This window comes from Lacerta agilis, chromosome 18 (assembly GCF_009819535.1).
Source record: "Lacerta agilis isolate rLacAgi1 chromosome 18, rLacAgi1.pri, whole genome shotgun sequence".
Lineage (NCBI taxonomy): Eukaryota > Metazoa > Chordata > Lepidosauria > Squamata > Lacertidae > Lacerta > Lacerta agilis.
Window position 1 is genome coordinate 2,068,210 of NC_046329.1, and position 121,349 is coordinate 2,189,558.

At 48.6% G+C, this 121,349-nt stretch overlaps 4 protein-coding genes and 1 pseudogene across 4 annotated transcripts in view; 3 read left to right on the forward strand and 2 right to left on the reverse strand.

Annotated features, from left to right (window-relative positions):
* Window positions 1–655, reverse strand: part of LOC117039690 (tyrosine-protein kinase ZAP-70) — a 21,424-nt gene extending 20,769 nt beyond the window's left edge. Inside the window, 1 exon segment of the mRNA XM_033136871.1 lies at window positions 247–655. Within this exon segment, the coding sequence (XP_032992762.1) occupies window positions 247–648 (402 nt within the window). The 5' untranslated portion in view covers window positions 649–655.
* A 19,269-nt stretch (window positions 656–19,924) lies between these two features.
* LOC117039516 (A disintegrin and metalloproteinase with thrombospondin motifs 10-like) lies at window positions 19,925–50,285 on the forward strand. The gene is given in 31 exon segments (XM_033136652.1): window positions 19,925–20,228; window positions 21,873–22,240; window positions 26,584–26,743; window positions 29,859–30,076; window positions 31,230–31,313; window positions 32,124–32,269; window positions 33,423–33,466; window positions 33,732–33,837; window positions 34,261–34,407; window positions 35,720–35,861; window positions 37,604–37,711; window positions 37,936–38,081; window positions 38,173–38,236; window positions 39,296–39,398; window positions 39,518–39,651; window positions 40,737–40,772; window positions 40,774–40,861; window positions 41,258–41,338; window positions 42,286–42,449; window positions 44,568–44,694; window positions 46,104–46,233; window positions 47,590–47,603; window positions 47,606–47,646; window positions 47,648–47,686; window positions 47,688–47,787; window positions 47,998–48,048; window positions 48,051–48,086; window positions 48,089–48,168; window positions 48,655–48,693; window positions 48,695–48,812; window positions 49,855–50,285. Coding segments are annotated over 31 exon segments (3,312 nt in total). The 5' UTR covers window positions 19,925–20,140; the 3' UTR covers window positions 49,965–50,285.
* Window positions 34,527–35,381, forward strand: LOC117039494 (annotated as a pseudogene).
* A 3,331-nt stretch (window positions 50,286–53,616) lies between the features above and the next one.
* MYO1F (myosin IF) lies at window positions 53,617–96,203 on the forward strand. Its single transcript, XM_033136721.1, has 28 exons — window positions 53,617–53,812; window positions 64,806–64,943; window positions 69,380–69,469; window positions 69,630–69,724; window positions 72,476–72,563; window positions 73,128–73,217; window positions 73,673–73,804; window positions 74,292–74,426; window positions 74,655–74,787; window positions 75,834–76,030; window positions 77,036–77,116; window positions 77,818–77,904; window positions 78,285–78,371; window positions 78,805–78,972; window positions 79,677–79,762; window positions 80,774–80,855; window positions 82,198–82,304; window positions 84,416–84,514; window positions 85,281–85,425; window positions 87,837–87,951; window positions 88,647–88,816; window positions 89,071–89,216; window positions 89,604–89,750; window positions 91,415–91,563; window positions 92,444–92,527; window positions 93,268–93,481; window positions 94,575–94,744; window positions 95,830–96,203. The coding sequence occupies exons 1-28, from the start codon at window positions 53,810–53,812 to the stop codon at window positions 95,904–95,906; spliced, it is 3,315 nt and encodes a 1,104-aa protein (XP_032992612.1). The 5' UTR covers window positions 53,617–53,809; the 3' UTR covers window positions 95,907–96,203.
* A 4,253-nt stretch (window positions 96,204–100,456) lies between these two features.
* Window positions 100,457–109,830, reverse strand: OAZ1 (ornithine decarboxylase antizyme 1). Its single transcript, XM_033136538.1, is given in 6 exon segments — window positions 100,457–100,991; window positions 101,116–101,201; window positions 102,079–102,251; window positions 102,434–102,520; window positions 102,522–102,579; window positions 109,590–109,830. Coding segments are annotated over 6 exon segments (660 nt in total). The 5' UTR covers window positions 109,715–109,830; the 3' UTR covers window positions 100,457–100,860.
* Window positions 109,831–121,349: the final 11,519 nt, after the last annotated feature.

A 121,349-nucleotide genomic window follows, 5' to 3' on the forward strand; every position in this document is an offset into this window, starting at 1 on the left:
GGGGATTAATTTGAATATACCTGAGAGAGTGGGAAACCAGTTTTTTTTGGGGGGGGTTAAATCACCTTTAATTAATTTGGATGTGTTATAAATTTGAAAATGAGTAAAAATTAATTGGCAAAAAAAAGTTGCTGCTCTTTTTGACGTTTCCCCCCGTGTCCTCCGGTGCCACTCCATATTCCGCTGGCCGCAATGTTTCCCCTCTGCTGCCCCCAACCGCAGGAAAGGCCCCGATTCTGCCCGTACCTCCAGCTGCCACGTCTGCCGGATATATTCCCGCACCATGTTCTCTCGGATGGAGTCGAAGATGCCCGGCTGGGGTTCGAGGCCGCTGGGGCGGTTGCACGGCCTCTTGAGCGGGCAGCAGAGCCCGTCGGCATCCTTGGAGTAGAACTCGCAGAGCTCCTCGGGGCCGCAGTGCGCCTTGGCACCCGCGATGGCGAAGGTGCCGTTCATCAGCCGCTCGATGGGGTAGTGGTGGAACTGGAGGTTGTGGGTGACCGACAGGACGTAGCCCCCCAGGCTGCGGAGGCACTGGCGGAGCAGGAAGAGGCCGTCCATCATCCCGCCCAGCTTGAGATGCTCCTCAGCGTCCGAGCGAGAGATGCTCCCGTAGTAAAAGGGCAGGTGGGCAGCCGGGTTGGGCATCGTGCGGCAGGTCCTGGGGCAGCCCAAGCCGTGGTCATAGGATGATCAGGGAAACACCTGGGAAACAGGAGCAGGCAGGGATCATTATTACTATTCCATATTGTGTTAAATTTCAACAATGTTATGTATTGAAGTTCTCACCCTAGGCCACTAGGGGTGTGTGTGTATATAGTTCATTCTGCTGCAGTTTTCACTCAGGTCCGCACATGCAAATGAGGGATTGAAAAGTGACGTTCAGGGATTAGGTAACTACAGAAAGTTGTTACCGTTGCTTGTAGCTGAGTTCTATATAAGCAGGCTGCTGAGCCCTTCAGCTCACTTCTGTTCCAGCCTGAGAATAAACAAGAGCTGCTTGGAAATCACTGTGTCGTCTGCTGTGTCCACCCACTACTTAACAAACAACAACAAAATTACGCATGCAGTTCCGTGCAGCTTGGTTCTGTTTATTGTGTTTACTTCACGCATAAAAATAATAATAACAAGAATTCTGCTGCTGACAGTGGTTTACATTTTTGCTCCCTGACCATTAGGGGATAAATCATTTCCCATTGTGGGATGTAAAACGCAGGAGCAGTCAAACACAACCTTGCTAGAGTGGACACAGAAGGGGAACTCTAGGCCAGCAAAGTCGGAACTCGCTGTTTCCCCTGGGCTGGGATGGACTTCCTCTGTGTAACTGGAGATGGGTGTGGTCTCACCTGGGCAGGTTAACACAAAACCACAGGGGCCACACTCCATCTTCCTCTTTTGGACCACACTTCAGCCAAGAGAACACAAAGGAGCTGTTTTCCCTTATGGAACAGTCTCCTGAGTAAATGTAACTTTTACTAAGTTTAAGTCTGCTGTCTGGGATCCAATTGTGAACAGATGATTTCTCGTGAGTAAACATTTTTATGCTTTTATAGAAGACTGTGTAATGTCTTATTTTGAGAGGGATTAATGGGGGAAATACCAGGACATTTATTACAGAGGTTTTAACGAACCTGACTCAAGCTCAGGCAAACACAGACCACAGAATACATAACACCTTGGAAACTACAACTAATCCAAAATGCGGCTGCCGGAATGGTGACTGGGTAATTTTATTGTTTTATCTTTTTGGGAAGTCTAACAGCACGAAAAAGTCCTTTCTTTGGTCTGCCCTGAATCTTCCAACCTTCAGTTCTGGTGTGGGGAGAGAGGGAGGACAACTTTTCCCTATCCGCTTTCTCCATGCCATGATTAATTTTGTACATTTCTAGCATCGTGTCTCTTCTCCCTCGCCTTTTCTCTAAGCTAAAAGGTCCTAAACACTGGGAAAGGTTCCCTCCGGGGAGTCTCTTCGCCCATGCTTGATAGATTTTGCAATTTATAGCATCCATGTGTTCGCACTCATCTTCTGATCCCGGAAGGCCAGTCTTCTCTTGAAGACTCAGAAGGTGCTCGTATGTCATTTGGGGGGCAGGAAGTTGCGGCAGGAAGCTCAGCCGCCAGGAGGTGTGACTTAAGAGCAGGCAGATGGTCGCTCTGTGTGTTTGTGCTGGGGGCTTGCTGTGCAAATGGAGCTACAAAATGAAGCATCTGACACCAGGCTGCTTCTCAAGCCTTCTGGGACAGAGCAGTCGGTGGGGCCGTGGGTTCGAGCCCCACAATGGGCAAAAGATTCCTGCATTGCAGAGGGTTGGATTAGATGACCCTCATTGCCACCTTTGGTCAGGCAAAATACGGGACAGGTCAGGGTGTGGAATGGGGAGGCTAAAATTTTATTTACCTGTTGCAGAAATGACTTCAAACAATCCATTACAATGGCACACAGGGTTTGCAGTTGTTTACGGTCAACGGGTTGAGGTTGAAACCTGACAAGACAGAAGTTCTGTTTCTGGGGGCACAGGAGGAGGGTGGGTGTGGGGGAATCCCTGGACCTGAATGGGGTCACTGTGCCCCTGAAGGACCAGGTGAGCAGTCTGGGGGTCATTTTGGATTCACAGCTGTCCATGGAGGTGGAGGTCAATTCTGCTTCCAGGGCAGCTGTCTACCAGCTCCATCTGAGACCCTCCTTGCCTGCACACTGTCTCACTAGGGTGGTCCATGCTCTGGTTATCTCCTGCTTGGACTACTGCCATGCGCTCTCCGTGTGGCTATCTTGGAAGCTGACTCAGAAACTACAACTAATCCAGAAGGCGGCAGCCAGAGTGGTGACTGGGAGTGTCCGCCGGGACCATAACACCCATCCTAAAGGATCTATGCTGGCTCCCAGTATGTTTCCGAGCACAGTGGACAACCCAGTTAGATGGTCGGGGTTGAAGTAATAATGAGCGTTCCCCACATCAAATGGGGTGCGCCTTTTGCGTGGTCACGAGTAGCCCCATTGGATCACGGTGCAGCTCCTGGCAGTTGGTCCTGGCAGCGCCTTCCCAGGTTGGATACCTGTGGACTCCACCAACTCTAGCAGCCGCCCAATCCCGGCTGGGGAGGTGTTGCCGGGGAGGGGGGGATTGGCCAGGTAGAAGGAGGGATTATACAGTGCGCACAATAGAACTTGAGCCATACCTGGGAAGTGGCTGTTGGGTTCAGAGCTTCCCCACCCTCCACTCCCTCACCTGAGCTTACTTTGCAGGTTAACCACCTTTTTTACACAGCCACACAGGCGCTGCTATGTCAAGGTCGCTGTTGAAGGGCCGGAAAGGACTTTCCCTGCATTGGCAGGTTTCGCCTTTCCCGTAGCAATTCGTCACAACTTTGGAGGTTGCAGGCCTTGGGCGGAATCCTTTAGTCATCTACAAGGTTGGTGGGGCGCGGGGCGGTGACCCTTGGCCCCATTGCGGTGGCAATAACAGGGTTCCCGTTTAAGGGGTCTCAGGGGGAGGCATTGACCATACGCCCAGAGGTCGTCATTGCCCTCCCCCTCCAGCAGCAGCAAACAGGGGGGGCGGGCTATCTGCTTGAACATATGTTCTCCAGACTAGCCCACTCCCCACTCATGCTGGATAACCCTGAAGCTACCCAGAACCCCGGCTGGGGGGCTGGGGAAGGATAAACGCCCAATGCCTGAGCCAAGGTCTTCCTACATCTGAAGTTGTGGCCAATTTAATCCCATAGAACGTTGCCTCACGTCGTTATTTCCTTCAGGGGCTGCCCCGGGGTTCGGGTGACTCCGCCTGGCCACGCAATATTACTATTACTACTACTACTACTACACTACTACTACTACTACTACTACTACAACAACAACTATACTACTACTTTACCTTTTGGTGAGCTAAGTGGGAGAGCTTCTGTTCTGCCTGCAGGGGAAACCGAGGAAGGTGGAAAAACCAGTAAAAAAAATGTTTTTTACCTTCTGGGTTTGTCTCTGATTAGCATAAAGGTATAGGTACCCCTGACTGTTACGTCCAGTCGTGGACGACTCGGGGGTTGCGGTGCTCATCTCGCTCTATAGGCCAAGGGAGCCGGCGTTTGTCCGCACACAGCTTCTGGGTCATGTGGCCAGCAGGACTAAGACCTTCTGATCGGCAAGCTCGGTGGTTTACACCACAGTGCCACCCGCGTCCTGATTAGCATACATTATCTTGAAAAGCTGTGCAATCACAACAGCCACCCGGCCTCCAAGCAACCGAGTGTTTGTGGTTGGAAATTTCTGAGCATTGCTGTGGCTGGTGGGTGTAAAGGGCAGTGGCCTCGAGGAAGTGTTGGCTCAATGTGGCCTGATCCTCGGGGAAGATATGTTTGCACCTTTGAAAGCAGGCCAGATTATTACTAATTTTTACCATTAAGAAAGTTGGTGTTTGCTGGAAAACAATGCTCAAGTTAAACTGGATGTTGCTCTGGGGCCAAAGACTCTTTGTGGATGTTTGGGTCCCACCTACTCAACATTTCCCAAGTTTTGTGCCACCATTTTCTGGAGAGAAATTGATTTGGGGTTTTTTTTCTTGTTTTTTTTACAAGTTTCCCTCCACGCAAAGTTTGCTGGAAAAGATTTCCACATGCCACGGACAGATTTAACAATATTTGGAGTTCATTTTTATAAATACCATGTTAGATTAAGGTCTGGTTAACTACAATGACAATTTTCCGCCTTTTTTGTAATGTGCACAATATTTTTTCTGTTTTGTTTTCTACGTGGGTACTATTTCTTGCTTTTTCTTATTTTTTTTTGTATCTTACTCTGTGCATTTCGTACTTTTTATTTGGCAAGAAAGAATATAAAATACCATAAGAAAGTTTGCTGGAAAAGATGGCTCGGGAAAACACGGAAAGGTTTGGATGTTGCTTGTGAAGCAAAGCTCACTGCGCACATGTTTGCATCCCAATTGCTCAACCTTTTTTCAGGCAGAGGGGGAGACCAAGGCAATTTATTTTTATAGGTTGAATGGGTAAGTTCCCCCACCCCAAAATAGTTTGTTATAAAAGTTTGCCCAAGAGTCTTGCTTTGGGACTCTGCACATGCTTGGATGCCACCCGCTCAACCTGTCCTGAGCCTTTTCTCTTCTGCAGGTGGGAAAACAAAACAAAACACCCATTTCTATACAGGTGTAGCATTAGGGTTATAACTTATTTACAGCCTCGTGATTTTTTGCCTAAAAACAAAGGAATGGGCTGTCATTTCCAAATATTTGGGGGGGGGGAGTTCACCCTGAAATCAATACATCCATTTCTGTTTTTGTAGCTGTATAGATTTTACTTTCTTGGGCTCCATGATCACTGCAGATGGTGACAGCAGTCACGAAATTAAAAGACACCTGTTTCTTGGGAGGAAAGCAACAACAAACCTAGACAGCATCTTAAAAAGCAGAGACATCACCTTGCCGACAAAGGTCCGTATAGTTAAAACTATGGTTTTCCCAGTAGTGATGCATGGAAGTGAGAGCTGGACCATAAAGAAGACTGATTGCCGAAGAATTGATGCTTTTGAATTATGGTGCTGGAGGAAATTCTTGAGACTCCCATGGACTGCAAGAATATCAGACCTATACATTCGGAAGGAAATCAGCCCTGAGTGCTCAGTGGAAGGACAGATCCTGAAGCTGAGGCTCCAATACTTTGGCCACCTCATGAGAAGAGAAGACTTCCTGGAAAAGACCCTGATATTGGGAAAGATGGAGGGCACAAGGAGAAGGGGGCGACCGAGGACGAGATGACTGGACAGTGTTCTCGAAGCTACCAACATGAGTCTGACCAAAGTGCGGGAGGCAGTGGAAGACAGGAGTGCCTGGCATGCTCTGGTCCATGGGGTCACGAAGAGGCGGACACGACTGAACGACTGAACAACAACAACAACAATTGTATAACATATTATGTAGGGATGCGGGTGGCACTGTGGTCTAAACCACTGAGCCTCTTGGGCTTGCTGATCAGAAGGTCGGCGGTTCAAATCCCTGCGACAGGGTGAGCTCCTGTTTCTCAGTCCCAGCTCCTGCCAACCTAGCAGTTCAAAAGCACGTCAGAGTGCAAGTAGATAAAGAGGTACCGCTCCAGCGGGAAGGTAAATGGCGTTTCTGTGCGTTGCTCTGGTTTCACCAGAAGCGGACTAGTCATGCTGGCCACATGACCCGGAAGCTGTCTGTGGACAAACGCCAGCTCCCTCGGCCTGTAAAGCGAGATGAGCGCCGCAATCCCAGAGTCGTCCATGACTGGACTTAACTGTCAGGGGTCCTTTACCTTTTTAACATATTATGTAACATGCATAGTATGTATGGGGAAATAGAGCTTGCAAATTTTCTAATACTTGTACAATGCATGTTCTGCCCACGGATCACTTCTGGTGTCTGGAGTACGGACGGCTCCTGCTTCCAGTGATTCTCAAACACCTGCAATGCTTTTCTGAAAGCATTTTGTGACAAGTTCTTGAAGTCATTTTCAAAGTACATAGTGACTCCAACTTTCAGGGTGACTTTTTTCACAACTGAGAACAATTAGTCCCTTTTTCAGTGTTTCTAAGCAAAATCTCATCCCTTTGTGACACAGGAAATCAGTTGTTTTTTTTGGGGGGTGTCAAAAAGTTATAACCCTATTGAGCAGTCAACACTTGTCCCTAAATCACATTGGCCCGGCGTTCACCACCAATGAGGCATTCAGCCAGCGGGAAGCTGGTTAACAACTTCATAATTTCATTTTACAACCCTCCGAACTCGAATGATGCAGTCCCCGCAAATGAAGCACAGCTCAAAATTTGCAGACACTCGGTGGAAATGTGTGTCGGCAATTGTGCGCAAATTCGCAAAAATAACACGCGGGGATGCATCACATCAGGGAAACTCCACATATCAGAGAAACCCGTCGATGGGAGGCAAATGAGCACTAAAGTGCTGATGATCTTCCATCAGGGCTTTTCAAATTATTTTATTAGAGTTTGCAAACGGATGTGGAAACATGACAAACTGAAAACTGGGAGGGTGGAAAACTTGAGAGAAACCGAAATCAACCCCAAGTCACATTATAGATGTCGATCGCAAGACTCCGCTTCCTCTGCAAACACTGAAAATTTTTAGCTCAGAGAAGACCCATTGGAAATTGATGGGCCGAAGTGAGTCCAACGGCAACTACTCTGAATAGGACTGTGAGTTAAACACAGAGGAACTTACTGAGATCAAAGGACCTAAATAAAACAGCCTGCAATGATTTTGCTCCAAGCAGGACACAGAACATGAAGAATCTGTGAACAGGCTTCGATCTATGAGCAACAGAAATAATTAAAGATTATTGTGCTATGACTATGTTAAAACAGAGGGAAGACAGAATGCAGCAAAGGGGAAGAATAAGAAAAACATAACAGAAAATGGGATGTGAAGTCAACAATATGAAAGAAATCTTTTAAAATTTGCATTGGAATTTTATGTAGAATTTTTGGACATTTTATTTTATTTTTTAAAAAGAAACTCCATTACACTGTGTCAGACCCCTGGTCCATTGAGCTCAGTATTGTTTACACTGGTTGGCAGCTTGAACATGGGACCTTCTGCAGGCAAAGTAGCCATGGAGCTCCTGCCTTGCCCTGAAAGTAAAACTAAGTTTGTAACAGTTCTGGAAAAAGCATTTGATAGGGTTGACTGGGAATGTAGGAAGCTGCCTTTCAGCAGGTTCTCCTGCAACTGAGCTGTGGCCTTCCCCTGTAAATCTAAAGTTAGTTTCTGGTCCTCATGATTCTGATTTAGATAGGGACATATACATGGGTATAGCCAAGGGGGCAGGGAGGGGCAGCTGCCCCCTCAAATCAATAAAAATACATAGCAAACTGAGGTTTTGCCCCTGCTCTACAAAAGGTCTGGCTCCCTAACAAAAATTCTGGCTATATATACCAAGTCAGACTATGGATCAATCAAGCTCAAGACTATTTGCAGTGATTGAATGTGGATCTCCAGGCTTTCAGGCAGGGGGTTGAACCCAGGACCTTCTGCCTGCGAAGAGGGTGCTCTGCCACTGAGCTCTGGCCCCCTAAAAATAAAGTTAAGTTTCTAGTCCTGTGGTTTTGGATAAGTGGCTGATTTAAATAGGAAGCTATCTTACACTAAATCACACCACCGGCCTATCTAAACCCAACGCCAGCCCACCCTAACCAACCTTTAACAACCAAAGACCCCCTTGAGGTTCGATCCCTGAAACCCCACCTTGAACCCCCAACTTGTTTTTTGCTGTGTGCTTTTTCCATAAAATGTCTGTACCACTTGACTATAGAACAACAACAATCTCCGAGTGGTGTTTCTCAATAGAATTAAAGCCATTAAAAGTATTGGGGAAAACAATTCTTTAAAACTTTCCAAAGATAAAACCTGTGATAAAACGAAAACAGATTAAAACATAAGTCAACATTCCTGCACGGTACGGGGTGGGAATAGATGGCCCTTGTGATTCTTTCCAACTCTACGATTCTATGATTCCACATGTCTGGAAAGGCATGTCTAAACAGCAACGAAAATGTTTTTAGCAGGCACAGGAAAGAGTACAGTGAAGAAGGTGCCCCCCGATCATAGAATTGTAGAGTTGGAAGGGTAAGGATCGAATCCCCTGCAATGCAGAAATCTCAGTTAAAGCATCCATGGCAGATGGTCCCCCAACCTCTGCTTAAAAACCTCCAAGGAAGGAGAGCCCACGACCTCCTGAGGGAAATTGTTCCACTCTCGAATGGCTCTTACTGTCAGAAAGCTCTTCCTGACATTTAGTCAGAATCTCCTTTGTTGTAACTCGAAGCCATGGGTTCGAGTCCTACCCTCCAGAGCAGGAGAAAAGAAGATGCTCCATCTTCCATGTGACAACCCTTGGGGTATTTGAAGATGGCTTTCATATCTCCTCTCAGCCTCCTCTTTCCCAGGCTAAACATACCCAGCTCCTTCAACCGTTCCTCATCAGGCTTGCTTTCCAGACCCTTGATCATCTCGGTCGCCCTCCTCTGCACACCTTCCAGCTTGTCAACATCCTTCTCAAATTTTGGTGCCCAGAGCTGAACACAGTATTCCTAGTTGTGGCCTGACCAAGGCAGAATAGAGTGGTACCATTACTTCCCTTGATCTGGACACGAGACTTCTGTTGATGTCAATAGGCAGGGAGTTCCAGAGGGCAGATGCCACCACAATGAAATATCAATTCCTTACCGATGTGGAGCAGCGCCAGTTCAGCACTAAATGGGGAGAAAAATGGTTATCTGTGCATCAAACATCTCGAGATCCTTACCTGATCCAGAGAGCTGGGAAGACAATGGACACTTCCGTAAACGTTTCTGTCTGTTTCTCTCTTTTCAAGGGGAAATGAATGGAGTCAGATGTCCATCCCAAAGCAAAACGACAGTTTTTAGGGGTGTAAAGGGAAAGAGAGAGAGAGAGAGAGAGAGAGAGAGAGAGAGAGAGAGAGAGAGAGAGAGAGAGTCTGGTCTCTGGCAGTGAAGACGTGGTGGCTGAGTTTGCTCTGCAGGCGTCGACAGGGTGAGGTGGGGGTGTCTTTGAAGTTTTGACCCAATTTCCGCACTACGTAAGCAGGAAGGTTGAAAAAGAGCGTTTGAAGAAAGGCTTCTGGTTTTGAGAAGGTGTAAAGAGCACAAGTTAGGCCTGAAAAGCTCACATTCGCCACTTCCTTTCTCAGAGAGAGCTCCTGTGCTTTCTTGAGTATTGTGCCGCAGGCAGAAATTCGACCGGTAGAGCCATAACTCTCCTCCCTCACTCTTTCCCCTCTCTTATGGGAAAACCTGCAGGTCTTGATTCCCTGCCTGGTAGGTAAGGCATCTTGCCTGGGGTCAGGAGGAGCAACACTACCTAGTGGTTGGAATCATCGCATGTGGAAATTCCAAAGGAAAATTGGAAGATTTTGATGGATTGCCAGCAGCGCAGGAGGGAGAAATAATGGTTTTGATACAAATGAAAATGTCCAATTGGGTTTTTGCATATTGAATCAAAGAATTATAGGGCTGGAAGGGGACCCCAAGGGTGATCTAGTCCAACTCCCTGCAATGAAGGAATCTTAATGCCCAACACGGGGCTCGAACCCATGACCCTGGGATTCCGTTTCTCATGCTCTATGGATTGAGCTGATACTCTAAAACCATATCCTTGCCAGAAGACCATTGCAACAAGGGACAAGAGCTCCACATTTTCTCATCTGAATTAATCGAGCACTTTTGACATATGTTTACCTAATTTGCATTCATTTTCATTTCTGGGGAAAAGGGGTTTGTTTTCAATTAATGAAAAAGGGTGAGTGAGTAAATAATAATAATAATAATAATAATAATAATAATAATAATAATAATAGTTTTCTAACAAAGGGGCAGTAATTTAAAGCCAATATAACTACATGAAGACTGTGCCACCTCCCCTAGAAAAAAACTTAATGTCACTCTGAGCATGCTTAGAGGCACTCTTATTTCAAATCTGATTTTTCAAAGGAATAGTGCAGCCTAAGAACTGGAAGGTCGACACATTAAACTGGGTTTGGTCAGAGATGAAAGGGCACCTCTGTGGCACCAGAATCAACAACCCAGGGCATTGTGGGAGCCGAAATCTTGGATGCCCACCAAGGTGGGCACAGCCTCTCACCCTGGTCCCTCTCCTGCAAGTGATGCCCGGCTGGGTCTCCGGGTGATTGGATAACAAGGAGCAATGTGATGAGCCACAGCCAGAAAGAGGCAGGTGTGACAAAAAAGTTGGTTTTGCTGGACTGTTTGGATCAAAAAGTGTTTCTTTTCCCCCTTTCTTTCCCCGCCAGCAAATGCTTAATGAACGGCAGCCTCTGATTGGCCGTGGTTCCAGGGGGGAGAGCTTGAAAGGAGAGGATCTGAGGAGAGAGAGTGGTTGTGGGAGTTGAGAGGGTTGGTTTTGGAGGGTTGGAATTGAGGTTGGAGAGGTTAGGAGATAGGTAGGGGACACGGGTGGCGCTGTGGTCTAAACCACTGAGCCTAGGGCTTGCTGATCAGGTTGGTGGTTCGAATCCCCGCGACGGGGTGAGCTCCCGTTGCTCGGTCCCTGCTCCTGCCAACCTAGCAGTTCGAAAGCACGTCAAAGTGCAAGTAGATAAATAGGTACCGCTCCGGCGGGAAGGTAAACGGCGTTTCCGTGCGCTGCTCTGGTTCACCAGAAGCGGCTTAGTCATGCTGGCCACATGACCCGGAAGCTGTACGCCGGCTCCCTCGGCCAGTAACTCGAGATGAGCGCCACAACCCCAGAGTCGGACACAATTGGACCTAACGGTCAGGGGTCCCTTTACCTTTAGGGAGTTAGGATAGGAGACAGGTTTAGGAATAAAGAGTGAATGGGAGAAAGAGTTGGTTCTGGGTAAAAACAACTTCCATTCTTAGCATATTGCGAAGGACAGAGTGTGGTGTCCTGTAGGAGGAATAGACCAGAAATTTTACTGGGAGGTGGAGGTTGGTTGAGCCAGGAGAAGTAGGAGCTGGAAAGGAACGGCCTACTTGGGACTCAAATCTAGTCTGGAGGGGAGAGATTCTTCTAAGTAAAAGAATAAACTCCCAGACCCAGTGAAGGGGGGGCATGGAGAGCCCATTGCTCTATTACTTAAAGTATCTCAAGAGCAGGATTGTTAAAGGGGGTGGATAACTGAAAGAAAGTATGACCCTATAAAGGGAACCAAACCTACAACGCAAAAACAACTGAGGACGAATTAAAGAGAAATTGCACTGTATTCTTGAATTAACCTAAGTTTAATCCATGTGTGTTATATACTATCTTGCCTTAAATAAATCTTTATTGTTTGTTTAAAGAAAACCTAGAATCATAGAATCCTAGAGTTGGAAGAGACCACCAGGGCCATCCAGTCCAACCCCCTGCCAAGCAGGAAACACCATCAAAGCATTCCTGACAGATGGCTGTCAAGCCTCCGCTTAAAGACCTCCAAAGAAGGAGACTCCACCACACTCCTTGGCAGCAAATTCCACTGCCAAACAGCTCTCACTGTCAGGAAGTTCTTCCTAATGTTTAGGTGGAATCTTCTTTCTTGTAGTTTGAATCCATTGCCCCGTGTCCGCTTCTCTGAAGCAGCAGAAAACAACCTTTCTCCCTCATCTATATTACATCCTTTGATATATTTGAACATGGCTATCATATCACCCCTTAACCTTCTCTTCTCCAGGCTAAACATACCCAGCTCCCTAAGCCGTTCCTCATAAGGCATCGTTTCCAGGCCTTTGACCATTTTGGTTGCCCTCCTCTGGACACCTTCCAGCTTGTCAGTATCCTTCTTGAACTGTGGTGCCCAGAACTGGACACAGTATTCCAGGTGATATGTCTGAGACTTCAACTTACTAGTTATAAAAAGTACTGACGCGCCCGTCGCAGCAGGTCTTTAAATGCTTCCAGGGGTGAGGAACCCTCCTGAAAGAAGGGCGTGTTTCTTATTTTAGTAAGATGTATTCTCAAGCAGGATTTGAACTATGGAGATTATTTCATTATTGTTATGATATAAGAGGAAGCAGATAGGGGGAGAAATAAAATTAAAAAAACACCCTGGAAAATGGGATGGGAAGTCGACAAAATGGAAGAAAAACCTATTGTGTGTTGGAATGTATATGTGAAATTTCTAGCGTCCTTCCGTCACAGGGCAGCTCTATAAATGAAGCCAGTCATTAAACAAGGGGAAAGCAAAATGTCACTTAGAGAAGGATCCGAAATATTAATCTGGAAGCTTGGATTTGTTTTATTCTGGAGTGTTTTATTTGATGTTTTCATGTGTTGCAAATTGCTTTGAAATTTTTTTCCTTTAAAATACTAAAAATGTTTTCTTTTAAAAAGCAATAACAATAAAATATATCTCGGGGGGGGGGGGAGAAAGATTTTCCTTCTTTGGCCACCAGAGGGCACTGAAAGTGAACACTAACAAATGTCCCATCCCATAAAGGGCCCCTTATAAATATATATACTGTATTTATTATCATTAATGTTATTTAAATTCATTCCCACCCTGTGCCTCTGCACCATTTTGTAAGGGGAGTCAGCCTTTAATAAGTGATGTCACCTTGCGGCATCATGAGAAATGTACATTATCTGTTTTTTTACTCTTGCACACTGAAGCGCTGTTTTTCAAAAGTGGGGAGCACAGCATTCCCCGCCCTCTGTTTTCCATAGTGACATTTCCCCCTAAATGCAAACTAAGAATGTAGTCCTCATGATCCTGAATAAAGATCTGGTTTGAGTTAGGAACATAGGGGGAAAGGTCCTGCGGAGGCACAGCATACCCAACAGGGGCCCTCTTTAAAAACCAGATTGCCATGCCTTGTGGCAGGGAGTTCCGTAGGCCCGCTTCTATGGTTCCTGCCCGTCGCAGTTGCAAACCCCGTCGCAGGCTTCTGTGCATTTCCCCACCCACTCAAACTGCGATGCTCTGCTTTTTGAAGTTACATTTTTAAAAGTATTATGCCAATAAGGGCTGAATAAATAAAAACACACACCCTTTTTTCCTATCCAGAATTGGGTAAGTGAGACAACTAATGAGAGGGAAAGAACCGCTTCACATACAGGTTGGGGTAAGGTAAAGGACCCCTGGATGGTTAAGTCCAGTCAGAGGCGACTCTGGGGTTGCGGCGCTCATCTCGCTTTCAGGCCGAGGGAGCCGGCGTTTGTCCACAGACAGCTTTCCGGGTCATATGGCCAACATGACTAAACTGCTTCTGGCGCAACAGGACACCGTGACGGAAACCAGAGTGCACAGAAACGCTGTTTCCCTTCCCGCCGGAGCGGTACCTATTTATCTACTTGCACTTTGACGTGCTTTCAAACTGCTAGGTGGGCAGGAGCTGGGACCGAGCAACGGGAGCTCACCCCGTCACTGCGGGGATTCGAACCGCCGACCTTCTGATCTGCAAGCCCTAGGCTCTGTGGTTTAGACCACAGCACCACCCGTTCCTTGTTGTTGTTCAGTCGTTCAGTCGTGTCCGACTCTTTGTGACCCCATGGACCAGAGCACGCCAGGCACGCCTATCCTTCACTGCCTCTCGCAGTTTGGCCCGTTCCTTAGGACGTCCCTATTTTCATCGGAGAAATGCTGGAGGTTCTGGAGTTATGCGACTCCCAAGCCAAGAAGATAAGTCACTATACAACATTTTGAAGACACCTGAAGGCAGCCCTGGAAAGGGAAGTTTTTCAATGTTTAATGTTACATTATGTTTTTATATACATATGTTGGAAGCAGCTCAGAGTGGCTGGAGCAACCCAGTCAGATGCATGGGGTATTATTATTATTATTGTTGTTGTTGTTGTTGTTGTTGTTGTTGTTGTTGTTGTTGTTACTGAATAAGACGTTACAATTTTCACGGGTGAAATGTTGGAGGGTGTGCATCTGACTGTATCCCCCTCCCTTTCCCGCTGAGGTTTAGCAACCCAGCGGTGCCTTACATCTGTAACAGAAAGAGACCTGCCTTTCAGTGGCGTCACCAGAGAAGGAGGTCTCTCTCTCTCTCTCTCTCTCTCTCTCTCTCTCTCTCTCTCTCTCTTGCTCTCTCCCTCTCATTTTTTTTCCTTGGGTGAAGGTGGGGGGAAGCACTGTGGTGGCTTTTATTTTATTTTTTAATTAGCCTGGCAAAATCCCCCTTCTTTTTTTGCTAAACAACCCGGTCTGCTTCATACAGCCTCCATTTGCTTCCTGAAAGGAGGTCTCTCTCTCTCTCGTTCTGTTTTTTTCTTCTTCTTCTTCTTGCAACGAATCCGTTAGCTCAATACTTTCTGCAGGAGTAGCATTTCCCCTGAATTTCCCCCTCTGCCGCTTCTCTTCTCTTCTCTCCCTCTCTCTCTCTCTCTCTCCTTCTCTTTCCAGCTGTTGCTTGGGGGGGGGGGGGGAAACTTTGCGTCCTGCGCTTGGATAACCTCTCTCATCGGACCAACCGAAATTTCCGGCAAGAAACCCGGGGCGGGGAGAAGAAAAATCAAAAAACAAAATTAGCGAAAGGTATGCAAAGGGAATTTATTTTTTTTAAAAAAAATTCTCCTCCTTTTGGGAACTTTCTGGTTTTGCAAAGCGGGCGGGGGATGATGAGGCGCTCCAGGGAGGGAGTTGCAGAATCCTTGCGCAAAAACGGCTGGTTTGGGGGATGAGGCCGGGGACACGGTCTCCCCCCCCCCCCGACACCCACCCGAAAAGATCTCTCTCTCTCGCTCTCTCTCTGTTAGCTGTGTTCCGGGGAATGGGAAGGGCTTGCTGCCTTCTGGGTGGGTGGGAAAACATTTCTGCAGGATGCCAAGTATGTTCGCCTCGCGTTCCCAAAATTCTACACGTATGCAAAAATCTCCAGGGCTGATCACCACCATCTGCAGTGGCGGATCGACTAGGAAATGAAGGAAGCGTAACTTGCGGGGTCCCTAATCACCGAGGGGGGTCCTAAAAACGCCTTAATTCATGCATTTATACAGTACAGCATTTCCCTAATTGGTACCCCACGCTTCTTGGAAACTATATAAGGCGTAGGAAATATTTATTCCCAACAGCGGCTTTGACATGTTAGTCAAAACCTGAGATGTAGTTGTTAATTTATTTTATTTTTAAATGTGGTGATCTCTTGTACGGCAGGGCCACGGACAGGGACTGCCCAAGTTGCTGGTTGCAAAGGGAACCCCATAACAACCCCCAGAGTCATAGCTATGAAGTGGGCGGGGGGGGGGCTGCCAGGTTTTTTCCAGAGGGGTGCCGTGTGTGTGTGTGTGTGTGTGTGTGCACGCGCAAATGCTTGTGTAGGGGGTGTCAAACTGGGTCTTTGACCTGGGTGAAATAAAGTCTAGCGCCCCCCCCCCAGCCAGCCCCCAAAATGTATGCCCACCCCTGACTGTCTGGTTGGGCCTGGCCAGTGTTCCAACATCAGTCTCCCTTGAGATGGTGGCTTTGGATGTGGGGTTTGTGTGTGACAGCCAGCCCCCTCCCAAATTATTATTATTATTATTAATTAAATTTGCATACCGCCCTATACTAGCAGGTTTCAGGGTGGTTACAACATAAAATCGCAGTATAAAAACCACAAAGTGCATAATAAAAACCATAAACAAGAATAACACAATAACCCCCCCCCCCCTCCAAAAAAAAATAAGTGTGCATGCACACGAAAGCTCATACCAAGAGCAAACTTAGTTGGTCTCTAAGGTGCTACTGGAAGGAATTTTTTATTTTATTTTGTTTTGACTGTGGCAGACCAACACCTACCTGTAACATTTTAAAAGGGCATTGGATGTCAGTCAGCTAAAGGCCTGGCACCGAAAGGTGTATAATGAAGGTACCAGGCGAGCCTCCCTGGGGAGAGCATCCGACAGGTGGGGAGCCACTGCAGAGAAGGTCCTGTCCTCATGTTGCCACCCTCCGGACCTCTCATGGAAGAAGCACGCGAAAAGGGGCCTCAGAGGATAATCTCAGGGTCCGGGTCGGTTCATTTGGAGAGAGGCAGCCCTGGAGGTATCGATGCCCATTCAAACGGTGTGAGTGCCCTGCGTCATGTGATCAGTTATGCAGGGTGGGGCTTACCTGCTCCCCACCCCAAGTTGGCACCCCTGTGTGTGTGTGTTTTCCTCCCAACTTTCTGACAACCTTTTAATTACCTGCATCTGCTAATTGGGCATTGTAGGATTACATGTCTACCTTCCCAACAAGCTTAAACATGCTCTCTCGTCTCGGCTGCTCTTCGGATGCCCACGAAAAATAAGTTAACAGCAGTGTGCTTTTTCTTCTTCTTCAAGCTGGGTATCTGGCTCAGAGCTCTGGGTCATATGCTCTGATTGGATCCTTAAATGCATTCCCTTCCGTCCAATTTTTTTTTTTTTTAAACCCCACACTCCAATGCACCACAGGCTCAACTCAATTAATCCCTTGCAACCTGTTGTTTTAATCATCCAAGCAAACCTGAGTTGAGTTGAAAAGCCAAGCCATTCGCTCAATGACGTCTGGTGGGTTGAGAGTGTAAATAATTGGGCTTAATTATAATTAAAAATGAGAGTCGGGGTTAGGAGGAGGCTGGAGGTGAGCATTCTCTTTTTAAATTCCATTTCAGATGTTTCATGGCCATGGCCTCATTTTATGTTCTGAGCCTTAAACAGGAATGGGGTGAGGGGGGAATATCTATTCAGTTCGCATTGAAGCGAAACCACCGTATCTGCATTTTCTGAAATGGCACGCAAACAAACAAACAAACAAACAAAGGAGCTGTTCATTGAAGTGTGCACTTTTCCCAATTTTGTAAAATGGTTCTCTGGCCAGGTAACGTGCAAAAAATGGCTGCCCTGGGTGATGGAAGAGAAAATAAGGTGCTCTTTTTTGAAGAAATTGCTTTGCGAAACCAAAATTGGTCTATTAGCCAAGCTCGCAGAAATCTGCAGGAAAGTGCGAGCGAACTTTCGTGAGGACTTTCAAAAAACAAGGCTCCCACAGAATTTGAACTTTAAGAATGGAAGAACGAGGAGCTGAGAGGAACCAAAATGGATAGATTGGTGTGTCCTTGCACTCTTCACATGCTTGTGGGACACCCTTGACTCTTCACACATCTTCAAATCATAGAGTTGTCCTACTCAGAGGCAGCATACAAATAAAATTATGTATGTACTCAGAGGTTTTACCACAATCTAGCAGTATGTAAAGGGGCCCCTGACCATTAGGTCCAGTCGTGTCCGACTCTGGGGTTGCGGCGCTCATCTCGCGTTAATGGCTGAGGGAGCCGGCATACAGCTTCCAGGTCATGTGGCCAGCATGACAAAGCCGCTTCTGGCGAACCAGAGCAGCGCACGGAAACCGCGTTTACGTTCCCGCTGGAGTGGTACCTATTTATCTACTTGCACTTTGACGTGCTTTCGAACTGCTAGGTGGGCAGGAGCTGGGACCGAGCAACGGGAGTTCACCCCATCACGGGGATTTGAAACACCGACCTTCTGATCGGCAAGCCCTAGGCTCTGTGGTTTCACCTACAGCGCCACCCGCGTCCCTGTCAAGCAGTATGTAGATTTTGCTAAATTCTGGAAACCAAGCCTTATGAGGAACGGTTGAAGGAGCTGGGGATGTTTAGCCTGGAAAAGATGAGACTAAGAGGAGATATGAGCACCATCTTCAAATATCTCAAGGGCTGTCGCATGGAAGAGGGAGCCAGCTTGTTTCTCCTGCTCTGGAGGGTAGGACTCGAACCCATAGCTTCCAGTTACAAGAAAGGAGATTCTGACTAAACATCCGGGGGGGGGGGGAACTTTCTGGCAGTAAGAGCTGCTTGACAGTCGAACAGAGGTTGTGGACTATCCTTCCTTGGAAGTTTTTGAGCAGAGGTTGGGTGGCCATCTGTCATGGATACAGGGGGCTGGACTTGATGACCCTTGGGGGTCCCTTCCAACCCTACAGTTCTATGATGCTATGGTTTTATTTCACTCCCATGCCTTACCTCTCTGATCAATTTCCTTGAGACTTTTGTGGTGGTTGCTCTTGAAACGTATCTCTTTATTGCGTTTAGATCCGACCTTTTCTCTGAGGTAGGTTAGGCTGAGAGAGAGGGAGACTGGCCCCCCCAAAGGGCATCCAGTGCTCTTTGTGGCCAAGTGGGGGGGGGATTTGAACCCGGGTCACACACACACCCGGGCCTAAGACAACACTCTGACCCAGTTGCGGAGAGCTGGTTTTTAAGATGGAGGACAGAGAGAACCTGAAACGAGCCTCCCGAAATCCCCCAGCTGAGTCCTACTCAGAGTAGACCCACTGAAATTTAAAGCCGTTAACTTGGAGGGGCCTACCCTGGGTCAAACTTGTGTGTGGTGAAATAACCACATATCTGAGCTCCTGCAAAACAAGATCTCGGGGTCCCATTGCCTTCCTTGCAAAAATCCTTCCTCGCTTCTTCGTAGGCGGAGAGGGACCCCTCCGGCCCATCTGCTTCCCATTACTCTCCTCTGCAGCTGGATCCAAAGCCAGCGCGGCCTGTCTGCAGACCCAGTGGCAAAATTGGGAACAGACGCGCTCTCTCTCTCTCTCTTTCCCTTCAACAACAATCTGGATTTTTTTTGGGGGGGAAGAGAATTAAGATGTAAACTAATCCTCTCTGTGTCCTTCTCCCCTGCCTCTCTCCCCACTGTTTTTGCGCCCCAAGCACCTCATTTCTATCCTTTCTTTCCCCCCCACCATCTTTCTCTTTCTTGAGCCACAAAATCTCTCCTGTGAGCCACAACAGCTCTGCTTCCACGGCAGAGGCAGCGGAGCTTCCGAATCCCAGTTCCTGGAAGCCACGGGAAGGGAGAGGGTTGCTCCTGGGCTCGGATCCTGTGCTTGCTGGTTTCCCGCAGTAACTAGACAACCTTTAGAAGACATCTGAAGAAGGCAGCCCTGGATAGGGAAGCTGTTGATGTTCAATGTTTTAACTTATGTTGGAAGACGTCCAGAGTGGCTGGGGCAACCCGGCAAGATGGGCTGGGTATAAACAATAAAACAACAACAATTGCTGCTGCTGCTGTTGTTGTTATTGAATAGGACATCCCTACCTTCATCGCGGGACGTGGGTGGTGCTGTGGTCCACAGAGGCCAGGGCTTGCCGATCAGAAGGTCGGCGGTTCGAATCCCTGCGACGGGGTGAGCTCCCATTGCTCGGTCCCTGCTCCTGCCAACCTAGCAGTTCGAAAGCACGTCAAAGTGCAAGTAGATAAATAGGTACCACTCCGGCGGGAAGGTAAACGGCATTTCCGTGCGTTGCTCTGGTTCTCCAGAAGCGGCTTAGTCATGCCGGCCACATGACCCAGAAGCTGTACGCCGGCTCCCTTGGCCTATAGAGCGAGGGGGTTGAATGAGATGATCCTTGTGGTTCCTTGCAACTCTACTGCTCTGTGATTCTATGAGGCTCCTCTCCGACAGAGCAATGCCGCAGACTCCTGGCACATGCTGAGCACCGTGGAGCGGCCCCTCCCCGCCTTGACGCCCGCCCCACCCTTGCCGCCTCCTGCAGAGCACCCAGCGGCCGAGGATGGCCACCCAGGAACGGGGGACCCCTGTCTAAGCAAGCGTGGCGGCTCAGCGAAAGCAATGTTGGGGCAGACCCCGTCGGCCTGGTCCAACGCAGCCCCCATCGCAGCCAGCATCGTAGCCCACTATGGCAACGGCCTGGAGGCTTCTGACCTGGACCCTCGTCTCGGCCGTGTCCGTGGGCAACCTCCCAGGCTACGCCTTCCAGTCGCAAGGTACGGTGGGGGGACGGCGGGGCAAGGGAGCGCAGGTTGAGCCCCAAGCTGCTAGTCCTCAGTGCTTGTTTTATAGAGATTTACACTCTGACCTTATTCTGCCAATACTCCATAAATATACTGAACGGTTTCTTGCCACTCTGTCGCTCCTAGATAACAATCCTGGTGTAACACACACAAGGTGGCCAGATTTTGGGCAGCAGCAATTAAAATACGACACGCAATGATTAGTACATTTCCGAGCACAATTCGAAGTTTTGGTGCTGACCTTTAAAGCCCTAAACAGCCTCAGCCCTGTAGACCTGAAGGAGCGTCTCCACCCCCATCGTTCGGCCCGGACACTGAGGTCCAGCTCTGAGGGTCTTCTGGCGGTTCCCTCATTGTGAGAAGTGAGGTTGCAGGGAACTGGGCAAAGGGCCTTCTCAGTGGTGGCGCCCTCCCTGTGGAATGCAACTCCTAGCAGATGTCAAGGAGATGAAGAACTACACAACTTTTAGAAGACACCTGAAGGCAGCCCTGTATAAGGAACTTTAGAATGTTTGACATTTTATTATTTTCTATATTTTCTGGAAGCCAGCCAGATGGGTGAGGCATACCCAGGATTATAACACATTGACCAATGAACATTCCTAGGTCAGAAAGGTCCCCCCCCCCCAAAAAAAATATTTTTTATGTATATGTGATTTTACATTATTTTACTTTGTTCTGGGTTTTTAAAATTTGCACTTGGTGTTCTATGTTTAGATACTGGTCATTGACTGTAGTATAATGACTTACTTACTAGACCTCAAGGCAGGGGGAAAGAAGCTTTCTTGACCTGGGGACTGCATTTACTACTGGACAGCCTTTCAGTGGCGAGGACAAAGGCCAAATTGGGTGGGGGAGATGGGAGAATGCCTCTTCTGGGATGTCACGTACTAGGTGGACACAGAGGAACAGTTTGAGGAACCAGCTGGGGGACCCTCAAGGGAAGAAGCCTCAGAGCCTGCGGAGGGTGGGTGGGACGGTGATTAGTGGGCAGAAGGAGAAAAGGGAGGACTGGGAGGAGGAGGTGTTGGAAGCTGAAGGGGTAACAGGGCTTAGTGAGCAGGGAGAGTCTGTGCCAGAGAGCAGTCCAGACTCAGAGGCAGGAGCTGAAGCAGGAGAGGAAGGAGCCCAAGAGGCAGAAATGGGTCCCCCAGAACCAGGAGAGGCATGAAGAGGGCAGAGGAGAGGTCGCCTGTGTGCAGGCACAGCCTCCGATTGCTTGGGGGGGAATCCTGGAAAGGAGGGGACTGAGGTAGCTGTGGGGTGGCAGGTGCCTGTATCCATCCATTTTTGTTGGAGGAATGCCTCTATTTAGAAGGGTGTTCACATACGAGAACAGGGAATGCCTCTTCTTAGACTGGGGGTGGCAAACACCGTGGCCCACTTAGTGCTGCTGGACTCCCAACTCCCAGCAGCCAGTGCAACCATCGGTCAGAGGGGGTGATGGGAACTTGACCCCAACAACATCTAGAAGGCTCCCCACCTCTCTCTTGCAGAATGAACATGGATTGCCGTGCCGAGCAAAACCCTGCGAATGGCCAGGGCACTGAACGCATGTCCCGATTCACCCATGTGCATTTATTTTCTCTCCCCGCATTTCCTTCCCCCCCCCTCCAGAGGAGTTCCTCTCAAGCCTCGACCACTATGAGATCGCCTTCCCCATGCAGGTGGACCAGAATGGGGACTTCCTGACTTTTGACGTGAAGAGCCCGCGAAAGCGGCGGGCTCGGCGCGGAACAGGGGCCCCCTCCCACGAGCCCCCTCGGGAGCAGCAGGTCTTCTACAGGGTCTCAGCCCACCAGGCGCAGTTCCTCCTCAACCTGACGCTTCACACGAACCTGCTGGCGGAGCGATTCCAGGTGGAGTACTGGCGGCACGACGGGGTCGACCGGAAGCACGAGTTCCACGAGGACTGCCACTACTCCGGCCACCTGCAAGACGAGTACCTCAACTCCAAAGTCGCCATCAGCAACTGCAACGGGCTGGTAAGCTGCCCCCAGCGCTCAGCCTCGTCTGTGCTAGGCCTGGGACCCTCCCCTAAAAAACCCCAACAACAACAGGGCAAGGTTCTAGTCCTCTTGTTGTTCAGTCGTTCAGTCGTGTCCGACTCTTCGTGACCTCATGGACCAGAGCACGCCAGGCACACCTATCTTTCACTGCCTCCCGCAGTTTGGCCAAACTCATGTTAGTAGCTTCGAGAACACTGTCCAACCATCTCATCCTCTGTCGTCCCCTTCTCCTTGTGCCCTCCATCTTTCCCAACATCAGGGTCTTTTCCAAGGAGTCTTCTCATGAGGTGGCCAAAGTACTGGAGCCTCAACTTCAGGATCTGTCCTTCTAGTGAGCACTCAGGGCCGATTTCGTTGAGAATGGATAGGTTTGATCTTCTTGCAGTCCATGGGACTCTCAAGAGTCTCCTCCAGCACCATAATTCAAAAGCATCAACTCTTCGGCGATCAGCCTTCTTGATGGTCCAGCTCTCACTTCCGTACATTACTACTGGGAAAACCATAGCTTTAACTATACGGACCTTTGTCGGCAAGGTGATGTCTTTGCTTTTTAAGATGCTGTCTAGGTTTGTCATTTCTAGGTTAGTCCTCACTGTTCCCTAAAAAACGATGTAAGATTCTAGTGAAGTCACAGGGAAGGAGGCAGAGGGCCTTCTCAGCAGTGGCACCCTCCCTGCGGAATACCCTCCTGTCAGATGTCAAAGAGATAAAAACAAAAAAAAAACCCACACACAACTTTTAGAAGACATCTGAAGGCAGCTCTGTATCAGGAAGCTTTTAATGGTTGATGTTTTATTGTGTTTTTAATATTTTGTTGGGAGCCGCCCAAAGTGGTTGGGTAAACCCAGTCAGATGGGCAGCATATAAAAAATAAAATCATTATTATTATCATTCCCAGATAATTTACACTAACTATTCCTTCCGAGTGGAAAAGTTTTGCACTTCGGGGAAGAGGTTCTGTAGACCTTCCGTGGGCGACTCCTTCCACTCTTCACTTTGGAAGATCCTCCTTGGGTTTCTCAATCCTAGACTCATTCTTTCCCTCTTTACAATTCGAGGAGGAAAATTTTGCAATGCCTCCTCCTGTTGTCACTCTCTCTTTGGCTCCCAGCCCGAGGACATGGCGGTAACTCAGTAAACACCCCCGACACGCACCCCACCCCCCCAGACAATTTCCTAACCATGCAAGATCCCAGAACGGATTCTGGAGTAAGAAATTAAGACGATCCTGGCTGCTGGATCATGCTAAAATCCAGCCCGGCATCCTGCTGCCAACTCACGAGCAGGACCTGAGCACGGCAGGAACTCTCCCTGCTGATTTTGGAAAGTTGCTTGCCTGTTCCCGGTGCCTTCAGGCACCTTTTAAGACCTCGCTGCCCAATTTGGCAAGATCATAGCCTCCAGCATTTCTCCGGGGGAAATAGGGACATCCTATTCTACAACAACTTCCCTATACAGGGCTGCCTTCAGATAGCTGTATCTCCTTGGCTCAGGGGTTGCATAACTCCAGACCCTCCCACATTTCTCTGACGAAAATAGGGATGTCCAAAGGAAAAGCGGGACGTTCCTGGGTCAAATCAGAAACCAGGACAGCTTCTGTAAATCTGCAACTGTCCCTGGGAAATTGGGACACTTGGAGGTCTGCAAGACAGTACCTGAGATCAAGGTGCAGGTTTTCATCCATATTTGGATACTGCCAGGTGCCATTCGGAATCAAGATGGTGGACTGAAACTATCAAAGCTGCAACGATACCAACCAAGTTTGGCTAGATTGTTCCTGAGATCTAGGTGCAGGTTTTTTTGTCAATGTTTAAATGCCACCGGACACCATTTTAAGAACCTGGGAAGAGCCTTCTGAATCAGGCCAACAGCCCATCTAGCACAGCATCCCGTTCTCACAGGGGCCAGCCCGTGGCTAGTAGCCACTGATAGCCCTCTCCTCCATGTCTAATTCTCTTTTAAAGTTGGTGACCATCGCAGCCTACTGGGGCAGGGAGTTCCATAGTTTAACTCTGCACTGCGTGAAGAAGGACTTCCTTTTATCTGTCCTGAATCTTCCAACGTTCGGCTCCATTGCATGCCCACGAGTTCTAGTTTCATGAGAGAGGGAGCAAACGTTTTCCTCCACCCGTGCCATGTATAATTTTATGAACTTCCATCATGCCACTCGCCTTTCCTCTAAACTAGAAAGCCCCAAGCACTGCAACCTTTCTGATGCGGCTCTCCCGTCTCTGTAGCGGAATGAAAAGGAATATTGTCAAGCAGCACGGGATAAGATGGGAAGGGAAGCCCTCCTCCCAGGGCGCTTTTAACTCTTAAAAAAAATAAGAGTTTCCTCTGCTCTCTCTCTCTATTTTAAAGCATTTGGAAATCTGCTAGCCTGCCTAGTTATCAGTTGTTCTGTGGGTCCCCCCCCCCCAATTTTTCTCTCTCTCTCCCTGCAAGCCCCCTCCATAAAGAACCAGAGTTGAATCACTTCTGTGTGCGTGTAATGAAAAGTTTCTGGTTTCCCAGCCCTAGAAAGGGGCGGTGTTGATGGCCTTGCTGTGGATTTCCTTTCCGGACGAAAGCTTTGTTGCTCTTGGCTGCAAGCCACGCTTCCGAGGACAAGCGGGGTAGTGTGAGGCTAGGCTGGCAAGGAGTCCGGCCGAAAACTCGAGCATCAGCCGGAGGAGAGAGCAGCCGGGAAGAAGGAGAGGGGGCTCACCTCGTGGCTTGCGGGCAGGGTCACCCTGGGGTGGAAAACATAAGGACATTAAGAACAGCCTGCTGGGTCAGGACAGCGGCCCATCTAGCCCAGCATCCTGCTCTCACAGTGGCCGTCCAGAATCATAGAATTGTGGATTTGGAAGGGACCCCCGGAGGTCCTCTAGTCCAACAACCTGCATTGCAGGTGGCCTGTGAACAAGCAGGACCCGAGCACGAGCTCTCTCCCTTCCTGTGGCTTCCAGCAACTGGGTATTCAAAAACATTTGTTGCCTGCAGCCACGGAGGGCAGAGCACAGCCGTTAATGGCTAGTAGCCGTTATCATTATTTATTCATTCCAATTTACATACCACCCATTATCAGAAGATCCCAGGGCAGTTTACAACATTAAAAACACATTTCAGAACATCAATGATAGGAACATAATAACAAGCATACTGACAGACAGCCTAATAAGAAAGCAGTCGTCATACAGTAACAGTCTTCTCCGCCACACTTTCACAGGCCATAGATTATTTACCATATTTTTCGCTCCATAGGGCGCACCGGACCATAGGGCGCACCTCGTTTTTAGAGGAGGAAACCCAGGGGGGGGGAAATTTCCCCCCTGGTTTTCCTCCTCTAAAAGCCCTGTTTTTTTTGAGGATCAGCTAAAAGTTTAGCAACTTTTTTGCAAAGGGAAAAGCCCTGGTTTTTTGAGGATCAGCTAAAAGTTTTGCAGCTTTTGTTTGCAAAGGGGGAAAAGCAAAGCTCCTTTTGCAAAGGGGGAAAAGCAAAGAGGAAAAGCCCCTTTTATGGGGTTCAACTCACATTTCTGCAGCTTCTAAAGGAAAGGGAGCCTTTTCTACAGTTTCCAGACAGATAATCTAATCAGCCAGTCTCATGTTGCTGGGGAAACAAACAACCTCCCTCTGCAGCACATTCAACAAAGGAGGGTGGGGCTGAAAGGGAGCCGGGGACTCTTATCTCTCTCCCGATCTCTTGCTGCTTAGCTGCTGAGCGGGGTCCTTTCAACACCCCCTTTTCTCTTTGTAAAATAAAAAGCATGATCCTCTTTTGGCCCCTGGGCAATTCAGCTTCAGGGACCACCACTCGCTCCATAACACGCACAGATATTTCCCCTTACTTTTTAGGAGGAAAAAAGTACATCTTATGGAGCGAAAAATATGGTAATAGCCATCAGCCTGGACAAAGAGGAATATTTTTGCCTGGCACATGTAGTGATGCTGCCAGGCGAGCCTCTCTGGGAAGAGCATCCCACAATCGGGGAGCCACCACAGAAAAGACCCCATTCTCTTGCTGCCACTGGCATGGGGGACATAGAGAAGGGCCTCCAGTGACAAGTGTGGGGCCCAGGTTGCTTCATACAGGGTTAGGCTATCCTTAAGGTATTGAGGTCCTGAGCCATGCCAGGTTTTGTAAGGTTGGCGCCAGCACTTTGAATTGGGCCTGGAAACTAATCGGAAGCCGGTGCGGTTGTTCCAGGATTGGTGTCCTGTGCTCGAACCGCCTTGTTCTGGTGAGTGATCTGGCCGCTAAAGTTTTTGGACCGTCTTCAGAGGCAGACCCACATATAAATGAGTTGCACGTTCCTCTCCTCTTCTCGTTCCAGCATGGTGTGATCATCGCAGACGGCGAGGAGTACTTCATTGAGCCCCTGAGCCCCGGCACCAATATCAGTGGGGGGCACGAGAGCGAAGGGAGTCCCCATGTGGTCTACAAGAGATCGTCTCTCCAGCACCCACACATGGACGCCGCCTGCGGGGTGCTAGGTATGCCGTGGGCCAGATCCGGGTGGATAAACACTACAGACTTGTAACATTGGAAGGGGTCACGAGGGTCATCTAGACCAACCCCTTGCAATGCAGGAACCTTCCACCCAACATGGGGCTCGAACCCACCACCCTGAGAGTCTCATGCTCTACCAGCTGAGCTACGGCATTCATATGGCTGGGATGCAGTCCTTACTTGCGTCTCTTGCTGGGATAGAGGGTAAAGAGAAGGGGTGTTTCTGAGTGTAGAAACTTGCCCACTTTTGCCTTTCGACCCACCTGCCTCTGGCACGTGGCCCCTGGAAGGTTGCCAAGGATGAAATGTGGCCCCCAGATGGTGCAGCGTTCCCCCACTCTACTCTGCATATTTTTCTGGGAGTAAGCCCCAATTGAACATAGCGGGGTTTATTTCTGAGTAAACACGCAGAGGGTTGGGCTTCGCAGCTTCAAAGCAACAGGAAGTGAAACGCCCTTATGTAAGTATTTGGGTGTTTATTTAAAGTATTCCTGTCCTGCTTTTTTCCACCAAGCATCTAGCCACAAAAAAAGAGAATAGCGTCAAGCTAGGAGTCTTGACTGATTGATGTAAGCTGATTTCAATTGCGAAATATTATTTATAACAACTGAACAACCATCAACGTATTTTTTTTAAAATCACCCATTTGTAGAATTGGAAGGGACCCCCGAGGGTCATCCAGTCTAACCCCCTGCAATGCAAGAATCGCAGCTAAAGATTCCCTGGCAGATGGCCACCCAACCTCTACTTATAAATCTCCAAGTGAGAGTCCGCCACTTTCTGGCCGCTTTTGCCTCTGGTCCTGCCCGTGGCTGGCATGTGGCCCCCGAGTGGTTGCACAGATGGGAATGTGGCCCTCGGGCTGAAATAGGCCAGAAATTTGTTTGGCGGTAGTAATTTTGTAAGCCATCTGGGAGGCTCAGTGAGGAATGCATTTTGACCTAACAGACACTTGGTCCAAGGATGTGGTTTTGGATTCCGGTTTGCCTTTGTGGGGGAGACACACGCCTCCCGCTAACTTTGGAGCCGGAATCCAAAAGATCGGATTCCCGGATACCAGAAGGAGTAAAGAAGAGGACACTGTCAAAGCCATTTTGCATTTAATGCCGCCAAGTGGCCTTCTGCTGCCCTCTTCAAGCACTCTGCTTATTCCCTGCGTTCTCTGGGCAAGAGCAAATCTGCTTCCAATTTGTTTCTTGGAGAGATAACAATCCCCAAAACAAGCAACCGGCGCTCTACATTCCCGACTCTTTCAAATGCTGCTCTGCCTCCTGATCCGTGCAGGGTTTTTTTTGTTACCGATACTGTTCATGAAATCTGGAAGTGGCCCTTAAAATGGGCGGTTGTCCAGGCCTAGGTAGTCTTAGAGAATGTCCAGGCTTAGGAGGCCTTGAGGACTGGCTGGGCCTAGTAGGCCTCAGGGATTTTTTCAGGCCTAGTAAAGGCAGAAAGGTAAAGGACCCTTGGACGGTTAAGTCCAGTCAAAGGCGTTTATGGGGTTGCGGCACTCGTCTCGCTTTCAGGCCGAGGGAGCCGGCGTTTGTCCGCAGACAGCTTTCCGAGTCATTTTTTCCAGGTCTACTAGGATTTTCCAGGTCTACTAGGCCTTGGGGACAGGCTGGGCCTAGTAGGCCCAGGAATTGGCCAAGGATTGGCTGGGCCCAGTAGGCCTTAGGGATTTTCCAGGTCTACTAGGCCTTGGGGACATGCTGGGCCTAGTAGGCCCAGGAATTGGCCAAGGATTGGCTAGGCCCAGTAGGCCTCAGGGATTTTCCAGGTCTACTAGGCCTTGGGGACATGCTGGGCCTAGTAGGCCCAGGAATTGGCCAAGGATTGGCTGGGCCCAGTAGACCTGAGGGGTTTTCCAGGCTTAGAAGGCCTTGAAGACTGACTGAGCTTAGCAGGCCTCAGGGATTTGTTGCAAAGCCAGAAATGGCCTATCTTCTGAGATAGACCAATAAAACTCAGATACTAGAGGAGCTAGGGGTCCATTATTATTTATTGCAAAGCAATAAGATTACACTCGAATCTTTTCGCAAACCTGTAACCCCGCCCAAAGGTCTGGGCAGGGGTATTTGTAACATTTCAAACAAAGGATTTCAAATTAACCAATCAAGTTCTTCATTGCTTCATTCTAGTCTAGTACGCATGCCCATCATTACCTCATTCTCACTTTAATATGCATGCGCAATAAGGATCGCTAACTAAACCTTGGTTCTCAGAGATTTGTTACAATTTGTTAGTATGCAACGTATGGGAACCTGTGTTAGCCATGTTTCAACTTATGTTCTAGCTTATGAATTGCATCTTTGTGATTGACGTATTTGCTTGTTCTTCTGTCTCAGTGTGAGACGGCATCTTGCCAAAATTATCGGTTCCATAAAGCAGCAGGTTACCATAACTCTTCTGTTAGAGGCATATTCAATGATTTATAGGGGTTCACATTATCACATTTATAATGGCCCTTTGGGCCACTGCCACAGATTGGCCAGGCCTAGTAGGTCTCTGAGATTTTCTGGGCCTAGAAGGCCTCAGGGATTGGCCAAGCCTAGTACAGTGGTACCTCGGGTTGCGGACACGATCCATTCCGGGGTGCCGTTTGCACCCCGAAAAGTCCGCAACCCGAGCGGCGATATCGCGCTTATGCGCATGCGCAACCTGCGCAGAACGCTTATGCGCGTGTGTGCGCAGCGAAACCCGGAAGTAAACACTTCTGGGTTTGCCGCGTTCGTGACCTGCGCTGTTCACAACCCGCAGCGAATGCAACACGAGGTACGACTGTATGATTTAGAGACTGACCAGGCCTGGGGGGGTTGGCCAAGCCTAGTAGATCTCATGGATTGACCGGGCCTAGTAGGCCTTAGAGTTTGACAGGGCCTAGTAGTCCATCTTAAAGATTAGGTGGCTCAAGGGCTGACATGGCCTACTAAGCCTCAGGGATTGACCAGGCCTAGTATGTTTTAGAGACTAGCCAGACCTAGCAGTCACCTGGATTTGTCGGGCCTAGTATGTTTTAGGGATTGTGAGTGGTTTGCACAAAATAGCGCTGGGGGGGAACAGAGGAGAATGCAGTCTGCCTCACAGCCGTTTCCCATTCAGACGAGAAGCCGTGGAAGGGCCGCCCGTGGTGGCTGCGGGCCTTGAAACCCTCCCCACTGAAGACGCTGAGCAACTTCACCCAACGGGGGCAGCTTCCGCTGAAGAGGTCGGTCAGCACTGAGCGCTACGTGGAGACCCTTGTGGTGGCCGACAAAATGATGGTGGGGTACCACGGCCGGCGGGACATTGAGCAGTACATCCTGGCCATCATGAATATTGTAAGTGTTATAAGCAAGCACCCAGCCACTGGTTCCCATTTTGGGAACTTTCCCACAGGGCCAGCGGTGGGACGTGCAGTGCAGTCCAGGCAAACCTTAGTGCTTCCTGAAGTCCATTTACACACATTAACTAGCTCCAATTTGGATAATTATTAACTCCAATTATTGGAGGCTGACTCCAATTTGCCAAAGGTCTGCCTTTGTTTAGCTGTTTGTTTTCATTTGGGAAATGTATATTCCTATATACATAGAAACATAAGGCTGTCGTCACGCAGCTACAAATTGCCTCAACTCAATCCTGGATTTCCATGAATTCAGGGCGAGGGAGGAGAGCAAAAGAGAAGGCAGGTTTTAAATGGTGATTATAAATGAAAGCAGAGGTTTGAATAAAGCAGGGATGGGGAGCTTGGAGGAGTTTTGTGAGGATGTGGTTTGGGTGAGATGTTAAAGGGGTGCTGGGGTTAGCATGAGGTTGGTGGGGTTAGCTGGGGTTGGTGAGCAACAGAAGGAGGGGAGGCAGCCCCGTGTGTGTATTTGTGTGTAATATATTTCATAGATAGATAGATAGATAGATAGATAGATAGATAGATAGATAGATATAGATATAGATATAGATATATAGTATAGTTAGGGCATGCTTTTAATTAAACCATTTACAGTTATAAAAAACAATTGCATACCCTCCAACATTTCTCCGATTAAAATGGGGGTGCCCTAAGGAAAAACAGGACATTCTGGGATAATTAGAAACCAGGGCAGCTTCTGTAAATGCGGAGATGTTGCAGGAAATAGGGACACTTGTACGGCTTGCAACTTCACATACAAAAACAAATAGAAACAAACGCAAATATATTAATAAATATTGAGCACTAGAACCTTGCTTTATTTTTAAGAAATGAACCGTAGCTGACTGTAGAGTATCTGCACCACGTGCAAAAGGTTTGATCCCTGGCATTTCCAGATAGAAAGAAACCCTGGAGAGCTGCTGCCAGTCAGTGTTGACTTTACTGAGCTATACTGACTGATGGTCTGACTTAGTATAAAGGCAGCTTCCTCTGTCCCATTGACAAAGATACAAAAGCCCATCATCCTTCAGCCACCCCCAACCGTCTTGTTTTTTAACACTGGTCTTTCCTTGTTTCCTGGAGGTCAGGTTGCTAAACTTTTCCAAGACTCAAGTCTGGGCAATATTGTCAACATACTGGTGACCCGGCTCATCCTACTGACAGAGGACCAGGTGAGGGGGTGCCCCAAGAGAAAGAAAGAGGGACCGGGGCAGGTATCACTGTGATGGTGGTGGCAAAAAGAAAATGGCGGTGGTTGCTTGCTTGCTGGGTCCTCTCCTTGGCAATAAAGTGGGGGAAGAGGAGCATATTTGCAGGGGAGGTGATAAGAGACCCCCCTAAACCCTAGAAATTGATAGATGGTAGGATTTTGATTAATTGGGGTATGGAGCTATGCCAAGTAGGGAATCTCTGAGCTGGTTTCTACAAACCAGCCTGGCTGGCCTAGCAAGAGCAAATCTGTTAACATAACAAAAGGTGTGGATAGAGGAATCCTTTGGCCTGGGGAGACAAGTGTTGCCAAGGTGATGCAGTGTGTGCTTGACAGGAAAAGTGGGGTGTTTTTTTTAGCAAGATGTGCTGGGAAGAAGAAAGGAGGGGAAGAAAGGCTGGGATTCATATTGGGCAGGCAGGCTGCAGGCAGGCTGGCTGGGGGAGATATCTTGGACTCAGTGGCTGCACTGCTGTGGGGGACAAGCCCCTCTTGAAATGACCATGCTGTAAGATCTGGACTCCTGCCACACAGACTGAAGGTGTAAACAGGCGAGTAAACCATATTTCTTAAAGCTGCGACGGTCTCTGCCATGTCTCAGCCTTCCAAAGGAAACAGATCCTGGGTAAGTGCCTGGAACCCCATGTGCAACAGGGCTTTGTTTCCCTGGTCTTGGTGCAGCCACAGAAAATGTCCAGGAGGTCTCAAAGAGTGGGAGAATTTGATATGTTTACACTCTCTAAAACGTTTTCGATTCTCCTTCCTCCTCCAGCCCACCCTGGAGATCAACCACCATGCCGGAAAGTCTCTCGACAGCTTCTGCAAGTGGCAGAAATCCATTGTGAATCGCAATGGGAACGGGAACGCCATCCCGGACAACGGCATCGCCAATCACGACACCGCCGTTTTGATCACCAGGTATACTGGAACCATGTTGGTGGTAAAAGAGCAGTTGACTCCAAAGTCGAAACGTCTTGTTTCATCCTGATTGTGGCTTTGAGCATTGGGGGGCAGGGGGAGAGGAGGAGCTGTTCTGGCACACCAACCTCAGACAGCCCCCAGCCATCAAACCCTCCACTCGCCCACTGATAAGAGGGTGGTTGAATCCTCCCAGCCCCAGGGAATGCATTGGCCAAGCAGACTCCGGCAGGATTGGATGCTGCCCATCAGTTGATGTCACCCAGGGCTGTCAGCTGATGGACAGGTGGGCGGGGGTTGGGCCACGCTGGAATTATTTTAGGGGGAGCAGGCATTATGGGGGAGCAGAACCAAGTTTTCTGCAAAGCAATTGGTCAGTTAGTCAGGTATTTCTATTTATTTACTTGATGGGGGGCAGCTGCCCCCCCTGCACACCCATGGCTATGTCCATGTTTGAGCCCCTTGCAAGCTGAGATTCTCTTGCAACCCAGAGGTTTCTCTGTCTTCTTGTTTGTTTGTTTGTTTGTTTAACACAATTAAATAATTTTTATTCCATTTTTAAGAATAAGAGCAGCAAACATCACTTTTTTCCAAAATAAGAGCTATAAAACACCAGAACTGGAATTTCTATAATAGCTGTTGTTGTTGTTGTTGTTGTTGTTGTTGGCATCTGTCTGTCATGAGAGACAATGGAGTGTGCCTCCGAGGGTGAAGTCAAACTGCTGCACTAACAGCACCCAAGTGACCTCCCTGGTGCGCAAACTTGGGCAGTGTGTCTGGAGGTCCTGAGCTGCCCAAATAACAAGACCTCCATTGTGGCCTCACTATATGTGGCCCAAAGGAAAGCAGAACAAGACGTTTGGCACCAGCTTGGCTGCAGGAGTTGCCAGAAACAGGCGTACAAGGAACCATCCAACCGTCTTAGAGACTCCACTCCGTTTTTGTGGAGGGTCTACTCCTGAGCCTTTCCTTCTCCCAAAGATGTCCCAGCCGCAAGACAGCCGAGGTTTAGGGTCAGAGTTTTCCTTCTCCTGGATGGGCTCCCTTCCCAGGTGGACGAGCCCCAGCTACCCCTCATTTATTTGCTTTGCTCAGTTGGCAGGATGGAATCTGCCTTCATTGTATCTCCCTTCTTCTTGCACTTGCTTTTTAGATACGATATCTGCATCTACAAAAACAAACCGTGCGGGACTCTAGGTAGGTAGGAAGCCTTACCCACTGAATGCATTTCAAACGCTCTGTTTCTGGCATTCCACCCCACCCCACCCCACCCAGCTTTTGAGCAGAGAGGGAGGCATCATTTCAGTATCAGTTTGTGATGCAACCTAGAACAGATTCCATATGGGGAGAGGGTGGACTTCGCTACAAACTACCCTTCCAGAGCAATGTGCAGACTTTGGATCTCGTGGCTGAATCTGCTTGGACATAATGTCTCCCTATGACAATGCTCTGCCTTTCCCAGGACTGGCGCCCGTGGGTGGGATGTGTGAGCGGGAACGGAGTTGCTCCATCAACGAAGACCTCGGCCTGGCGACAGCTTTCACTATCGCCCACGAGATCGGCCACACGTGAGCAGAGTTCAGATCTGGTTGTGGGGTTGATGTGGAAATTGTTCAGTTTGGTCTTGTGTCTGGTTAATGTTTTGTTTAATGCTTAGGACCACTTCTGCTATGTTGTAGTGTTCTGAACCGCAGGCCCAAAAGAGGGCTTGTGGGAGGGGTTGGGTGCAGGGATACCAAAGGACGACATCAAAGACATCCGAATGGCCTACTTGTTGGTCAGTTTTCTCAGGGATACACTCCCCTTCTTACTGATCAATTTATTCCAGGATTAACTCCCCCACTTGCCAGCCAGTTTATTCCAGAATAGACTCCCCACTTGCTGGCCAGTTTATTCCAGGATAGACTCCTCTACTTGCCACACCAAGCAGGCAACAAATAATCCCGTTTGGCATGTGCCTTCTTTCTCCGGCTTCACGCTTCTCCATCCAGGTTTGGCATGAACCACGACGGCGTCGGGAACAGCTGCGGATCCCGGGGGCAGGAGACGGCCAAGCTGATGGCGGCTCACATCACCATGAAAACCAACCCTTTTGTGTGGTCCACGTGCAGTAGGGACTATATAACCAGCTTTCTTGAGTAAGGGGCTGCCTGTTTTCCAAAGCATCGCACACACCACCCCATCACTTTCATTTCCCCTCTTTGTTCCAAAAGTTTTCCATAACTGGCCTTTAAGTGGCGGACACAAAAATGACACAATGGGCTCCTTTTGCATGCTGGGGATCTTTTGGGTTTATTTATTATTTGGGGTCCTGCTTTCCGTATTTAGTTTCGTTGTGGAGTGCATAAGAAAGTCCTGCTGGATGAGTCCAGCGGCCCATCTGGTCCAGTATTCTGTTCCCACAGTGATCAACCAGATGCCTGTGGGATTTGAGCAAACTTCCCTCCTGTGGATTCCAGCAACTGGTATTCAGAAGCATTGCTGCCTCCAACTGTGGAAACAGAGCACAGCCATTGTGGGCAGTAGCCATCGATAGCCCTTCCTTGCATGATTTTGTCCAATCCCTTTTTAAGGCCATCTAGGTTGGTGGCCAATTCTTTCCGACGATCAGCTGATAGAGCAAGAGACTCTTAATCTCAGGGTCATGGGTTCGAGCCCCGTGTCAGGCAAAAGATTCCTGCATTGCAGGGGGTTGGACCAGATGACCCTCAGTCCAACTCTACAATTCTATGGTTCTGTGCTTCTTAGAGGGGGCCCCCATCCCTTAGAAGTAGGGTTGTCTTGTGGGGGGGTGTCGTTCCAAGCCCAGGTGTCGGCCATGGCGGGCAAGGCCAGAAGCTGCAGAAAGCAATGGTACAGCCCATCAACCTCATCTTCAGATACCTACAAAACAGGTCCAGAATTCAGGTGGGACTGTATGAACAGGTGAACACAAGGATAGAAGGCTGTGTTATTGGATTTGAACTTGGTTCTGGGTGATGCTGAGGAGATCCACTCCACGACAAAATCAAGGAAACAGCTGAGTTGGATCATGTTCAAGGGGATTAATATGACTCTTCTACTGAGCTACTCAGTGTGTTTTGTTCTATTGCTTCAATCTTTAAAACTATAGATTAAAATACGTGGTGGTTTAATGCTACCACTCCAAATTCTGCTTTAGGTGTCTGACAGAATCATACAAGTGGAAGGGACCACAAGGGTTATCTAGTCCAACTCACTGCAATGCAGGAATCTTTTTGTCCAACATGCGACTCGAAATGACCCTGAGATTAAGAGCTTCATGCTCTACCAGCTGAAGAATGAAGCCAGTTACTTAGTCTGTGCTTGCAGAATTTTCAATAATTTTTCTACATTCATGTGGAATTGCAGCTCTTTATAAATAAAACTCTTCTTGCACTCACACCATCAACCCTTGATGTCTTTCTCCTTTGTTTCTCTCTGCTGCCCCAGCTCCGGGATGGGCCTCTGCCTGAACAATGCTCCACCCAAGCAGGATTTCGTCTACCCAACGGTGGCCCCAGGACAGGCTTACGATGCAGATGAGCAGTGCCGCTTTCAGTACGGAGTCAAATCTCGCCAGTGTAAATATGGGGTAGAGAGCCTTCCTGCTTTTACTCTTGATTCCCAACGTGGAGGGGTGGAGGGATGGGCTTACCTCATCAGGCAAGGCGTTTTGCACCCACCGGCCAGCCTTTAAACCAGCCACAGCCCTCAGCTGCAGCACCAGCATCAGCCAAGGTCCACTCTTGCAGTAATCAGTAGTGTAGGGCTGAAATCTGTCCTCCGGGTTGTTGTTTTTAAAAAACACTCTCCTTCTGCGAAAGAGGCTTCCACCTTTTGTGCCTGGTTCACAGGGCAGTTGGGAGTTTCCGGAGAGACTTCTGGACATTTTTATGCAGGTGTATGTTTTGTCCCCAATTAACATTTTCCCCAGGCCATATGTCCTCTGTGCCCCACAGCCTCCCTGGGTGACCACACTTCCTGATGTAGAAAAAGCTTCTTCTTGGGAAGCATTGCCAACACAGTTCTTTAGGGGTACTTTGCATGTGGTTCCTGCATTGCAGGGAGTTGGATTAAATGACCATTGGGGCTCCTTTCCAACTCTACAATTCTACGATTCTGTGACTGAACTGTGATTTTATTACACTATGGGCACCTGGGAAGACTGCAAATCTCTGCAGAATGAATGGAAGGATGCTTCCAAGTGTATTTCAATTTGTTGGAAGCCACCCAGAGTGGCTGGGGTAACCCAATCAGATGGGTAGCATATAAATATATTATTATTATTATTATTATTATTATTATTATTATTATTATTATTAACCACCTCAAAAGAAATACAGTCGTACCTTGGATCCCAAAAGCCCTGGAACTTGGACATTTTGGCTCCCGAACGCTGCAAACCCGAAAGTGAGTGTTTCGGTTTGCAAATGTTCTTTTGGAACCAGAACGTCTAAGGTGGCTTCTGATTGGCTGCAGCAGCTTCCTGCAGCCAATCAGAAGCTGTGATTTGGTTTTCAAATGTTTGGAAGTCGAACAGACTTCCGGAACAGATTCTGTTCGACTTCCAAGGTACGACTGTATATTGATGGCAAAAGCCTTGCACTCCACCCATGAGAATTCCTCCAATTTTTTTCTCTCCACTTTGATGATTTTCAAAAGCAATATTTTTGCTTATTAATGGATGGGGAATGGTGAAAGGCTGGGGTGGGGGTGGGGAAATGGAATCAGCAACCTTCCTCCTTTGTAGCCCTTCCTATACCCCAAGGGGCTCCTCACAGCATGATATAATTTGAGGCAACCAACTGACTTAAATGACTCCACTGACAGATCCATTGATGCTAATGGGTCTACTGAGTTTGGTGCAGTTTGCTACAATCCATTGACTTTAATGCAGAGCCGTAGCTATGGGGGTGGGGGGGGGTGGACTACTCAGGTTTTTTGCCCCAGCTGAAGCCTCCAGAGGAGCGACATTGAGACTCCCAGCCTGTGTACGTGTGCTATGAAAAAATCATGATGCGGGGAGGGGGAAACCATGAAACCAGCAAATGCCTTTACATAGCTCCATCCTTATTTCAGACCTGGTGATATATTGTGATGTTTAGCTGGTGATATATCACAATGTTGAAAACCAGATATCTCCCAGACCTGGTCTCCACAGAGACCAGTTGTGTTTCTTTAATCCTTCCTTCAGTCTCCAGTCATCAGTTGCCACCTCCCTCCTTAGTCCAAGACGTCACGTAGCACCACCAACATCTGCGGTCGTCCACCCCTCCTCCCAGCTCTGCCCGCGCCCCCACCCACCCACTGGTCCTTCTTCTCCTCCTCCTCCAGGAAGTTTGCAACGAGCTCTGGTGCCTTAGCAAGAGCAACCGATGCATCACCAACAGCATCCCGGCGGCCGAGGGGACCATCTGCCAGACTAACACCATCGAGAGGGGGGTAAGAGGCAGGGCCACCCTTGCTGTACCCTAACCTACAGCAGCGATTCCTGCCTTGCAAGAGGGTTGGACTAGATGGCCCTTGGGATCCCTTCCAGACTGCCACTTTACCCCTAATCACGCAGTTGCGCTGAGGTCAGATGCGTGAACCCCAGCAAGGTGGGAGGTGTTGTTGTTGACCGGTGGGTCTCTCTTCTTCCCTCCATCCTCTGTATTCACCGCCAGTGGTGCTACAAACGGGAGTGTGTTCCTTTCGGCACACGGCCGGAGGGTGTGGACGGCGCCTGGGGGACATGGTCGCCATGGGGAGAGTGCAGCCGGACTTGTGGGGGCGGCGTCTCCTCATCCATCCGCCACTGTGACAGCCCACGGTAAGTGGACATGTGCATAAACACCCGAGACATCCCCCGTGCTCCCTGGGACGCCATTTTCCATGTCTTCCTCCTTTTCTCTCTTCCAAAGGCCAACAATCGGTGGGAAATACTGTCTCGGGGAACGGAAGCGTTACCGGTCCTGTAACACTGACGTGAGTAGCAAGGGATTCTGGGATAGGACGACGGTGGGGGCAAAGGAATGGATTGTTATGAAAGTTGAGCGCCACCCCCACTCTCTGCTGAGAGGCAGCAAGATCCCAAGGGGTTCTAGGCGTTCACCCAGGGTCTGTGGTCCCTTGGGGAATTGTGACCTAGTGGAGACTGCCATAGCTTTGAGAAATGTGGTTTATTCACCTATTTACACCTTCAGTCTGCATGGAGGGAGGCCAGATCTTACAGCATGGTCATTTCAAGAGGGGCTTGTGCAGCCCTGGAGTCCAAGGCATCTTTCCCAGCCAGCCTTCAGCCAGCCTGCCTAAGATGGACCCCAGCTTTCTTCTCTCCCTTTCTTCTTCCCAGCACACCTTGCTGAAAAGACTCTTTTCCTGTCACCTCAAACACACACACCCATCACCTTGGCACCTTCTGCTTCCCCAGGCCACAGAATTCCTCTCAGATGGCACATCAACACCTTTTGTCATGTTAACAGATTTGCTCTTTGTCGTGAAGTCACTTTGCATCTTGTGCCTGCCACTGGGCGCCCATAATCTGGGGCCACTGTTGACAGATTTGCTATTTGCCAGGCCAGCCAGGCTGGTTTGCAGAAGCCAGCCCAGGGATTCCCTGTCTGGCACAGCTCTGCAGATTGTACTTTCATCCGCATCCCAATTAATCAAAATCTTACCATTTGTCAATTTCTAGGGTTTAGTAGTGTTCCCCCCCCCTCCACACACAATCTATAACTATATTTGGGGTTCCCGTTTTGAATGTTTATGTCATGAGCTGCCTGTGATCTTCGGGTGAAGGGAGGTATATAAATTTAATAGATATTAATAATGATAAGGCAGAGTGAGTCACGTGCCTTAGGAGGCAGATGTGAGAAGTGACAACAACTCAGTCATGGAGTGTCTGCCTTGCACCTCCCAGCAAAGTCTTTCAGCTGTGGGGTCCAGAGTGTGCCATGTCTGCTTCCAGGCATTAAAAGAAGCAGCACCCCCCAGCCCCAGAGAGCTGATAATCAATTTGGTGATCTTTCTGTGCCCCCACCCCAGGACTGCCTACCTGGCTCGCAAGACTTCCGAGAACTGCAGTGCGCTGAATTTGATCATATCCCCTTCCGAGGAAAGTATTACACCTGGAAGACGTACCGAGGAGGTAAGGCCGTTTCCACACACACACACACACCCCAGAGGGGTGGGGACGTGGGACAGCTTCCACCCATTCCAAATCCAGCCTCTCTGATGTAGTGGTTTGAAATTGCCATCTCTCCGCAGGAGGCGTCAAGTCCTGTTCTCTCAACTGCCTGGCGGAAGGTTTCAACTTCTACACGGAGAGGGCGGCAGCCGTGGTGGACGGAACACCCTGCCGCCAGGACTCCAACGACATCTGTGTCAATGGAGAGTGCAAGGTGATTTTCCAGTGCTGTAACCACTCCTCTTCACTGCCCGTAGGACTTCGACTGATAGAGGTTTAATGGGCAGCTTCTGGACCGGGGGGGGGGGAGGTTGGTCCACTTTCTCTACAAGGAAAGATTTATGCATTTAGAGAAAAGGTAACGAGAGAGACACATGATTTAAGGACATAAGAGTCTGCTGGATCAGGCTAACTGAGAGGATTAGACAAATTCAGGGACTATAAGGCTATCAGTGGCTGCCAGGCATGATAGCTGCTTATCACCTCCTGGATTGGGGCAGTCTACCTCTGAATCCCAGTTGCTGGGGGCCACAAGAGGGAGGTTTGCTGTGATGGTCAGGTTCTGCTTGGGGGCTTCCCATCGTGGCCACTTAGTTTCTGGCGATTCACAAATAGAGCCTTCATAGGCAGAGACAGTCTACCTTAGAATGGTGGAGAACAAGAGAAGGCTATTACTTTCGCATCCTGTTTGGGCTTCTTAGGGGGGCATTTGATTGGACACTGTGAGGACAGGAGGCTGGACTAGATGGGTCCCAGCTGCAGGTTCTTCTTAGCTTTTATGAATCACAGTGAGAGGCATAGGGCTTGCTCCTTTATCTCCTTCCTGCGGGCATCCTGGAGGAATCTGGCTGGCCACTGTGAGAAGAGATGCTGGACCAAACAGGCCATTGGCCGGACCAAAACCAGGCTCTGGTCTTCTACCATTCCTCTTTAGAAAGGCCTACTTTCTTTTAAGGCTATCCAGGTTGGTGCTCATTAGGGCTGGGCGATATATCGTCCAAAACCGGTTGGAAGGCCATATCATATCAGTTTTCATAATTTTTGACCTGGCATATATCGCGAATCCTGATGTGTGTATGTGCTATGCAAATATATTGATGCAGGGAAAATCCGTGAAGCCAGCCAATGCTTCTACATAGCTCCGTCCTTATTTCAGACATCGTGATATATCAGTATATCGCAATGTTTAGCTGGTGATATATCGCAGTGTTGAAAACCCAATATCGCCCAACCTGAGTGGCCCTCCCTAACTCTTCCAAGAACTTCCTCCATCCAACCTCTCCTTTTGTTTCCTATAAGCACGTGGGCTGTGACCGCATCCTGGGCTCGGACACCCAAGGAGGACAAGTGCCGTGTCTGCGGAGGTGACGGGAGCTCCTGCGAGACCATTGAAGGACTTTTCAACCACTCGCTGCCGGACGGAGGTGAGGGTCACCTGGTGACCCAACAGGTGGACAAATGTACAGCTCAGAGAGTGGCCAAGACAGTTCTGACATGTTGTAGGCAAATGTTTTTCTATTCCAAGGCAGATGCTTTCAAAAATAAATTGCACAGGTGGAACTTGATGGAGAGGTTTCCAGCTGTGCATAGCACCTATTGCCCAATGCCTGTAATGCCTATTGACCAGTGCCCTTAAAAAACGCTAATTTGAAGCCTGGTCTCCCAGGTTCCCATTCCAGGACTGAGTTAGTAGAAGATAGCATCAACACATTTCTTCTTGTGCTTTGCAATTCCCGGCACCAAATTTTCTCTCTTGGCTTTTTGAGCATTGAGCACCCCCTTAGAACTTACCTGGTTTATTATCTCCATCTGCCGCACAGGCTACGAAGAGGTGATATGGATCCCCAAAGGATCAGTGCATATCGACATCCGGGAGCTCAACCTTTCCTTGAACTACCTTGGTGAGAAACCTTAGCTAAGCAGGGAATACCCCAGATGGGTTGTCCTTGATGTGACCTCCAACCCCTGGTTTTACATGTGGGTTAACTCCCGCTTGGACTACTGCCATGTGCTCTCCGTGGAGCTACCTTCGAAAGTGACTCAGAAACCACAACTAATCTAGAACGCGACTGTCGGGACTGGTGACTGGGAGCCATTGGCAGGACCATATAACACCTGTCCCGAAAGACCTACAGCAGCTCCCAGCACAATTCAAAGTGTGTGTTGTGACCTTTAAAGCCCTAAATGGCCTCAGCCTTGTATACCTGAAGGAGCGCCTCCACCCCCATTGTTCAGCCTGGACACCGAGGTCCAGCTCCAAGGCCTTCTGGCGGTTCCCTCCCTGCGAGAAGTGAGGTTACAGGGAACAAGGCAGAGGGCCTTCTCGGTGGTCACATGTCAAGCAAATCAACAACTACAGTCGTGCCTCATGTTACGAACGCTGCATGTTGCATTCATCACGGGATACGAACACGCCGAACCCGGAAGTACCGGAACTGGTTACTTCCGGCTTTGCAGTTCACGCATACGCAGACGTGCAAAATGATGCCATGCGCAGAAGCACCGAATCGTGCGGCAAGCATGCGCAGATACAGACCTTTCAGGTTGCGAATGGGGCTCCGGAACGGATCCCGTTCATAACCAGAGGTACCACTGTATCTGATGTATAGAAGACATTTGAAGGCAGCCCCATATAGGGAAGTTTTTAATGGCTGATGTTTATTGTGCTTTTAATATTTTGTTAGAAGGCACCCAGAGTGGCTGGAGCAACCTAGTTGGATGGGTGGGGAACAAATAATGCAATTATGATTATTATGAAAAATATCCCTGAATCCTTTGGGGGGTGGGGTGCAAGTGCTTAGGCCCACCCCTGACTCGGTCACACACACATACCCGATTCTCTTTCCAGCTCTGAGAGGGGAGAACGACGAGTACTTTGTCAACGGGAAGCTCTCCATCGACCCACCCCGGCGCTTTGACATCGCCGGGACCACCTTCCACGACAGACGCGCTCAAGACGAGCTGGAGTCCCTGGAATCCCTGGGCCCGACCAACGTCACCCTCATCGTAATGGTTCGTTGACTGAACAGTGGTTACTCAATGCGGTATTTAAGACTATCAGTCAGGTATCGCTGCTCTACTGAAGAGTGCTTTTTGTGGTGGGGCATGAAAAGGTTTGGGAAACCGCTGCTTTAGGGTGATCCCTGATAAGCCAAGATTCTCCCTGCACCAGTACAGGACGCCATGCCCACTAACAGACTCCATTTGCCCCTGTTTGACCTCAGCACACAGCTAAAGCTGATTGGCATGTAATTGGGATGGCATGTGGTCCTTGTTGGACTGGGGGTCATGTAATGTAGAAATGGGTTTAGGCCTTAGGAGATGATATATTATTTATTTATTATCCTTCCTTGCTCACGTGCGTGAGATCAGCAGACTACCATACTCTGTAGCTTTAAACTTGAAGCTAAAACAAGGTTGATTTAATCTTCTAGAAACAATAATCTGTGGTGCTTTAAGGCAGACTGGATTTTCTCCGGCAGTACCCCTTCCCCCCCACCTTAAAATAACAATCCCACGGACCTGGGGTAGCTCATTTGGTAGAGCATTCTACACTTAATCTCGGGGTTGTGGGTTCGAATCCTGTGTTGCACAAAAGATTCCTGCATTGCAGGGGGTTGGACTTAGATGACCCTCAAGATCCCTTCCACTTTTCAATATAATGATATAATAATGATGATGACATTGCTTTGCGAAGAAGTAAAGTAGTATTTACTTACAAAAGCTCAGTCGTGAAGCAGGAGGTACAGTAGCAAAATGAAGGCAGACTTATAACCACTAAGTTACAAAAGTACAAAATCTTGGCGTGCGTGAGGGGGTGCCGTGAGCGTCATGTGCATGACCGCGGCCCCCGTCGTCCTCTTCGCTTGGCGGCCTCGCAGGGAAGAAATGGGGGGGGGTGAGGAGGACGGAAAGAAGCCACAAGTGCTGCAGAGGTACAGGCAGATGGGACAGATAAGAACTGTTTTACGTTTGTGCTCCACAATGAGGACCACACCCTTGGCAACTCCCTTCAATACATGATCATGAAAAACCCTGAAGTGCTGTGGATATAGCATCACCCATCTTCTGAAAGAAAAATAAATCTCCACATCCAGACCAGAGGAGGCCTACCGGCTGTCAATATATTCCAGAAGGGGCTGGAGGATCTCATGGGTGTCTTCCAGCACGTACTCAGCAATTTGAGGCAAGCGTGGAAGAGTACAATGCCCAGAAGGATGTGAATATGGAGGAAGCATAGTCTTGAGTTCCAATCTTGCTGTTCAGACCTCGCCACAGAACTTAAGTCTGCTTTGGTTGTCCTGAGGGATGGCCTTTGCAGAGTATGGGACGGGGAGTGTGACCTTGCTCCTGCTTCTTGTTATCTCATTGGCATTTGATGCCGTTAACCATGGTATCCTCCTGGACAGGCTCCAGCAAATGTGATTTGGGGGCAGTGGTTCCAATCCTATGTTCAGGACCGAGTCTGACATTGGGAGGGGTGCCTTTTGAACTGGAAGCTACGGTTATTGCAGAATGCTGCAGCATCACAGTCAAGTGGTATATAAATGTCATTAAATAAGTAAATAATGGCACCACCGTGACTTACCGGTAAATTGGATTGTGTTGTTGTGGGGAGGTGGTGGGGTTGAGAAAGAAAGGGTCTTGTTTTTATGGACTAAAGGTTTCCCCCCCTAATAAACATTGGATGATGGAATCCATTCCAACTTTTAAAAAAAAAGTACAAAAGCTTGAGTTCAAAAATGGTGCCTGAACTAGGCATGCATGTTTGGCCATCTTGGAGGCACGGTGAAGAAAGAGAGAGGTGCTGAGACTGGAAGGAAGGATTTAGTGCTACAACTTCCTGCCAAGACAGACAAAGGAAGTGATCTCAGGAAGAGTTCCCTCTAGCAAATTTTATAGGAAACCTCTGTGACCTTTGCCCCTTCGTGTGCCCATCTGGCAAAACATGAATTGTTGGGATTGATTGCAATAACGTCCCACAAGTCATGCAACAGAACAGCTATGGGGATGGGGGTGGCTTTTTATTTTCCAGCAGAGAATTCTGCTTTCAGGGTCCTTTTGGGAAAGTGCAGGGTTCTCCACCAACCATGGCTAAGCCTCCCTATTCCCTCTCCCTCCCACCTCTAGGTGCTCGTCAGGGAAGAACTGCAGAGAATCCGCTACAAGTTCAATGCACCCATCCTCCGTGGTTCCGTTGCCCAGTACTTGTGGCAGTATGTCTCGTGGACAAAATGCTCAGCCCTCTGTGGCGGAGGTAAGACTCTTTATTGGAAGGGCCACAGCTCAGAGGTGCGGCAACGGATGCAGGCAGGAGGTCCCCGATTCCAGTCCTGGATTAAACCCTGTGGAGGCCACTGGGTAGTCGAAATCTCGGGGGGCCCTGTGCAAATTATCTCCTAATATGTTGTTGATTTAAAGGTAAAGGTAAAGGGCCCCTGACCATCAGGTCCAGTCGTGTCCGACTCTGGGGTTGCGGCGCTCATCTCGCATTACTGGCCGAGGGAGCCGGCGTACAGCTTCCAGGTCATGTGGCCAGCATGGACAAAGCCGCTTCTGTGAACCAGAGCAGCGCATGGAAACACCGTTTACCTTCCCGCTGGAGCGGTCCCTATATTATCTACTTGCACTTTGATGTGCTTTTTGAACTGCTAGGTGGGCAGGAGCTGGACCCGAGCAACGGGAGCTCACCCCCGTGGCAGGGATTCGAACCGCCAACCTTCTGATCAGCAAGCCCTAGACTCTGTGGTTTAACCCACAGCGCCACCTGGGTCCCGTTGTTGATTTTACCAACCAACAATTTCAGTAAACCAATTTTATTCAATATCAAATCAATCTTATATTGATCTGTTGTCGTGGGCCCCTAAAAGGTGTGGGCCCATAGGCCTGGTGCCTACTCTGCCTATTTGGTAATCCAGCACTGCCCAGTTCGAAACCCCTGTCTGAACCTCTAGAGAGACCCTGCCATTTTGTGTCAACAGCATGTAGAGGCTCTGCTAAGCTCAGCAGACCTTTGGGAAGACTTGCTCCAAGGCAGATCCCCCATGTTCCAATTTAAGCCATACAGAACTGTGAGGACTAGAATCTACTTTATTTGTAGGAGAAAGGCTATCGCTCAACTGCAGAGCATCTGCTTTGCATGCAGTAGGTCCTGGGTTCGAATCCCCAACAGCATCTCAGGTGCGGCTGGGAGTAAACCCCACCTGAACCCCTAGAGAAACTGCTGGCCAGTCAGTGAGCTAGACAAACCAGCAGCCTGACTCAGTAGAAGGAAAAATCCTCTTCCTGTTTGGGAACACAAAGACTTGAAAATTACTTCAGTAGCTCAGTGGTGCAGCAGTTTGCTTTACATGGGAAAGGTCCCAGGTTCAATCTCGTGTAGCCAGCTCTGATCTAGATGAACCCTCGCTTCTGTCCACACATCTTTTTGAAAACACACATTTTATGGGGATTTGAAGGCAGGCGGTTCCTACCATTGAAAAGCAGACTGTTTGGGCTTGGGGGTGTAGGGGGCAGGAGTGCCAACTTGGCCCCACAACCTTCATAGGAAATTTTGTGGATGCTGGAGCCCCCCAGGGGCCCCAGAGAGTTGGCATCTAGGTGTGGGGAGTGAGTGGGAAGGTGCTGCTGTTTCTCGCTGCTCAAACCTCAGCGCCATCCTTACAGGCAGCCAGGTCCAGCCCGTCGTCTGCCGCAACCAAGCCAACAGCTCCACGGTCTTCAACCACCTCTGCAGCCCCGACACTAAGCTGCCCGAGAGACAGAGATTGTGCAACACTGAGCCCTGCCCTCCGGCGTAAGTTAGATGCTTTCAGGGGGGGGTGGGACTGCATCCTAGGGGGAGGGCACTCCAAAAGAGGCCCAGTGCCCAGACTCTTTTATCCAACAGGCAAACAAACCCTAACTACTGTTTATGCTCTGGTAACCTTGAGGTTAGATTACTGCAATGCGTTATATGTAGGGCTGTCTCTGAGATGGTTCAGAAACTTCAGCTAGTGCAGAATTCAGCGTCCGGGTTGCTCATCGGGGGCAAAATGGTTTGAGCATATGCTGGTCCAACTGCACTGGCTGCCAGTTAGTTTCCAGGCCCATTCCAAGGTGCTGGTTTTGACCTCTAAAACAGCTCAGGGTCGCAATACCTCCAGGACTGCCTCTTCCCATATAAACCATCCCAGACTCTGCATTCTTATCTGAGGCTCTTCTTCATGTGCCTCCTCCACAAGAAGTCCAGAAGGTGCCAACACAAGAACAGGGCCTTTTCTGCAGTGGCTCCCCATTTGTGGAAACGCTCTCCCCAGGTATGCCCACCTGGCACATTCATTAGACACCTTTAGGTGCCAGGCAAAAATGTTCCTCTTCTCCCAGGCATGTCTGATTGACATCCGATGGCCTTTTAAAATGTGTTGGGGGTGTTATTGGGTTTTTGTTTGCATTTTAATATGTATTCTGTGTTTTTATATTGTAATCTTATGTTGTAACTTCCCTGAGACCTGCAAGTACAGAGCAGTATACAAATTAAATAACAACAAGAATCCACCAAGAAAACATTTGAGGGTCACTTACTTTTACACACCTATTCATCCCTTTCCCTTTCTTTTTAAATATTTATTTATCTTCTCCCCGAATACATTGTGAAAAACTGTATTGCCCTACATACACCACAACTCAGAGCAGAATGCATCTTAAGTGATCCGCACATCAGCATAAACCCTTGGTTTTTGGTTTCTTGGAGGATTTTTGAATGGGTGAAAGCTCCACCATTTTCCCAGAAAGGTGTCCTGGTACTTCATTCCTCTTGCCAATCGTAATATGTGAGTCAGTCCCCTCCCCGCCGTAAGGAATACGCCGTCCTTTTTTGAACCGACTCCTTCCAGAATGCGGCTATAACCATCCATTCAGCCACTGATAGAAATCCAGTTAGTGGTTTATCCACCAAGCCCTGATTCTATTTAAATACAGATTCTGTAACATAAGCTCATAAGAACTCAGAAGAGCTTGCTGGATCACCCCAATGGCCCACATAGTCCAGGATATCTGTTCTCACAGTGGCTTAGCAACTTGCAGGATCCAAGCACAAGAGGGCCTCTCCCCATACCCTTCCCAGCACACAGGGGAAGCAAACTTATCCTTTCTGCCTCTCGACTTCCGCCAGCTGGGTGATCGGGAACTGTCCGAGTGCAGCCGCAGCTGCAACCAGGGCGTCCGCACACCGGAGCGTGACCTGCCGGCGCAAAATCTCCACCACAGAAGGAGAAGATCCTGGATGACACCTTCTGCAACTCACCACGCCCCCGTGTGCTGGAGCCCTGCGGCAACCAGACCTGCCCCCCAGAATGGGCCGCCTCGACTGGTCTGAGGTAAGATCCTCTGTGTCTTTTAAATGTCTAATATGTACTTAGCATGGCACACAAGCACACGCACCGATTAACAAGTGGCTACCCACGTCACGACCAACGTTTGGGTCATGTGCCAGACGAGCCGCTCAGTTTTCAGGCTCAGCTCAGCTATCCTTCCCCCCCCCCTCTCTCCCCCAGTCCATAACAGCATCCTCTCTCTACAGTGCACCCAAACTGCGGGCCTGGCTTCCGCCACCGAATCGTCCTCTGCAAGAGCGTGACCACACCTCCACCCTGCCCACCTCCCAGTGTCCGAGGACGCCAAGCCCCCAACCAGTATAAGGTGCAGCCTTCGGCGTTGTCCACCCCCGCGGTGGGTCACCGCGATTGGGAAGGTATGGAACTGCTGCTCTCTTTTACTTACGAGAGCTGGCAAGGACTGTTCCACTAGACCACGCCACTGCGGGGAGCCTCAATGGAGGTCAATAGAGCTGCTCTGCCATCTTGGTTGGGTCAGACAATGGGTGAAGGGGATGGAGAGCCATCACTGAGTGGGTCAACCAATAGTGAAAGTACTGTGGAGCCATAATGTTTGGGACAACCAAGGGAGACGGCTTGGGGAGTCAATAGATAATCCAACAGATACAGGAATGTCCTCAGGCAATTCCTAAATGTTTAGGTAGTATTTATTTATTTTATATTTATTCATTTAGGGGGAGAATAAGAGTACGATCAGAGTTTTGAAAGTCCACAATTTTCATCAGTCTGTCCCTCTGTCTATGTGCTTCTTGTGTTTTCTATTTAACATGCGGACTCCGATCTTACTTCGTACTGTTTAGCCCATCGTAACCCTCCTGCATCTTCCTTCTTCTTCCCCAAAGTGCTCTGGGCAGTGCAGTTTTGGCCAGCAACGCCGTTCCGGTCCAGTGCATGACCCACACGGGGCAGCCCTCTGGGGAGTGCGTAGAAGCCCTCAAGCCTGCGGCGGCACAGCAGTGCGAGAGCAAGTGTGACTCGGGACCCACAGAGAACCCCGAAGGTACCTGCGTGCTGCTCCAACACGGGGGTAGGGTTGGGGGTGGCAAAAACTATGTTCCCCATGAGACAAGGCTATTGTGACCTAACGTCCGTACTTGAGGTGTCTTGGGGGCCAGTTGTTGGGACTTACACCCGTGGCATGGGCCGGAACCTGTAGACCACAGAAGGCCAGCCAGGCAGGGGAGGGGGGTGGCTTCGGGTCTCACCTAAATAAACTGCCTAAGTCCCAGACGAGGAATGCTTGGGAGCAGAGTCCTCTGACGATGGCAGCGACAAGAAGGAGGTGGACCTGCTCCCTGGACCACTTTCTGCAAGATGCCTTGTCACCCGTTTCTTGAACACCAAAGAAACCGTCCTTAGCTGCCCAGGCTCCTCAAAGGGTCCGGAGAGCCCTGAGGAACATCTCTACAGCTAGAACCCTGTGGCCTGGAAGTCAACAAATATGAAATATACTTGGAGTCGTGTGTGAATTTCATGCTCCTTATTCAGCTTGTAGTAGCAAAGAAGAATGAATCTTCCCCAAAATGTCTGCTATATATACATTATTTACACAATGGGCCTTGCATGATTGGCGGATACAGGGGCTACTCCTGTAGGCCAACAGGGTGTGGATTCATTCATTCCAGGAGCCTGATTGGGTGCTCCTGCAGGCCAATCAGCCGCTGATTCACTTCCACCTGGAGCTGATTGGGTGGCTCCTGCGGACCCAATCAGGACTGCTGCATTCTGGATCCTATTGTTCTAGGATTCAGCTCAGTACATAACAAAATACCTAGCCCAGCCATCCCAACCCCTGGCCTACCTGGCAGTGAGTTCCACACCTCAACTCTGCTGCTTGAAGAAGTCCTTTCTTTCATCTGCCCTGAATCTCCTGGCATTCGGCTTCATCTGACCGCCACAAGTTTCTAGCGTTACAAGAGAGGGAGCAAAAACTTCACTTCCTACCACGCCGCACATGATTTCGTAAACTTCTTCATGTCCCCTCTTACTCTTGACCCACAAACCTCACACTATTCTCTTTTTCTCCATTTTCTCCTCTCCAGAATGCAAAGATGTGAACAAGGTCGCCTACTGCCCTTTGGTGCTAAAGTTCAAGTTCTGTAGCCGACCTTACTTCCGACAGATGTGCTGCAAAACCTGCCAGGGGCGTTAACTGGCAGCGGTGGCTGGGGGGGGGCACGCTCTCGGCGCCTCAAGGAAATCGGGGAAAGGCTCGGGTCAAGGGGTGGCTGTGCCCTTCCCCACCCCACCGCCCACCCTTCCCCCAGGACTGCCAACGAGCAGGCAAGAATCTCCGCACCTTCTGCGGAGGACCTGGGCGAGGCGCTGTGGAGTGCATTACTTGAAACTCTGACATTATTATTTATTTTAGTATCACAGCTGGGTGCCGGCCATCGCCCTGCCCACCCGACGGTGTGGGAGTAGCCCACCCGAGTCACTAGTGCCCCATCAGCATCCCCCCCCCTCATTTTTTCCAGCCCCAGAATTCTCCTCTACTCAGTGGGTTGGCTATCGCGAGCCCCACGGAGGAGACGTAGCACAGGAGTCTGGGACTGGGAGTCAGAGGCAGGGCCCGGCAGGGATCCCGAGCCTGCAGGTGAATGGCAGAGAAAAGAATACAGCAAGGCCTCGGGGAAATCCCTTGTGATCCCTTTGGGACCATGCATGCTCAAGGCTCGCTTAAGAGAAACAAGCGGGCGACAGGATCTTCCCTGCTCGTCTCCAGGTCTGGGGTTGTCCGAAGTCGCAAAGGAGGAAGATCCAGGAATTTGGACACAGACCTCTTGTTTTCAGAAGCACGGGGGTTTGGGGCTAAATCAGAGCCTGCAAGTGGGGGAAGATCCTAGGATATTTTAGAAACTGTTTATGTCCCCACTGAGATTTGGGAGTGCATGCTTCCAGGTCTTCCCTTTGAATTTGCGGACCGTGAACGATAAATTGGTGCTTTGAGGGGGGAACTCTTTCACCTCACTGGTTTCTCACAAACCTATGGAGGTCCCTTCCTGTCCTGGGAGACTCGAAACTACAGTAAAAGCTGCGTACATTTCGATTCCATAATTATCTTTTTAAGAAGGTGCAAGGCAGCATGCCAAATTCCAGAGCAATCAAAATTAGAAATTCAAAATCAGACAGTGGGTGGGGGAGTTGCAGTGGCACAAATTCTTAGGTGTGCAGAATTTCAAAATAATAATAATAATAATAGTAACAGCTAACACAGCAAATCTCCCAATGGAGATAGGATTTGGGTAGCAGCTGGTTGCTAGGGTGCCCTCTGCACAAGCTTTTGAAAGATCCCCTCTCCTGACCAAGTCCCTGTCCCGCTGTACCTGTGCTGGTCTCAAGTGAGTCGAGATGCGCACATCGAAAAGGCGGAGGTCAACATGGCAGAGTCTTTTGTTGACTTTATTCAATATAGGACTGGTGAAAGGGATTCGGGGAGTGCTAATGTTCCACAGGTTGCCCTGGGCACTGGCAACCCATGCTATGCCACCAGGAAGTTGGTTGGTTCACCTTTGCCCCTTTTGTGGATCTCACATGGGAAACCCTCTCCCTCCTCCCATCTGGTTGGAGATCGCCCTCACCCCACAAAGTACCCCACAACCCGGCTGATAAGTCTAAGGGGACCTACAGGATTTCACTCCTCCAGTTGGGACAATGTATTACTCATAACTGTTTCCCATTCCCTCAAAATTTCACTGAATCCAGTTCAAATTTCAGCTTCGGTGATACCCAGCAACAGTTTTGGATTTTGGCTGCCAGTAAAACGTTGGTCACTTGCTCTCCTTTGGGTCCTGGACACAAGCAGACGGAAATCCGCATTTCGCCCAAAGGGACCTTCCTAGATGAGAGTTGGGGTGCTGGTTTTCTTCCATCTGCTCAGAGCGCCCTCTGGTGGGCAGGGTCAGATTTCACAATTTCATATATAAATATATACAGATATATTGTATTAATAATATTGTTATTATAGAAGTTGTTTAAAATCCTGTTTCCTCCGCCGATGAGAGTGAGCGAGAGAGAGAGAGAGAGAGAAAGAGAGAGAGAGAAATTACAGCATGATTTTTACAATAAAAAAACTACCTACCACCCCTGGTTCTGAGTTATTATGAATTAGCCTCTATTCTGGTGTTGGAGTTGGGGAGATGTAAAAATATATGGTTTTATCCTAGTTTAGTTCTACCCGAAATAGACCCATTGGCATTAATGGGCATGGTGAAGTTGAGGTTTGTTCTGTGCTGAGTTAGGTACAACCCTGGATTTTAAACCTAGTAATTGGTACCTCATGTCAGTCTGACAACCCTGTCCTTCTCTCACCCTGGCCTCTGGACACCTTGTCTCTTTGTGCCTTGACTTCCTGGGACCTCTTCCCATTCCTCGGTCAGCACCCATGTAAAGTTTCATTCCCAGCCAAACTGACAACTTTCCTTTCCCTCACAGAGCCTGGACGGCAGGAATCCCACCGGTAGCAGTACATTCCGTGTCACATTCACACACGCAGTGAGTGCCACCAACTCTGGTGCAACAAGAGACTGATTTCTAATGGGGGTGTGTGGTTTTTAAACACAAAATTTAATTGAAGCAGATTGCATCCTTAATCCTTCATCCACCCTTATTTTTTCCATCACTTTTTAAGAGGACAGAAATTTTAGGCACACACAAACAAAAAATATTCTTCATTGCAAACTTATGTTCTTATAATTTACTGGGTTTAAAGACCCCAACTTTCCATCACATCTCTGTTAGTTTGTTAGGTTGTTGTTTGTTTTCTGTTCTGGTAACTGTTCCAAACAGGGTCATTCTGACCCTTCTTTTCATGTAATTATTTGTACATCGTCTCAATTCACTGTGGTTCAGACCATGCCATTACACTGTCACATTAGCAATTTTTAATGTTTATTTAAGGAAATGAGCCACATTCTGAACCGGTAACTTGGTGCGGGGGCACTAAGTAACTTTCAGAACCCGGTTTGACAAAAGTCATTCTAACCTAGAGGTTCAGGTTGCATTGGCCCTTAATTTTATGATTATGATTCATTGCGGTTGGAGCCACCATCTCACTCCACAACACTGGAAAGAGGATTTTCACAGAATCGTAGAGTCATACAACTGTGGAGTTGGGGTACCCCCGAGGGTCATCTAGTCCAACCCCTGCAATGCAGGAATCTCAGCTCAAGTATCCATGAAAGATGGCTATCCAGCCTCTGCTTCACAACCTCCAAGGAAGAGAATCCACCACCCCCCACCCCCAAGGGAGACTTCCACTGTCAAATGGCTCTTGCTGTCAGAAAGCTATTCCTGATGTTTAGTCGGAATCTCCATTCTTGTAACTTGAAACCATGGGTTCGAGTCCAGAGCAGGAGAAAACAAGCTTGTTCCCTCTTCCAAGTGACAGCCCTAAGATATTTGAAGATGGCTCTCATATCTCCTCTCAGTCTCCTCTTTCCAGGCTAAACATACCCAATTCCGTCATCGTTCTTCATCTGGCCTCATTTCCAGGCCTGTGTCTGTGTGTGTAGTTTTCTTTAAAAATTTGACCCCCCCTCTGGAAACAGGAAACTTGGAGGAGGGGGATCTATTAACTATTAACTAGGCTTCATCCGAGATTCCTGCATTGCAGGGGGTTGGACTAGATGACCCTTGGGGTCCCTTCCAATTCTACGATTCTATTCCGGCCCTGGGTTCGAGAGTGTCATTCTGAATAAAAGTGCAGGTTTTGCGCTGACTCTTCTCTGAGGCCTGTTACCTGCACAACTCTGAAGGAGGAAGTAAGGGGGAGATTAAGGCGGGGAGGGCCGGATAGAGGAACTTGCTCCGACACTGGTGAGCTTCCACTTCTCTCTTGCTGCCTGCACAGCTCTGAAGCTCACCGCTGAGAGATCTCTCCCCGCTTGCTCCTTGCCCTGCCAGGAATGCATCTATGACCCACAGAGAACCTCAGTGACCCATCTCGGGGGCGAGGGGGTCTCGGCACCAATCTGGAGAGTGGGCACAACACAGATCATGGTAAGTCTGTGCTGCAGGGTGGCAAGGTGAGCTGTGGCGTCCTGTTTCGGGAACCGGTTCACCACCCAGCTTGCACTGCTCAAAAAGGAAAAATGGGCCGAGTACCAGAGAGGGGGGTTCAGCGGGGGTAAGTCCCCCACACCCCCAAATTCCCTGACGAATTGCTTGCCACTTGTTGCTTAGTCCGCTGAGGTTGCTTGAAGGAAAGTTACCACTTGGCATCCACTTGACATGAGAATTTGGGGAGGGAAATAAAAGTTCTAGTCCTCAGCATGCTTACTCAAAAACTCAATTGATGGGGGGAATCAAGGGGACTTAGTTCAGATAAAATAGGCGGCACCGTTATAATTTGTGTGTTTGTGTGTATTCAGAGTTGATGGATTAAGTTGTACTTAAAGGTAAAGGGACCCCTGACCATTAGGTCCAGTTGTGGATGACTCTGGGTATCGGCACTCATCTCACTTATTAGCCGAGGGAGCTGGCGTACAGCTTCTGGGTCATGTGGCCAGCATGACTAAGCTGCTTCTGGCGAACCAGAGCAGCGCACAGAAAGGCCATTTACCTTCCCGCTGGAGCGGTACCTAATTATCTACTTGCACTTGACGTGCTTTTGAACTCCTAGGTTGGCAGGAGCAGGGACCGAGCAATGGGAGCTCACCCCGTCGCGGGGATTCGAACCGCCAACCTTCTGATCGGCAAGCCCTAGGCTCTGTGGTTTAACCCACAGTGCCACCCCGTCCCACCAAGTTGTACTTACCCAGGCAAAAATGAATTTTGCCACTTCTGTGTCTGGTGTGTTGCTTCTGTTTTTTTGTGCAAGGATGTGCAATTCAGATGCATGTGTATTTTGGTCCTCCTGAGTCATCCAGGGTGGGTGGTGGTTCTTCAGCTTGGTTTGCTAAAAAATAAAAAAGGCAAAATTAAGCTTCCCTGTCCAAGGAGACGCCTAACCCAGCAGGCCTTGCTTGCAGCCTTCCCAAAAGCAACTTGCGGAAGTGCTGGGCTGTAACTTCAATTGCATGTGTTTCGGGCATAAGAAGGTGCTGGGCAGCTCAAGTGGCTAGTCCTTGTGAGGTCCATGAGGAGTGCGTGAGAGAGAACCACTTTCTGCTGTTTCTCACTCCCCTGCCACTCTGTCTGGCATCCATCAGTTGCTCTTGCTGGGTTTTTACTCAGAGTAGACACGTTCAGAGTCACAGGCCTAAGTTAGTCATGCCACTCACTTTCAGAGGGTCTACTCTGTGGCTAACGGTGACTCAATACAACCCTTTGAACGATCTGAGGGAGAAGCCCTGTTTCAAGCTACTTGAAAGGGCAGATTCTGCTTGATGCTGTTTTCACTGTATGTTGAATATGGTACAGCTGCATATTCCTGCATTGCAGGGGGGTTGGACTAGAATGATCCTTGGGGGATACTAGGATTCAGCCACCGAGACCTGCCTTTATCCTGACGTTCTGTTTGCTCATTAAAGACAGAGTAAATCCCCACATTCAGCTCCAAGCTGGCACATTTGGGTCCATGTTCAAGATGTATATCTGGGGCATAGCCACACTGAAGCTAGAACACAGTTTAAAATACGTCTAGTAGTAATAATAATAATTTATTATTTGTACCCCGCCCATCTGGCTGAGCTTCCCCAGCCACTCTGGAGTAGGGAGAAAGTGGCTTGAAATAACTTTTTGTTCTCCCTCTCCTGTGATCCTCAAACCCTGTGGGCATCCCTCGCCCATCGGGAGATTCAAAACAATCGATTCAGAATGAACAAACTTAGCAGTAGTGTCAGGCCAGGATCTCAGACCAGTCGTGCAAGTTCTGCATCGTGTACCGTACCCACTGCGAAAGTGGGCAGTGAGTGGATAATCCGAAGATTGAATGAAGTCCTCCAGCCCTCATGACTCTCCCCACAAGCCGGGATCATCACCAGCCCTGCCTCATGACCCAAAGTGCCCACGAGGCACCCACAAGCTGGGGGGAAATCCCGCCCTAACTGACAGGATTCCCTGCCAGGAGATGTGGTAATGTCCACTAGACTGCAGCGATTCGGGGAAGGAAAGATCTCTCGATAGCTATTGGTGTAATGGAACCTCCATGATCTAAGGAAGTCTACCTCAAAGAACCCAAAAAGAGGAGCAGGAGAGTTCGCAATCACCGTGTCTCAGGATTAACCTCATTCATTCACACCCGGCTTGGGATTGAGGGGAGAATCTCTTTGGCTGAAATTCCTGCTGAGATTGGGGGGTCCCTTCCGACTGTACAGTTCTACGATTCTATGATCCCATGAGTCTGATTGGCCACTGGACTTGGCAGGCCTTTGGTCTGACCCAGCAGAGCTCTCCTTAACAGAGCTTCACCTTGACAGCAACTTGGAGCCTCCCTGTGCAAAGGCAGTCTACCTTGAAGTACTAGATTTTGGTGACTAGGAACAAGGGATTGTTTGCTGCCTTTGCGTCCTGCTCGAGAACTTCCTGGAGCCTGTGAGGCTTAACAACCACTCTCTCTTTCCAGGCTGGGAAATGGGGATTGTAGTTCTTGTCACAGGCATCCGAGAGGAATCTCAGCACCTTCGCCGCTGCAGCCCCCCCCCCCAAAAAAGGCCACTTTGGGTGGCATTAATTGCTGTGGAAGGTTAGCATCACCAGGAAATGAAGTCAGACCATAGAACCGTAGAGTTGGAAGGGACCCTGAAGATCATCCAGCTGTCCCATACGGGGATTGAACCTGCGACCTTGGCATTGTCAGCACCAAGCTCTTACCAACGGAGCTATCCAGGCATTCACCCTCCAAGTGTCCCTGTTTTCCAGGGACAGCCCTGCATTTACAGAAGCCGTCCTGATTTTTTTATTTGATCCTGGAATCTCCCGCTTTTCCTTAGGACGTCCCTGTTTTCATCGGAGAAATGTTAGAGGGTCTGGATTTGTGCCATCCCCAAGCCAAGGAGATAAGTAGCTATGCAACCGTTAGAAGACATCTGAAGGCAGTTTTTAAATGTTTAGTGTTTTTATTACGTTTTTACATATGTTGGAAGCCGCCCAGAGTCTCTATTTTGATGAGAGAAATGTTGGAGAGTATGCATCTCAGGGTCATGGGTTCGAGCCCCACGTTGGGCAAAAAGGTTCCTGCCTTGAAGGGGGGACGAGATGACCTTCGTGGTCCCTTCCAACTCTGTGATTCTATGATTGTTGTTGTTGTTGTTGTTGTTACTGAATAGGGAGTTCCTATTTTCACATTTTGCTTTGTCTTTTCTAAACCTACCTAAGTAGCACCTGCTTCAATTTAGCTTCAATTTAGACCCCTTGTGTCTGGGTGTGGCCCTCCACGCATCTCTGTCTGGCCCTCAGAAATGTGCTGAGGCCGCAAACCCTCTCTCTCCAGGCCGCGCTCCCTCCCTGAGCATTTCCCCCAGGCTAGGAATGTGTTTTCATACTCCAGTCTTGTCTTTCACTCACCTGGGTGGAGGATAGACAGAGAGGGTGTGTGGAAACTTGGCTATTGCGAGGAGGCGGGGCTTACCTCTGGTGCCCCGCCCACTTTTGCTTCTCGTCCCGCCCACATCTGATTGGTGGCTCCCAGAAATTTTCACAGGAGGAGATGTGGCCCTCGGGTTGGAAGAAAGTTCGCCGCTCAGTGCTGCTCTGCATATTTATCTGGAGTAAGCCACAGTGGGCACAGCAGCGTTTAATAAATTGATGCAGCCCAGAATTGCATTGGCTTTTTTAGCTGCTGCATCATGATCAACAGTGTGGTGCAGCAGCTAAAAAAGCCAATGCAATTCTGGGCTGCATCAATAGGAGTATAGCATCTAGATCAAGGGAAGTAATAGTACCACTGTATTCTGCTCTGGTCAGACCTCACCTGGAATACTGTGTCCATTCTGGGCACCACAGTTCAAGAAGGATACTGACAAGATGGAAGGTGTCCAGAGGAGGGCAACCAAAATGGTCCAAGCCTGGAAACGATGCCTTATGAGGAACGGCTTAGGGAGCTGGGTATGTTTAGCCTGGAGAAGAGAAGGTTAAGGGGTGATATGATAGCCATGTTCAAATATATCAAAGGATGTCATCTAGAGGGAGAAAGGTTGTTTTCTGCTGCTCCAGAGAAGCGAACACGGATCAATGGATTCAAACTACAAGAAAGAAGATTCCACCTAAACATTAGGAAGAACTTCCTGACAGTGAGAGCTGTTCGGCAGTGGGATTTGCTGCCAAGGAGTGTGGTGGAGTCTCCTTCTTTGGAGGTCTTGAAGCGGAGGCTTGACAGCCATCTGTCAGGATGCTTTGATGGGTTTCCTGCTTGGCAGGGGGTGGACTGGATGGCCCTGGTGGTCTCTTCCAACTCTGTGATTCTATGATTCTACTTCTGAGTAAGCACGCATGGGGCTGAGCTTTGCAGCTTCAAAACAACAGGGAAGTGAAGCATCTGTATGTAGGTATTTAGGTGGTTACTATAAGTCTTCTGTCCTGCTTTTCCACTGAACAGCTATCCATAAACACAAATAATTCCATCGGCCTCAGATTCTTAATTGAGTTCAATTAGAAATAAAATTTTATATGTTGTTGTTGTTGTGTGTGTACGTCCCTATTCCCCGCAGGTCTCAGGGCAGTTGCAACACAAAAAACACAATATAAAAAACACAAAAGACATAATCAAAAGAAAAAGAAAAGCAACAGAATAATGTCCCCTTCCCCAAGGTTAGATGAGGTGCTATTCCTGTGCTTCTGAAGGTTTCGTTTTCTGCTTACAAAACGATCCATACATTGCAAAATTGAGAAGTAGCGGCTTTGACAGCCTTCAGGAATTTTACACTTCCATTGTGCCATAGAATGCCAGTTTATATGTCAAACAATGCTTTGCTGTAAGGTTCTAATACCAACATAACAATTAAACCACCATTGACCTTTTTTTTGAAAGCTCCAAGTCATAGAAGCATAGAAGGGTAGAGTTGGAAGGGGACCCCCAAGGGTCATCCAGTCCAACCCCCTGCAATGCAGGAAATGCAGCTAAAGAATCCCTGGCGGATGCCCATCCAACTTCTGTTTGGAAACAGCAAGGAGAGTCCACCACCTTCCTAGGTAGCCCGTTCCACTGTTGAATGGCTCTGACTGTCAGAAAGTTCTTCCTGACATTTAGTCAGAACTGAAAGTGTAACAGAAAGAACCACCTGAGAACAGCAGAAACTGAGATCTGCAGAGAGATGATCAGATTTAATACTTAACACTCCAAAGATCTGCCAAAACCATAAGAGGGGTCAGCGGGCAGGGAATATTTTATTTTATTCATTTTGAATTCTTTGTGAATTCTGCGGCAAATGGCTATTCCCGTGCCAGGGTTGTAGCACATGAGACTGTAGCAATGGAATGCTTCTACTGCACTCCAGAAAACTAGCATGCCAACCTTCTCCTTGCATGCTAGCTTTCTGTGTGCATGGATTGATCTGAGAGAGAGAGAGAGAGAGAGAGATAGTGGGTCAATTTGCCTCATCTTTACACTCACAGGGAGAAAACGTCTCAAATGGGTCAATGCGTTTGTTGTGAACCAGGAGGCTGGGGGTTTAAGCCCACCCAGGGATGGCCGTGGGCAGGATTCCTGCATTGCAGGGGGTTGGACTGGATGACCCTTGGAGGTCCCTCCCAACTTTACAATTTCATGATTCTAAGGCAGGAATATCAGTAAACTGTGAGTAACCCCTGAGGTTTGCAGATAGGCAAAAGATCTTAAGGGGGGGTGTGGGAGGCCGGAAACACCGAAACAGTCCCATAATAACTTAATAGCATGGGGTGTGAACAGTCTGAGAGGCTGGAAGAAAACTGGCAGCTGGGTGGGAGGTGTGAAAACAGAATGGAGAGGTCAGAAGAGGAGGATAGAGACCCATCAATGCAGGAGGGTAGGTGGGGGGAAACATAATTTGGAGAGGTTACTTTGGGAAGCTGTGACACTTGCTCTTGCTTATGGGCTTCCTTTTGAGGACCTGATGCTGCTTCTCTTCTTGTGTTCGTATTTTTAAATGTGCCGAGGACTGAAGAGAGCCCGGCACCCAAAGGAGGACAGGGGAAGAGGAGGAATTTGATTTGGTTCGCTTAATGCAGACCTACACTTCTTTGCAAGACCGAAATTCGCAGCGATCGTTCAAAATTTGCACGTTTCTGAATTTTGTGATGCAGCGATCCAACTCCCAAAATCTGTATAATGACAAGGGAATGTGATGCGCACGGGAATGTCTATAACATGGGGGAACGGCTTTACAGAAAATGTGCATGTTTGGAGAAGTTGGCACTAAGCTCTGGTGAATTTGCACAGGCATTTCACGAGGATCCACATCGATGCAGAAAGGTGGAGGACTTAAATCTGGACAGATAAAACTCAGAGAAATAAATATTGATCATGCCCATCCCCAAAACTAAGCCACCCCTAACCTGTGGGATTGCCATACCCCTTGACCTCTTCTATCGCAGAACTGTGCCATGTCAACAGCTGCCGCATAATACCCCTACCTCATTTGTAAGAATTGGTCTTTGGAACTCCCTGCCTATTGACAACAGGCGCCTGTCCCCCTTTTTTGGCACCTGCTAAAACATTATTGAGGAGGGACCGCGGGTGGCGCTGTGGGTTAAACCACAGAGCCTAGGGCTTGCTGATCAGAAGGTCAGCGGTTCGAATACCCCAATGGACCGGGTGAGCTCCCTTGCTCGGTCCCCAGCTCCTGCCCACCTAGCAGTTCAAAAGTACGTCAAAGTGCAAGTAGATAATAGGTACCGCCTCTGGCGGGAAGGTAAACGGCGTTTCGTGTGCTGCTCTGTTTCACCAGAAGCGGCTTAGTCATGCTGGCCACATGACCCGGAAGCTGTACGCCGGCTCACTCGGCCAGTAACACGCGAGTGAGCGCCACAACCCCAGAGTCCGTCCGCACTAGACCTACGGTCAGGGGTCCCTTTACCCTTTACCTAAAACATTATTGTAGTGTTTCTGTTTGCTCCGCCCACTTTTCCCTCTGGCCCCGCCCACCCCTGGAATGCAATGTTTGTAAATTGCCCAGAATATTAATTAATACATTTAAATGTTCAAAACTTAACATGAAGAGATAAATCAATGCAGCTGAGATGAGCTACCCCTGGCTGGATAGCTCAGTCAGTAGAGCATGAGACTCTCGGGGTTGTGGGTTCGACGTTGGGCAAAAGATCCCTGGATGTCAGGGGGTTGAGCTAGATAACCTTGGGGCCCCCGTCCAACTCTATGGTTCTGTGAGAGAGCTGGGTCAGAGGTTTGGTTGCCAAACTTTCGTTTTATCCACCCCCCTCCGTCACAGGCTCAAGAATGCACTGCCACATATTTTCAATGTATAAAGGGACATCCTAAACAAGGCAGGACATTCCAGGATCAAATCAGAAATCGGAATGGCTTCTGTGAGTGCACGACTCTCCCTGGAAAATAGGGACACTTGGAGGTTCTGCCTCTGAAGCGGCACTCCCCAGTGTCGGGTTTGCCACCTCGCTGAGGACTAGGCCCTTGATTGCTCCTCTAACTTCAACCACAGGAAGTGTGCCTCATGGCTGCCTCTGAAGCTGGCGTGCGACACAGGAAACCCATGGGTGGCATCGGTGGTGCCCGGGGTTGGGCTGATTCAAAGGAGGCCAGGCTTGGAACGGAGACTCATACAGAGTTGCAGCGGAGAAACCCTCTGTTGACTTAGTGATTCGCAGGACATGCCATTTTGGGGGGGGAACCCACTGCTTTGGGGCTGATTGTCTGCCCCACCCTCTCTGGCCGCCTTTCGAAACCATGTCCTGGGAAACGCAAGAGACGGAGGTTTCACAACACACACAAACACACTCACAACACAGCTACCTCAGTTCCCCTTTCCTTCAAACCGAAGCTCTCCAAGCCGCAGCAACCAAACCTCAGAGGAAGAGACCTTTTTGTGTGCTGCATAAGATCTGGAGGATGTGGATGACGGATGCTTTTGCAAACAGTGACCACACCAAGAAGGGGCAGACTATGGTTTCTCCCCTGCCCCGCCCCCCTTTTTTGCCAAATCGGAAATCAACCACAAATGAAAGCAATTTTCATAGTTTTTCCAAAAATTGGTTTCCCGCACTCTGTTCTCGATGTGCCCATCATTTCCTCTCGTCACTGCATTGTTTTCCCAGATATTTGTAATTCACATTCCTTGCAATTAACCTTATTGCAATATTTTGTTGTTTATTATCCTTAACCATTGGCTAGCTGCTCATTGGTTCCTGAACGTATAATATTCCTGAACATATAACATTTCCAATATCTGCAAGTGAGATTGCTCAACAAGTTAGCAATCCACAATAACTAAAAAATCACTACATCCAAAATAAATTCCTTGGGGGCAGACGAGGGTTTCAATGAAGGCAGGAGAGCCCTTTCAGTTTAGCAGCCGGATCTGAGGATCTCCAGAAATCCCTCAGATCTGCCAGGAGCGGGTGGGGGGTGGGGGTGGTCTCGGCTTCCTGTTTTTTTCTTCATCTCAACCTCACCACATTTCCTCACCCATTTGCAAATTCTTTTTTCTATAAAAATCCCCAAACGCCAGCAAATTGGCCTATGTGCAAACCCCCCCCCCTTCCCGGCACATATGGAAATCAGAAAAAGTCATGCAGAGGGATAAGAGCCAAAGGGCTTGCTCTCATGCATCCCACCCCAAACAGTTACAGGATCTCAAGAACTGGAAGGGACCTGGGACATCATCCAGACTGACCCCCACCACCAAAAAACAATGCAAATTGCTGAACACATTTGCAGAAGGGGAGAGGCTGGAGAATGGGGTCCTAAAACTCAGAGAGGCACAGATTTCAGAGGGTAGTTGTGTTTTGGGAATCCTGCAGGAGGTAGAGATGAATTCTTCCTGCCTCCCTCTTGATCAAGCATAGTCCCGAATTCTCTGGTCTCAGCCTGTCCCTGGAAGGTCTCCATCTTATTTTCAGCTCAGCAACAATACATATTTAAATAGGCAAGGGGGGCAATGTTTGTTTATTAATTTATTTATAGATTGTTAAAATCTGCAGGCCTGCCTCGTTCCATCGATGCCAGTGGGCCTATTTTGAGCCTGACTTTGTCGGATCTCAGCCCTCGATCTTAAAAGCACCAGAACGACTCGAGAGGCCGAGATCTCCAAAATTGCCCCACTGCATCTAAACCGCCTCTTAAGCAATCAGCAGCATGTAGGAACAGTTAAAACTTCCCCTTCGGAAATACTTCTGTCCGCGACTACTGTGGGGGGTGGAGAAGACACTGAATGCGGCCCCAGGGACCTCTTTGCCTGGCCCTCAGAACTCCCCGCAAGCCACAACCCTTGTCCCAAGCCATGGCCCTCAATAGCTCTGCTGCATGCCCTCCTGGAGAGCGTTTTTTGCCGATGCAGAATGTTCCCTTCATCTCTGACTGGATGGAAGATCAAGAGATCCGTGTTGAGGAATGAGCCCGCTGCACAGAGCACTGCAATACCTCCAGCACCGCCTCTCCCCAAATAAACCGCCCCAGACCCTGAGATCATCCTCTGAGGCCCTTCTTTGTGTGCCGCCTCCCGTGAGGTCTGAAGGGTGACAACACGAGAACAGGACCTTTTCTGCGGTGGCTCCCCGTTGCTGGAATGCGCTCCCCCATGACATATATTTCGGCGCCAGGCAAAAACGTTTCTCTATAACCAGGCCTTTGGCTGATCAAACTATCCAGGGCCTTTTCGCTGTGTTTGCATACCCTCCAAGCGTCCTGGTGTTCCAGGGACTGTACATACCTTCCAACATTTTTCCGAAGAAAATGGAGACATGCTATTCCATAAACTTCCCTACCCAGTGCTGTCTTCAATGTCTTCTAACTGTTGCCGATCTCCTACCCTCCAACATTTCTCCAATGAAAACAGGGACGGTCCTAAGTAAAAAGCGGGACATTCCGTTATCAAATCGGAAACCGGGACAGCTTCTGTAAATCCGGGACTGTCCCTGGAAAAGAGGGACACCTGGGGGGGTGGGGTCTGCAGACAGTCCTGGAATTACGAACGCCGCCCCGGCTTCTGATTGGATCCCAGAATGGCCCAATGGCAGCTGCGAGGGAGCATCCCGTGGCCTCTCCTTGGCCGCTGCTGCTGTCAGTCTCCCTGGGCAGCCGCAGAACCGGCCAAGTAGAGGAGGGGCTGCCACCACCAAGGCCAAGCCCCTGAGACACGCTAGCCCTGCAGTGCGGGCAAGGCAAACCTGGGCAGGAAGAAAGGGGGAGCGGAGCAGAAGGAGCCGTGCTTTCTTTACTCTAAGAAATGCTTTGTGCGTCCATGTCTGATATTGCACCTTTCTAAAAGCTATTATCGATGTGTGTTGATACAGAATAGAATAGAATAGAATAGAATAGAATAGAATAGAATAGGCAAGCAGGATTTGAAATATGAGCAACAAGAAGCAATTATTGAAGTCGGTGGCATAAGAATTGGAAGGTATTGTGCAGCAGAGGGGGAGGGAAAGGGGTGGGAAGTTGGAAAAAGACAAATTTATTACGTACTGAAGTATATATATGTTAAACTTTGGAGAATTTAATAAAAAATTGCTATTAAAAAATAAAATAGGGGTTAAGGGGTTTTCTCAGGGTTTGTGTGTGCCGCGCCCCATTGGTGAAGTGGTGGAAATGCCAAAAATGGGGGCTCAAGGAGGGTCACTTGGGGGGAGTGAGAAATGTCCTTATTTTCACCGGAGGAATGTGGGAGGGGGGTTGTTCTTTTGCTTTTGTTTGTTTGCTTGCTTATTATGTATTTTGTGTTCTTGTTTTGCATTTTCGTGTTGTGAATCTCCTGCATTGCGGGGGGGGGGGGGGGTTGGACTGGATGACCCTCAGGGGTCCCCTTCCAACTCCGCGATTCTACGATTCCATGACAATAAATAACAAAACAGTCAGAGGCTGAATGAAAGTGTAAACGGACAGATCCAAACTCCAGATCCACTCCTGCTGGCCTGACTGTGGTTTCTTCTCTCTCTCTCATCTTCCCAGGGCAGCAAAGAGCGGTTCCATTGGCAAAGCCACAATGTCAAGCAGAGCGGGGTGGACGACATGGTCCTCCTCAGCAAGATCAACGAAGACGCCATCGTCGAAAATCTGAAGAAGCGGTTCATGGATGACTATATTTTCGTATCCTTTTCGTCCTTTCGTTTGTTCTTTCTTTCTTGCGTTCCTTCTAGCCGTTGGTGCCCGTCGTGATCAGAATCAGGGCATCTGACTGACCCAAGTTTTCATTTTGGGCAGTGAATCAGAATCATAGAATTGTAGAGTTGGGAGGGACCCCCAAGGGTCATCCAGTCCAACCCCCTGCAGTGCAGCCGAAGCATCCGTGACAGAAGGCCGCCCAACCTCTGCTTCAAAACCTCCAAGGAAGGAGAGCTTGTTCCCTCTTCCATGTGATAATCCTTCAGATATTTGAAGATGGCTCTCAAATCTCCTCTCAGCCTCCTCTTTTCCAGCGCCTTCAACCATTCCTCATCAGGTCTGGTTTCCAGACCCCTGATCATCTTGGTGGCCCTCCTCTGCACACCTTCCAGCTTGTCAACATCCTTCTTAAATTTATAGTTTTGCTCTTGCCTGTGCTGCTGTCCCCCTGTGTCACTTCCGTTCAGATGTCCCTGTGGTTTGTGGCCAAGTATGTTTCTCTCCCCCCCCCCCCCCGCTCTTCCTCTCCCGTCATTCTCTCCAAATTTGGCAGTCCCGGCAGAGCGCTGAAAGCCTCCTCTCCGCTCCACAAGCCAATCTCTCTGCCCATTTCCCCAAATAATTTGCTGCTCCCATTGAGGGACTCTTTTTCCCAGTGTGAGTTCCTGCACTGCGGTGGGGTGGGACTAGATGACCCTCGGGGGTCCCTTCCAACTCTACAATTCTATGAAATCCCCTGGTGCTGCTCTGAGAAGCAGTCTTCCCTAACTCTTGCAAGAAATGGGAAGATGCCTCTTTTAAAAAGAGGCATTCCCTCCCTAGAGAAGGGGGTTCCTCATTTTGGGGGTCAGGGATGGGGGAAACCTGTAAACCCCCCCCCAGATGTTGTTGGATTCCAACTCGAGGCAGCGTGGCAGTTGTTAGGGACGATGTAGGCTGAGGTCAACATCTGTCAACATCTGGAGGGGGAGAGATGCCCCCGCCCCCGCCCCTCCCTTGGTGGGTCTTCCTGATCTGATCCAGCAGGTCTGTTTAATAAAAAAATAGTTTAGAAAATGAACCCGTGGAGATGAGATCTAGTGGCAGCTGTTAGCTAAGGAGGATAAATTAGGCCTTCCTGTTTGGGGGCAGTCATAGAATCAAAGAATCATAGAACTGTGGTGTTGGAAGGGACCCCCAAGGGTCATCCAGTCCAACCCCCTGCAATGCAGGAATCTCAGCTCAAGAACTCTTGGCAGATGGCCTCCAAGGAAGGAGAGGCCCCCACCTTCCACCCCTTTGTCGATCAGCTCCTACTGATGTTTAGTCTGAATCTCCTTTAATGTCACTTGAGGCCATGGGTTCGAGTCCTACCCTCCAGAGCAGGAGAAAACAATGCATTCCCTCTTCCATGGGACAGCTCTTGAGATATTGGAAGGTGGCTCTCCTATCTCAGAATGCCAGATGATGTTGAACAAGAATAAACAGTCCGTACGGCCAATGGCCGGGGATGATTATGGGGGCTGGGAATCCATAAGCGCATAAGGAGAGGCTGCTGGATCAGGCCAGCGACGCGTCTAGTCCAGGGTCCTGTTCTCACAGTGGCCAGCCAGATGCCTGTGGGAAGCCTGCAAGCAGGATCCGAGCCCAAGGGCAACTCTCTCCCGTCCTGGGGTTTCCAGCAACTGGGATTCACAAGCATCACTTTCTCCAGCTGTGGCTAATAGCCATCAAAAGCCTGTTCCTTCTCAATGCTCTGTTTCCTGCTTGGCAGGGGGTTGGACTGGATGGCCCTTGTGGTCTCTTCCAACTCTATGATTCTATGATTCTAAAGCCACCCAAGCTGGTGTCCCTTCTTGTGGAAGGGAGTTCCGTAAGTAAACCCTGCACTGTACAAATAATTTTGCGGTCAGGTTGCTATTATTATTATTATTATTATTATTATTATTATTATTATTAATCCAGAATGCGGCAGCTAGACTGGTGACTGGGAGCGGCCGCCGGGACCACATAACACCGGTCCTGAGAGATCTACATTGGCTCCCAGTACATTTCCGAGCACAATTCAAAGTGTTGGTGCTGACCTTGAAAGCCCTAAATGGCCTCGGTCCAGTATACCTGAAGGAGCGTCTCCACCCCCATCGTTCCGCCCGGACACTGAGGTCCAGCTCCGAGGGCCTTCTCGGTAGTGGCACCCGCCCTGTGGAACACCCTCCTACCAGACTTTACAACATTTTGAAGACACCTGAAAGCAGCCCTGTTTAGGGAAGCTTTTAATGTTTAATAGATTATTGTATTTTAACATTCTGTTGGAAGCTGCCCAGAGTGGCTGGGGAAACCCAACCAGATGCGCAGGGTATAAAATAATAATAATAATAATAATAATAATAATAATAATAATAATAATAATAATAATAATTACTACTACTACTACTAATCTGAAGGTCCACAGAGGTTCTAAGAATTAGCATGCAAGAGAGATGCAGATGCGCTTAGTCAAAGTCACGGGACTCTTTAGCTTTGTGGGACAAACGCACAGACACCGAAACTGAAAAGTTGTCTTGCTTTTTCATCTTCCTGCTTAAAAATAGCACCGCCCACAGCAGCCGTTGTGAAAACGACTTCCGTACTGTGGCCTGAGTCAGCCAGGGTGATGCTAAAAGGTCAGGTTTGGCCCCTGGGGGCTGGATCCGAACTCGGGTCCGCCTCAGATGCTCCTGGACCATGCAGAGCAGAACCCCAGCCACTGCCTCCAGGCGCTGCAAGTGCGATTGGTGGTGGCAGTTGCTGGGAGGGTGGGAGCCCAACAGTAGGTGGCGCCAGAGAGAACGGCCGGCTGCTTCTCGCTTGCAGGGCGACCGAGTTTGCAGGCATAGCTGCACCCTGGGCCAGTTGTACATTAGGGTGGGTCATAATTTATTTTTTTTTTGAAAAGAAAATGTTTCCTCCCTTGAGCTTATCTCAGGCGTATGGTATAAACATAGTTAAATTTCAAACTTGGGACAAATCGGTTAATATTTAGACCCTGCTCCTACAAATTGAAATTTTGCCTCCCCACGAGTGATAAAAACATAGGAATTTGACTCATTAAATTATCAGTATGTTAAGTTGTGAACTAATAAACATAAATTTTAGGTTTTATGTAGAGCAATAATAGTTGCATGCTATTATTTTCTGCAATATTTATTTATAAAACATGTTGATAATTTACATGAAAAACCAATGGTTTTGAAAAAATTATATGGAACAATTAAGCAAACGGTGTACACCATTGGTTTTTCATGTAAATTGTCAACATGTTTTATAAATAAATATTGCAGAAAATAATAGTATGCAACTATTATTGCTCTACATAAAACCTAAAATTTATGTTTATTAGTTCACAATTTAACATACTGAGAATCAAATGAGTCAAATTCCTATGTTTTTATCACTCGTGGTGAGGCAAAATTTCAATTTGTAGGAGCAGGGTCTAAATATTAACCTCTAAATTTAACTATGTTTATACCATATGCCTGAGATAAGATCAAGGGAGGAAACAATTTCGGGGGGAATTTTTTAATGACCCACCCTATTGTACATGCCATGGCGCCTTGGGGTCCATGGGACACTGCCCCCCTCACCTCGGCCAGCAATCACCTGGCCCTCACCTGCTTGCTATGCTACTTACAACCAACCTGGGAGCTGCCAGCTTCCGCTTCCTTAGTCCCGCAGCTGCTTCTTGGATAATTCAGCAAGGATAAACCCACAAAGTGTCCCGGTTTTCCAGGAATGGTCCTGGATTTACAGAAGCCACCCCTGCTTCTGATTTCATAGAATCATACAATTGTAGAGTTGGAGGGGTACCCCAATGGTCATCTAGTCCAACCCCCCGCAATGCAGGAATCTCAGCTCAAGCGTCCTGGACAGAGGGCCACCCAACCTCTGCTTAGAAACCCCCAAGGAAGGAGAGCCTGCCACCTTCCATCCCATGGCCGAACAGCTCTTACTGTCAGGATGTTCTTCCTGGTGTTGAGTCGGAATCTCCTTTCTTGTAAACCGGAAGCCACGGGTTCGAGTCCTACCCTCACCTAGCAGGAGAAAACAAGAAACCCTCATCTTCCCCGGGTTTTAGGTCCATGCTTGAATGCTGGTTTCTGAAGGCGGGGGGGGGGGCGAGGTACATTTCAGCCAAGGTTACCTATAGAGAGAGGTACACACACACACACACACACACACACAGACAGATAGATAGATAGATAGACAGGTGGGTAGCCATGTTGGTCTGCCATAGTCAAAACAAAATAAAATAAAAAATCTGAAGAAGTGTGCATGCACACGAAAGCTCATACCAAGAACAAACTTAGTTGGTCTCTAAGGTGCTACTGGAAAGAATTTTTTATTTTATTTTGTTTTTATATATATTGAGACAGACAGATTATTCCTTAACAGATGGCTCTCAGACCTATATTGGACCTGTCCTGATCTCTGTCAACCCTTTTAAGCAAATGCCCTATTTCACAGACCGGGAAGTGGAACTCTACCAAGGAGCAGTAAGGCACTGGAGTCGTGGGGGTGATAGAATGGGTCGGGGGGGGGGGCGCCAGTGGGCACCCCAATTTCTTAAGGTATCCGAGGCCCTCCCTGCCCTCTGACACGGGTCTGGCAACAGGAGGAGCCCCGGATTCACGCCTCTCTGGTTTTCTGTCCTAGGCTCAGTACGAAAACCCGCCCCACATCTACGCGCTGACCGACAACATGTACCGAAACATGCTCATCGACGGGGAGAACCAATGCGTCATCATCAGGTAAGCAAATGGAGGGTAAAGCAGAATGGAATCGCAGCTGAAATTGGCAGAACCTGCCAAACTGGCAAGTCCAACTAGCGAAACTAGAGATCAAGAAAGAGCATTGGAAAAGGTTGTTCGGATATTTTAAAAAACATTGGTTTTTTAAAAAAAATAATTTTTATTAAGTTTTACAATTTTATATTCATCACAATAACATTATGTCAAGAAGAAGAAGAAATACAATTCCCAAACTACGCCCCCCCCCCTAACTTTCCTCAACTTCCTCTTCTGGTTCTTTACACATTAAATTCTCCTGGTTGTTTTATTATAACTTAATATTGCATTATTTAAGTTGAATATTGTTATATTCTTATCATTTTTACACCATGATTGTTTTCAAATTGCCTCTTACGCTTCATTATTTTCCTGTTATTACATCTTGATCTCTATGTTTGTTTTGTTTGTTGTAAGTGCTTACTAGTGAGTCCACTTCTTTACAATGCTTCTGTAAATACAACACAAATGGTTCCCAGTCTTCTTTAAAGTCTCTGTTGTCCTTATCTCGAAGTCTTCCAGTTAGCTTCGCCATTTCAGCATACTCAATCATTTTTAAAAATGTTGTAAAACGTGTTAAGGCGCAGGTAGCCTTAAGAGTAAGAACAGCGGTAAAACCTGTACATATTTGAAAATATTGTGGAGAAGATAAGGCACAGAATGACTGTAACATGCGGCATTATTTGGAAAATTAGGGAAAGCATGGACCAAGGCAGAGGGGAAGTCCAAAGGGAATTGATTGTTAATTGGACAAAGTTGTGTGAAGCTCTTTTGAAATATATAAATCATTACATATACAGTATAATCATTATCTGGGTCCTTGGCAGCTGGGAAGCCTGGCAGGCAGGAGAGACCATGGGGTTCAATCCCCACTTGGTCACTTGCACCCAGCTTTGCCCCAGGCATGAAGGAAGCCGCCCGGCTACCCGGGGCAGCAAACCCGGAAGCACCCAGGCGCTTGGTTTCACTCCCAGCATGCATGTGCAGTGTGCATACGACACATGTGTTAGACGTTAACAAAAATGGTCATCACAGTGGCATAGTTCTGCCTGCCAAGAACGAGCTTCTAGAGATACAGACTTATCTGCCCAGTCTATCAACCTTCTCTGAATTCAAATGGGTGTCTCATTCCAATGGCAAGAAAGAGAAACCCAGCAATCAAGAGACCACTTCAGCTCCCCCTGATGAAACATCTGTGGACCATCTGGGATGATTGAGCAACTCGAAACTCAGCACGAGGGTTACACAGACACTAACATACAAACATACACACTTCTTCCTCTAGCAGAAGTTCTGCTGTTGCCCTTCAAGCAGAACTCCTGGGGCAGGCGTGTGTGTGTGTGTGTGTGTGTGTGTGTGTGTGTGTGTGTGTTTTTTTTACCACGGCTGCAGTGACTTAGGAAGAGGCCTGTTGGTAAAGGAAAAGGAAAAGGGAAATATATATACTGTATAAATTTAGGGCTTGGGGGTTTTGTTTGTTTTCCCCTGATGAGAAAATTGCAACAGATTGGTTGCAAAATGTTAAGCAACTTCCCCATTGAAGTCTGCAGTGTTCTAGCAGAAGGTTTGCATGGGAAGAGAAGTTTCATTGGGCAAAGGGGTGTTTCCCCGTAATAACCAAAGAGGGCATCCTGGGGTCCCCATAACTTTCCCAAACCCTGGGCTTCGAGGGGAACTGGTGGGTCTCAAACCCTCGGCGAGTTAGGGGCTTCCCCTGCATGCGAAGACAGGCTCCGGCGAATGGAGTGGGCGAGACCAAGAGTGGGCTCGATGGTCAAGAAGGTGCTTTCTGCCCATGCTGCAGAGGGAAGTGAGGGGCCGGTGGGGCTTGCCTCCTATCTAGGAGAAGGAACTGGGGGACATCTTTGGCAGAAGGAAAGACTCAGGAGTGAAGCCTACACAAATCTGGAGTGGAGTCCCTAAGGCGGTTGGATGGCGGCTTGTACGCCTCCGTCCAGCAACTCCTGCAGCCAAGCTGGTGGCAAACGGCTTGCTCTGACTTCCTTTGGACCACAGCAGTAAGGCAAAGAGGGAGGTCATGTCACCTGGGCAGCCCAGGACCTCCCCACGCACTGACCAGGCTTGGGCCCCAGGGAGGTTATTTCGGGGCTGCTCACACAGCGGTTTGACTTCACCCACAAAAGCACACTGTCTCTCGAGACAGACGTCTGTCAGGAGACTGCCCTCGCCGGAAGCCAAGGCGGTGCCAGGGCTTTATCAGTATCGCGGACCCCCGTCTCCGGTGCTGAGCTCTTCATCTTCGTCCAGTGGGAGGAGCAGTAATTCCTCTAGTGGGGAGGGGGAGATGGAGGCAGGAAGGGGGAGCTGGGGCTGTGACAGGGGAAGAGATCCTTCGCACCAAGCAGAAATGGGAGGTGAAGCACCCCTTCCGTCTCCCCTTTTGCGCAGGGGGGAAAGACGCAGAGGGGGTAGGCGGGGGTTCCGCATTCCGCGCCTTTTATGCTGGGCAAGAAACCGGAAGGGCTCATTCCCGGACTCTGCCGAAGGATGAGCTGGACGTTCTTTCTTGCACTGCACTGTAAATATTTGCACCATTAAAGAAGTTAGTTTTAGAAGCTTCGTGTCAGCCTGGTTACTCATGAGCAGCCATTAAGCCACCTTACAACGTCTGTCAGCAATACTGAACTAGGTAGGCCATGTTGGTCTGACTCTGTACATAAGGCAGCTCCTGGCATTTTGACATGTGTGTTTCAGCGGCGAGAGTGGTGCAGGGAAGACGGTGGCCGCCAAATACATCATGGGGTACATTTCCAAAGTTTCCGGAGGTGGCGAAAAGGTGCAGGTAGGTCATTTCGCCCTTTCACCCTATCCCAAGTCTGTATTTTGTTTCGGTTCTGACGTCCTGCTTCCTGCCCCACGGGCTAGGTCTGGGCTCCACATCTGGCTAGATGACAAACTGATTCGAGCCGATTTAGGACCTGGCTGCGAGTTGAGTCAGGTTCAAAGCAGCGTTAGATCGCCCCTGCTCAAGTTGGGCTGTCTCCGGAGCAATCTGGGGCTGTTAGATGGGTCAGGGAGGCTGCCAGGGCCTCCTTCGCTGGCGTGCTCCTCGCAGAGAAGGTGCTGGGGATGCGGTGCCCTGCAGGATCGAGCCCTCTGCTCACCAGCCAGCAAGGCTAATGAAACACAAATAAATAATAAAACCTTAACTGAACATTCGCCTTGCCGCTGAATTGGTACAGGCCAGGTTGGAGGTTCCCCTGGTCAGGATCCTGGGTTGTATTCAGAGTTATTTGCTCTGAAAAAGGAGGAGAAAACTAGATTCAGGAATGTTTGAGGGTTTAGGGCATCTCAGTTCCATTTTGCCTTGCTCAGTTCCACTGATGTTGGTTTCTCTTCCCACCAGCATGTTAAAGATATCATTCTCCAGTCCAACCCACTTCTGGAAGCATTTGGCAATGCCAAGACTGTCCGAAACAACAACTCCAGTCGATTCGTAAGTCTATGCAGGGTCGTTGTTTGGGGAGCGAAGACTTGGAGCCTCCAACTTTGGTTGCTGATGACGGCAATAGGGCAGTGTGGGAGACCTCAAGGCAGGGGCCCAAATGCAGCCAAAATACTGTAAATGCTGGGGGGGTGTTAGTTGAGAGTCCTACACAGCAAGAGGTTGGGCCAGATGACCCTTGGGGGTCCTTTCCAACTCCACAATTCTATATGACACCCCCCCCCCCCCCGGAAGATTACCTAGAGGCAAATGTGGCCTTTGGGCTGAAAAACTGGATTTACAAAATCACCTGCCCACAGTGCTGTGGGTTGTCTTCCGCTAAGTTCTACTCAGAGAGCACTTGAAACAAATGGGCCTTGGCGACTCATGCCCATTGCTTTCAGTGGGGCTACTCTGAGTAGGGCGAACATTCGGTACGAGCCTGTGTCTCCGTCTCGCCCTGCCAGGGGAAGTACTTTGAGATCCAGTTCAGCCGTGGAGGGGAGCCCGATGGAGGGAAGATCTCCAACTTTCTGCTGGAAAAATCCCGTGTGGTGAGCCAGAACGAAAGTGAGAGGAACTTCCATATCTATTACCAGGTAGGAGCTGATGAAGCAGGGCTGGGTCAGTTAAGTATCTAGATGGGCACCTGCCTGAGAAGCACATCTAATGCTTTGTTGCTCGCCTGCCTGCTGTTCTGCAACCATGCTGGAGTGGCCCTGGCCACCTACTGGTGGCTAGGTGAAGTGCACCATGGTGACAACCTTGCAATTTTATTGTAAGGTAAGAAATTAAACAGATGTGGTGCCAAGCTGAGCATGCTTATGCAAGGAGGCACAGGGATAAGCTCACAGCATGCACCACTATGCACTGACTGCCCGGCCAGAAGTAGGCACTTTTCCATGCCCAAGACCTGTTAAAAGTGCAGCTTCCAAACCTTGAGCGTTATACCACCCCTGCTGCTAGTCCATGCGCAAATAATATTGCCTCTTCCATACATTCCCTCACCACAGAAATCTTTGGTGGTCCTGCCATCTGCGTTTGTGTTGCATATTTTCTGTTCCCCCCACATGTCTCATTTTGCAGCTCATTGAGGGGGCCTCCCAAGACCAGAAGCACAATTTGGGGATCATGAGCCCAGATTACTACTACTACCTGTCCCAATCAGAAACGTACAAAGTGGACGGAACGGACGACCGGAGCGAATTCCACGAGACAATGGTGTGGTCGTATTTCACCCTTCGCGTCCCGAATCATCAAAACCCTGCCATTTATTAATTTCCAGGGTTTTTTTGGGGGGGGGTGTCCCCCTCCCAAATCTATAACACCATTATATGCTCTCCCTGCCTATCAGCTCCAATGGGTGCCAGCGGCCGCTGGTTGTTATTTGCAGTCAACTATAACAACTCTCTCTCTCTCTTTCCTGGGCTTCCCCCCACGCCACCCAAGAACGCCATGGACGTCATCGGGATCTCTGGCCAAGACAAGCAGCTCATCCTACAGATCACTGCCGGCATCCTTCACCTCGGCAACATCGGCTTCCAGGAGCAGGGCAACTACGCCCAGGTGGAGAGCCCAGATTGTGAGTCGCTTGCCAATCTGAACAAATTCCTGCATTGCGGGGGGGGGGGGCTGGACTAGATGGCCCTTGGGGTCCCTTCCAACGCTACAGTTCTGCGACCCTGTGAAATACGGCTCCAAATGAAGCATTGCAAATGGCCTGGGGAACCTCAGGCCCAGAGGGGGAGAAAAAGTGGCCCTTCAGGACTCCACTCCCGTGGCCACGCCCCTTTTATCTAGGCCACGCCCCTCACCAGCTGTTATGGCGGGAGGATAGGGAGGGGGCAGTGTGTGTGTGTGTGTGTATGTGTGTAAGAAACTAGCCCTAGCCTGGGAGGGAGTAGGATGTGTTTTTCTCATGCAAAGTGTCCTTCAAGAGGTATTGATGTTTTAAAACTGATTAATGATTACCATAGATAGAAGAAGATAGCAGGGGTCAACAAACTTTTTCAGCAGGGGGCCGGTCCACTGTCCCTCAGACCTTGTGGGGGGAACAGACTATATTTTTTGGGGGGGGGGAATGATTCCAGAGCACCACGAGCCCTGGTGGCTGCTTACCTGTGTGTTGTGAGCGGCACCAGGGCTGGCGGCGGAGAGGCGATGAGCGGCACACGAAAGGGCTCCGGAGAGGGGCTGCTTAAAATGGCACCAACGAAGCCCAGCCCCCTTCCTCCTCTAGGCAGGGCAGGGAGAAGCCAGGAGGAGGGAGGGGGAGGAGGCCCTGGCGCTGCCGTGTGAGGGAGAGGGAAATAACATGCGCACTGGCGATCCACGTGGTGATTCCCGGACTGTCCGCAGGCCGGATCCAGAAGGCAGTTGGGCCTGATCTGGCCCACCGACCTTAGTTTGCCTACCCATGGGTTAGGCTGAGGGAAGACGGCAACCAGCCCCCATGCTCGCCCGGCAACCTTTGTGGCCCAGCAAAGGTGTGCGAACCGACCTACCCTACAATGTTGTTGTGAAGATCATTCCATAGCCCTGAAGTTCAGGGTTATGCAGTGGCCGTGAGTCCCACAGGCCCCTCTGCCCCTCTGGAGATGCTCAACTGCCTCTCCCTCCCATCTTCAGTGCTGGCCTTTCCTGCCTACCTCCTGGGGATCGACAAGAACCGGCTCAACGACAAGCTGACCAGCCGGAAAATGGACAGCAAGTGGGGCAACCAGAAGGAGTCCATCAACGTGACCCTCAATGTCGAGCAAGCTTCCTACACCCGCGACGCCCTTGCCAAGGGGCTGTACTCCCGCGTCTTTGACTTCCTTGTGGAGGTGAGGACTGGCCTCATCCTGGTCCAGCATGTTAGGGGAGGCTGGGGCCACTTGGGCAACAGGAAGTCTTGTCTATCGCTTCCAACTCTGTGGTTCTCGGGATCCCAAAAGTGGTGGCCCCTTCATAGCTTCCAGCTCGACGGTTCTTTCAGTAATCAAATATGGAAGGATAACACTGGTCTGCTTCTCCCTTCCAACTCTATGGTACCTTGGAAAGCAAATATGGAAGTGTGAGAGTGGGCCTTTCACCACTTCCAATTCTATGGTTCTTTCAAAACCATTAATGGAAGGAAATCGAAAATTCTTTCTAGTAGCACCTTAGAGACCAACTGAGTTTGTTCCTGGTATGAGCTTTCGTGTGCATGCACACTTCTTCAGATACCTTAATGGAAGGATGAGACTTGTTTGGAGAGCAGCCTGTTTCTGGCTTCCAACTCTGTGGTTCTTTGAACACCAAAGGGAGGAATAGCTTGAGAGTGTTGGAACAAGATGGCGGCACATTTCTTTCTTCCAGCTCTATGATCCTTTAGAAACCGAACGTGGAAAGACGAGAGTTATTGGAGAGCAGCCTGTTCGTCGCTTCCAGCTCTATGGTTCTTTGAAATAAAGGGCGGTACAACAGGGGGGGGGGACTATTCAGCTGGATCTGCCACTGGTCCTACAAGAGACCCCTTGACACCCATGGAAAGGACTTATTTGGGCACATTTAGTCCAATGGGTTTACTCTGAGTGGAGCTTGTTGTTGTTGTTTAGTGGTGTCCGCCTCTTCGTGACCCCATGGGCCAGAGCACGCCAGGCACTCCTGTCTTCCACTGCCTCCCGCAGTTTGGTCAGACTCATGTTGGTAGCTTCGAGTGGAACTTAGCTGGAAGCAACCCTTTGCCTTTAGGGTTGGGCAAGATGGCAGCCTGCTGCCTTTGGCCCGTTCCTCGGTTGTCAACTCTGCATTTGTGCATCCTTCCGCCATGTTTTGACGCTAACCAATCCTCTCTCCTTTGCCTCAAGTCCATCAACAGAGCCATTCAGAAGCCGCACGAAGAATACAGCGTTGGCGTTCTGGACATTTATGGGTTTGAAATATTCCAGGTAGGTGTCTTTGTTAAGAGCACCTCCCTCTCCCCAAGCCACGCCCCCTCTCTAGGCCCTGCTCCACACCCTCCTTGAACCTTCCCACCTGGCTGGAGATGGGTCCTTGAGAGAGCCAGTGTGGTGTAGCGGTTAAGAGCGGGAGACTCGTAATCTGGTGAACCGGGTTCGCTTCCCCGCTCCTCCACATGCAGCTGCTTGGGTGACCTTGGGCTAGTCACACTTCTTTGAAGTCTCTCAGCCCCACTCACCTCACAGAGTGTTTGTTGTGGGGGAGGAAGGGGAAGGAGAATGTGAGCCGCTTTGAGACTCCTTCGGGTAGTGATAAAGCGGGATATCAAATCTCTTCTTCTCTTCTTCTTCTTCTTGAACTCTGATAATGGCTCTCGCTTGCCTGGATGAAGGCTCGAGAGTGGTGCCTCTGTGGGGTGTGTGTGTAGGAATGACATTTGCATGCACTGCCCCGTCCACTTTGACCTCTGGCCCCACCCACCGCTGCCATGTGGCCCCTGGAAGTTTCACCCAAGGGGAACACGGATCTCACTTTGACAAACCACCCCAGGTTTAGAAGATAGATGTGGGGGTTTAATTCTCTTGCCGTCTCCAGAAACCGCAACTCCAGAAAGTTTGCGACCTGTACTGGGCATGTCTCTGTTCCCTGTGATGTGAATAACGCCTTTCAATCGCTCTCCCCCCCTCAGAGAAATGGCTTTGAGCAATTCTGCATCAACTTTGTGAATGAAAAGCTGCAGCAGATCTTCATCGAGCTGACCCTCAAAGCAGAGCAGGTGAATGTATTTTAATATAGAAATCCAGAGTCTAAATGAAATGAATAAACAAACTTGCTGGCTTGCCTGCCTGCCCGATATTCTGCTGTAGTGCTGGAGCTACTGCAGCCACCAACTGCAGAGTGATGACAGCCTTACAACTGTATTATATAGCAAGGAAAAAAAACGGAGTTTGGAAAGGGTTCCCCCCGCCCCCTTTCAAGGTAAAAAGAGGGAGTTTTCTAAAAGCAAAATCGGCAAGTGTGCCCCGTCTCAGTCACTTGACAGACGGCCTCAATCAGGGGGTGACATCAACAGTTAACTCCTCAATTCTTGATATATTATGGTTTCTTTAAAAATAAAAAAAACATCGCGTTTGCAGCTCATTCTCTTTGCCTTAGGAAGAGTATGTGCAGGAAGGGATCAAATGGACCCCAATCGAATATTTCAACAACAAAGTGGTGTGTGACCTCATTGAAAACAAGCTGGTAAGAGGGCCCCCCCAGTCCCCTTTTACATAAAAAATTGTACAGGAATGGTTGAGCATAAACTGCTATACCCTGTACATTTAAATCACATGACTTCCTCCGGAAAAATAATCCTGGGAACTGTAGTTTACCCCCCAGAGAGCTATGGTTCCCAGCACCCTGAACCAACGACATTTCCCATGGTTCTTTGGCATTCATGGGCTTCCAGTGGGTGGTGTGTACACAGCCGTACTCAGAGAAAGCCCGTTCAGACTTAAGGGCATTTTAACACACCTACTCCGAGTAGAATTTAGTTGGGTGCGACCCAAAATGTGTGCGTAGAGAACGGGCAGGACACAAGGAGGTTGGGCGGAACAAGGCCTGTGGCTGAATGCCAGCAAGGCTGAAGCAGGGCGTAATTAGCCCACCTTCACTCTTTCCTTCCGACTCCCAGAATCCTCCCGGCATCATGAGCGTCTTGGACGACGTCTGCGCCACTGTTTACGCCAAGGGCGACGGGGCTGACCAGACACTCCTTCAGAAGCTGCAGTCGGCCGTGGGGAACCACGAACATTTCAATGGGTCCAATTTGGGATTCGTCATCCACCATTACGCTGGCAAGGTCTCTGGAGCACTGTGGGATTGCTATTGATATATACACCAGTGGTTCCCAATTAGCTAATTTGCTGTCCTCATATTGTTTTACTTTTAATTTACTTAAAATAATATTTATTAAGTTTTTTGACATAACAGAAAACAAAATAACAACATAAAAACTACAATAACAACAACATTAACAAAAAAAACAAAAAACACAACAAAATGACAACTTATTACTTCTATAAAAAAATATTTCGATTTTCCCTCTCATCTTAGTAGGGCTTCCTCCTGTCTCCTCCTCCTGCATCCCTTGTGAATATCTTTTTCGTAACTTCCCAATCTATATAATTCTAATCTATTTTCTAACAAACAACTTATTCATTTATATCTCCTGTCTCTTATCTTATATTATAACCTTTTCTAATTCATTAATTCTATCTCTTATCTTAACATATCATCTTAACTCCAAAAATAACGAATTTCTAATCTACAGCCTATCTTACCCTCAAAATATATCTAACTTTCAACCCTATCTAACTTTTATTTTACTTTTAAAGCCCGTTTTTAAAATAAAACTCTTCCCCCTCCATTCCATTTCTGCACATGCGGCACCTGTTGGGGATTCTCTATTTGTGACTCCTGCATTGCAGGGGGTCAGACTGGATGACCCTTGGGGGGCCCCCTTCCAACTCCGCCGCCCTAAGATTCCATGGTGCTCGTTTGCAGGTGTCCTACGACGTGAGCGGCTTCTGCGAACGCAATCGGGACGTGCTCTTCACCGACTTGATCGAGTTGATGCAAAGCAGCGAATTGTGAGTTGCCAGGATTCCTGCGGTCGTGAGTTCCCCCGGAAACATGATCCGGCGGTTGGCCTCTGTTAGAAGCAGGCTCTGGGAATTTGCTGGGTCCAGGATGGGAAACCAGCAACGCCCCTGGGAGGTGAAATTCGGTGACTTCTGCAGGGGCTGCAGGTTCCTCTGTCCTCCTCGACAGAAGAAGATTCACTCCCTGCAGCATGCAAGAGATGGAGAGGTGCATCTGTTTAGAAGAGGCCTTCTCTCCTCAGATATGAGTGAGTGCCTTTATTTAAAATAGTTAATCCCACCACCACCTCCTGGGGGCAATCCCACCCACTTTGCGATCCACTGCTCTAACCACTACACCACACTGGCTATTCCCAGGGACCAGCAGGGCGGAGGGGAAGTGGGGTGGACAAAAACATTTCGGAATTAACCAGCTGTCCCGAGTCGTGTTGGCAACAGGGGACTGTTTTGCCCTGGCGGCATCAAAGTCATTGCAGTTTGAGGAAGGTAGAGCCTGCCTGGAAGAGGAGGCTCTCCTGGCCCATCTATTCAACCTTTATAAGACATCTGAAAGCACCCCTGCATAGGGAAGCTTTTTAAGATTTAATGATTTATTATGTTTTCATATATGGTGGAAGCCACCCAGGGTGGCTGGGGTAACCCAGTCAGATGGGTGGGGTACAAATTATTTATTATTAGTATTAGTATTAGTATTAGTATTAGTATTAGTATTATTAACAACAACAACAACTATTAGTATTATCACCGGATCCCTCTGTTTGGTCACTGAATGGGCAGAGAAAAAGCAGGCACTGTCACTCAGCTTAAAAATGGAGCATGAAGTTTCTAGACCTCATGAGTGTGCTTGGGAAAGTGCATGGCACTGCTTTCTAACAACAACAACAACCAACTCTTTTCATCTGACTACCTTATCTGCTACCTCAGTTCTCTCTTTCGGGGAACGCGGGGTGGGGTTTATTGTCTTGACATAACCAGGCCCCCAAACCTTTCACCTCCCAGCGGGTTCATCCGGGGACTCTTCCCAGAAAAACTCGACGCGGATAAGAAAGGGAGACCCACCACAGTGGGAACCAAAATTAAGGTGAGTCTTTGTTTGGCCTGATCCGTTTCATAGCTGAAGCTAGGAAGCATTTGAGTGGGATAAAACTATCCATGTATTATGAAGTCCAGAATCGGAGGCAGAAGCTGAAGCAGGAGAGGAGGGGAGGCTAAGAGGCAGAGATGGTGAAGAGTCACAGATTTCTCCCCCTCCTGCTGCAACCAGCTCCCCTACCTCTGGTCTCCCAGAACCAGGAGAGGCATGAAAAGGACGGAGGAGAGGTTGGCTGCATGCAGGCATAGTCTCCGATTGCTTGGGGAAAGTCCTGGAGAGAAGGGCTCTTAGATGGTTGTGGGTTGGCAGGGACTTTCAGTCTCAGCAACTGCTTCATGGGGTCAAGACCCACTGAAGAAGAGTTGCTGTGCTCATTAGGCCTAGTGCTGCTGGTCAGATCCTGCTTTTCCTGGGCTGGGTAACACCAAAAATCTTGTGTCTTTTGCTGCCCCTCAGGCAATGGCTTTTCCCACCAGCCTTGCCCCACCGTCCAGCCCAGGATTTCCCAGACTTGGGTCTCCAGCTGTTGTTGGACTACAAGTCCCATCATCCCTAGCTAGCAGGACCAGTGGTCAGGGGTGATGGGAATTGTAGTCCAACAACAGCTAGCGGCCCAAGTTTGGGAAATCCTGATCAAGCCCTGGGAGCCTTTCCCAGACTTTGAGAACAGCAAAAGCAGCTGGGAAGAGTGCATTGTGACTTGCCATTATTTTTACTGATCATAGTCTGGCTATCCTTTCTTCTTATTGATAAGTGTAAATTGTTTAATTATAGTTACAGGTAGGTAGCCGTGTTGGTCTGCCATAGTCAAAACAAAATAAAGTAAAATATTCCTTCCAGTAGCACCTTAGAGACCAACTAAGTTTGTTCTTGGTGTGAGCTTAGAAGTGTGCATGCACACGAAAGCTCATACCAAGAACAAACTTACAGGTGGTTGGTCTCTAAGGTGCTACTGGAAGGAATTTTTTTTTGGAAATATAATCCATTTATTGATTTGATTTATTTTATTTCTGTGCTGCTTTTCATTCACAATAAATAGCAATAACATAATGGAATGCCATGAGCCCAACACAAAGGAATTTTTTATTTTATTTTGTTTTGTTCAATTATAATCTGCTGGTTTTATTTTGTTGTTTATTATTGGATTCTAACTGATTATTGAATATAGCTTTATTTGATACAAGTTGTTTATTTTAAAGTTATTGTGACTTTATTTGTATTGGATCAAATTGTTATGGTGAATGTTTGATGTTTTATTGTGTTTTTATATGTGTGGCTATTATTATTATTATTATTATTATTATTATTATTATTATTATTTCCCTAAAAGAGGCAGGCCAATGATCTCGTGAACACCTTGATGAAGTGTACGCCCCACTACATCCGCTGCATAAAACCCAACGAGACCAAGAGACCAAGAGACTGGGAGGAGAGCAGGTAAGGAAGGAAAGTGGGAGACCCAGATTCCCCATCAAAACTGACAACTGAGAACATGAGGAGAGTCCTGCTGGATCAGGCCAATAGCCCATCCAGTCCAGCTTCTCACAGTGGCCAACGAAGGACCCTTCCTTTCGACTTACCACTTCGTCCTCTCACTTATTAAAAGAACTAACATTAAAAATAAAATAAACTCCCACTTATTCCTTTAGCCTTTAAGTAAACCTTTCTCTTTTTAAATAAAAGAGAGTCCCTTTCCAGCACCAACGTGGCCAGGTACCCTTTTAAACTCTAGGCCAAATACGTGACTATCCCTTGTGTCCACAGTCTGAGGGGTTCAGCCGCTAGAAATCCCCTCATGTAAAAGCTCGCCTCTTCCCTGAGGTAACTTCGTGACACCCTGGGTCTGTTTCCCTATTTCACCCTCACCGTGCCCCTCAAAGACACCCCCCTCACAGTTCCACCCTTGAAGGGAGTTTTGTCTTTTTAATGAGTGTCCACACAAATGAGTTTCATGTACCTTCGCTGGAAAATAACACAGACGACTTTCTGGCTGGCACTTTAACGATGGAAATTTATTAGCTTAAGATCGTAATGGTTGCGTTAAGGTTTCTTTGCGTACAAGCTTAGTTTCAGTGGTAATATCTTTGTTAATCGTATACGGTATTTTTTGCTCCATAAGACACACTTTTTTCCTCCTAAAAGGTAAGGGGAAATATCTGTGCGTCTTATGGAGCGAATGGAGGTCCCTGGAGCTGAATTGCCCAGGAGCCAAAAGAGGATCATGCTTTTTATTTTACAAAGAGAAAAGGGGGTGTTGAAAGGACCCCGCTCAGTAGCTGATCAGCAAGAGATCGGGAGAGAGATAAGAGTCCCCGGCTCCCTTTCAGCCCCGCCCTCCATTGTTGAATGTGCTGCAGAGGGAGGTTGTTTGTTTCCCCAGCGACATGGGACTGGCTGATTAGATTATCTGTCTGGAAACTGTAGAAAAGGCTCCCTTTCCTTCAGAAGCTGCAGAAATGTGAGTTGAACCCCATAAAAACAGGGCTTTTCCTCTGCTTTTCCCCCTTTGCAAAAAAAAAGCTGCACAAATCTGAGCTGGTCCTCAAAAAAAACAGGGCTTTTCCCTTTGCAAAAAAAGCTGCAAAACTTTTAGCTGATCCTCAAAAAAACAGGCCTTTTAGAAGAGGAAAACCAGAAAAAAAAAATTCTTGTTTCCTCCTCTAATAACGAGGTGCGCCCTATGGTCCGATGTGCCCTATGGAGCGAACACTACGGTAATAGATAACCTTACAACTACCTAACCTAAACCTACTCTCACAGACCTTCTTTTCAACCACCCCACACTCCCTCTCCCAAACACCCTCTCAACTGACAAAACGGCTGCCCATTCAAACAAACAAGATGAATTTCAAACAGGGAGAAATGTAAAGTACTACACTTGGGGGGGGGGGAATTGAAAGGCACAAATACAGGATGGGTGACACCTGGCTTGAGAGCAGTACATGTGAAAAGGATCTCGGAGTCTTGGTAGACCACAAACTTGACATGAGTCAACAGTGTGATGCAGCAGCTAAAAAAGCCAATGCAATTCTGGGCTGCATCAATAGGAGTATAGCATCTAGATCAAGGGAAGTAATAGTACCACCTTAGAGACCAACTAAGTTTGTTCTTGGTATGAGCTTTTGTGTGCATGCACACTTCTTCAGAATCTGAAAGCTCATACCAAGAACAAACTTACGGTAGTTGGTCTCTAAGGTGCTACTGGAAGGAATTTTATTTTTATTTTTATTTTTTACTACGGAAAACCAACACATCTACCTACCTGTAACAAGAGCATAGCTGTCAACTTTTTCCCTTTTTTAAAAAAAGGGAAATTCCCTTATTCCGAATAGGATTCCTCGCAAGAAAAGGGAAAAGTTGACAGCTATGGACAAGAGGGGAGCTGAGATCTTAAGGAGAGGCATCCCCTTCTCAGTAGAAAGAGAACTTCACAGATGCAGATATCTTAGAGGCGCTGCACCTTAGAAGAGGCATTCTGTCCTACAGGGGAGAGATTGGCATGCCTCTTCTAAGACATTTGCAGCAAGGCAGCTCTTCCTCTCTTGCAGGGTAAAGCACCAGGTGGAGTATCTGGGGCTGAAGGAGAACATCCGAGTCCGCCGAGCGGGGTTCGCCTATCGCAGGCTCTTCCACAAATTCCTGCAGAGGTAAGCAGAAATACTTCCTAGGAGTCAGAAGCGGGGAGGGGCTGCTGGGCTGGGCTTCCATGTTTTCTCACCTTTATAGCAGAAGGTGGGTCCTGAAGACCCCCCACTACGCCCCCACCTCGTGTTACAATCCCCAGGCTGGAAAAGAGCCCCCACTCCCCCCCCACACCCCAGGTTAGAGCCTGAATTTGTTTTAAAATCCTCCTAGCAAGGCCTCAGGGTACACGTCCAGCGCACAAATCTGCTTATCATTTGCATATGGTGATATAGGCACATATACACACCTCTGGGCAAATGAAGGTGGCAGACGGCTGCGTCTCGCTAGCAAGGTGGTAGGCAGGGCACCCAGCCGGCCACCCCAAAAGCACAGTTTTAGCACAATATTATGGGGGGGGAGAGAGAAGGCAGCAGATTTCAGAGCCCTCTAGACTACCCACCGCTAGGTTTCTAGTCCATATCATGATATTGGTTTCAGAATTTTTGGCATATATTGTGAATCACAATGTGTTTGTGTGCTGTGCAAACTTTACGATGCGGGGAAAACCGTGAAGCTAGCCAATGCCTCTACCTGGCTCCACCCTTATTTCAGACACGGTGATATATCAGCATATCGCGATGTTTAGCTGGTGATATATTGCGGTGTTAAAAGGCAGGTCCCTCCCCACCAACGGCGCCCCCCTACTTTCCCGTTCCTGCTGGGATCCCCCAATATCTCCCACGTGCCTTTGCGGTGCTCTGAGCAAGGTGTGTTTGCTCCCTCCGGCAGGTACGCCATCCTGACCCCGGAGACGTGGCCCAGGTGGCAGGGAGATGAGCGCCAGGGGGTCCAGCACTTGCTGCGGTCCGTCAACATGGACGCGGATCAGTACCAGATGGGCCGCTCCAAGGTTTTCGTAAAGAACCCCGAGTCGGTAAGCGGAACGCCCCTTGGCTCCGATGTCAGAGAGGATCTGGGTTTGGCTGTTGTGTGAGCCAGATTGCACGAACCGGAGGGCCTTCCCCATTTCGCCTGAACCCACTATGCTACACTCCCCCTGTGCCTGTTCTGCTTCATTCTGTGGCCATCCTGGTTGGGCGCTGGAGTCTGACTCCGGGGGGGGGGGCAGTGATCTGTGGGGAACTGTACTAACCAGAAAGCAGGAGGTGCAGGAAGGGGAAACTTCAGAGCTGGGGGGGGGGGAACAGGATGGATCGAAGGAAGAGGAGGAAGAGGAAGAAGAGGAGGAAGAGGAAGCCCAGGCAAGTTAAGCTGCTTCCCAACCCTGTAATAATAATAATTTTATTTATATGCCACCCATCTGACTGGGTTGCCCTGGCCACTCTGGGCAGCTTCCAACAAATTAAAACACAGTACACAGCTGTGGTCTAAACCTCTCAGCCTCTTGGGCTTGCTGATCAGAAGGTCGGCGGTTCGAATCCCCGCGACGGGGTGAGCTCCCGTTGCTCGGTCCCAGCTCCTGCCCACCTAGCAGTTCGAAAGCATGTCAAAGTGCAAGTAGATAAATAGGTACTGCTCCGGTGGGAAGGTAAACAGTGTTTCTGTGCGCTGCTCTGGTTCGCCAGAAGCGGCTTAGTCATGCTGGCCACATGACCCGGAAGCTGTACGCCGGCTCCCTCGGCCAGTAAAGCGAGATGAGCGCCACAACCCCAGAGTCGGACACAACTGCACCTAATGGTCAGGGGGTCCCTTTACCTTTACCTTTACAGTAAGACACACAACTTTAAAAACTTCCCAATACAGGGCTGCCTTCAGATGTCTTCTAAAAGTCAGATAGTTGTTTCTTTCCTTGACATCTGATGGGAGGGCATTCTACAGGGCAGGCGCCACTACCAAGAAGGCCCTCCGCCTGGCTCCCTGTAACTTCACTTCTTGCAGTGAGGGAACCACCAGAAGGCCCTCGGAGCTGGACCTCAGTGTCCGGGCTAAACGATGGGGGTGGAGACGCTCCTTCAGGTATAGAGGGCCAAGGCTGTTTAGGACTTTAGAAGTCAGCACCAAAACTCTGAATTGTGCCCAGAAATGTACACTGGGAGCCAGTGTTGATCTTTCAGGGCTGGTGTTATATGGTCCCATCAGCCGCTCCCAGTCCCCAGTCTGGTAGCCACATTCTGGATTAGTTGCAGTTTCCCAGTCACCTTCCAGGGTGGCCCCACGGAGAGCGCATTGCAGTAGTCCAAGCGGGAGATAACCAGAGCATGGACCACTCCGGTCAGGCAGGGAGGGTCTCAGCCGGCGTACCAGATGGAGCTAAATCCCCTCCTCTCTGGGGCTTTATTTTGAGCAATCGGAGACTGCGCCTGTGTGGAGCCAACCTCTCCTCTGCCCTTTTCATGCCTCTCCTGGTTCTGGGAGACCAGCAGGGAGGGGAGCTTCTCACAGCAGCAGGAGACTCTTCACCATCCCTGCCTCCTGTCCTCCCTCGTCTCCTGCTCCAGCTCCTTCCTCCGATTCTGGGCTGCTCTCTTCCACAGACTTTCCCTGCTCACTAAGCCCTGTTACTCCTTCCACTTCTGACACCACCCCCTCCAAGTCTTCTCCCTCATTGTCATCCCACCCACCCCTCTCCCCGGGCTCTGAGTCTCCCTCCCTTGGGGGTCCCTTGGCTGGTTCCTCCCACCACTTATCTGCATCCAACCCATCCCTGAGAGCGCCCTGGAAAATAAATCTGGGCATCAGCCACCGCTAAGTAGAATATGAAAAAAGCCAACATGTGGACCAAATAATGTTAGGTTCTGTGCTTTCCATCTCAGGTAGTAGTGGTTACATACGGCCGTGACCACTACTCCATGCAAGGAGCATGTATATTAAGGTATTTCTCTTAACAATATAATATTTTTCTGACTATATGTTTATTTTTCTGAATATTATTTTGGACTCTTGTTGATGCTGAGCATTATCCTTTATATGATCGATTAGATGTATATATTCTGTTTTGTTATTCTTTATAGTTATGAACTGAAGAAGATTACACCGAAACAGTGTACTTATCCGGAATGCTGTCTTCGCTGCATATTATTGGACATTATAAAGAAATTTCGCTGCATATTATTTAACAATATATAGAAACATTTTGCCCTACATTATTTGGTCCGCGTGTTGCCTTTTTTCATATCCTGCTTGTAGTTTGCAACACAGGGGTATCTTTTTTGCACCGCTAAATAGAAGACATCTTCCTTTTAAAGGGGATTTGGGTGGGGCAGGGAGAAAGTTGAAAGGGAAGGGAAAGTGGGTCCCCCCCCCCCGTTAGTTTTGGATAGATCTCCTTCTGATACAATCCTTTAGTTCTGTTTCTCTCTCCTTCCCACCTTCATCGCCACTCAGCTCTTTCTGCTAGAGGAGATGCGGGAAAGGAAGTTTGACGGATACGCCCGGGTAATCCAAAAAGCTTGGCGCTGCCACATCGCGATCCGGAAATACGAGCAGATGCGGGAAGAAGGTAAGGGGTGTGCACAAACACCCCAATGTTTGAGGGAGGATGGAGAGAGAAGCAGGATTATGAGAGGGGGGGAGGGGAAGGTCATTTGTCTCCCTTTTCCACCACCTTGAAGAAGGCCTTTATAGCTTTATAGCTTTATAGCAGTTTATAGCTATTTTAATCGTTGTGATCGTTGAGCTATCAATGTGCCTCCAGCTTTGCATCATTTAAGAGGACAAGGTCTCTGCCCCAAGGACATTACAATCTAATAAAATTTCATTCAGGTGGTGGGAGGGAGGGAATTAATAATAATAATAATAATAATAATAATAATACCGGTAATAATAAACTGGTCAGAAAGACGAGCACATTATGTAAGCTTAAGACTAGCCCCTTGCGGTTTTAACTTTTCCTGTGTGTTTGTAGAACTGGTCAGAAACATGAGCAAGGTATGCAATCTTAAGGACTAGCACCTTAGCTTTTTAATTTTGCCTGTGTGCTTTTAAAGCTGGTCAGAAGCACAAGCACAGTATGCAGCCTTAAGGACTAACGCTTTGCATTTCAAATTTTGTCCGTGTGGTTTTAAAACTGGTCAGAAACACGCACAAGGGTATGCAGTCTTAAGGACTAGCTCCTTGCATTTTTAATTTTGACCAAGGCCAGGTCTGCCTGGCCGCTATTCAAACCGGCCTCTTCTTTTTCTCCCAACCGCAAAGCATCTCACATCCTGTACAACTTCAAAGAGAGGCGGCGCAACAGCATCAACCGGAACTTCGTGGGGGACTATTTGGGCATGGAAGACAAGCCTGAGCTGCGCCAGTTCTTGGCCAGGAGGGAGCGAATCGATTTTGCCGACTCAGTCACCAAATATGACAGGCGGTTTAAAGTAAAGTGGAGGTTTCCTCTTCCATATCCTTTATGCAGAGTCCTGCCCTTCAATTAGCACTGAAATGTTCACAAACATTACCTCTATTTTACCTTGCATATGTTCCACGTGAGATTCGAACTTGGGACTTCCTTGTTCGTAGCTAAAATTTCTGCCCACTACACATTGGTTTTTGAGTTTAGGGGGAAGTTGAGTAAGGGGGGGGCACTTGCTCCAGGTAGGGGCAGCCACCAACATCTCCTCCTCCTCCTCAGCCCATCAAGAGGGACTTCATCCTGACTCCCAAATACCTCTACATGATCGGCCGGGAGAAGGTGAAAAAGGGTCCTGAGAAAGGCCAGATCCGAGAGGTCCTGAAGAAGAAAGTGGAGGTCCAAGCGGTCAACAGAGTGTCCCTCAGGTGAGATAACACATTCTTTGTTTGTGACACTTTTCCTCTAAGCCACCTCCTTCCCTGAAAATTGAAGCAAGATTCTAGTCCTCATTGTTTTGAACAAAGGGTTGGTTTAAATAGGAAGCTGCCTTGTCATAGAGTTGTAGAACTGGGAGGCACCGCGAGGGTCTTCTAGCCCAACCCGCTGAAACGCAGTAATCTTTTGCCCAACGTGGGGCTCGAACCCACAACCCTCCGATTCAGAGAATTGAAATGGCATGGTCCTCCGCTCCCCGCTAGGCCGTCTCAGGGTCAGAGGGAATCCCCGCCACTGCGTCCCTCTCCCAAGAGGATTAATGCCTTATTTTCTCTGGCTGTTTCCTGGTTTGCTCCCCTGGGGTGGGGCGACCACAGCACGAGGCAAGACGATTTCTTCATCCTCCACGAAGCCGAGGCCGACACGTTCTTGGAATCCATCTTCAAGACGGAGCTCATCAGCCTCCTCTGCAAGCGCTACGAAGAGGCGACCCGCAGCAAACTCCACCTGAACTTCAACGACACGTAAGCGGGACGACCAGCGACACACACACACACAAGCACACAAACCAGCCCTTTCCCAAAGTGTCGCTGGGGAATGGATCTGGCTTCAGTCCTAAGCATAGCTGTCAAGTTTCGGATTTGAAAATAAGGGATCAGCAGTCTCACCTCTCCCGGGGACAGTCACATGTCAGTGGTGGGCGGAGCCAGAAGCAAAAGTGGGTGGAGCAGCAATGCAAACTCCAAGCGGGCTCGGAGCGGAGCAAAGAGGAGGGCAGCCAGCAAAGAGGAGGGCAGCCATGTGCTCCGCGCAATGGAGCCCCATCGTCTTCTTGTCTGATCCCATCTAAACAGGACAGGAAGCAGCAGCTGCTCAAAGGCAGCCAGGCTCCGCCCGCCAGCTAACCCTCTTGGCCGGCTGAGGGGCTCGGCGGCAACGGATAGGGGCCGATGCAGGGGGAGGAATACACCCCCCTGTAAGCACGGGAAACGGCTCCCACTTGCTTTGAGGGCTGAGGCTTTTCTCTCCAAGTAGGCGAGGTCTTCCCACCCAGATCCTGGCCAGCAGGGGAGGAGCTGCTTCCATTAAAAACGGGAAATTTAAGGGAAATAAAAAAATAAGGGAGAGCAGTGGGAAACTGCTTGAAATAAGGGAGAATCCCGGGGAAAACGGGATACTTGACAGCACTGGTCCTAAGCCCTGCCATTCCAACTCAGAACCCCTCTGAAATTGCAGTAGCGTTTTACGCAATATGTATTAGGTGAAAAGTGCGATATTATGCAGCATGTTAAAGGAATATTTATATATATAAAAAAACAGCACGGGAGGGAACGTGGGAAGTCAAATTATAAGAGAAATGTGTGACAAATTTGAAGTCCAAAATCAATTGGTTGCAGTTATGAAAATCTAATAACAACCTGAAAGAGAGAGAGAGGGAGTAACCAAGAACCAAACCTGCCTTGCCACCACATCAGACCACGGTGTGTTACTGACACTGGCCGGCAGCAGCTTTCCCAGGTCTCAGAATCAGAGAATTGTAGAGTTGGAAGGGATCCTGGGGGTCATCTGGCCCAACCCCCTGTAATGCGGGGAGTCTCAGACAGGGATTCCCCCCCCCCCAGCCCTGCTTGGAGATGCTGTGCATTGAATCTGGGGCCAACACAAATCCAGAGTGGAGACCCTAAGGTGGTTGGATGGTACTTTGCACACCTCGTGCCGCTAAGCTGGTGCCAAACATCCTGCTCTGCTTTCTTTTGGACCACACCAGTGAGGCCGAGAGACTTTTGCACTGCAACTTATGATTCTATATAAGGGAGAGGGTTCTTTTTTCTAAAGGTTGTCTAGTGACTTACCTCCTTGGCTTGGGGGCCACATAACTCCCTATACTCCAACACTTCTCTGATGAAAATAGGGACGCCCTAAGGGAAAGTGGGACATTCCAGAATCAAGTCAGAAACCGGAATGGCTTCTGTAAATCTGGTGAATGTTCCGGGAAAACAGGGACACTGGGAGGTTCTGCAGTGGACAGTGGGATGGGATCGGCACGTCCAGAGTTATCTGTTTAGCTGTTTTTAATATTTTTATTGGATGTTCTTAGTTGGTTCAAACTGCAAGTCACTTTGGATGCGAGAGAAACAATGCACAATGTTTTTGTGCATTCTAGCCTCTCCTTCTCTCCGTCCCTCAGATTACAGTTCCGTGTGAAGAAAGAAGGGTGGGGAGGAGGGGGCACCCGGACGGTGTCGTTCGTGAGTGGACAGGGCGACGTGGCAGCCCTCAAAGCAGGCGGCAAGACTCTGACCATATCCATTGGGAGCGGACTCCCCAAGAACTCCAGTAAGCGGGGGGGGGGGGGCCTTTCGGCCGGGAGGCAGTGCCACTTCCCACGTCTGAGTGTGGGGTTTCCTTATACAGAGCTGCCTTCATGTGTCTTCTAAAAGTCAGCTGTTTATCTCCTTGGCATCTGACGGGAGGGTGTTCCACAGGGGGGGGGGCCACCACCGAGAAGGCCCTCTGCTTGGTTCCCTGTTACCTCAGGGAGGGAACCACCGGAAGGCCCTTGGAGATGCACAATGGGATTGGAGACACTCCTTCAGGGCCAATTCCATTCAGGTCTTCAAAAGTCCAGCACCGACACTTTGAATGGTGCTCAGAAACATACTGGGAGGACTGGTGTTATATGTTCCCAGTCACCAGCCTTCTGGGTTGGTTGTCGTTTCTGAGTCACCTTCCAAGGTAGCCCCATGGAGAGCGCATTGCAGTAGCCCCAGCAGGAGATAACCAGATCGTGGAACACTCTGGTGAGACAGGGAGTAGGCAGGGAGGGTCTCATCCAGATGGAGCTGGTAGATAGCTGCCCTGGAGGCAGAATTGACCTGTGCCCCCATGGACAGCTGTGAGCCCAAAATGACTCCCAGGCTGTGCCACTGGTCCTTCAGAGACACAATTACCCCATGCAGGACCAGGGAGTCCCCCACACCTGCCTGCCCCTTGTCCCCCCAAAACAGCACTTCTGTCATGTCGGGATTCAACCTTAATCCGTTGACCACCATCCATCCCCCAGCCGCTCACTCAGGACCTTCACTTCCTTCACTGGTTCCAATTTAAACGAGAGGTAGAGCTGGGTATGGTCCGCATGACCATGTGCACCCTTTGCAAAATGGTATCCCAATTCCAGGCCAAGGTGAATGCGAAATCTCTTCCTCTCTTCCTCCAGAGCCAACTAGGAAAGGGGCCAATCAAAGCAGAGGTCGCCACAAGCAGGCAGCGCCACCGCGATCCGCCCCGTCAGCCCCAAGAGGTAAGCCTGGCCGGTTATGCTTCTTGGCGGAAGGGAGTTGAATGCACATCGAATGCGGCATGCCCTGTTGGAGTCCAGCTCCAAGCAGCCAGTATGGTCAATGGTCCAGGGAGTCCTGAAACATCCAGAAAACCCCAGATCTGCCCATTTCTGATCTAAGGGTAGAGGATAAAGTACCAGTCAAGGATCCCAGAGGATCGGGGGTCAGATCCACTTGCTCATCTGCAGACCTTGAGCCAGTTTCAGTATGCAAAGCTAACCCATTACCTGGGAATTTCAACCTGCATTCTTCCTCCATGAGGTCTAGAAACTTGCCCTCTAATTTTTATTGGCCTGGATGAAAGCTCAGATTCGCTCATCGTGTTTTCTTTAAGCTGTTTTTAATACTGAAGTTTAAATTGCTGTGACCCACCCTGGGGCCTGCTAGTAAAGGGTGGGTAAAAAATATTGGAATGTTTTCGTTTTTATTATGTAACTTGTGTTTTTATATTGTGATTTTATGTTGTAACTGCCCTGAGACCCACGGGTATAGAGTGGTATACAAATTTTAATAACAACAACAATAATAATAGGGGCATTACTAATAATTGGGGCATTCATCACAATCTAACTCGCCTGTGGTGAGCTGACAGTTTGCTCCAGGCGATTAGGCAACAATCAGGTTGTGCGTAGCTGTGCAAAACCAGCACAAAAGTCTGCAGAGTTTATTTGCTAAGGCTTCTGTAACGCCTCCGGTTTAGGGGCGCCCCCTCAAGGTACATGCAGGAACGGAGCGCCGCAATTTGCACGCAGTACCAGGTCCCAGGAACAGACCTACAGCACCCCCAAGAGGCCTGGACAAGGGCCCCCAGCCAGCGCTCTCCCCAGACAAGGCATGACGCGACGGACAAAGGCGAGGACGCCCTCGGACCACAACATGGAATTCCTCAACGTTCCAGACCAGGGAATGGCAGGGTACGTCTCGATTTTGAAACCTATCACCTGCCCTAGGGTGCCCCATGTGAGGAAAGCTGTTTCCTCACCCCCCCCCTTTACTGACAATTTTATTATTAGTATTATTATTATTATTGGCAAACCGCTTGGAGGTTTTACTTACGATCAAGAAGCAAAACGTAGATTTCGATAACAAAACCGTAAGGTCTAGAATCATGGGGTCGGTTTGAAAATTAAACTGAACTTATTGGGAACCGTAGAAATCAACTCCTGGGGTCTGAGGTCCCTTGGCCCTCCAGGTTTTTGTTTTTATTTTGCCAGATAATCTTTATTAGTTGTAACAAATCAATACCAAATTACATCAAATTTAACGCAGTTTTTCCATTGACTTCCCTTGTCCACGTGTTTCATCTTTCCTCTAATTACTGCTTTGTATCAGCCATTTAATTCCAATTCACATTCCATTCCTTATATTTGATCTTCAATTCCAGATTTTAAAATCCACCCCCCACCTTTCCCCTTCTCCCTCAGCCGTCTATTTATCAATTCCTGCTCATATAATTACTTATTTCCTTAAAAAGAAAAACAGAAAGAAAACATATGAGGTTACCCTGTCCCATGCCTACCCACCTTAAATCATTACTTGTATATGCCCAGATGGGCGGGTTATAAACAATACTATTATTATTATTATTATTATTATTATTATTATTATTATTATTATTATTATTATTATTTCTATATTATTATTTTCTTTTCGTCTTCCTTGTGTGAATATCTGGATCTGTCTTTTCATCCATTGTTATTCCTTTTATATCTGCTCCTGCCCTGCCAAATATTTGAGGGTCCCAAAAAAATTCCTGGGCATTGCTATTCAAATTGCTTGCAATGTGCTGCATCATGTGATCAATTATGTGGGGTGGGGCTTACATGGGCCCCCCAATATTTTATTCTTGGCACGCCTGTCGGAAAAGCAGGATTCTGTGCCCCTGCAGGAGTTTCATCCTGCTGACGGGATGAGCCCTGCAGGTGGAAACATCTCTGGTGCCCTGCAGAATTCGAACCCAGAGCTGCAAGAACCCCCTGCCGACTCACTTCCGCCTCTTTTTAACAGGACACAGAGGAAGCGGAGCATCAGCCAGAAACCCCCTCCGGCCGTGGGGAGGCCCAAGCCGCAGGCAAAGGCTTCCGGGCCACGATGCCGCGCTTTGTACCAGTATGTTGGGCAGGATGTGGATGAGATCAGCTTCAACGCGGGCGACGTGATAGATATATTGATGGAAGGTAGGTCTGCAATGCGGTCTGTGACTCACGCAAGCAAGGGATGAGGAAGCTGTGCTTTTGCACTGCAGAAATCCACATTTCTCTTGGGGGAGGTACAGGTGGGTCTGAGGTCAGCCACAGGGCAGACGGGCAGTGGCAAAAGTGTGCAGGGCTGCCCCCCTTTTTCTGAAGCTGTCTCCCCACCAGACACCCTTTCCTCTCTCTCTGCCACTTTTGTACCTTCCAACATTTCTCTGATGAAAGTAAGGTAAAGGTACAGGGACCCCTGACCGTCAGGTCCAGTCATGTCCAGCTCTGGGGTTGTGGCGCTCATCTTGCTTTATTGGCCAAGGGAGCCGGCGTACAGCTTCCGGGTCATGTGGCCAGCATGACTAAGCCACTTCTGGCGAACTAGAGCAGCGCACGGAAACGCCGTTTACCTTCCCGCCGGAGCGGTACCTATTTATCTACTTGCACTTTTGACATTCTTTCGAAATGCTAGGTGGGCAGGAGCAGGGACCGAGCAACGGGAGCTCACCCCATCGTGGGAATTCGAACCGCCGACCTTCTGATCGGCAAGCCCTAGGCTCTGTGGTTTAACTCACAGCGCCACCCGCGTCCCCTGATGAAAGTAGGGACATCCTATTCCTGCATCATTATTATTATTATCATTATTCCCTGCCCATCTTACTGGCAGCTTCCAGCACATATAAAAACATAATAAAACATTAAACATTGACAAACTACCCTATCCAGGGCTGCCTTCAGGTGTCTTCTAAAGGTTGTATATTTCTCCAATGAAAATAGGTATGTCCTAAGGAAAAGCCGAACATTCCAGGATCAAATCGGAAACCGGGACAGCTTCTGAAAATCCAGGACTGCCCCTGGAAAGTAGGGACACTTGGAGGGTCTGTAGAATGACCCTGTTTTCATCAGAGAAATGTTGGAGGGTGTGCATGTAGCTAGGGCAGGAGAGGAGGAGTGCAAAAAAGGCTAGTTTTCAAGAGATGGTTTTAAGCAGCAGCTGTTTCAATAAGGAAGGGGTGGATGGTCGCAGGTGGGGTTGACAAGCAACACGAACACCTTGTCATGTATTGTTTTCGCAGACCCCTCCGGATGGTGGAAAGGCCGGCTTCATGGGCGAGAAGGCCTCTTCCCCGGGAATTATGTTCAGAAGATCTGAGCAACGCTCCATCCTGTGGCCCAGAGCCTAAGCAGGGCAGATCATACGAAACCAGCTCTTGAAACAGAGAGAGCTTGCGCCATGCGCAAGGAACCCCCGCCACATGCGTCGCAAAGCACATGGAGTCAGGAACGCTGCCTCCTTGACTGCTGTTTCCAAAACTGCAAAAGCTTTGAACATGTGTTTTTTTCAGCGTGGGGAAAACGAAGGCGACCTTTGCACCCTAGCACTCATTGGGTTGATAATTTTTGCTGTTCTGGTGCTATCTAAAGGGGTACGGCAAGTAGGGATTTTTTTTAAGGGATATGAGTTATCAAGGCATGCTGGCAGAGGCATTGCACAACGACCGCCTTGGATGTGTCCTCTGCACAATGTCGCAATGCTTTTTTGGGCGGGGGGGGGTGAGAGGGAGAGGTGGGGAGGCCCAGGAAGGAATTAAAAACGCCGTTTCGAAATGCACATTGTCTTCCTCGTAATGTCAGTTGAGGGTGCAAGGACGCTCATTTGAAGGAGGGGACATGGGCATAAGCCAAGAGAGCAGCAGCTGCCCCCCCATCAAGTAACTAAAAGTAGAAATAATCAGAATATTTGGAACTGAAATCCTCGCTGAGTTCAAAAGCAAGTAATTTAAAAGGAAGTAATTTAAAACAACAGTTGTCGAGACATTTCATTCCGAATCTGCTAAACAGAGCCAGGCAGAGGGTGGGGACAGGTGGGGGGGCATGCAGCCCATGGGAGGGGAAGCCTTGGCCCATTTTGTTTTGATAAAAACCAAGGGTGTGCCTGTTTGCAGAGTTTAGCTTCCCCAGTTGTGTATAGTGGATTGGGCTCATGACCACTGATCGCTCCAAGGTGGGGGAGAACAGGTAGGGAAATAGGAAGTTCCTTTATTTCGAGCCAGGTCACCTGGCTCAGTATTATCCACAACAGCGGTTGCCAAACCTTTGGGGGCCAGCACCCCCTACAAAAAGCATGGTTCAGAATAGCGGTTTGCACAGCCCGCCAAGATCACGAGGCAATCAAGTTTCAAAACGGTAAGCATCAATCGCATATTCAAAATTTAATTTAAACTAGTTGAATTAATTCAACAGAACAAATGGGACTTAGAATCGTGGAATTGTTCCGACAAAAAGTCATTCTAACCTAGAGGTTCAGGTTTGCATTGCCCCTTATTTTTATGATTATGATTCATTGGGGTTGGAGCCAGCATCTTGCTCCATCAGATTGAGAACTTTAGCATAGAATCATAGAGCTGGAAAGGACCACTAAGGGCCATCCAGTCCAACCCCCTGCAATGCAGGAATCTCAGCTAAAGCATCCATTAAAGATGGCCATCCAAACTCTGCTTAAAAACAACTAGAGTTCTATGATCACGCCATCTCTTTAATTTGGGCAAGATGTGTCCAAAACATTGCTCCCTTTCCCCTTCTGGCTCAGAGATGGGGCACCTCAGGCCTTGGAGACAACAGAGATCCTGCAGGACTTCCTGCCTGGCCCTGGACACTCTCGCCAGCCCTGCCTCACTTTCCTTGAGTGCTTTTCATAGAATCCTAGAGTTGGAAGAGACCATAAGGGCCATCCAGTCCAACCCCCTGCCAAGCAGGAAACACCATCAAAGCATTCCTGACAGATGGCTGTCAAGCCCCGCTTAAAGACCTCCAAAGAAGGAGACTCCACCACACTCCTTGGCAGCAAATTCCACTGTCGAACAGCTCTTACTGTCCGGAAGTTCTTCCTCATGTTTAGGTGGAACCTTCTTTCTTGTAGTTTGAATCCATTGCCCCGTGTCCGCTTCTCTGGAGCAGCAGAAAACAACCTTTCTCCCTCCTCTATATGACATCCTTTGATATAGTTGAACATGGCTATCATATCACCCCTTAACCTTCTCGTCTCCAGGCTAAACATACTCAGCTTCCTAAGCTGTTCCTCATAAGGCATCGTTTCCAGGCCTTTGACCATTTTGGTTGCCAATACACCGTGGTATTGCTGGTCTGGGTAGAGAATAGAGGAGTATGCGCATAAGTTATCCTGCTAGTCAGATAAATTTTATTTTTTTGCCCCACCACTGTCAGCAAGTCCCGAAAAGGCAGCTCTCAGGCTGAAAGAGTTTCTCCACCTGTTCTCCTTTTTCACCGTGCCTAAGGTTTCCAGCAGGGTGGGGGGACCTATCCTAAGTTTGGTTGTGGTGCCGATAATGCCAAGGTTGCAGGTCTTATCCCCTTATGGGACAACTGCAGTGTCAACTCGACAATTCTGATTGTTTACTACTTATGCTACAGTCATTTCAATGCCTATCTCGTGAGCAGTGTAAGTACGTGACCCTCAGGTAAAGTTCACAGCGGCAAGCATTTTGCCTTGGCGTCCAATTTTTCTGTGTAGACAATGCTCAGCTAGATGGATCCATGGGTTTGCTGCAGTGTAACTGGCAAAATGGAGGCAGTGAGAGATTTCACTTTCTTGGGTTCCATGATCACTGCAGATGGTGACAGCAGTCACGAAATCAGAAGACGCCTGCTTCTTGGGAGAAAAGCAATGACAAACCTAGACAGCATCTTAAAAAGCAAAGACATCACCTTGCCGACAAAAGTCCGTATAGTTAAAGCTATGGTTTTCCCAGTAGTAATGTATGGAAGTGAGAGCTGGACCATAAAGAAGGCTGATCGCCGTAGAATTGATGCTTTTGAATTATGGTGCTGGAGGAGACTCTTGAGAGTCCCGTGGACTGCAAGAAGATCAAACCTATCCATTCTCAAAGAAATCAGCCCTGAGTACTCACTAGAAGGACAGATCCTGAAGTTGAGGCTCCAGTACTTTGGCCACCTCATGAGAAGAGAAGAATCCCTAGAAAAGACCCTGATGTTGGGAAAGATGGAGGGCACAAGGAGAAGGGGACGACAGAGGATGAGATGGTTGGACAGTGTTCTTGAAGCTACTAACATGAGTTTGGCCAAACTGCGAGAGGCAGTGAAGGATAGGCGTGCCTGGCGTGCTCTGGTCCATGGGGTCACGAAGAGTCGGACACGACTGAACGACTGAACAACAACAACAACAACTGGCAAAAGTAGACTGCGGTTTGTCTTGAGATGGGAACACAGGATAGGCGTTTTGTGATAATGCATGGTGCTGCATTACAGGGTATAAAACCAGCCTAGGATTAAAGGAACAGGGAGTGAGAAGCCAGGAGTTGGGACTTCTCATAGCAACAAGCTCAACGGAGGCGAAGAGACGTGTTAGAGAAATGAGAATGCAGAGACTTGCACGTTTCCTACAGCTGCTTGTCTGAACTGCTGCAACAACTCAAACACCAGTCCCAATTTAAGGTTACCAGGCACTAGGGCTGGGCGCTATCTTGATAAAACCTGCTTTGGATGATAGTTCGTATCACAATATCGGTTTCAATATTTTTGACCTGGCAATGTACAGCAAACCATGGTGTCTGTGTGTGCTTTGCAAAAATCAGAATGTGGGGGAAATTGTGAAGCCGGGCAATGTTTCTCTCAATTCCCACAGCCCATTATCTCTGCCGGCTCAGCTCCCTCCTGCCTCATGCAGGGGGCAGTGAATCACAACAGTAGGTAAAGGTAAAGGGACCCCTGACCATTAGGGTCCAGTCGTGTCCGACTCTGGGGTTACGGCGCTCATCTTGCATTACTGGCGGAGTGAACCGGCGTACAGCTTCCGGGTCATGTGGCCAGCATGACAAAGCTGCTTCTGGCGAACCAGAGCAGCGCACGGAAACGCCGTTTACCTTCCCGCCGGAGAAGTACCTATTTATCTACTTGCACTTTTGACATGCTTTCGAACTGCTAGGTGGGCAGGAGCTGGGACCGAGCAACAGGATCCGAACTGCCAACCTTCTGATTAGCAAGCCCTAGGGCTCTGTGGTTTAACCCACAGCGCCACCCACATCACAACAGTAGGCACTGGCAAAAAATCAAGATGCGGGGAAAACCAAGAAGCCAGCCGATGACTATACATAGCTCCATCCTTCTCAATCAGTGCAATACATTATCACGATGTTTAGCTGGTGATATATTGTGATGCTGAGCACCAGCTATCGCCCAGCCCTACTTAGGCACCTGTAAAAAAGGCTTGCAGGACATAGGAAAGTAATCTTAAGAGGCCCACTCTGCACCCTAGAATCCCTTTTATCTTGAAGCAATACTGACAATAACACAAATGAGCCGCAACCCATGGAAAGGCTCTGAATCGGCCCCAAATTACATTATTGAGAAGAGGACCCCCAACAAGGCCAGGTGATGTTGTGGAATACACAACTGTGTTGCTTGAAAGGACCCTGATTTGAGTGAAGAACTATTCCCTGCAGAAAATGAACCTTCACAGTAGGACCAATGTCATGATCTCGTCAGCAAGGAGACTCGCCACTTTCTCGTTGTTGCTGAACTACAACTGCCGTCTGCCTCAACCACACTAGCTAGGAATGAGAGGAGTTGAGAGCCCAACATGCCTCATTCCTGCTCTACAAGTCCAGGCTAAAAAACCCTCCCTAGCCGAACACACCAACTGTTATTAAACATTAAAACTAGCAATAAAGTAAAATATAAACTTTTATTTAGAATTAAAAGCAAATACTTCAGTATCACAAACACACAATATTAAACTTCCAAGAAATATACTGCTAATTTGGAGTGAGCATTTATTTTTTTTTCTTTGCACAATCACAACATGCGGACAAATCCAGGAGAGAGAAAAAAAACAGATGACAAAAGGTGGAAATTTTCAACATCTTTCCCCCCCACACCACCACCACCAGAGCAGCCTGTCACAAATAATTCGTACAAAGGAACAAGTCATCTTTCTTTCTTTCTTTTTTTCTGGCGCTTGTGCGCTACGTATCATTTAAAGATGTTGACAAAATTTCTACAGATTCATCTTTGACAAAGAGAAACAAGAGAGAGAGAGAGAAAAGCTCTAACAAGGCAAACACTGCAATCTAGTCTTCTTCGGAAGAGTCTCGTTCGAAGGTGTACGCCATGAAGCAAGCATCGGGTCTCTTGGGGACGAGGGCATGACCGGGTCTCACAATCTCAAAGCCCAAGAAGCTGAAAGTACGGAGCAGCGAGGCTGCCGGGGAGAGAAGAGAGGTAGGATGAGTTCCTGTTTGCCCGCCATCTCCCACCCATGCCACTGGGGAGGCGACACCGGTTCCTCACACACACACCCCAGCCACCAAGCCAGCCTCTCTTACCTCTGTCGTCTCTATTCTTGTGGAAGCAAATGAAGACATGGTCCACTTGAAGTTGTTCTTCAGCAAACTCAAGAAGAACTGCAAAACTGGAGGTAGGGGAAAAGAACAGGAAGCAAGTGAAAACTCTGTTTTCCACTTCCCTGCTCAAGAAGTATTTTATCCAGCTGCGGTTTTGATTTGGGCAGAGGAAGTGCGATGGGACTGGGAGGGAGAATGCAATTCAAAAGCAGCAGAAGCTCCTTAAGGAGCCAGCAGCTGCCATTTATATCTTAATAATCTCCTGGGGCTGAACAGACTACAGGAATTACCCAGGATGGCCTCTGCCCCGCAATGCTACTGGCAAGAACTGGTTTTAGGAATTAAGATGCACACGTGGGAACTTAGAAGAACCCGGACTGCATTCCTTTCCTGTTAAAACACAGGCCTCTTTTTTGAAGCCCCACACCACCTCTGTGGAAAAAGCAGGAAACCTGTACGTACTTAATAGGTACAAAAGTAGAATAGCACAGGTTCCCCAGGACCAATTTAACGAGGAGAAATTCCTCCATTCTCCTGTAAAGGGAAGGGGGGGGGCACCTGGTATTTGAACAGCCTCAGCCTATCCCTGTTGCGCCACCAGCACCACCTGATCCCCAGTGGCCAATCAGATGCCACTAGAATGTCCACCAGCAGTCTGAAAGACATTAAACTCCCCCCTGCAGCAGCACACTGTCTGCAAACACGGAGGGTCCACTTAGCCATAGCAGCTAATTCTCAGCAGATAGACCACTCATCCACTGTGAACCTGCTTAATCAGTGTGTAAAGCACACTGCACAACACAGGGACAGACCGTGAGGGCAGTTCTGTAAAAGCCACAGATTCAAGAACGAGACTTGACCAGAGCTATACATTTGCTGTCAGCCTCTCCCACCCCACTCCAACCATAACAACCAAGGCACACCGTAACTCCTTCCACCCCTTACCTGTCCTTGCTCCCTTCAGGCAGAGAGCCACTGGGAATTTCGATGTACAAGTTGTTATTGTTCAACACAGCTTTCCAGCTGATGTGTTTGGCATCCGTCAGCCTGGACTGGACATTCAGGATTCTCGTCCTGTTATTGGATGTTATCTCTTCTGTTACATTCAGCCGATTATCCTAAAGGAAACAAAGGCGTTTTTTTATCTGCTTGCGGCTGTGGGGAAAGCGTTAGGCTGAATCTACCGTGAGTCCCGCTCAGAGTAGACCCACTGAAGTTAAAGGACACATCTCAGCCTAATCTCTAAACCCCTTAAAATAGGCAGGGATTAAACCCACTTGAAGAGTGCAAGCATACTTACGGAATAAAATAAGTTAGCTGAAAGATTGTGATCCCTCTGACAATTCCCTCGCCCACCTGGGATCTTCAGGGGTGGGTGAGGGGCATCAGGAGCACCACCGAGGCCCCGGACCCAGGTTACTACAGCAACTGAAGGACACTCTGGAACTGAGAAAAAGAGAGGGGGAAAGTGGTCAGGGTTGCACACCTAGGGAGGGCATCAATTTCTTATGGACTAACAGCATGAGCTCCAAGTTTGAAAAAGCCTACCAAAAATTAACACACACACCCCACAAATTGCTTCCAACTCCAATAATCGTGCAAATGTCACACTTGTATCTGTTGAATGCTAACACACAAAACAATCTGGATGCACTCCACTGATATTAAAGTCTGCTGTTTTGCTATCTGCTATTCTCTGGGGAGTTGCTTAAGTTTTCAGGGTTAATGGGAGCTCCAACCCAGGAAGCAGGCAGGGGCTGGGGAGAGGACTAAAAGGCTCCCTTTCTAGTTGTTTAACTAGCACTCTGTTGCCCCATCAGCCCACAAACATGTGCATTCCCTATTATCCTCTTGCCACACTCACATTCTTTAGAACTGGAAGCCCTTTCCCTTCTCCTTCGCTAGTTGCAATAAAATACATAAAGCTTCATTAATCCAGAATGTGTTTTGCTTCTTTCTACTGGGAATTTAATACTGGGAGCAGCAAGCCTGCAAGCTAAATTGGAGAACTGCCATTTAAAACAAAAACAAAAAAAGTGCATGCGTCCACACGTTAAGAACGGAACTTGCAGCTGCAAAACGCCAACCGCTATTTCTGAATTTCTAAGCTGCCATTTAAATGTCCCACACAGCTGAAGCAAGCTAGCCGTGCAGCATTCACGTACAGTGCTATGTCAACAGCAAGCCAGCTGAATTGAATGAGCCCCGTCTCCTTTTTGACATCAACGGCAGGCGATGATCATCGCTGTCCCACTTAGCCCCTCCCTCTGCACCATCCTTCACCCTGCAGGCTCTCGCTGGATGCGTCACCTCAGCAGATGAAGCAGATCAAGGTTCCCCCTCGGGGAAATTCTCACAACCATCCTGCCAGCAGCCATTTGCAAAACAGTATAAACAAGGGGTGGGGAGGAAGCCCTGACAGCCACCATTTTGAACAGCAAAAAAAGAAACAACCGCCCCACTAATCCCTTAACGCGACGCAGTGCTTTGCTCAAAGGACTGGACAACAATCAGATTTATTTTATTCCCCCTTCGGCCACACAAGCTGGGCTCAAGGTTGCTCAAATGTGGGGGGGGGGGGAAATGACTGAGTCATCTGAGGCGCAGAAAAACGCTGCTCCGGGTTACAATGGTTTGTGACTTCTTTTAAGGTTTTCAGACAGGCTGTATCTACTCATTAAGGGCGCCTTTTCCATGTACATTTGCTATTGTAATTCCTGGTTTGGTGCCATTAGGCCCAACATCCAGTTACTAACCCCATCGTCTTACAATGCTCTGTGCCGTTTACGTTTGAATGAGTGGGAGAATGGTTCCAGGCAGGAAACCACAGGGCATGTTTTATTTTATTTTTTATTAAATTTGGCAGTTGCTTTATCTTGCTCAGGGCAACCCAAAATGGCATACAACCAAACCGACAAATAACAAACCCCACATAGGTACATTAATATCAAATCTCCTTCCTTGGAGGTTTTTAAGCACAGGTTGGATGCCAATCTGTCATCTTTCGCTGAGAGTCCTGCATTGCAGGGGGTTGGGCTAGATGACCCTTGGGGATCCCTTCCAACTCTGCAATTCTGATACTAACAGGAAAAATACATTAGAAACACCCCCACCTACTTCTAAAAGGCCACAGATAGTTAAAGGCCTGGTTACAGAGGACAGTTTTTACCTGGTGCCTAAAGATAAAGGACTGCGCCAGAACTTCTCTGGGGAGGGCATTCCATAAAGGGGGAGTCACCACAGAAAAAGGTCCATTCTAGTATTCAAGAACTACCAGCCTTAAGTGTTTTCCATCATGAACTCAGCCTTCTCCTTAAGCAGCCATTATGCCCAGGGTTCAACACCCCTCTATCCTTGCAGGCTGCCAAGGAATCAGCCCTGTTACACAGGAAGCCCGATCGCATAACCAAGATTGCAATCCACTGGCGGGGGAACAATCGCCAGTTCTCCATGGATCACCTAACTAAGGCAGGCTCCTGCGGGCCTGGATCTGAGCAAGCATGGATGTCTTGGGTGCTGTTGAGTAGGAGAATCACTTGAAACATAGGTTGGCTGTGCCTCACCTGTCTGCAGATCCAAATTATGCACTCTGGCTTTGTAAATTCAACACCCACTGTTGAACCGAGAGGATTCAAAGAAAGGAGACTATTCCAGACCGGATTCAATCCAGTTCCAGCCTCAACAACCCACAAAAGCATTTGCCTTTGACTCAAACCCCCCTGCATTGTGTTCTGAGGTCATTTCAGCAGCACCACAGGGCACACAAGGCTGGTACTGATTTTCACACACAGCCTAGCTACCCCCCTCATATTGAGTGCGCCGCCAGGGCTGTTCTGAGAATTAGTGGTCTGATTCAAGCCCCGCCCCCGAAAGATAGTTGCACTGCAAGGGGGTGGACTAAATGACCCAAGGGGTCCCCTGCTCTATCCAAACCTAGCTGATCAAGACCCACTGCACATCAAGGGACAAACTCAATCTCTGGGAGAAGAGCTGACCCAGGATGCTCACCCCACCAACATCCCAAGCTGGGGACGATCCAAGTTTATACTACCAAGTGCTACTGTGTACTTAACCCAGCCTGGCCAATGATTAGGGGCAAGGAAGACACCATGTTGGGGGGCAGGTTAGTCTAAACAGGGCTCTCTGCAACAGGGTTTTAGGCAGGTGGTGTCAGGAAGGACATGAAGGCAACCATTGCCATAGCATTCAGTTACAGTGGTACCTCTGGTTGTGGACGGGATCCGTTCAGGAGCTCCGGTCAGATCCCGAGGTTTTTGCAACTGCTTCCAGGTTTGCTGTGTGCGTATCCCAAAGGATACGTAACCAGAGGTGCCCGTTAAGTAGAGGTACCACTGTATATGCCTCGTACACTATGCTTCAGAGATCCAAATCCCTGAGAGGGAAAGGAATACGACCTGTACCTCTTAATTTTATGTAGGGAACAGGCCACGGTGTAAAGTATTACATGCAAAAAAAAAGCCCAGACCTTGCTTACAGTGGGTCAGATATCCAATTTCCCATCCCTGGCCTGGTCAAAACAAGACGTCTTTCTCAGAGAAACAGATTTTTCTTTAAACATTATTGGATCAGCTGCTACTTTTGCACTGAGATTTGAGAAAAGGGAGCTGAGGCATGGGCTCAGAGGAGAAGAGAAGCTTCTTTGCAATGGTCTGGCAGGGGCTACAACCATCTCTTCTGAGCTCATGAAGAATGGCAAGGCAAGGGAGGAAGGGCTATTAGAGGAGTAAAGGGATGCAAGTGCCACCCTAGAAGTCTCCACCCCCATTTCTCATTCTATAATCCTCAAAGGAACATCCCTTCCTAGGCAGTGCCAATAAAGTGTGCGCCTGCAGATCTTAGCAGACAAGAGATGAGGCAATGGGTTTGGGGGAAGGGGAAGTGGGTCCCCTGCCTGTTCTGGGAAGGTGCAGTTGGCCAAGGCCCCATGTCACCTCCAATGGCACTAAAAAAGGAAGTTCACGGCAAGCCACACCCAGAGGACATCAGCTAGGAAACTCCCCTGCTCTCCCAGAGGCGGACAGTTACATCACAATAACGCTCAGTTTGAGTTGCTTCTTCTAACATGATCAAAAGTAGAGGAAGAGACATTATTAAGCCCTACTGATGGCAAGAGTGAATTAAGTGCTTGACATGTGAATTTGCCCCCACCTCAAATATTGTCTAGAGCCCCCACCCCTTTTCTAAAAGGTGGTCCCATTTCTGAATTCAGTGACATGGGAAATCTAGAGGTGGTTTTTGCTAAACCTGGTGCCCTCCAAAAGTTTTGAACTTCCCATTTCCCATAAGCGCCAGCCAGGACTGCCACTGGTCATTGCAGCCCAAAAGATATGGAGGACACTAGGTTGGTGAAATCTGATTTAGATTATGTAGTAAAGACACCATTTTCTTTTTTACACACACACTATGTATCGAACGGAGCTTCCCTCTACTTGGGACCCTAGTGTTATACGTATCCACTTGGAAGAATTGTTAAATGTGGTTATTTTAACAATGCACATCAGTGAGAAAATTTGCACTGCAGAAGATTTGCCTTTGCTGTATGAATACAGTCGTACCTCGGGTTATGTACGCTTCAGGTTGCGTACTTTTTGGGTTACGAACTCCAGTAACCCTAACCCACCGCATGTGCAATTCGTGCATGCGCAGAAGCGTTTTCCGGGTTACGTACGTTTTGGGTTACATACAGCGACCCGGAACCAATTAAGTACATAACCCGAGGTACGACTGTACATAGGCTATTCTGCCAAAAAAAAAAAAAAAAGTCAGAGGAACTGCACAGGAACAGTTTTTCACAAAAGGCTCCCAAGGTTTTGATAGGGAAGAGTGAAGTTGGTGCTCATTTTTCCTTTATGTTGTCACTCGTTTCCCTGAAACCTATACTGAGTAAGGTGTCTAAAGGATGAAGCCTTTCCACTAATGATAAAACGAGGATCTGTTTTTTGTCTGGATCAGGGGAAGGTCTCTCATAACCAATGACCTCGTCTGCAACAAAGGAGAGCAGAACCTCATTCTTTCCTAGGGAGCAGATGCTTCCCCACAATGATCAGATATGGGGTTTGCTTCATCTGTCCCTTCATACTGTTTAGGAAGAGTCTTCTTCTCTGGGGGGGGGGGGGTGAGTACCAAATGAAGGACGGGAAGGAGGAGTTTCTCACTATAGAATATAAAAGTGCACCTTGCTTTCCCTCACCCTCAGCATATACATACATACATTTTTAAAATAATACCTCCTCCTTTTGTGGAGTGTTCAGTGCCTGGTAGCCTATTGTCATTTTACGCAAAGGCTTATGTGTGATAAAATTTTATTTTGTCCCGTGTGATCAGAAATAAATTCTCATTCCCTGCAAACATATACAGGTAAGAACTTTCCTCTAGTTGCTGGCTGCCAAGTAGGTGTACAAGCAGCGGAAAGTGGAAGGACAAACTTGAACTTCCCAAAAGAACAAGGATCGCTCACATTCTTCCCCTTCCACCTTTAAAATTGGCCCCTTTCTTCCTATACGCTGGTGTTAAAAGGCTAGCATGTGTGTTGGGGTGCGTGTGAAAGAGCAGCAGAAACAATTTGTTTCGTTCCTTAATTAACAGAAGTGGGTCTCACTCAGTCCTTCCTCCCTATGGATACAGAACAAATGAACAAAGGTAACACTCACTCTCCTCTCTCCCCCCACCCAATATCTGAGTAGTGGTTGTCAATGAGGTATACTGTAGTTGGCAGTGTAAGGCACCGAAGGGACACACTTCACCACAATGCACAATTATTTTAAAAGAACCTCTTAAACCCAGCACCTTTTCCCCTCCACCATAACGCTGAACATAATTTAGCTATGAGGCAACGAGGCAAAAGGCAAGGCCCTACTGAACAGAGAACTTTTGAGAGGTGTTAGGGAAAAGATCACCCACACACTCTATCTGTATACACAGAACCTAACCAGGCAGAAGCTGAAACCTAAATATGTCCCTAAACAAACACAAATGGTGCCTTACAGCTAAATTATGTTCAGGGTTAGGTTAGGGAAAAAAGTGCTAAGTTTAAACAAAAACAAACAAACAAAAATCCTTCCAGTAGCACCTTAGAGACCAACTAAGTTTGTTCTTGGTATGAGCTTTCGTGTGCATACACACTTCTTCAGATACCTATTCTTCAGATGCTAAGTTTAAGAGGTTCTTTTTCAAAAATAAAATTGTGCATGGTGGTGAAAAGTGTTTCTTTAACTTTTTTCCATGGGGAGGGGGGGGGAGGAGTGTTATCTAGCCACCACTGTCTTCCCCAACCCAACTAACTTCAGATGTTGCTTTGCTGGATTTCAACTCCCATCAGCCCCTGATGACTAAACATGGTTAGGGCTTTGGAACCTAGAGGCACCTAGAAAGAGCATTACTATGGAGTGAGGTGGAGAGAAAAAAACACAAGCTGAATTTTTAACAAGTAGATATAAGAACTGCTGCCTAGTTGTCTTTTTGGGAGAAGGGGGTTACAGGGTTGAATGCCTGAACTTGTTCTTACAAAAACAATATGGTTTATCCCCAATTATATTGGGGGACTGCATGGAAACAGGAGAAAAACCTGAATTTTGGCCCCAAATGGATAGATTGTCTTTTCTCTATTTTTGATCTCTAGCCGACCCTTAAAATATTTTAATCTTGACACCCCCCTCCTTTTAAACACATTTTAATCTCTTTCATAAACCTTTAATCCCTTTTGGCATTTTACATCTCTTTAGCTTGCTCCTAGTTTTTAGAAACTCTTGCTCCCTTACTAAATCACATTGCTTTTAAAATCTCTTATTCTCTATTCAAAGTAGTTTGGTCATCTACAATTCCCCTCCCATTAAAAAAAAAAATCTTTAGCCCTCTCTCTGCATTTTAAACCTTTAGTATCATCCCCCCATTAAACATATTTTTCTCTGTAGTCCCCCTCCATCCCTACGCCAGATAAAGGCCCCCAAAAAACATTTCGGGTGCTGGGGGCGGAAGAGAAAAAAGGGGGAGGGGAAAACACAGGTTTTCCTTCCTTTTTGGAGCACTTTTACATTTACACCCCCTCCCTTTTTCAAAAATACTTGAATATCTTCCCCCTTTCTTATTCCCGATTTTTTTTTGTCTATAGCCCCCTTCCCTTTTCAAAGTATAGTTTGATCTCTAGTCCCCCCTACATTTTCTACTTTATCCTTTCCCTAAACACATATACATACATACATATACACACAGAAATGTATACATACACACACGTATTTATATGTATGAGGAGCTAGTGGGGGAGAAGAGGGAAGGGCAGGCCCAAACCAAAGCCAGCCCTCCTCGGGCCCTTCGTGCGGAAGGGCGGGGCTTATAGGGCGTGGCCTGCGCGACAAGGCCGCGGCCCGTCAGGCAAAGCGAGGCGCCTGCTTTGGGGGGGGGGCGTTCCTCTCCCTGTTCCTTTCTCTTTTCCTCCTCACCTCCTCAAAGCGGCGCTGGCGGGCAGGGCGGGCATGTTGGCAGGGACGTGGGTCTTTTTATTTCCTTCCTTCTCGCGGGCGAAGCAGTGACTGTTGAGGATCCGCTGCAGGGAGGATTTCACCATCCGGGCCGCCCCCTAGTCGCCGAACCCCCGGTCGGGTCTTTCCCCCCGCCGCCTCCTCCTCCTCCTCCTCCTTCTCGGCTCCCCCTCGCGGCAGCTGCTTCCTCTCCTTCTCCTCCCTTCGGCTTCACAAAATGGCGGACCGGAACGTTCCGACAGCCGCCTTTATGTAGTGGTGGGCGGTGCCCGGGGGCCTTATGGTCACGCCCACCTCGCGCCTTTTACGCCTATGGGAGCAAAGGGCGCGTCTACCTTCTAGCATAAGGCGGGTTGCCCCTCCCACTCCTCCGCAAATAAAGACAAGGCCACGCCCACTTCTCCTCCCTCGCTCCCCCCTCCCTGTCCACCTCTTTTTTCATCTTTACCGTTTTTTCCTCTCTGAGGTAAACAATATTTTCTTTCCCCTCACCGTGAAGGGCTTTCCTGATTGGCTGAGGGGCCGCGGAGCAGAATAGGAAGGAGGCGGGTTAAGATGATTGGCAGTTCGCAGAATGCTTTCACACAAACACACATAAAAGAGGGAAGGCGGAGCCATGCTGAAGCGGACTTCTCCCATTGGCCAAGGAAGATGATCTTGGCGATTCGATTGGCTGAGAAGGTGGCGTTCTTGAAGTAAATTGAAAATGAGAGAGATGGAGGGGGCAGCGCCTCAGTGGGCTGAGGTAGTTGCGCATGCGCAGATGTGGAAGCGCGACGGGGATCTTATTACAGGTACTGTACTTTTCCCTCATAAATAAATGCCTCGTTAGTGAATAATATAAAGTTTTATTCATTAGGTAAAACAAATATAAATAAATATTAAATATCCATAAACCCCTTCCTAGAAAACATTCTCCTCAGACGCTCATAAATTGCCTCAGCTGAAACACATAAAATGCATACTTTTGAAATAATCATACATGCACCCTGAGAGAACCATTAAATACACAGAATTTCCATAAAACAAATATTTCTCATGAAGAATAATTTTCCACAGATAATTTCTTAAAATGTGGATTTTTCCCCTCTTTTCTCTGTAACTCAAAGAATAGCTCCTCAAGGCATGAACAGAAAATGCCTCATTTTATCCCCCTTTTATTGCATTTTATATAACAGATTATGTTATATTATACTGGCTGATTAATATCCTACAGCCTTTTAAATGTATCTGTGGGAAGGGGGGGAGTTTTTTGAGTTTTATGGGCCTTAACCTTGTCATACCACGAAACTCAAAAAATTAGAATATCGTGGAATACCTGTATTATGTGAACTGCTCTAGGGATCTTTTGATGAAAGGCGGTCAATAATAATAATAATAATAATGGTGGTATACAACTTAACAGCAAAATCCTAAACATGTTTACTCAGAAGTAAGCTCCATTGAATTTAGTGGGGCTTACACAGACAATGCACACGACTAGGCCCATTCATTTCAATGGGTTTCCTCTTTGGAAGACTTCACTGGATGCAGTCCCAGTTACCTCGACCATGTATAGAATTATTATTATTATTATTATTATTATTATTATTCAATTCCCTGTGGTTACATTGAGAAACCCATATAGAACACACACAACCCCCCTCCCCACAAAAGAACCTTTTTTCAGATTTAAAAATCCCTTGACCCTTAACCATACATTTATTTAGTTCTAAAAATATATATTTATCAGCCATCAAACTAATTATTGCAGGGGCAGGAAACGCTCACATTGGTGTACGATAAAGACATTTAAACATTGCAAAATCATAAAATCATAGCATACCAAAAAAGGAAGAAATAAAAGAAAGCCAACACTGAATTAAATAAAGGGCGCCTCCATACTGGTGTGGGGTTGTTTTTTTCTTTGTGGCTGTATTCTGCCATCATTGTACACATCAGTCATAGGAAATAAATCTTTCAGTATGGAGGCACCTAGGCTTTGGAACTCCCTGCCTTTTGACACTAGTCAGGCGCCTTGGCTGAGCTTTTTCCTGCACCTGCTTGAATCGCTTTTGGTTAGGCAAGGCCATCCAGACGTTGACATATTTTCATCTTTGGCCCCATCTGCACTACACATTTAAAAGCATTTTCATACCACTTTAAACAGTCATGGCCTCCTCCCTCGGGCAAAGGATCCTGGGAACTGTAGTTTGCTAAGGATTGCTCAACATCAAAAAAACTAAGATCATGGCCACTGGTCCCATTACCTCCTGGCAAACAGAAGGGGAAGAAATGGAGGCAGTGAGAGATTTTGATTTCCTGGGTTCCATGATCACAGCAGATGGTGACAGCAGTCACGAAATTAAAAGATGCCTGCTTCTTTGGAGAAAAGCAATGACAAACCTAGACAGCATCTTAAAAAGCAGAGACATCACCTTGCCGACAAAGGTCTATATAGTTAAAGCTATGGTTTTCCCAGTAGTGATGTATGGAAGCGAGAGCTGGACCATAAAGAAGGCTGATTGCCGAAGAATTGATGCTTTTGAATTATGGTGCTGGAGGAGACTCTTGAGAGTCCCATGGACTGCAAGAAGATCAAACCTATCTATTCTGAAGGAAATCAGCCCTGAGTGCTCACTGGAAGGACAGATCCTGAAGCTGAGGCTCCAATACTTTGGCCACCTCATGAGAAGAGAAGACTCCCTGGAAAAGACCCTGATGTTGGGAAAGATGGAGGGCACAAGGAGAAGGGGACGACAGAGGACGAGATGGTTGGACAGTGTTCTCGAAGCTGCCAACATGAGTCTGACCAAACTGCGGGAGGCAGTGGAAGACAGGAGTGCCTGGCGTGCTCTGGTCCATGGGGTCACGAAGAGTTGGACACGACTAAACAACAACATTTTCTCAGATAGTCCAAAAAGGATCTCCACTCTTCCACAAACATTTTGTCTTTTAGGTCTCTTATTTTTGCCGTCAACTTCACCATCTCCATACACTACAATCGTTTTAACGTCCACTCCTCTTTTGTTGGAACTACTTCTTTCCATGATACGGAGCAAAATAAGGAGAAATAAGGAAACCATGGGATGGAGGGTAAGTTCATATGTATTAGAAAGAATGGTATCAAATATGTACTAAGGGTTTGAAAAATTTAAAATAAAATATATATTAAATAATCGTACATGGAACCGAACGAACCAGCCTATTGCTCAGCTGCTTGATGGAGAAATGGAATAATTAATAACCAGCATCAGTGCTTTCCGTACGTGAACTGCCCAATGTGCACATTTGGAAGAGAAGTGTTTAGGCACGCGGAATGCAAGCCCCGATGCATTCCTGACAAAGCGCATACAACGCAGGCATCTGCTTGCTTGGATAACGCATTTCCCGGAGACACTGTGGGTTGCAATAACAGGCCAGTGTGGTGCACTCAGTCCTTCATAATGTGGATCAGCTCCACTATAACAGAGAGATTAAGTGGGATCAGCTAATTCTACAGGGCGTCCCTTCCTGGAAGAAGAAAAGAGAACAGGGCGAGGGAGAGATCTGCCCTCAAAACACGGAAGCACCATTCTGCCGGCCTGAGTACAGCTAATCCCTGTGATGCAAAACGAGCGGATGTTGAGATGTTATGAATGATTGTGACCGGTAAGGAAGTTAGCATCCAAAGGCGCACAGTACGTAGCTAAACTCTGGAACTCCCTCCTACAGGAGGCAGTGGTGGCCACCAACTTCAGTGACTTTATAGGAGATTTGGATGAATTCATGGAGGAGAGGACTTTTGTATTTGGACTACAGTTCCCATCATCCCTGACCACTGGGCAGGGGCGTAGCAAAGTGGGGGCATTGGGGGTGGTTCGCCCTGGGTGCCACCCTGGAGGGGGGTGACACTCTGGGTGCCCCCTGCGATGCCCAAGCCAAGCCCCGCGGCCACCCAGTAAAAAGCCATGCTCGGTGACAGTTGATGACATTAATTTTGCCCTCTCCATAAATTCACAGGTCTTAATTCTCCATTCTAATAATTCTGGCATTTTTCCTGTTTTTCAGTTTTTTGCCACTAGTAATCTAGCTGCTGCAGTCATATAGAGGAATATATTCCTTTTGTCTTTGTGGATATCATTGGTCATTAAGCCTAACAGATATGCTTCTGGCGTTTTGAGAATTGTGCTCTTAATTATTCTTTTCAGCTCTTCATGTATCGTAGTCCAAAATCGTTTAACCACCTTACACCCCCACCACATATGGTATATTGTCCCCACCTCAGTGTTACATCTCCAACAAAGGTTTGAATGTTTTCTATAGATCTTTGCCAGTTTTACTGGGGCGAGGTACCAGCGATAACACATTTTCATTATATTTTCTTTTATCAAATAACAAGCCGTGAAATTTATGTCAACACTCCATAATTTCCCCCACCTATCTAAATGTATTGTCTTGCCCAGATCTTGTGACCACTGTATCGTTGTTTCTTTTATTACTTCATCTTTCAGTTCCCATTCAAAGAGTAGCTTGTACATTTTCGATATAATTTTTTTATTTGACTGCAATAGTTCACTTTGCACTTTAGAAATTTTGGGCAAAACCTGTTCTTTTTTAAATCTTGGTTAATTAAGTTTATTTGGGGGGTGAATTTCCTCCAGCTGCTTCTGTCACCTTGCCTCCCACCAGGCTGGTCCTGCCGGGCCACGCCCCTCACACCCTGTCTCGGCCAATCAGTGCGGGGTAAGGGGGAGGGGAGGGCGAGACAAGTGGGAAGAGAGGGGAGGGGCGAGCTCTGGTGCTCCTGAGAGTGGTAGGCTGCCTGCGCCAATCCAGGTGAGCCATTGTGAAAGGAGGCGGGGAGAAGACAATAGGTCGCGAAGGGCGGCTGTAGAATGCGGGTAGAAGCAGGGCGGGGTTTAGTGGTGAGTGGTCCTGCCCACTGGGCGGGGCAAAGCAGAGCTGGGAGGAGCCTCTGGCTTGACTGTTCTCACTGTGGCCAGCCAGATGCCCAAAGGGGGAACTCCCAAGCAGGATCCAAGCTCCCAATAGATTTAGGAATGAGGTCTGAAATTTAAATAGAAACACAACCGTCACTCCACATTAAGGAGGACTGAGAACTAATACAAGGTTGTTACTTATAAGGTCAAAAAAAGTGAATGATTCCACTTCTTGCTTCACAATTATGGTTTCCACCCATCCACAAATAAATGCAGAGATGCGGGTGTGCATTCCCCAATCTCCCAGGGTTCTTGATGTTTACACAGGTTCACTTTCCTTGGAATGAAGGTCAGTGGAGACTGTGGTGTCTTCAGGAGACAGGAATTGATTTGCACAAGTACAACCTGAGCAGAGGATGGAGGGGCTCACAGCATCCATGCCCCAACAGATCTTGCTTCCCCATTAGTTGCAGCTATGGGTTTCATAGAATCAGAATTGTACAGTTGGAAAGGACCCCAAGGGTCATCCATAATATGGTGGTAAATTGTTTCATTTTCTCACAGGTCTGGCTAGAAACGGAAAAAAGAGTCCCCAGCAGGGGTCATCTGCTTGGAGCCGCACCTCAGTCACACTCCCAGACCCACACGACCCCCTCATGCTTCGGTCTCTGTTTCCTCGTCTCCTGGGTCCGGCAGGACTTCAGGAAAGTGCTGCCAGCAGCACAACCCAGCACCAGCAGCGGGACGCAAGTGGGGAGCAGGCCTTTGGCCAGGTGGCTCAGACGGTGGATTGGCCAGCACCACGATCACGTCCACCAACAGCCAATGTGTCTCCGGCATGTCGTGCTTCCAGGAGGAACTGGCTGGCCTGTATATCAGAAAAGGAGATATAAGCAGCAGCAGCACCCAGGAACCTGCAGAAAGAGGTTGTGACGCACGATCGGTCACATGTTTCTTTTCATTGTGTAATATAGAACAGGCATGTCCAACAAGACGTATGGTGTGATCTACGATCCAATATAAAAACTGGCAGTGATCTATCTCCCAGGGATGTGGGCTGCTTTTTCCGAGGGGGCAGGGATGGGTGGGCAGGTGGGTGCTGACTGCTTTCCCCAGGGGGTAGGGATGGGTGCAGGGTGGGCTGGTGGGCCCTGGCTGCTTCCCCCAGGGGGTAGGGATGGGTGCAGGGTGGGCTGGTGGGCCCTGGCTGCTTCCGCCATGGGGCAGGGATGGGTGCAGGGTGGGCTGGTGGGCCCTGGCCGCTTCGGAACACACTCCTTACTCCAGCCAGCAGCCACACCCGCCATCTTGAAACAACTGCCACTCCCAGCGCCCTCCACCCTGCCCCGCCCCCCGCGTGCAACTCTCACTTCCCATTGGCTGACGGCGCCCGGGCTTTGCCCAGCTACCCGTGGTTGGAGGAGCCGGCCAATGAGGATGACTCGGAACGGGCGGGGGAGAAAGGGAGGAGGAGGAGGAGGACCGAGCATTGCATATCGGAAACAAAAATTATTAGAATTATTATACTGTATATTTATTTCCCTGGGACTCGAGGCAGCTTATGGGTGAAATTAAATGTTGAAACCAACCCATCTCTCCCATTATTGGAGCACATTTTTATTTTATATTTATGTATACTGTACTTGGCTTATCCTAGAATTGCAGAGTCAGAAGGGACCCCGAGGGTCATCTAGTCCAACCCCCTGCAATGCAGGAATCTTTTGCTCAAACCCACGACCCTGAGATTGCGAGTCTCCTGCTCTATCAACTGAGCTGGAGTCTTGTACAAAATTTTAGGCCTTTATAGTGCAATCCTATTGCTCCTGTCTAATTGAGTGCCCAGCGGAGGGGGGGGGGTTGGGGCTACTTCTGTCTACTAGGAAAACTTTGGGTCACTAAGAGATGAGTGTGTGGGAAATGACATATAGAAAGAGATTGCTTTGCAAAAAAAGGGGGGGAGGCCTGACTTTTTTAAGAAAAGGGGGGGAAAGAAAATTTCTCTTTTGAAAAATTGCAGAACAGCCACAGATGTCTGGAGGAGCCTTCTTGAAGATCTGTACGCCAGAGGCCAGATGATGACCCTCCAGGCCACAAAGGCGTTATATGTTATCTTAACGCTGCCGGAGGCTTCAGACGCGCTGAACAACAACCACGCGCGTCTGTTGCTGGCCCTCACCTGCCAGATCTGCTTCCAGAATGAGGCGGGCAGAAGAGCTTCAAGGTAAAAAAGTCTCACCCCAGAGCCTGCTTCATACCTCACACCACTGGCGTAAGGGTGCCTCTGCGCTGCCGCCGCCCCCAGCAGCGCAGAGGCTAGCTACGCCACTGCTGTTGAGCTCACGTCTTTCTTGCGGGTTCCCCCCTGGGTCATTGGTTGGCCACTGTGGAAAGGGGATGCTGGACTCGAAGGCTCCAGAGCACATGGGATTTCCATGGGGGTCTTCAGCTTTTAACTGCTTTTGCTTCTCTCCTTTCAGGACTTTTACCAGCAGATGGACACCAGCTGGCTGAACATCCTAACAGAAGCCCCCTCCCTGGAGACGCTGGAGGGGATATTAGTGGTAAGGGAGCCGCCAAGACGACAGAGCAGGGGGAAGCAGCAGCCCCCATCTGTTTTGCATGCTCAAGGTCCCAGGTTCAATCCTCGGCATCCATGTGATTATGATTATTTCTCTCCCACAGCACGCAATTGGCTGGATGGACTCAGCAAATATTTATGAGCGGCAAATAGCTGTCAAGTGCACCAGCTCCCTAATAAAATATGTGTCTGAGCATTTGGATTTTGATGTGAGTGGCCAAGGCTTAACGCTGCAATTTCAAATTGTATTGCTTTGGAAAGTTCAGGTGTGAACTAGATGAAAGCTGTGTGGCATGGCCATCCCAGGGGAAGGTGCCAGCCAGTGCTATTTTTTCTAGAAAAAGAGGTGCCAGGACTCACCATGAACTCGCCTCCCTTGTTCTCTTATCATGGCAATAGCGCCCACCTGAGAGGTGCTACAGCAGCGGCTTTGGGACTCTTTGCAGCCCAAAAAGGCTCCCAAAGCCCCCACCCGGCACCCCCGGGGCGGGGCATCGCGGCATGTGCGTCATGGCGCACGCACACACGGCGACACCCCACCCCCAGGGGATGCCGGGCGGGGTCTTTTGGAGCCTCTGCAGCCCGCGAAAAGCCGCTGGAGGGCGGGGGAGAGGAGTTATTGGTTGGGTTTGTTCATGTTTTTATTATTTATTTTGTGCTTTTTATCTTGTATATTTATGTTGTGAACTGCCCTGAGATCTACGGGTGAAGGGCATTTTTAAAATGGAAAAAATAAATATAATATTCTTATTTCCTTCACTTGACTCAGGACCTCTGTGCAGGCCTTGAAGGAGCTGGTATGGCGTGCCGGGTGGGCCGATCCTTTGGACCTTCATGGATTCTGGGACTTGATGTTCAGTCAAGAGACCTTTTTCAAAGGCACCCGTCTCTTGGCAAGGTAAGAAGGTAAAAAGGACTGGCAGGTGAGGTATGAAGAGCAGCCCCCCAAGGCCTGCTTTCTGGGAAATGGGGATAAGCTTATTATTTATTTCAGAAAATGTATGTGCTGTTGGTTGTAATAAAACAAACAAACTTCAAAGTGGCTGAAAAGAAAAGATAAGAAAATATCGATTAGAAAAACTAACAACAATAATTTGAGACTTTTGAAAAATAACAATAGACCAAAACCAGATTAAAATTTGCACCAGCTTTCTAAACATCTGGGTAGGCTTGTCTAAACAAGAATGTTCTTAGCAGGTGCCCAAAAGAGTACAGTGGTACCTCGGGTTAAGAACTTAATTCATTCTGGAGGTCAGTTCTTAACCTGAAACTGTTCTTAACCTGAGGTACCACTTTAGCTAATGGGGCCTCACGCTGCCACCCTGCTCCCATCCCTGCTAGGGGGCAGGGATGGGAGCAGGGTGGGCTGCTGGGCCCTGGCTGCTTCCCCCCGGGGGCAGGGATGGGAGCAGGGTGGGTGGGCAATGCCGATCCTGCCTTCTCCCCCTTCCTCCCTCCACCCCTGCGGAGGCGATGCTGTTGCTGGTCCTGATCCTTCCTTCCCTCGTCAGAGACTCGGCTCCTTCTTACTTCCTTCCTCTCCCCCCACCTCACCCCCATCTCTCTCTCTCCCCAAACCAGCTGGGCTGCGGAGCTCTTTGGTGCTCGGCTTTGAAGTCCTTGTCTTTCTGGCTATTGAGGAATGTGTTGTGCTCGGGCTGCCTTGGGCCCGCAATCGACCAAGATCAACCCCCTGATCGACTGATCAATCAGGATCGGTGGGTTGGACGTGTCTGATACAAAAATTAGTTTGGGTAATGAACTCCTTTTAAAAAACAGGAGGAGCTGCATTCTTCAAAGAACGGTGCCTGGAATGAGAGGCCCCATTAGGCCAGGTGTGATTTCCTTGAACATCACTGGGAATGTGCCCAGTTTAGGGTCCCACACTTTAAAGGAGGATAGGGACAAACTGGAATGGGTGGGGAACAGTCTGATGAGGAAAGGTTGGAAAAGAGAGGACATGTTTAGCCTGGTCGGGGTAAAAGATGCCCCGCTTGCAGGCAAAAGTTCTCTCCCCTCTTCCTAGCACTGCTCACAGAGCTTTTTCCTCTTCCTCCGCAGTTCCCCAAAATGGATATTGGCGACTCTGAGGTTGTGTCCAGGAGGACCCCTAATGGGAAGAATACCTTTGCCCCCCCCCCAGAGAGACGCCGGCCCGGACAGCCCCCTGAGCTTAGTCCATGAAGCCTATGAGAGTGACACCTTGGGGGGCTCTCGAAACCTCAAGGAGGTACGTGGAAAGTCTCTGGTGGCCAATCTCCAGTTGAAATATTTGGTTATACAATGTGAGAAAAATGAGGCTGGACTAGGCAGATCTTTCCTATGAGTTATTTAGGAAATAGAGATCCTCTGAGGACATCTTGGCCTACTCTGCCCTTCAGACTTCTTCATGTTGCTATTTTTGTTTTGTTTTTGTCCCACAGCTTCAGCAAAAGGAAAAGGGGTCCTTCCAGGAGTGGCCTGGCATCATCCTGGAAGATAATAGCAGCCAAGGGCCGCCCCACAATAATTCGGCCAGGGATGCTCTGGAGGGGGTGTGACTTCCACCTGGAGCCAAGAGTGAAGAAAGTCAGAAGCACATAGGCATTCAGTCCTAGGAACTGCCTGCCACCAGAAAAGGTGAGAGGGCAGGCTTGGGTGGCCTTAAAAGGGGCAGAAGACACTCATAAGTCGGAGGCGGTGGCCCCTTAACTAGGGTTGCCATATTTCAAGAAGGGAAAAAACGGACACCCATGCCAATGGTGTGCACCTAGTCCGAATCCTGTTTTCACTGTGGCCAGCCAGATGCCCAAAGGGGGAAACCCCAAGCAGGATCCAAACTCCCAATACATTTAGGAATAAGGACTGAAATTTAAGTAGAAACACAACCCATCACTCCACATTAAGGAGGACTGAGAACTAATACAAGGTTGTTACTTATAAGGTCAAAAAAGTGAACGATTTCACTTCTTGCTTCACAAGTATGGTTTACACCCATCCACAAATAAATACAGAGATGCAGGTGTTAATGCCCCAACCTCCCAGGGTTCCAGGTGCTTACGTAGGTTCAGTTTTCCTTGGACTGAAGGTCTGTGGAGACTGTGGTGTCTTCAAGGTACATGGTTTTATTTGGACAAGTACAACCTGAGCCCTCCGGGTGCCTCCAGGACAAAGAGAGTGGGGGCCTCAGGCTGTGCAGGAGGAGTATCCTGCCTCTGCCAGGGGCCAACGGGAGCAGGAAGTGTCCCCATAAGAGGAAGCACGGAGGGGGCTCAAGAGAAGGAGCATGAGCAGGCCACAGCAGTGGAGCTGCAGCCGCGGCTGCAAAACCAGTGCTCTCTGTCCCCCAGCCTGGAGGAGGAGGAGGCAGGAGCCCTCCATGTGTGCTGCAATATCAAGGAGGCAATGGTAAGGGCGGGAGGTAAACAAAAATACAGGCGATACAATTGAATGAGTGGTTTAAATATATACAGGGCCGGCGCGTCCATTTAGGCGAATTAAGCAATCGCCTAGGGCGCCAAAATGGAGGGGGCGCTGGCCAGGCTTGGGCGGGGGTGCGGGACGGGCTAGCAGCAGCTTCTCCGCTGTAGCGGAGAGGTGCTGTTTGCTTCCTACACCACCCCCTGGCTCCCGCTAAAGCAGGCTTTGGCGGGGGGGGGGGGCGGCAGAAGATTGGACTCGCCTAGGGCGCCAGAAGCCCTAGCACCAGTCAATATATATATATATACTGTATATACTTGAGTATAAGCCTAGTTTTTCAGCACATTTTTTGTGCTGAAAAAGCTGCCCTCGGCTTATACTCGAGTGAGGCAAGCGGTGGGGGTGGTTAGAAAGAAGCCCTTTCTCTCCACTCGTGCCACCGTCGCCCACTCACCCCAGTCAACCATTCCTTAAGAAGCGTACAAGAATGGCAGTTCTTTACTCTCCCCAGGCAGCTTGTTCCATTCCTGAACTGCTCACATAAATGCAAACTTTAGACCCCAGAAGACAGAAAGCCTATCAGTTAAGGAAGTATTAAAACCCCACAGGTGCTCATTTTCCCTGGCTCCTGCTTAAACAGGACAGGATCCCAGCCTTCTCTGTATAACACAAGGGAACATTGCGCTGTGGGTTAAACCACAGAGCCGTAGGGCTTGCCGATCAGAAGAATGGTGGTTCGAATCCCCGCAACGGGGTGAGCTCCACAGCGGCAAAGGAGGAAGAGGAAGGAGCAGCCCGAAGGGCTGCTTTCAGGCTGCTTGTTCCTCCTCCTCCTCCTCCTCC

Excerpts from the sequence above, each read along its gene's own strand:
- MYO1F (XM_033136721.1), top strand. Across the intron at positions 69,725-72,475 it reads AACCAATGCGTCATCATCAG|CGGCGAGAGTGGTGCAGGGA; the intron begins GTAAGCAAATGG and ends TGTGTGTTTCAG. Across the intron at positions 77,905-78,284 it reads TGACCCTCAAAGCAGAGCAG|GAAGAGTATGTGCAGGAAGG; the intron begins GTGAATGTATTT and ends TCTTTGCCTTAG.